At 36.0% G+C, this 129278-nt stretch overlaps 3 protein-coding genes across 6 annotated transcripts; 2 read left to right on the top strand and 1 right to left on the bottom strand.

Annotated features, from left to right (window-relative positions):
* Positions 1 to 8186: 8186 nt before the first annotated feature.
* Positions 8187 to 31524, bottom strand: LOC145680195 (SOSS complex subunit B2-like). 4 transcript variants are annotated; one of them, XM_081750448.1, is made up of 3 exons: positions 31330 to 31523; positions 21694 to 21774; positions 8187 to 9393 (listed from the first exon to the last, which is right to left on the bottom strand). In XM_081750448.1, the coding sequence occupies exon 3, from the start codon at positions 9385 to 9387 to the stop codon at positions 8788 to 8790; it is 600 nt and encodes a 199-aa protein (XP_081606574.1). In that variant the 5' UTR covers positions 9388 to 9393; positions 21694 to 21774; positions 31330 to 31523; the 3' UTR covers positions 8187 to 8787. The 4 variants fall into 4 exon arrangements, with proteins under 4 accessions (XP_081606574.1, XP_081606575.1, XP_081606576.1 ...); XM_081750449.1 differs by lacking the exon at positions 31330 to 31523 and adding an exon at positions 31124 to 31194; XM_081750450.1 differs by lacking the exon at positions 31330 to 31523 and adding an exon at positions 23495 to 23516.
* On the top strand, positions 18690 to 93454 carry LOC145680194 (retinoid-inducible serine carboxypeptidase-like). The gene is made up of 9 exons (XM_081750447.1): positions 18690 to 18801; positions 40774 to 41006; positions 74863 to 75093; positions 77755 to 77865; positions 80097 to 80301; positions 85590 to 85763; positions 86731 to 86808; positions 89820 to 89974; positions 93318 to 93454. The coding sequence occupies exons 1-9, from the start codon at positions 18747 to 18749 to the stop codon at positions 93378 to 93380; spliced, it is 1305 nt and encodes a 434-aa protein (XP_081606573.1). The 5' UTR covers positions 18690 to 18746; the 3' UTR covers positions 93381 to 93454.
* Positions 93455 to 109897: 16443 nt separating this feature from the next.
* LOC145681389 (uncharacterized) lies at positions 109898 to 125531 on the top strand. Its single transcript, XM_081753040.1, has 3 exons — positions 109898 to 110441; positions 113220 to 114023; positions 125430 to 125531. The coding sequence occupies exons 1-3, from the start codon at positions 109962 to 109964 to the stop codon at positions 125514 to 125516; spliced, it is 1371 nt and encodes a 456-aa protein (XP_081609166.1). The 5' UTR covers positions 109898 to 109961; the 3' UTR covers positions 125517 to 125531.
* The last annotated feature ends 3747 nt before the right edge of the window (positions 125532 to 129278 follow it).

Here is a 129278-nt window from a genome sequence, read left to right as displayed (position 1 = left end):
GATATTATTGAAGGTGTCGAATTCAGATAACGCAACTGTCGAATTCCGGTTCCATTGGCGAGTTCCAGTTTCATAAAAATTTCTAACATTAACATTTGAGCCTTGAAGTGACTTTTAGTATTAGCAGAGACTGTACATTTCAAGGGAAAAAATGGGTCAACACCGACCAATATTATGGCCACAATAGGCGATTGATTTTGAAAAATGTCCTTAACCTGTCGAAATCCGGTGCGTTTACCTTATATTCAAGTGGTACAGAGGATTTCAAAGGGGGAATTTCACTCTGGAAGACGCTGTGAAAGCTGAAAGAAACGAACGTTAGTTACGGAGGAAAACATTACCGATGTTAGGAAAATGTTTAAAGAAGACAGACGAGTGACCTAACAGCAGATCAAAGATTCTTTAGGCCTAAATGCACCAATAATTCATTCGATTCTGCATTATCATTTGCGTGAGAGTGTTGCATAGTCTGACTGAAGCCAAGATGACTCGACGTGTGACAGGGTGCCGGGAGATGCTGCAAATGTTTGATAAACGATAATCTCAATGTGAAAACAACATCGTGGCAGGTCACGAGACTTAGTTCTACTTGAGACTTGATTGCAGATCAATACTCAGAACAAAGTTTGGGTCTTTGATGACGATACATCTCTAGCTGTCAGAAAATCCCGATCAGTGAAGAAGAAAATGTTCGAGTGGAAAATTGCAAAACGTGTCGTTTTGGACACACAAAAGATAGTGACAGTTACGTGGCTCATTGAACATTGGCTGTTTAAAGTCACTGAATCTATGAACCTACAACCAAATTCAAGAATGGGCACCTAGTTTCTCCATCATGACAACGCTCTGGCTCACCGCGCCAAAACCTGCACCGAATATTTAACCACTATAGAGCTGAAACTTCTTGAGCACCCTCCTTATATTCCAGACCTTGCTGTCTGCGACTTTGCACTATTCCTGTATATGAAAATGAAGCTGAAAAGGATTCAGTTTTTCAGTTATACTTGGGACAACGAGTGTGCCTTACTCTCTAGTGAAACTTGGCAGATCTGATTTAACGATTGTTCGGAGGATGGAAAGGTGTATTGAGTGTGGCGGAAAATATTTTGAAGAAAATAAATAAACAAAACTGTATTGCAAAACTTTCCTAGCACCCTTTGTACTTCCTCTTACGGTGACGCCATTGCTCATCTGGACAATTGAGTGGCGTTGCCGCTGTCTGCTGAGGAATGTGCACTATACATAAAAACACATGTTCCTTTAACTTATTGCAAGGGGCCGCGGTGGCTCAGTGGTAGAGCATTCATCTCTGGTGCTAGGGATCTCGGGTTCAAACCCTGCTCCCGCCAAGTGAACTTTGTGGTGGACAAACACCGTGTGCGTGGGTTTTCTCGGGGTTCTCCCACTTTCTTCATTCCACCATTTCATTCATTACTCATCATCACCGTCTCCTTTAGCCTAACCGGCATAACCGTGGGACGTACAACTCAAAAATTTCATTTTTTTAACTTATTGCACTATTTTCTTCTTAACAACCATGACACATCACAGATTTTCTACTTTAACATTTACTTTCTTTCTTTCTTTCAGTTTAACGTCCTATGACTATGGGCTTAGGTTAAAAGAGATTGTGATTATGGTCATGGGTAAAAGTGTAGAATAAAGAAAGCGGGAGCAAACAGAAGAACCAAAAGAAACACCACGCACGCGAAGTTTGTCCACCACAAGCTTCCATATACTAAATGTACTGACACCACTCCCTATCAATAGTCCCAATCAACGTATTGTAATTTGATGAAGTTAACTTCTGGGTCAAGAGACTAATACGTATTTTACTCTTTTTTTTTTCTTTCTTTACTGGTACAATGGTTCAGTGGTAGAGCTCTTACATATGGTGCCTGAGATCTGGGTTCGATCCACAACTAAGTAAGTTTGCGGTGGACAATACCGTGTTCGTGGGTGTTTTCGGGATACTCCCGTTTCCTGCCACATCCATATTCCACCGATTCTTCCATCATCAGTCATTTGCCTTAATCATCCGTCTCCCTTAGCCTAAAGGGCATAATCGTGGGACGTTAAACTAAAAGATTTAATTTCATTTTTCTTTCGCTTGCTTCTAGAAAAGAAAATTCTATTATTCCGTGACTGCTGAAGTACTTTAAACCAGTGCTATTTTTTTTTTCCTCGCGTATCCCTATGGCTGCGTGCACCAACAAAGTTCAACTGTTGAACGAGGGTCATAACCAAGTTCGATGAAAATGTCTGTTGCATTAACAAAGTTCAAGATTAAGTCTCGGTCAAATAGTGGGGTAAACTTGGTTTTAGCTTGAACGGCCGAATTTGGGGGTTTAAACTTCATTGATCCAAGTCAGTCTGTTTACATTCAATAATGTCTTTGTAATTTTCCACTAATGAAATTACAATTCATTTCTCGCGTTCGGAAAAATTTTTCGCTCGTGGTTTCATTATTTTTTACATCACAATTACGAAATTGAAATTAGACTACTCACAACTCTATGCACACAATCTCGAAAGTCGAAAAGACTGGCACGCGGTATGCTTTCTTTATTTGTTACTTTGTTGAACGAAGATTAGATACAAAAGACAACGAATCAGAGTCGATTTTACAAATTGACCGAAGTTTACTTAAACGAGATGTACTGAACTTCGACTTTCAATAGTGCAACAAAAGTCCTCAAACCATGTTTAAACTTCAAAGTTTAATGTTGAGCGCGTTTGAGTGAACGCTCGTTTAAACTTCGTTGGTGCACACGGCTACTCGACACAGTTCGGTATTCAATTATGTACCCCTGAAGCTGTTTAAAAGTAATTAAATCGAAATAACTTATTAAACTTTATGGGCCTAATGCAGAGTCGTTCTGACGCGTGGTTAGTACCATACTAGAGTTGGACTAACATGTTTCCCGCAGTAGTCAGGCCTTTAGTATGAAGCTAATCATACGTCAAAACGACTCTGCATAAGGCCCTATATACAGGGTGGTAGGTAACTGCACCGACAAACTTTGGGAGGTGATTCCTTATAGGAAATGAAAGAAAAAAGTTCTTATAAACATAGGTCGAAAAACGTCTCCTTTCAGAGTTATGAACCGCCGAAAATTCGAAAAATCATGTTTCGAAACGCCAAACTATCTAAATATCCATGTTTTAACATCCTCCGTTATCGGCGAAACGAACGTGTTATTAGTACTTAAAGGAGTATCCCTATACCTCAATTTCCTTTCTACAGTTCGTTTCGCCGATAACGGACCACGGTAGAACATAGATATGTAGATAGAGCACATACTAGTTCCTTTGTAATTCCTTATACCGCTTGGGATCGGTCCTGTAGTTTCTAAGGCAGAGCGTTTCGAAACGTGAATTCTCGAATTTTCGGCGGTTCATAACTCTGAAAGAAGACGTTTTTCGTCCCATATTTATTAGAACTTTTTTCTTTCATTTCATATAAGGAATCACCTCCCAAAGTTTGTCGCTGGAGTTACCTACCCCCCTGTATATGTTTTGTTGATTAAAAAGGGGGACAGAGACCCAATAAAAGGACAATCTATGTGCCAATCACAATACTATTTACAGGACGATAAACTGCATATCCAAAAAAATTAACATGGGGAAATTTCAAAATTTTCTTCAACTATTATCATTCAATACATATTGGAAATATGCTTATTTTAGGATTACGTACCCCCAGAAACATCTTCGCATACCCCTGGTTGAATAGCACTGCTTCAAACAATGATTAGTCGATAGAAATAGAACAGAAAATAATAATGTACTAAGGAGGGGATATTAGTAAGGACAAAGACTTTTTTTTGAGATGAAGAATGTTTGGTCTATTCATTGCACAGATATTCCGAAAGGGAAATCTCAAACATTTTCGGTGGGTTGAGAATGAAGGCAATCCAAACCATTTTTTTTTTTTTTTTTTTTTTTTTTTTTTCAGGTAGTAAAGTATCCGTAAGGAATGCTGGGACAGAACGATAAAATATCTCACTCTTACCTGCTCAGACATTAACCACAAAAGCTTACTTTCAGCACTAATCAAACATTTTCAGATACTTTCATTTATCTTCTCAATAATGTCTTGCCAATTGTAACAGAACAATATACAATGTTGCCAATTTGGAGGAAATGTCGCTAAATCTAGGAGATGTGCTTCCAGGTTAGCGACAAAAAATAAGTTTACGAGTAGCAAATTCTTTTGGTGATCTTTGAATGACAATTTCGTGACTTGCTTAACAAATCTATCGACTTTTGTGCTACGAACAACTTGTCCTAAAATAAGTACTATTAGCTCGAATCAGTTCAGATATATGTTTATTTTATTTTATTTTTTTCTTATTTGAATCAACACAGGTGTTGACGAACTGGGAAAGTACCTAGCATTTATGTTCGTATTGCTGTTATTTCTTGCCCTCTAACGGAGACTAATATACTTTAGTTTGCAGAACTTCCGTTAAGAGGCACAAATAATACATTACCGATAGCAAGCTGATTATCTGTGGAAGTTTAACAGTGAAATGGATGTATGATTTTTTTTTTTTTTTTATTATTTTTTAGACTTTTACTTTTGTTCGCTTTTTCTCTACACTCATTTTTGAATTCGTTGTCGTGAAACAGATCATAAAGTAAAAATTATATGTGTGAAAAAGAGAAAGAAAGACGAAATTCCATGAATATTTTTTTAGCGACTTTTCATCCAAAATTGGAGTCATTTCATCTCCCATTTAGCGACTTTTTGTATCAACTTTTTGGCAACACTGGAATGATAACTGGATGCAAGAAAAAATTGTAACCCAGGCAACAAAATTTACAAATTCAGACAGGAATTATTCATGAAACCAAAAATAATATTTATTTCTCAAAAGGACTGAGCAGCTCAGATAAACAAAAACGAGAAAATAACTTATTAGGACTTTAATAGGACGCATATTAACAATCATAAATTGGAATTATACAAACTGAAGCACCGGAACGGTACCGGCAAATTGACTCTTACGTTTCAATATTCTCTTGCCATCTTCTTATGAGTGTTTATTTTCAAGAAACTTAAAAAGTTCGTTACTGAACTCTGTCTGTCTCTGTGTCTGTCTGTCTGTCTGTCTGTTATCTGAGAATTTTTCAATTTTGAGTTCTCTATTCGATAAAGCATCAAAAATTATCTCAGAAAGTGATGTAATTATTTTGCGTTACTCTTACCGTTCCCGAGATATTGGCCAAAAAAGTTCCGACTTCGGGAGATTTAAGGAGCCATATGTCGGGAACGGTAAGTCATAGATCATATTGGTGTTGATCAATACCTAAGAGGATGGTGAACATTTTGGTACCAAATAGAAACCGGTGGCCACTGGCCAACTGGCGAGAGTTTCCCATATATTGGCGACAAAATTTCGGATTTCAGAAGATTTAAGGAGCCATATCTCGGGAACTGTAAGTCATAGAGAGATGATATTTTGCGAATTTTTCAATTTTGAGCCCTCCATTTTGACCATGTGTCTTCGTATCAATTTTGAGCATATGTTTTCGCAAAACAACATATCGTAGAACGTTTTGACAGAACTCTTAAACAGAATATGTTTGAAAAAAATTCACTTCTCAAGGAAATTATAAATGGATAGATATATTACAAGAATTCTTTAATTACTATAATAATAAAATACGTGGAACAATTGATATAAAGCCTTTAGAAGTTAATAAGAAAAATTAATTCTAAGTTGGTTTTGGCAATGCTCTTGGAGCATTCTCAACTGGTTCTTTTTCTTTTTAATACGTTCCTTCTACAATTTCCTCTAAGCTGGAAAATGAGAAAGAAAAGTAGAATTCATTGTGGTAAATACAAATGAGAGTGAAGATTGTTGAATATAAAAAGAAACCCTTACTGGCGTACGGGAAGGTATATGGAAGAAGGCTATTAAAACTACCGTCAATGAGACGTGGTCGCGAATGAATGCCTAGTAGATTACGTGTTTCTGTTCGAAATTTGCAACTCGCTGGTGGCGAACACAATAGTCAATGATTTCCATTGACATGTCATGGGGTGCTTCACTCACCTAATATGAATCGAAATATTTTACGTTCTGAAATGCCAGAGCAAAAGTATCTAAAGCAGACAGCTTAGCACCAATTAAGGCCCTGTACGGTTACCTAATTTCGCTTTAGTATAACGTAAGTTAACACTCATTAAAAAGTACTTATCCCAAAATTATCTAATTGTGAACGTTTCGACAAGTTACTGCCCAGTCTTCTGTAAAGATACGTGCTGAAGAAGGCAATAATATTTTGTCGAAACGTTTAGATTAGATAATTTCTTGGTGCGCTTTGGGTAAGTACATTTTAATGAATTTTGAATACGTACCTTATTAAATTAATAAATTCAATACCGTTTAGTTAATTAGGTCATCCCTAGAAATATTTAAGCAACCTTGCTATAACTCTCAACTAATTGTTCTATTAATCAAATATCAGGTCGTCTAAAAAGTACTGAGTCTTTCTCGCATGAGAGGGAGTTAGTGTCTTAAAGTTCAGGGTATGAGTTGTAGCGGGTCAGCTGTCACTTGATAGCTACTTGGTCTAGGAATTAATTCGTGCGGGTGGACAAGAGATGGCGCAACGAACGGAGCGTCCCACAGTTCCGTGTATCCACACATGTGTTGCAAACCCCTGTCATCGGGTATCGTTCGTAGTATAGGGCAGTGGATTAAAGCGTCAACAACACCAGTTTGTAGTTAAGTGAACATGGCGCAATTTGTGCCTGATAAAGTGTTTTTGCGGGGTGTCCTGCTGCATTACTTTAACATGCAGAAAAGTGCGACTGAAAGTCATCGTATTTTGGTGGAAGTGTATGGTGACCATGCTCTAGCTGAGCGAACGTGTCAGAAGTGGTTTGCACGGTTTAGAAGTGGTGATTTCGGCTTGGCAGACCAAGAGCGAGCTGGACAGCCAAAAAAAATTCAAGACGAAGAATTGACAGCATTGCTCGAGCAGGATTCGTGTCAAACGCAGGAACAACTTGCAGCAGCATTAGGCGTTGATCAAACAACAGTCTCCAAACGCTTGAAAGCCATGGGAATGATTCAAAAGATGTCACATTGGGTTCCACATGAATTGAAAGACAGAGACGTTGAAAGACGAAAAACCATTTGCGAATTGCTGCTTCAACGACAGCACAGAAAGGGGTTTCTGCATCGAATTATTACGGGTGATGAGAAGTGGATCCATTACGAGAACCCTAAACGAAAAAAGGCCTGGGTGAAACCAGGTGAACCAGGTCCATCACAACCAAAACGAGATATTCACTGTGCAAAGGTTATGCTGTGCATATGGTGGGATATGAAAGGTGTGGTGTACTATGAGCTGCTGCAAGCGGGTGAAACTATGAATGGAGAACGTTATCGACGACAATTAATGTGTTTGAAGCAAGCTCTGGCCAGAACACGACCAGAATGGGAGAACAGACATGATAAACTTATTGTTCAACATGATAACGCTCGCCCACATGTCGCAAAACCGGTCAAAACCTATTTAGAAAATGTCGGATGGGAAGTTTTACCCCACCCGCCGTATTCACCAGACGTTGCTCCTTCGGACTACTACTTGTTCGATTGCATGAACAACGATTTGATTGGACAGCGGTTTACTTCTTCAGAAGATATCGAAACATGGGTCTCTGACTGGATCGCTTCCAAGGATGAGGACTTCTTTCGCCACGGAATCCGTACATTGCCTGACAGATGGGCGAAAGTGGTGGCTAGCGATGGACAATATTTTTCTTAAGGTATTTATGTATTTTGTGTTTGTACTACAGCTTCAATGTGTGCGTACCAACCGCACGAATTAATTCCTAGACCAAATACAATGAATAATTTACAAGTTGATACCTCACAGTTGAAGCCAGTAAATATGCAAAAACCGTTGGAATTCTCACAATCATATGAATTTTGTTCATTACCACAAATCGAAACGCAAATTTCGAGTTGCGCTACAGCAACACAGATTTAATAATGAGCTCTGTCTTCCTGATTTGTGATTAGCGATACTTCACACTTCGGTTCATAGTTGGCAATCTGTTAAGTGAAAATGTTTGATACAAAGTTGTTCCATAAACTAGAGAAACTTCATACAAGGAGTAGCAAATCTAGGTATTTCTCTTCGAATAGACTATAAACTGAATATACTTCGTCCTAAAATACAAACGTCTTTTATTAACTCATGTTTATACAACAAATATGCTTTACTTTATATTTGTTCTGACGATGGCAACCAACCTTCATATAAAAAAATATAATTTTACACATATGAAACAACGATGTTGCCAACGAACTCAACACAGTTTAAGTGTCTTTCAAAAAACTAAAACCATAACCATCTATGTCCATTACTTTATAAAATGTTGCAAATAATAATAATAATAATAATAAAAAATCAAATTGTCACTCACATGTTCACAAAATATAGAAAAGTTGAGAGCCATAATATACTGTTTTGAACCATGAACCAAAATTCGAATATAATACAATTCTGCTAAGTGTTATAGCATACTCATCACCAGTAGAAATCTCATATATCCATGTATATTACCTGTTTACACCTATATGGATGTGAAAATTCCAAAAACTCGCATACTCGCTGAAGCAGACGAATTTTATCTTCAAATTCATCCGTTGCTACTGAAATAGAAAATGTTAACTGACTCTCAACCTTTTATTATAACAATATTTCTTCTGTTGTTTTTTATTATTATTTTTATTTCTTTTATTTTAAAAAACGCTGACACTAATGTTTAGCGTTTTGAGATCCTTTTTGTGAAGACTTTCTGTTTCCTGTACTATTTCCTGGCTTCGGCTTGGGAGGGACTTTGCTACCGTGTTTTACACCAGTTTCGGAGACACTTTGAGCATTTGGTTTGTTTACGGTTTCCCGGCTCTTCTGGTCCTTAGCACCGGTTCCACTTACACTATTGTTACTCGCAGCGTTTTGATTTTGATTGTTGTTGGTAGGGAGCAAACTGGCATACGCAGGATTTGGTTCACTCATATTAGGTAGTTCACTGAAGACCATGCAAAAATCTCCAAGTTTCTGCACTTCACCATTTTTCCCTGTATGTAACGTGAGACAATTTCGGAAAATGGATGAATATCCTTTGGTTAACTTGATAATGTCCCCTGGAGACAAAAACTCTCCTATTTTTCCCCAAACAGACAAATTTATGCTCCCTGACTCATCAGCAACTTTACAAGTTCGCACTTCTTTGTTTTCTTTGGTGACGACCAGCTGACCAACTTCCAGGACGATGAACACAACATTGACATTCCGCATCGATGGCTTGATATCTCGAATTGATACAAAATCCATGCTCAAAGTCCTCTGGTTCATGCAATCCTGTCAAATAAAATATTGTAAGTCAGAATTGTATATAGTTAATATCTTAATTTAATTAAGTACTAATGACAATCAACAATATTCGGGTAACCGTTCAGTGCATCGAGAATCACGTTATCTCAATCTTAAAAATGTACAGTGGACCTACGGGCCAGGAACTTAATTCACTCCGCAACGCTTTCGTAAACCGAAATTACGACGAGTGATTCAAATTTTAAATGAAGACCTTAAAAGTGCTATAAAAGGCCGTAAAGTTGTATGATCGAATTGGTATTTGGCAGTAGTGCTCTTTGAGTTTCACAAAATGAACGACAGGTGGCAGAGTGACTTACACCACAGGAGACACCGACAGCATTAGTACAAAGATGGTCGCGCCAATAGCAACATGCTCGGCGTTAGAGCAGCGATCTGTGATATGTTTTTTGAGTAATGAGGGTGTCAATCCAATTGAAATTCATCCCAGAATGATAGCACAGTATGGTGATTCGTGTCTGTCCCTGCAGCAAGTGTACGAGTAGTGTAGAAAGTTTAAAAACGGAGTATCGTCTGTGGAGGATGCTTCACGGCCGGGACAGGCTCAAGTGGCAGACGAAAACAGTGTTTTAGTGGATGAGCATATAAAGGATAACAGGTGTATTACTGTGAAAGAAATAGCCACCATTTTGAAATTTAGTGTTAATTCAGCACACAATATTGTCCACAACGTCTGCAAGATGAATGCCACGTCACTTGACAGCTCAACCAAAAGATCGTCATGTCGATGCCTGTAAAGAATTGTTGCGTCGTTTTCACGTCCAAGGTGATTCATTTCTGGGAAGAATCGTTACAGGTGATGAGACCTGGGTTCACTACCACCAACCAGCAACGAAAAGATCAAGCAAGGAATGGCGCCATAGCTCACCACCGAAACAAAATAAAATAAAAAGAATCCACATTCAACCATCATACTCACTCTTTTCTGGGATGCAAAGAGAGTCATTTTGGAAGATTACATGGAAAGGGAGGCAACAGTAACCAATACTTCTTATTCTTATCTGCTCACAAACCAACTTCGCCCGGCAATTCGAAGTAAACGACCAGAACTTCTGAATTCAGGTGTATTGTTATATCATCACAACGAAAGACCACATACTGCCCGTTGACAGTTGAGAATACCCAGGATTTGAAATTTGAATGTCTCCCCCACCCACCTTACTCACCAGACCTCGCCCCTAGGGAGTTTAGTGTGTTTGGATCGCTCAAAGAAGGTTGGGAGGCAAGCATTTGAGAAGTAATGAAGACGTGAAAAATGCGGTGCTCGAGTGGCTACAATCTCAACCAAAAGAACTCCTCCAACGTTGTATCATACACTTCCGAAGAGTTGAACGTCAGGGAGACTACGTTGAAAAATGATAGGTATGGTTTTTCTTAATTGTTCTAATAATATAATATTTATAGCACTCTTCAGGTTTTCATTTGAATGACCCTCTTTTTTTTCCCCCATTTAAAAATAATGAAAATATGTTAACAAATTTTTATTTCGTATAATACATACTTAAGATTGTATGTATTATAAATGATAAAATAGTTTTTTATTGTAAATAATTTTATGGTAAAGGTACCAAAACAATGAAATTTTATTAGGCTATTGAATATCAAATTTTTACATGACCTTTACCATAAAATTATTTACAATAAAGAAACTATTTTATCATTTTAAAATCTTGATTAGCAGGAGACCTGCCGTTCTGTTTTATGTGAGCTTCTATTCTGATAGAATAGATATTGCTATTAATAAAAAGGGTAAACTTACAAAAGGAATATTTTCGCCTTCCTGACCCTTTTGAATCCAGAGCTTAAAACTATCTCCATGAGCACCCTAGCGAATAATCAATGCGAATCTGCCTTACACTTCCTTCCAATATCTCTTTGACCACTTATATAGGCCCTTCTCACTTTTACATCTTTCATTTGTAGGACAGTACCTGTTTGTCTTTCTGTTTTTAGTTTTGCTTTCTTTTCTTGCCCTAAAACTATTTGGAATTGCAAACTGTCCTGTTATTCTTAAATAAACATTTTAGATACAGGGTCACAACTAGTAAACATGTCCTACAAATGAAGGATGTACTTAGATGGAAAAATTCATTTTTCCTTTTTTTTTTTTTTTTTTTTTCAATAAACTGCACAATATCATTACAGCGAAACCTCGTAGAAGAAGCTATAGAAAAAGTTTCATCTGAACAGTGGCGAAAAGTAATTGATCATACATGAGGTGATATAAAAAGAGCATGGGAATCGGAAGGTATTCTGCAAGAAAGAGTAGACAGATAGTGACAGCGATAGTGATTCTGAGGCTGAAACATCTGAAGAGGTAAGTGTTCCCATGGGCGAGAATGCATCATTCCAAGATTGTGGTGTTTTTCCTCTAGAGCAGCAGCGATAGTAAAAGGTATGTAGGAATAGTTTTTCATTATGTATTAAAAAAAAAAAAAAAAACTAAATTGGTGTATAGAATATTTAATGTTCGCTGTAGGGTTTTTCACACTAAAATTTGTTCTTATTGTTTTCTTTCTTACATACACTCTATCGTATTGCTGTTATCGTACATGGACGACCAAGAATTAATATTATACAATATATTGTGTTTTTCATTCGTTAGTTCATTAACCAAAAAAAAAAAAAAAAAAATAAAGTACGGAATGTTAAAAATCACGTCGCCTACATAGTCCGGCCGCCCTCAACGAGGAAGCAGACGATTCTCCCCTTGCGCGAGAAGCACATGGCAACACCGCACTCCTCAGTCCTCCTCGCGAGCTGAGCTGTCAGAAACCATGGTTCGCCGGCCAGGGTATAGCACATATTTCTTAGAAATAAACCCAAAAATTGAAATATAGCTAGAAAATTTAATTTTGACTTAGAGGGGATGTATACTAGTAAAAGACACTAGAGGCTCGTTAAAGGTGTTAAAGTGATAGCAGCCTAATATATAAAAAAATAAGAAGAATACGCACCATGTAAATACAATTAATCTGTTTCAATCACAGAAACATAGTACTGTATGTATTTTTTATATATATATTTTTAACTGTTTTTCTGTGATGAAGAATACAAACTCAATATAAAACTTATTCTTTTTAAAGATAAATAAGAAACACTAAATGAAAAATAACAGAAAGAGAGAGAGATAAAATAATAGAGAAACCGAAAAAAAATAGTATTTTGCGAACAAAACTCTGGCAGATAATGGCTACGACAAACGTGCGAAAGCACTACTGAATGCTTGGGATTGCATGTACAGACATGTGGTTACGTTGACGCCCAAAATATTATTCATGAGCCGAGGACACAAAACTTGCTCTAAACCGATTTGTTTACAATGAGGAAGTTTGTGAACCAAGAGTCCATTCTTATTCTTACTAACATTCTAGCAAAAGTAGACAACCACATGAGGTAAATCTTGATAAAGTTTAAAGTCAACCTGTGACACCTTTATGCATGATCAGGGCTTGAAAAATCCAGTTGCCTGCTCGCCAGTGGAGAGTACCATTTTTTTACATTTAGCGAGTAAAGAGTCCGATCAATCCTCAAAAAATTGAAGAATAAAAATCAGACAAACGTCACTCTTTCATTTATTTGTAAGAGACAAAATAAAAAATGCATTTATATGTCTACTGTATCGAAAAAGTTATTTTTTGCTTATTTGTATAAACATGGTGACTGCAAAATAGTCTAACTAGTAGACTTTTTGGCTCCCTAGTACATGCAAGAAAGATTTTTCAAGCCCTGCTTATGATCAATGTGTAAGAACGGGATCCAATGAGCTTCAAGGAGTTAAATAAAGCTGATTAACTCGTAAGTACCATGGGCCGTCTATCAGACCGCTGCGACTTTTTGTATCATTATATTTTGTACACCCCTACCACTACAAGTGGATCTTCTCGTCTACCTTCCTGTCTAGCAAATAGTTACATATTGTGAAGTTTTTGTTATAGTTGGTCACCTGTGTGCGGCTCTGGAGGGGTCGCGCGGTCTCACAGACGTACTATAGTAGTTACGTGAGTATTTTACGTATGAGCAGTCTTTCGTTATCTGCCAATTATTAGCAGTGTTGTGTCCTACCGTGTGGCTTGTCTGGCACCACACATCAAATAATGAGCCAGAGACTGGAAAATCTGAAATAATTATATCTTATAGCATGAGTAAAGTCGGAGTGGATATTCTAGACTAAAAATGTACAAATTACACGTCAATTCGCCGAACAAGATGATGGCCGTTGAGTTTTATTTATGCTGGTGGATGTTGCGTATGGTGTCAATGCGTATGTTTTGCATCAATCCTACGCTAATTCCGCAGTAATGACATGACTTGATTTCATGAAAACGTTGGCACAAGAACTTTTTAGGAATCACATGGAACGTAGTTTGTTCATCGGATGTCTGCCACAAAGGCTGTGTTTTTCAATCAAGAGCATACTCCAGATTGAAAGTGAGCTTTCACAATCCCGCACGAGTGAGGAGTTTGAGAAGAGAAAAACATGGCCTTCTGTCCACTCCATCCTATGCGGAAAGCTAGATATTCATGTCAGCGTGTGGGGTGCAGATTTGCTTTCGGTGTAAACAAAAAGAAAAAGTTACCGAAGAAAGTAAAAAAGTTCAGTGCCTACCCGAAGAAAGTTCATGAAGTCAGAAAAGTTAGTACAGTGCTTTCTTTACCGGTAAAATGTATTTTCTTTACTTCGCCATTATATCAGAACGAAAAGTTAGTTTTATTCATTACCTTTTCACTAAACAAAAATATAACAATACTTTCTTGTAAGTTCGAAAAAGCTATAATTTCATGTTTCTTTCCTCCGTTTTTACTGTATATTTTGTTCTCAGTGCATCTATAAGAACAATTTATTTTGGATTAGTGTTATTTAACTATATAGAAACAGAGAAATAAAGTGAATATTTCAACAATTACAATTTTAGGATAACAGTGAAAGTATTGTTGCAACTTTTGACTGTCTTTTTTTTATCGTTGTTTTAAAAATTTAAAGTTTTTTTACATAGTGAAATTACTATATTTTATTTTTCTATAGACAACTAGAATATACAGGATAGCACTTTAAAAAATATATAATAAAACTACTTTTCAGAAAATGTGAAACATCCATGTGGTCTGACAGACCGCTCCATAGTAGTTATGTGATTATTTTCGTTCATAGTACTTAAGGGTTAAGTTTGAGGAGTCAGATATGTTTAGAAATTGTTGTTACTGCATGCAATTATTCCACACAGCACAAACACCAACGTGCCATAGGTATCTCGTGACACACTTCTAATAAATTCCTGGTAAATTAGCAAGTTCCTGTTCTCCACATGAAGCAAGTACATCGGAAAAAAATATACACATTTTTCCTGTTCCCTAATTTCAAATGGATACTTTAAAACTAATACTATAGAATATGAACTTTCTCAATTTGTACTAACTTATTTGCCACAACTAAAGGAATTATGCATATTTCAGGTAGGTACTGGAAACCGATGCATTTACATCAAATTTTAATTCGAATGGCTTCTAACAACAACAACACTTAAAATATAACAACATAAATATGAAGTAGAGTATAAAATTAATCACTGTGTACAATCTATTTGTATCAATCATTCTATTACAGATTTCTGTAATTCCTGAATTTCCTTTAAGCTTCCAAGTTTTCGACTCTCCTCTGGAGTCTTGGTCACGGAGGTTAAAAACAGAAAGAAAAAGAATAGAAACATCATCATGTCCGTTCCATTTTTATTCCTTGATGTTTCTGTTCTCTTTCTTCCTATTTTTAACCTCCGTGACCAAGACTCCAGAGGAGAGTCGAAAACTTGGAAGCTTAAAGGAAATTCAGGAATTACAGAAATCTGTAAGTAGTATGATATAATTCTTGAGCGTGGTTTTGCACTATTTGTATCAACAGTTACACTTTTAAAAAAGTGCAGAATTAGCTTATACTCGGGGAAACTGTAAACTGTGGCCGTGTACTTAAGCCCACGTATCTGCCGATCATTCCGCTAAGAAACAGGTCGTCCACTTTCACAAAATATCGACAAAACCAATTGAAACATTACCAATTTTTGGTTTGAATGAAATGGTAATGTTATTTTATTTTATAACAAAATTAATACAACAAATATATTTAAACCTTTGAATTGAAAATTTAATAAATTATTACTTTTTATATAACCATGGGAATGTAGTAGAAATTAAACACAATTTAATTTAATTTTAAATATTTTGCACGGGAAATTATAAAGGAAAGGTTAAGGCAAAAATTATTTTTGTATGGATTTAAAGATACATTTGCTGTATGTGTTTTTGATTGTTGTATAGGCACTTTATCTTTTGTAGTTGAAGTTTTATCGTGCAACTGATAGAAAGGACTTTTTCTGAGCACGCGTTATTTTTTATAGATAAATTGCTTGCCAAGATTTTGAATATTTTATTTTTTTTGGTTTTGTTAATTTTATTTCCAAGGTTTGGTTGAAACTTTTTTTTTTTTTTAATTTTAAATATAGGACGATGGTGTTTAAACTAGCACCTTTTATACTTGTGATGAAAAACAAACGTCAGCTTTGATTTTTAGCAAAACGTGTCCGGAGATTGACCACACAAGCGGGCAAAAAACCCGGTTGGAATTCTAACATTTAAGCAAAAGGCTTGAATGCGACATTAGACTAATAACATGGAAGACACGCGGCTTAGCAAATTATATATATACGATTAAAACAGGAACTTTTAAATTAATATTTTAGCATTCCTTGAGAATGCAGAAAATTAACTAACCTTGCGGAAGTTTCGGTAGGAAAGGAAATTTGCCTCTTGTGCCAGTGTTTATTGTTAAGAGAAAAAAAGAAGGTTACAGCATGCTCACTGAGCTTCAAGACTACAATAGTTAGAAAAAAATAACTTTTTTTTTCAGATATATTGCAAAAAATTAAATCCAAGACCTTTAGGGCGGGTTACAAAACACAATTCTTAAAAAAGAAATAACACAAAAACTGGCGGAATACTACGCCCTGGTCCCACATTCGAGTCCTGGTAAGAATGTCTGCATAAGAGGCAAACATGACTAGTGTTCGTATCCCACTTTGAATGCTGATCCCCGTCTTATATAGCCTCGCTGCTACTCAGGAATGACATTACATTTGAATCAACCAATTAATACGACTCCCAGAACAATAGTGAGGACGAGAACTCTACGACAGAACACTGTCCAGAAAGATCTTACTAAATTAAGACCAAAAACATTTTGTTTCGGAGATATAGAAAGCAGTTTTTTTTTTTTTTTTAATGTAATTAGTTAGAATGTAAGGATTTTATGATTTAGGAATTAATTTCTGAGCTTTTGACATTTTTGGCCATGGCAGCCCGTCATGTATGAGGGATGAAGTCCCTCGGCGATTACACTATCCGAGGAAAGGAAAAGAAATGGCCTGGGACCTATATGTTACGTACCATTCCGTCATTTGGCCCGGTGTGAATGAGAAAACCCAAGAATACCTCACTCAGGATGGTTGGCCTAAAAAAGCTTTTACACTGTTTCGACCGAGTGTCCCCACCGGGAATCGAACCTGGCACTACTCGCACCAAGGTCAAGACCATCTGCGACTATGTTATGCGGGGCCACAGTTACAATGTATTATATATGAAAGCTGGTACATGGAATTTTTTTTTTTTTTTTTTTTTTTTTTTTTTTTTTGTAAAATGTAATAAACATTGAAATCATCTTAAGTCCTCAGGATGAGAAATCGAAAAGAGGGTTGCGCACCCTTCAATAAGGTCTCTACTCTAAATTACGCTGAATAAGGTCCCAGCGATGTAGTGTTCTGCTCTTTTCACTTTCTTGACTCAGGCATATAAGTCACAATCTTCTTTTCCAGGCTCTCACATACTTTACAGCTACAATTTCCTACATTCAACAAAAAAAAAAAAAAAAAAAATCACATGGATCAGAAAAGATTACAGGAGTGACGGATAGCATCATGAAAACAAAGACATCGACGTGGCTAGTGACTGGACATATTAGAAGAAGAAATGGTGAACGATGAACGAAAGCAATTCTTGAATGGATACCAAGAGAGAAGAATGGACCTACGAAACGTCCTTATACAAAGTGGTGTGACGAAACCAAAAAAGCAGTGTAGAGTAAATTTGGAAGGGAACTGCACGAGATAGGAGTTTGTGCAAAAGAGCTCCAGAGCAGTGTTTCTTTCAGACATGTATTTGAGTTGCACTGCCCCCCCTTCCTCCCCTCCCAGAGAAGACCAAAATAATACGTAAAAATATAATAATAAATAGAATAATACCGTGTGAAAGTAATATAGTAACATATATCCCTACGAAAACTAAGTGTGCCCCTCGGAACATTTTTTTCTAAAAGAAACACTGCTTGAGACCATCTAGCAATGGACTGGGAATGGTTTGCTATAATTCATTCTATACAATTTTGATAAAATTTCACGAACTTTGGTTGCTAAGAACACGGAACATGACTACGTAATGATTTCTTTCTAATTCAAAGCATTATTTTGATTTAACATAATAGCCGGATATACCCGAAATTCAGTCGTGAAAAACCTAACAATATTAATACTCTTACATTTTTAAACACAAACAAACTATTTGCTGAGCGAAACAATATATTCACATAAAAAACTACATACGTGTTACAGTTTCGCCTACCTAACACTTTGGCTTCATCTAGATAGTGTCTGATGAAGCCAAATTGTTAGTTGGCGAAACTGTAACACGTATGTAGTTTTTTATGTGAATATATTGTTTTGCTCAGCAAATAGTTTGTTTGTGTTTAAGTATATACAAAGCAAAGCTTTTACTTATGGAAAATCTTACATTTTTATTTAAAAAAAAAAAATCTTCGTTCTTACGTGTCACTAACAGCGATATATCACATAGAAACAATCCATGATAAATATTTACTAATTTTCAATTTTGTATTATTTTATAGTATTTCTAGGCCAATGACAATACAACAAATACATTACTCTGCTATCTCTAAAAGCACAATATATATATATATATATCTGCAACTCTGGGTATATCCATTTACCTATTTTAAGCCAAGCAAAAATATTAATACTTAGCAGTTATCTTAAAAACTTGCATTATCACCAGTACTTAGACGTCCACTCGTTGAAACAAAGCTATCATGACCAATGCCAGATAAAGAAACACCACAATTGTCTTGATATTGCAAGTCTACCGCCTTCAATCTTATCAATTATCTATGAAATCAGTAAATACTATATTAAACTATTTGTCACATACAAAAATTGCCCACTTTCTTGCTGTTCTTGCGAAAGGAAACTTGAAACGTAGAAGCCATGTTTCGGTACACTCTGATCGCTTTAACTATAGTCCTTCTGGGATGTAGTCAAGGTACGTGTATTTAATATGCTATTTAATGAATGGAAGTTCAGAGTAACAAGTACGTTGTTGTATATCTACTTCTTTAATAGAACCTTTAATCTTACAGCAAAAGTAACAAAAACATGTTTTGGAATAATAACAATATATACAGGGTGGTCCGGAAGTGGGAGTACCCCTAATTGGTGTTTTCTGAAGGTTTTAGGTTTTACCCACATTTGTTTGGTAACATTGCTGGCACTGACTGGCAACATTGCTATCCATGTTCGTTTGTTTTTTGCTTGGTAACAGTTATTTGCAGTCAAGTTGGAGTAACCAACAGACGTTTCTTGGACGCTGGATTGGTAAAGGTTGTGCATCTTTCACCAGCTCCCTTTGACTGGTCTCCAAGAAGTCCCAATCTGACGACACCAGACAATGCTCTCTGAGGTTCATAAAGCAACAAGCAAGAAACACTCGATATCACACAACCCAGGAATTACGAGCAGCTGTGGAACACGCCTTAACTCTCGTGACGCCGGAGTATCTTCGCAAAACATCTGCGACTACTTGGCACAGAATTCAGCTGTGTTACGACATGGATGGTGATCATACCGATGTTTATGACTATTAAGACTTCAAGGTAACTGTGTATAGACATTCTACCATAACTAACACTATTCTGTTGAAACTACAGGGCGGATACGCCCACTTCCAGACCACCCTGTGCAGTGTGTCCGACTGATATAAGATATTTGAATCACTCTAAGAGCCAACAGTGATAGAAACATCCGGTTTTATTTTCTAGAAAAAGAAAACAATTTTATATCTAGCACAAAAAATCATTCAACTCATCTCAGTACACCTCCATGTGTGTCCCTTTTGTTGCTCGTGAACTATCAAGATAGTACTCAACCTCCCGCTAGGTGTTTCGTAATATTTGAGGTATCACGAATCCACGAGCCGATAATTCTTTGTCTTGGATCATCCAAATCTTGAACTTGGGTCTGGTACATAAAAGTCTTCACGTACCTCAAAAGAAAAAATCTCCAGAAGTCAAGTCGGCTGATCTCAGGGCCCACTGAATGGGACCTTCCCTTCCAATTCAATTGTTCTGGACAGTTTTTCCCTCAAGACAGAGACAGTTTCCAGCAATTGCTTGTGGCATCTAACAATGCAGTGACGACCTGGTGGTTCCTGACCGTATTGTTGTCCAATCTTCTGTGTATGGTTACAGGGGACTTGAATTCTGCCCACCAAAAACTGCACTCTACTTTCTAGCGAACAGTAACATTGCAACCATTAAAAGCTCATCACGATCACGATACAAGATCAGGTGTAAATAAACTCCCTTTTCTTCCCCTACGCTTGTCGAAACATTACTCGAATGCGTTCTTTGCATCCACTATTCGTGCATGGAATCACCTTCCACTCACCATAAGACAATCTAATCTAACTCAATCAATTTATTGTTACGATACTACACGTCGGAGGTCCCTGGTTCGATTCCATCGACGGACTTTTGGATTCACATCTACTTCTCTGGATTTTTTTTTTTCTTCGGAAAGTTCAATTATGTTGTTTCAAGCTTCCTAGAAGCATTTTTGTATACCTTTGTGTTTTATTAAAGATAAGTGCAATAGCAGATTCCTTTAACCTCATACCAAGTCAATATCCTTGTTTGTTTCCTTACCTTTGTGCAATCTATCAACCTCCTACTTGTTTCACTATGTAAGAAGTCGGTTGAGCAGATCCTTCATGAGTTTCTCTACGCTCACTGATATCTGATAAAAATAGTTATTTATTCTTCTTACCTTTTGTTTGTTCTCTTTTCCCTAAATATATCTGTAATAATCTATGTGTGCACTTGATACGTGAACGTGTACGTGTGTGTGTGTGTGTGTGTTTGTGTGTGTGTGTGAGAGAGTGAGTGAGTGAGTGAGTGAGTGAGAGAGAGAGAGAGAGAGAGAGAGAGAGAGAGAGAGAGAGAGAGAGAGAGTATTTTTCGTTGTCTTTTCAATTGTTATTCTATAAATACTTGAAGTTGTAATATTAATTCTAATCATTGCATGGGTAAGTAGGAGACAGGGTATGATTAGCCTTCACTTCGCCATCTATAATAAGACTAAATAAAAGACGCCATTTTGTTCACAAGTAATGCGCATACGTGAAGTCCTATTACATTCAATTGTCTGTTGGGCATAAAACTCTACTTTTTCCTCTTTCCGAGAAACAAAACCGGACGATTCTATCACTACTGGTTCTCGAATTATTCAAATTTCTTATTGATATCTTTTCATCCGGACACACTATAGTGAGAAAGGTTCTGAAATGAAATGAAATCTGTGAGTTTTACGTCCCACGGTTATGCCGGTTAGGCTAAAGGAGACGGTGATTATGAGTAATGAATGAAATGGTGGAATGAAGAAAGTGGGAGGAAACGGGAGAACCCCGAGAAAACCCACGCACACGGTGTTTGTCCACCACAAAGTCCACTTGGCGGGGGCTGGGATCCAACCCGAGACCCCAAGCACCAGAGGTGAACGCTCTACCACTGAGCCACCGCGGCCCCCAAAGAGAAAGGTTCTTTTAACTATATTCTTAGTTAAATTATCCTGAGTGACTGATCAACACCCACGCCAAACCAACTCTTTTCCTATCTTTGCGTGATTCCTAATACATATCGCGCTCCCAGTGGAGGTGTGTTACAACTCAAAAAATGGAACCTTAAACTAAAAATTATCTAATGGCTAATTTTTTGTTTTACGGCGAATATTGTAGTTGAGGACATTTTTAAAGCCATTAAGTACACGTATTTTTAATGTTTGCAATTAACATCAACATTAACACGTCCGAGTTGGAATAACAAAGAAAAATATGAGAGCGTAAGACTTTAAAATTACACTTCTAAAATGACGTTCTCACCTTTAGGAAAACGAGGAAAATATCTTTTCTAAACGGACATAAACTGCTGGTCGGCTATAAGTATCTTGTTAATAACTGGATCTGAAACAAAAGGGAAACCATACATTTAAAAACAAAAGAAGTAACATCACTTTTGATAAAAATAATTTTAAAAAATTACGACGTAGTTAAGAATATTTTAAAATGGTGACTCTCGTATGTTAACCATAGCATGTTAGTGCATAAATCTATATCAGAAGTATTAAAGTAGGCCTAGTTGTTTACCTATGAATGCGTTGCAGAGTTAAAAAGCATTGAGATATTTAATTATCTTGATTTCTGATAACTTTTTCAAATAGATTTATTTTTAAAAGTTTTCACTGAGCTACTTTCTTTCATTCTTATCTTCTCGTATGCGGAAGAAAAAGGACGTTCTCATTTGAAGACAAATAATTAGTAACTAACTGATGGCTTCCCAGGTAGTGTCAATATATTTAATCCACTGAAAATGCTTTCGAAAGCTGCTGCTACTTCTATTATCAGTCGCTCTAAATGTGGAAAGCGATGAATACATACAACATACATATTTATGAGTCCATAACTAACATTAAATAAAACATAAATTATGATTTGTTGACCAACAAAAACCTGCTGGTCAACTGAGAAGTTTGATGTATTAAGGGCGTAAGTCTGAAACACGCAGTTGGAGAAAAACGATGTTGGAAATTTAAGTAGCGTTTATTTTCTTTCTTACATAAAACAATGTAATATGCAGGATTTTATTCCGATATTGAATTGAAATGTTACCAGGAGGCTAAACAAGCATGGAAAAAGCCAGAAATGCGTTTGATGCAAAAAGGGCATAAACTCGCTTACACCCTTATTACATCAAACTCCTCAATTGTATTGTTAAAAAAAAAAAAAAATCTAAATAGACGAAACTTGTAATTTGTTCACTATCAAATCATCACTGAACAGAAGACAAACCATGTAAATTTTGCCACTTTATAACCCCATGACTCACTGCTCCTCTACCACACACTTGGGATGTACATAATATGAATTAATAGAAGAATTCAAACTAGAATAATCTTATTTACTGAAACAGTATCAATGGAGTTCCAATTCATTTCAAGGTAACCTTTATCCAGATTTAACTTGGGTTTCTTCGTGCTTATATACGTATAAGACGCTTTGAAAGCATTCCTTCCAATATGTGGTGTAGTTCCTGAAATAACTTCAATTTTCTTAAGACCATCCTTAGACAGGCAATGTTTTAGCCATAACTATGTGAATTCTGTATTCATTGTCTTTCGTACATCGAGCGACCAAGGATGAAAGGAGTAGCAGCTTTGGAAAATATTTTTAGATAGATTAAATACACTGGCACTATAAAGTTAGTTATTCTTTGCCTTCAAGTGAGAACTTTTCTTGCCCCGCATACCAGCAGAAAAAAAAAAAAAATAAAAGATGAATTTATTGAAAACTCCGACGATAAATCTGCCTGAACGTGTGAAGATAACGAAATGTCGCAGAAGTTTTAAACTTTACAATACACCTGCACACAAACAACTATTTCAACCCTTACTAATATATATATATATATAAAGAACGTGTGTGATCAGATTTTCACACAGAAAGGAGTCGCCTAGAGTCACCAGATTTTGCACACAGATACGGCTTTATCAGGGGAATTGGAGGATCACGTTCTGGAGATTCAAAAAGTCTACAATATCTTAAAAGTTAGTTATTCTTAGATAACCCGAACTATCTTATAAGTCAGTCCGTGGGTGGCACGGTGGCTCAGTGATAGAGCGCTTACCTCTGGTGCGTGAGGTCGCAGGTTCGATCCCTGGCCAAGTTTGTGGGTTTACTCAAGGTACTCCCGTTTCCTCCACTTTCTCATTCCACCAAGTTTTCTATCATCATTCACTTGCCTTCGTCAGCTTCTCTCTTGGCCTAAAAGGGCCTCATCAAGCCAAGTTAACCTGAAATATTTGATTTCATTTTTTCTGTTTAATCCGTACAAAGAGCGGACACTTCTGCTACTACGAGGGCCATCCGGAAAGTGGTACTCGTTTGCGCCGCATGAAGCGCTGACAACTCGGGGAGCCACTGGGCAAGGTCAGACCGCATCAGTGGCTTGTCTGCCTGCTCTGTGCGAGGTTGCGTTACGCTAGCAGTGCCTGTGCTCGTTTATAATAATTAAACGAATTGGGAACCCCGCCAGTTGTGAAGTGATTAAATTTAATAATGCACGAAACGTTCGACCTTGTGAAATTCATCGCCAATTAAAGGAGGTGTATGGAGACAATGTGATAAACGAGTGGTCTGTTCGGCGCTGGTGTCGCAACTTCAACCTGGGGAGGGAGAGTACACACGACAAGGAACGTTCAGGGAGACCATCTGTCATTACAGACGAACTGCTGAGGTCAGTAGACGAATGCGTGAGGAACGATCGGCGCGTCATAATTGATGAACTCTGTGAACATTTTCATCTCTTTACGACGCTTAAAGACTTTCTGGCGGGAAAAAGATTTGACAGCGATGAAGAACTTAAACGAGGCGTGACTACGTATCTCAATACGCTGGCGGCGGAGGACTATGACGCTGGAATACAAAACCTCGTCACACGGTATGACAAATGCCTCAATTTGCTTGGTGATTATGAGGAGAAGTAGTGTAAAGTATGCTCTTTCCAATAAAAATGTGTATATTTGTTAATATGTACTACTGTGTCTTTATTGCACAAACAGGTACCACTTTCCGGATGGCCCTCGTATTTAACAATAATAATAAATGTGCAGATATTTTAAAACACAAAGTATTGTCGTCGATATTGATTTGTATTAAATACTACTATCTAGCCTTGTCTTCGTTCAAGAGTCGCATACGGATATATGATCAACTATTCTACAGATCACGCGTTATTCAAAGTCCAACTACTACAATTAAATGACAAACGCTTCCGCGCGGAAAATCTCGACTTCTGCAATTTTCGGCTCCTATATATATATATATATATAAAGGCCATCAGAAAGAGAACAAAATTTTAACAATAGCCACAATGGGTGATTGAAAAAGAGGCTTCAGGGAAATATACAAAGTACACATTCGGTAATCCCTTCAAAGAATTAAACGAACGAACTAACTAACTGTTATTCCCATCAGACGTAGGTTTTAGATGTTTCTCCACAATTCGTAGAAAAGACTCGCTTAAGTGGCCTTTATTTTAAAATCATTTCAGAAAACTACAAAGCCTGCTATAAGAAAAGCTCTTCTCTTCTTCTTTTTTTAAGTTGTCAGTAGATTTATTAGCATTATTTTTGCCAGCAATAGCAGAAAATTTAGGAAGATAATGGTACATCTAGTGAATCTTTCAATACACTAGCGTGCTGTAGGTGTCCGGGCACACCCGCTTAGAACCATTGCTATATTTATTTGTGCATTAATGATTTCTTTCCGTGAAGACTTGGCTACTAAAAGAGCGAAGAAGTTGCCTAAAATTATGATGAGGATACAATAATGTTGAAAACAATGTGATCAAAATATGACAGAAGTAACAGAACGTTACATGAAACATATATACATTAATAATAATAATAATAATATAAAAAGCAAACTATATGCATGCGAAACTACTGTAACTAAACTTAGAGTAATATCGAACAGTGTCCGCCCTGGTTCCCAGTAATTACCCATCTGCCCTATTCGTTTTTCCACTTCGCTCACTCAGTACGGTGAATCACGAAACAAATTACCCAAAGAAGCCATACAGAGTAAAAGAGGATATTTGCTTTCAAGGACGCACCACATGAATTTTCCATTGAAGACAATGCAAGCATAGCCACAAACCTCATGCCTTCATACAGAAAATTTGGTGTCTGGAGTGAAATGTCGCACATCAAATATAATCTTATTAGGGAGTCAAATTGAGAATATCCCACCACAAAAATTATAATTTTACACGTAAGATCTATTACATCATAACTAAATAATATCCAGGGTACTTATGCAGGCAACACAGCCTATCTGTAACTACAGTAATAAGACAGAAATGTACGCGTCATTGTCTTGTAATTCTTCATAAGGGAAAAACTAAATACAGTTCCAATATCTTGTATACAATTTCTCAAAATAGCTTAAGTCCCAGTGTTCCAAATAGTACCTAACCATTCGCCGCCAGAGTTTTAACTCTCTGTTGTAATTCCCGTAGTCGCCATCTCAGGTCCCTACACTTCCCAGTGGGTTATGAAATTAATTCCTCATGCAAGCATACCCAACAAAAGAGAGGTGTACCCCATAGTTTGTATTAGTAACCACGCACTAAGCTTACCTAAAAAAAAATCATCTTATCTAAAAAAATGGCAAAAATAAGCTTACCTAAAAACTTAGCTTTTATTTTTATTTGTTGAAGGCTGGAATATATTTAATCTGAACGTTTTAAGGTATTACGAGTCTAACAGAAAAGGCAGCATGTGTAATAATTATATATTGGTAATCCTATTCTTAATCTACACGCCGTTCGCCTCTAGGACGTGTGGTACCTGGTTCGATCCGTTTCAGCCAAGTAGGCTTTGTAGTAGTTAAATCCAGTTTGCATGGGTTTACTCGGTGTTCGTTTTCTCACAATGTTTCCATTTCACATTTTATCATCATCATCAGGGTCTTCTTTAGCCGAGGAGCATGAGCATGGGACGTTAAGCCCAAATCATAATAATCTAAATCTAAATTTGAATCCTAAAACATTCAATTGAATTATTCAGAGGCCACCATATGATAAATAGAAACGTATTGTTTCTTGATAAATATAATTTGCTATTGAGTGTAAAGACTTGCAAAACTAGTCTGCACTGTCAGGTGCAGATCAAACTAAAAAACTCTTCTTCCTGCAGATGATTCCTTAATACGTCCTGGACTGGTATTACCCTGATCCATTCAAAAATAGTTGCGTACAGATTGACAATATCAGCACAAACTGATATGCATTCCCTTACGAATATAAATTTATGTCCTGACGTACGACATAAAAAAAAAAGACAGCAAATTGCACAAAACTTGTGTTAGGTCCCCAGTCAACGCGAGACAACTATCTAACCTAGCAAAGCCAGGAGCGAAGCAGGGGTCTCGCTAGGAAGCGCGTCCACAAGGTACAAATGCAGCAGCAACGGAGGGTACACACATACATGAGAATAGTGCAGGTGCTAGTTTAGTTTTCGCACAACACATTTCGGAAGATTTACCGGTAAAATTCAATACATTGCAATAAAACAAATTTCTGCAGGCAATAGAATTAAATACGACGCAATACATCTGTATTTTAGATTTATAAGTACCAGGGTTACTAGTGTAAAATAATTACAAGTCCTCACGACGGATAAAATAAGTGAGTGCATATGGAAGATGACAGTATTAGATACTATTTTCCACGGGCGGTGTATTTCTGCATTTTATGTTTACAAATGGAGCACTACTAGTATAAAGACATGACAAGTACTATTGAAACCCATATCATCGTCAAAACCCAACTGTTTTCACTACTCTCGCCTACACGTACACTCACCTTCGGGAATACGCGTGCTCCCTCCGGATACACTTCTCGATACCTCTCGGACATCCTAGCTTCACCCTGCCCCGAATCGATTAGATAGCATTGTGCATTTTCGTGGTCACCTAGCAGAGGTTGGTTCGCGTTTAGCACTCTGCAGTTTTTATGCCATATATCTGGATGCCAGGTTGATATCAAAATCGTAAGAGAATTCTAACTTTTCAACAATTGCTCCTGATGGCCCCTTAAATTTTATCTATACCATGTCAGAAATTTTCAAGTCGCCCGGCGTAAATCATTTATGAGATCATAAGAAGGAAATCAGTAAAAGAATTCTAATTTTTCAACAATTATTTCGACTGGTGTGCCAAAAATAAACCTGCACGCAAAAAACATTTGATATTGCAAAGGTTTACATAAGTTACATCACTTGTATAACTTAAGCAAAGTACTTCATACCAGCAATTCTATACTTATATACATTGTATACATGTTACTTAGGTTGTGGAATAAATACACCGCCGGTGGAAAGTTGGGTCTACGTTTAATTGAAGAAGGCCAGCTTTATTTATTAATTTTCGAAAAAATGGTACAATTTCCTAAAACTTCTGTCAATATTAGGAGTTAACTGCCGTAGATAGCGGCCCGGAAATGCAAAATTTACGGAGATATGAATAGAATCAGACGAAATGATATCATAAGAGTAATAAAGAAGGTAAAAAAGGTCAGTAGAATAGGTTTACCATTAAGGCAAAAAACCAACGTTAATTCTGGACTACGTACGTAAGTTCGTGGATTGATGCGATATGGGACAAACAGACAGCAGTTAATATAACAGTGTTTCTAACCCACTATGTTATTAACTAACCTAGGAGGTGAATGCTGCCGTAATGGAAGGAAATACATAAATTTAGAAAGGAAATTAGTAAGAGGGGAGTTGCATCTCAGTTAAATGTAGCGAAATGGGCCAAAATTTTAAGTGATATTCCATTTTATGTTGGCATAAATCTGTAAAATCCACGGAAGAAGTTTTATATTTGATTTTGCAATAGGATTGTAAAACTAATTTTAAAAATCTAGATGTTGCATATTAAATGTATTATAAGGTAGAAGTACGAAACAGAAAGTGTGCTCTATATCACATCTTACTCAAAACAAAAACATGATGAAAGGAAGTACCATGTCAAGGCAGTGTGCAAAGTGACAATGCAAGTGTTGACACGCAATGCATGTGTTTTATGCTGTATGAAGTATGATTCCACTATTTCAGTCTTGGGTATACCCACCGTCGCCGAAGCGCCTGCTCCCTACAGAGGCACCCGTCGATCCGCTCGGGCGTCCCTGTTGCGCTCCTGCCTGGACTCGGTTAGACATTTGTTCTTATTAGTGGCCACCTAGCACAACTTGGCTCGTGCTCAATGCACTGTAATTACTGTAATTCTTACTCCATACATCCACACACTCTATTCATCAGGGTTGGCAAAAACCATGGTTTTTATTGAAAAAACCAAAAAACCTGTTTTTTTTTGGTTTAAGCCCGTTTTTTTTTTGTTTGTTTGTTTGTTTAAACCAGGTTTTTTTGGTTTAAATAATTTGCTGTATGTATTTATATCACATACAAACAGAAATAAGCTTGTTTCGCCTTGGTGTTACTATGCAACAACCGGGTTATGCTGGAAGGGATCACATAAGCTTAAAGCGGAATCCAAACCGCTTCTCGGCTTACATCGAAGAGAAATTGTCCTTCATTTGAACTCGAAACCGGGACTAATTGACCACAAATGCGATACGTCTGCCGACTCACTCACAAAGGACTCCTGATAAAAATACGTCGACTGATCTTTACATATTTGTTAATATAATCGTCAAGAATCATTAGGACAGAAGGGCAAAAAGATAAACAATTGCACAAGTGGAACCATTATACAGAATTACATATGGACAATTTCAAAGTACTACAGAGTACAGAAGAACTACTTTAGTCCAAGTCAGTTCACTACGACTTTTACTAGTCCAAGTTAAAGAAATATAACGACTTACTTTGCATATCAGTAAGAAAAGTGAATAAAGATACGAATTATTTGATTCCACTTTGGCTCTGACTCATTTATACAAAAATAGTTACCAAAGATTCTTGTTATTTCAATAATTGCCCCCAGTGGGGTTTGTATGACCCCCTCCCCCCAAAAGTACGGCATTTCGATGTATTTATCAATAGTAAACAGTATTAAAACGAAACAATGTTTAGAATTGTCCTTAGGTTACATAGCAATAATAACAAACTATTAAAAAATCTCAAAAGAAACATCCATAAAGTTACATAAAAAAAAAAATGTTACTTTTGTAATATAATCTCTGAGTAAAGAATGGGGAATTTAGGTCTGAATATAGTACGAATAATATATGGAAGTGAAAAGTGATAACCCACAAACATGTGTTAATCAAGATTTTACGAATAGTTACACTTTTACGAATATTTTTCGTTTTTTAGTTTAAACTTTTTTTTTTTTTTTTTTAAACAGCTGGTTTAAACCAGCCAACCCTGGTATTCATGCTCGTCGTAAAGCTAATATGCACATATTAATGGGGCTTCACTTGTAAGAAGTAAGGTAGTAAAAGTACAGTAAGGCAATAAGTGTACATTTGGTACTGAAAGAAATTAATTTTCCATGAAGGTAAGGATTCCTCCGTTGGATGGTCAGCACCAGGAAAGAAGTATTTTCGTATGCGTTTTGTAACTTTTAATGTCATAGGGAAACATCTTTGATAGGGGACTGCAGTTATTATTATTATAGGCGGTATATTTCTGCACAGTGTATTTCCTGTTTAGCAATGGAGAATTACTAGTATGAAACCATGACAAGTGCTATTGAAACGCGTATTATCGTCTAAATCTACATTGTTTCCTCTTACGCGCGCACTCACCGTTGCTGACGTGCCTGCTTCCTTCGCACGCAGCCCTGTGTTATCGATTGGGCTCGCCAGCTTCGCCCTGTCTCGATTCGGTCAGATACCATTAATGCTTTTTAGTGGCCACATATTGGTTTGTTTTTGCACCCTAGTTTTTAAGCCGTACATCCTAACGCCGTATTTATATGCAAATAGTAATTTTCTATTAAAAATTGTAAACAGTTTACATGTCTCTGTTTTGAAGGCAACTGACTTGTAACTCAATCTAACCTAACGTAACGGAATCTAGCCTAACCAAATGTAGTATTTTTTTTGTACTTTTCTTTTTCGATTTTCGTGTGGTTCTCGGATACAGCACAACTGTCGTTAGTGTTGGTCCCCCATTACTAAACAATTACCACCTTATATAGATGCATACGGATAAGAAGGAGCAAAGCTAGTATGAAGAAAGAAATATTTGTGATTCCGGTGAATAGTGAAGGCCTGAAATGAAACAGGGGAAACTGTAGTTAAGGTACATTTAAGTAAGAACAGATAAGGGGTAATAGAACGGTGAAAACAGATTCACGTTGGCTATATTCAGGGCCGCCATCTGCAGCAGTTTAGCGCTAATTTCTCCAGTAAATCTACTCTTACCTACTTCTGGCCCCCTTCATCTAAACATTCTCCGAAATTAATATGTTACACGGACGTATTTGATATGCCCTCACTCATTTCAAGCCCAGTATAGCTCTTGTATATATACTACTAACATTACACTTGTAAACATAAAATATGATTTCCCATGTTGTGCAGAGATGTTTCGACACTGAAAATACACATCCTAGACAAACTCATTTTAACAGTAAACTACCATTTTTATGACAAGCCTAGTCTACACCAGTACTAAATTTTTCTCCCATATACAATCAAATAACGTGGTCAATGACATCATTTGATTTTCTTTCTTTACACAGATATCTTAATACTTTCTGTGCGTGTTATTTTTCTTACCAATTTTCCACTTCTACTTCCTACCCTTGAGCGAGGGGATTTATACCGCAACATAACGGGAAATGCAAGACGAAGAGAAAGCAGCTAAAGCCAAGTAGCATAACTGTCGAAGATGCAGTGGCACATGTTATTTACAATAATTGATACTTAAAATATTCTGGAGAAATGTTTATTTCGTACTGTACACAGCATTCATTATTACTTACATTGGTATTAAACTTAGGTCACAGTACAATTTACTGTTATTTGCATTCCTCCCAGTTTAAAGTTCATATTAATCACATTACTACAAGCCTCAGAATTAGTTAAATTCCAAAATCACAGAAACTGAACTATTTATACACATCGTCTAAATGTACGTCAAAACATAAACATGAAAACATTTGATTTCTCTTCTTCTTCTGAAAAAAGTTAATGGAATAATAATAACTACGGTCACACCTTTGGAACTATGTCGACAAAATTACTAATATTTTGTCAAATAACTGAGTAAGAAAACAGTAATTGATTAAAATATGCAATAAAACTGCAAAATTTAAAAAAAAGAAGGTATGAAAGTGGATCGCAAGGACGAACTAAATAGTCTGATTCCGAACAGTTTGTCACTACAACAAAATATTGAATAAATATGAAGATGGGGCGTCTTAAAGATTAATAAAATTGTTAGAAAACAAACACAAAAGAAAAGCAATTCAGTTGTATAAAAATTGTCAAAATGTAGAAGATGATTGCAACATGGATCGTAAAAACATGGATACAAAAATAGAATGGATTAAAAGTACAACATTTTCTTATCAGTATCCACATTATACCTCAAACCTCAATTATTTTTTCTACTTTTCTTTACTTTTTGAGGCGGTTAAAGAAATCGTCCTTTTAGATATAACTTTTAAAGCACAACTTCCTGGTTAGCAAGTAATTTAGGAAATATTGGTGCAGATTGTTCCTATTTGCAGAAAAAAAACAAAAAAAGGAACTTTGTGGCCAAATATTCTTTTGAAGGAATAACCAGTGTGTGATCCTAAACGTTACGGAATGTGTCCATATGTTTTACTTACCTAATCATTGAACGTACTTATAAATATTTTACTCAAGAAAGAATTCAAGCTATACAAGAAATGGAAAACAATAGATACTACAAGAAATACTATTCAACCTAATTCCTTCATTTTGACTTTTCAATCGATTCTGTAAACATCATTTGCTTATATATTCCTCAATCTTCTTGTTCACGTCAACCATAGGTGGACAACATGGAAATTTTAGAACTTTTCACTCGCTTGGGACATCTGTTTTACACTTTGATAAGGTCTTCTCTTCGTAACTGCGTCTAGATATTCTATCTTTGGTCTTCCTCTTCTTGGTTTTCCTTCTGCCTTTCCTTCTATCAGCATGGCGATCCCATGGGAGTGCCGAATAAGATGGCCAAGTACTTCATTATATTCATTACATGACACTGTTTTTCATATTATATTCATTATATGACGTCCTTCATTAGCTTCCTTTAGTACGTCTTCATTCCTTTTCCTTTCGGTCCATGATATGTGCTGCATTCTGCGCCAACACCAGATTTCAAATGCATCCAGCTTGGATATTTCAGCTTTTCTCAATGTCCATGTTTCTTATCCGTAAAGCGCCACGCTCCATACCAGTGTGTTAATAAAACGTTTAAGAACGTCCAACGATACATTTCTTGATGTTAGTAGTCCTCTTTTCCTATAGAATGCTTATTTAGCCTGCGCTATTCTGGAACCTAACGTCTTTTTCACTTCTTCCGTTCGAGGATATTAGACTTCCTAAATAGGGGACGTCTTAGTGTGTTCGATTTTCTCTCCATCTAACCATAGCTACGTTTGCCCCTTCCTGTCCTGCTCTTATGCACCTTATCACTTTGGTTTTCTTCTTATTTATCTTAATTTTGCATGTTTCTTTACAGTTTTACTTTCCATATTCCTCAATAAACATATTTATTAACATCTTAATTGAAACAGATCCAAAAACTAAGTAATGGTAAAAATTTAACGAGCATCATTTCACGTACATTTATAATATTAACTTCTACAATAGAAGTACAATAATATTTTCATGATGTATTGAAATTCAAGTATGCATTCATTCGACCACTCATTTCAGGGCTAAAACATGAATGGCCGTATCAGTGATGCCAAAAAGTTGACATAAAAGTCTAAATGTGAGGTGAAATGACTCCTATCTGGGTGAAAAGTCGCTAAAAATTATTCGTGATATTCCGTCTCCTTTATCTATCTATCTATATCTATATCTTGAACTTTTAGATAATTGGTAATGCTGAATTATTTGTGAACCTGAACGAAAGCTCTGCAAACTAAATTACATTGAATGTTAAAATTATTCTCGGTTTGAGGCAAAACGTATGATACCCTATCAGAAAACAAAGCGGGATTCTGGAGATTTCACACGCAATATAGGCTGTATATTTGCCGAAGACATTGATGCTTGGGTTTATTCAAATAAGTAAAAGGAAAACGACCATATAAAAGTGCTTCCAACTAATATGCTTGATTTGTTCGCATTACAAAAGTCACTAGATTTGTAAATAAGTCACCAAATCGTCATTTAAAAATCATCAGGAAAGTCGCTGATCGGAAATATTATTTTTTGTCGCTATTCTGGAAGTGGGATTCTTTAGATTTAACGACTTTTACCCCAAATTTGTAACTCTGGGTTGTATTCAGAGTTGTTTTAAGCACGACTAGCTCCATATTAAAGGGCTCGAGTAACGCATGTTTCATGCAGTAGTCAGGTCCTTAATATGATGCTAATCACATGCGAAAATCACTGAATAAGGCGCGTACTATCTTAATTACATTTCTCCTACCGAGAATTGAACCCTGGTATTCCACGTGGAAGCCGCGTGTACCAACCGTACAAGGGAACTCCAATATACGCGTGAAGTTTCGTAAGAGTAGTAGGAACTGAATTTACTAAACCTATGTGAGTTCCCGCCTTAAACCAACACTACATGACTTGACAATCAACTATTTTTTACTTATTGATATTCAATAAGTATTTATTTGAATTATAAGTCTAACACTTACACATTCGTCTGTTCCTTCACATGCTTGCATTTACAGTAACACTAGAGGTAAATTAATTTAAAATGTAATTCAAGGACATGAATGTGTTTCTAAATGCTTGTAAAATAAAGTTGCGTAGACCTATATAGTAAAATGCATTAAAAAAGTATTTTTCTTCATTATTATTTATATATGATCGTCGCAAACTTAAGCATAATACTTTGAAAATATACTGCGGAGCAGGCACGTAGCCAAGGGGTGGGTCCGGGGGGTCCGGACCCCCCCTTCGAAACCAGAAATAAAAACGAATTAAGGAAGGATGAAACAAAAAGAAACGAGAAAAATAATAATCATCGTTAAAAATAAAAAGCTACAGCAATCGTTTTGTTACTCTTTCTTATGAGGAGCTTTGTGTGGGGGAAACAGGGAGGAATCAAGTTAGAAATGGATATTATTGTAACGGAGCATTGACAACTGATAAATGGGTTCGATCAGAGAGACTCTCAGGTAGAACTTAAGAAATTCCCCCAATCACTAATAATATGGGCCTGGCAACATAGATTCCAGCTACACTTGTTAAAGAAATTTTCAATTTTGTGGCAACACTAATCCATTTTATAGGATGTCTTTACTGCCAAAAGAGATCTCGTTACTATCTTTGACGGCGTTAAACGAAGATAAGAAAAAGAAGAAAGAAGACAAAGAGAATCGAATTCGAATGACTTCGGAAGACTTTTTCAATACTTTTTGAAATATTATTTTACTCGAGAATTCTTCATATTTTGTTATTAAAATACTGGCTAACATATCTTCATTTTATTGTCCTAACAAATCAATATCGGTATGATGCCAGTAAAATGGTTTGCATTGATCGAGCCCATGGTGTGTAACCACAGTATTTAATTTCACCCCCCCCCCCCCATTACGAAATCCTGGGTAAACGAACAAATATAAGTTGTCAGTAAAATAGTTTAGAATGATCGAGCCCCTAGTGTGATAACCACAGTATTTCGTCCCGGACCTTCCCCCCTATTATGAAATCCTGGCTACGTGCCTGTGCGGAGTTGTATTGCCCTTGAAATAATATGACCAAGATTTCTTTGCGCGGAATAAATCCCTCCGTCTTCCTCCTATAGTACTCGCATAATCACCACATATATTAAATGCTCCGCGCTATTTCATTTTGGCCCTTCCACCGGAAGGAGGTAGAAATCTGAAGTTTCCAGTCACGGTAAAAGTGGTATTAAATTATACCTAAGGACAGGCTTTTAAAAGAATTGCTCTGAGATATATGTAAACCCTAGAAAGAGCCAAGCCAGAACATGTGATCAGAGTGTAACAGCAAGTATCATGAATGCCCTACATTGTCAAATCTCATATGAGCATCAATCAGGATTGCAGACTCCATTTTAAAATAACAAAATGTGTGCTCGGTCTTTCTCATTTGTATACAGTAATGGAGGTGAATTCCATAACTGCTTCCTTTTAAATAGTTTACTTCATATGAATTGGGAAAGCACGTAACCATATGACACAGCCCTATCTGCAGGTGATTGAAATAAGAATTAAACAATGAGAGATAATATGAAATGTATAGTTACTGAGATGTCGGTGTTAACAAATAGTTTTTTTTTAATGAAATCTTTGGGTTTTACGTCTCACGTTTATGCCGGTTAGGCTAAAGGAGACGGTGATGATGAGTGATGAATGAAATGGTGGAATGAAGAAAGTGGGAGGAAACAAGAGAACCCCGAGAAAACCCACGCACACGGTGTTTGTCTACCACAAAGTTCACTTGGCGGGGGGGGGTTAAAAAAGTGTACACATAACAAAGAAACGTGAATGGCGAGTAAAACAAATATGTTTTGTATTAATGGCATTTTGTCAGGGGTAGACATCTCTAGCACTTCAATGTAGTAGTTAAAAATGGAACGGAATGTTATTAATAAATTTGCATGAATTACCCAGGTTGCGAAATCATAGTAGTTGAAGTGGGGCTGGGATATTAGTAACAACACAGAGTATATATATACTGTATATTCAGTGGCGTATTTACGATTTTGTTTCGGGAGGGGCTTTGATAACTTTCGGGGGGGCTTTGCCTGAAAATATGAAAATTCTGCAAGATATTTCATATACTTTACTATAGTGAGTAAGATTTCGGGGAGGGCTTAAGCCCGGAAGCCCCCCCCTAAATACGCCACTGTGTATATTGGTATCCCGTGTCAGTGTTCCTATTTCGAGTTCCTTCGTTCATCCATTTAATGGGTATCCCAAAATTCGTGCAAGATTTTCATTTTGTATAATTTATGCGGTAAAGTGTTGCCAACGAAGAAAAAAGACGATGTGACAGCTGGCAGTTTAGGATTATTAAAAATGGTGCGCTACACGAAAGAACAATTTGTTTTCATTGTTGAGAAATATTTTTAAAATAATGAGGGTCTGGCAAGTACAGTTTGCAGTTTCTGTACAAAATATTGTCGGAATAGTGATTTAACTTTATCAACTGTGAAGAGATTAATTTAAAAATTTAGGGAAACTGAATCAATTTACATCTTAAACACTCTCCGCCTTATTCAAAGTCGTTTTGACGTATGATTAGTGTTATACTAAAGGCCTGACTACTGCAGGAAACATATCTTAGTCGACCTCTTTAGTATAGCTCTAATCAAGCGTCAAAACGACTCTACATAAGGCCCTCTGACATTTGCGGTTCAGAAAATCACGAGTGATTTTTTTTAAAATCTATAACATATTACTGTTTGGTGCTGTTTTTAGGCTGGAGGCATCATCGGACCATCCTTCTTCGAATAAGCGGCTGGTCAGGCAATAACAGTTAATGATGCTTGCTATAATGACATGATAAAGCAGTTTTTTGTATCTAAATTGCAAAATATGGATGTGGACTACATATGATTACAACAAGACGGTGTCACATGCCATACAGCCGGAGAATCAATTCAATTACTGCATGAGTTATTTCCTGGTCGTGTAATTTCCCCTTTTGGCAGCCCCGTATTTAGGTAAGTGCTATTCTGTGTTCGAGCACAGGGCGGCAGAATTTAGGGGTCAGCAAAATTATGGATTTTTTTAAAGATTCAAAATCAAGTAATATTTAAAACTAGCAACCCGCACAATCGCACGCAATCACGAGAAAATATGTTATTGCATTTAATTCGCTCTAATTACAATAGTTACTAATTAGATAGTTTATCTGATAATTTTTAAAAAGATCCTCTCCCATCCCCATTCCAAGGGATGAGGATGAGCTTGAACATCATGAAAACTGATACCGTTAAACTCAGCGACCTCGAAAACTATGAATTTAATACTAATATCTGAAGTTTTCGATTACCTTTAAAATCTCTCCCATTCCCTGGAGAGTGGAGTATGACCTTGAAGTTGAATTGGATTAAAACTGTCACTATTCACCTCAGCGATCCCAAAAAACTGTGAATTCAACTCTAACATTTGTCGTTTTCGATTATTTTTAAAATGCCTCCATGTTATTCTTATGGAGATTTTGCAACCCCATATCTCAGCTCAGGTGTGACCTAGGGACCTTGAACAGGTCATTTGGATCATTCCTCTGACAGCTTAAAACATATTAAAATTTATGTTTTTATCTGTTATGATTCTCGAGTTGAAAAGCGCTACAGACAGACAGTAGAAAAACAATTCCTTTGCAAACAGTTTGGGAAGAGATTTTTCTTTCTAAAACATGAGAAAACTCATACAGGAAAAGAAATGTCTTTGAAAATACTTTGGGAAGAGTTTTTGTGTTCGAGAAAACCTAAAAACATGAGAAAAAGCATACAAGAGAAAAACAATTTCTTTGCAAATATTTTGGGAAGAGTTTTCTTTTTATTCAAGTAACCTGAAACATATGAGAAAATGCATACAGGAGAAAAACATTTTCTTTGTAAATACAGTAAAACCTGTCTTCAACGGACCCTTTATTAAACGGAAAACTGTCTTAAACGGAAATATTTCACGGTCCCATGAATTTTGGAGGACAAAACGTATAAAAAGTCCCTTCATTAAGCGGAAACTGTGTTACGCGGACAACGGAAAGAAAAATAAACATTTAACGGAAAATTCTGAGTTCCGGACTACAGCGTTTAGAAGATGTTTAGACATTTTGTGAGACATATACATTACACTGTCTGCGATAAAATGTTCGTTCTTTTGTTAAATATTTCTGGACAGTGTTTACCTTCCCCAACCACTGCTCATATTCACCCTCACAAATTGTCCTTAATCCCCGCAACTTTAATCAAAAATCATACGGAATGTCGGAAAGAAGAAAACGAGATAGAGGAAGAAGAGGAATACGATACCGAGTTCGAAGAAGAGTGTAGAATAAATACATATCAAGATGCTCTCAGAAGTTTAAAGGAACTGAAAAATTTGCCTTACGGAAAAATGATTCTGATTCACTTAGTATAATTTCTCAGGCTAAAGTGTATGCGGAAAGTCAAGCAGCCAAGCAGCAATGTACACAGAAAACCCTGCTTGGCTATTAGAAAAATAAAGAAAACGTGTGCATAGTATATTTTGTATTCATTTTAATTTTTTTTTTTTTTTTTGTATTTATTCGTAGAAGAAAGAACTACTGCAATCGAACAATGTACGTACAGCAATATATTTTCTCAGTATGCCCCTTTATAAGCATGTATTTTTTTTTAAAGGAAAAGTCTACCTCCACTAAGCGGAAACCTGACTTTAACGGAAATTTTTGCAAGTCCCGCTCGATTCCGCTAAAGACAGGTTTCACTGTACTTTGGGAAGATTTTTTTTTTAATTTGGGTATCTAACACGAAAAAGAGCATACAGGAGGAAGACTTTTTTTTTTGCAAATACTTTCAGAAGTTTTTTTATTATTATTATTATTCAAGTAACCTAAAACATAACAACAACAACAGAAAATGCATATAGGAGAAAAGGTTTATTTCAAATACTTTGGAAAGAGTTTCTCTTATTCGTTGGAGTAGGTTAAAAACATATGAAAGAGTCCATACTCATAATGTAAACTAATGTAATTTTTTGCATATAAAGTTATACATATAAAATGCTTTTTACTAAACCCCAGATAATCTTTAATTATGTGATAAGTTCAAAATAAACTAGATCGAAAACACAGCCTAGTTTTATTAAATTCCATATTTTACTATTACAATGATAAGAGTAATTATTTAACAAATTCAATCATAATTAAAATGAAATTATGAAATATAAAAAAATGACATAACGGTTGATTAATAATTAATAGAATGCATTTTCTCCAGACAGTAATTTAAAACTACATGAATAAATTAGGCTACATGCCAGTATTGAGAGAATGTGTCTTCAATGGTTGAGTGGTTAAGCTCGTTGCCTTGTAACCAAGGGGTCCCGGGTTCGATTCTCGGTGGGGACACAAGTGATTTGAATCCCAAGTTAAGCTGTAGGTCCCATCCTTAGTACGGCATCATCATCCCATGGAAGGCAATGGCAAACTACCATGGGTCCACCTTGCCCAGGGACCTTCGGATCAAACACCTACCTTCGGGCAGAATACCACATCATATTCATTATTGAGAGAATTAGGCTATTTAAAAGAACGTTGTAACTTTTGTAACTTGTAATACCTAAACTGCTACTCAACAGGAGCTGGTATGTTTGCAAAATCAAGCTTGTTTCTTGTTTGAGACATAAGTTTGTGCGGGGGGTGAAAAATACTTAGAACACAGGGGCGCACAATATATAAATACGGGCCTGCCTTTTGGTAATCAGAATTGCCTGCCCAGATCATGCGATTTAATGTCATTGGGCTTTTTCTGTTTTTTTCTTTAATTTTAAGATTTATGCCAACAAACCCATGATCAGCCACATCTTGAAGGAGGAAATTGAGCGATGTATCAATGAAATTCAGCTATATTTATTGAAAAACGGTCATGGAAATTTTCAAAAAGGAGTGCGTATATTAAAACAAAGCCGTGGAACCATTTACTAATATGGTATTCCATACATAACCCATGTAGCGAACTATAACCTATAAGAATCAATAAAAAAATTACAATTTTCAATTATAAACCTGTGTTCTATCAAAATTACCTCTTCCGTGAATTTTAGGATAGCCGGTAGTTCTTTAACACCACTACAGTATTATTTTCACACTTCATCGGCTAATCTAACATCAGTTCTGTGTCTTACCAGTAATACCAGACCTGTATTAATCGGAACTTTTGTGTTGATTTGGTTTGATTTTCAGTTTAACGTCTGTTTCAGCAGCGAAGCTTATGAAACGTCGACCTTCAGCTTAAAGTGGAATCCGAACCACATGAGCTCAGCCGGGAATAACACGCTTAAGTAGTAGGCATGCTGGGACCATTGGTCTGTTTCAAAAAATGTGTTGTATTAACACCATTGTGAAATCCAGGTTCAGTTCCCGGTGGGACCTCATGTGGTTCAGTTCCCTTGTTAATATGTAAGTCCAGTTCCCATATAGCCTCGCTGCTTAAAGGAATGATAAAATCAAATCAAGTATTAACACCATCAATTTTTTTCTGTGTAGAATACTTCCTTCAAGTTGATAATTATCTGTCCTTACAGGAAGCAAAATACCTAATCGTGCCTCTGGTGACCAAGACTGGGGATATGTAACAGTACGTCCTGGAGCCCATATGTTCTACTGGTTGTATTACACAACCGCATCCACTGATTATGCATCTCGTCCTTTGGTCGTATGGCTGCAAGGAGGTCCCGGATCATCTTCTACTGGTTTCGGTAATTTCCAAGAAATTGGTCCTCTTGACGTCAATCTGAATCCCAGAGAAATTACTTGGGTAAGTTCATTCACCCTTCGAAGATATCTGATACCGAACCTACCATGATGCAACGAACTTTAAAGCACATCTACATCTCTTGAAGGTTTAGTGCAAAACCTAAAGACATGAAAATGCCAAAAGTAAGTCATATTCATTGAAAAATACACTGAATTAAACTAACAGTTTTTTTTAAAGATTTTCGTATAGGGCATAAAGTTGAATGCACAATAATATGACGTAATAAATAATACAAACCACGCATAAATTTCTGATCTATAACAAAAGATTTGGCAACAGTTATCAGTTTATTCATTTTGCAGATACTATCTGGGGCAAGGATCTTATAAAATAACATCCTTGATCTGGGGCACATGTTTTATCTTAGTTACCTTTAAATTATGCGCTTAAAATTTAAAAAAGTTTGGGTGACAGCAAATAAATCGGAAGATCAAAATATGCTGCGAAGTAAGTACACGAATTAAAATTCATTTCTTTTCACTTTTCATGTTTTTAAACAAATTTACTTATATATATATATATATATATATATATATATATATATATATATATATATATATATATGTGTGTGTGTGTGTGTGTGTGTGTGTTACCGTCAGAACCCGAAATTAGGTAAAACTAGAATTTCCTAGTAAAAACTAGGTTTCTCAAAGCCGCTTCGAAAGAACTAGTATTAACTAGTCAATACTAGAATTTGCGATGTTATTTAGGTAGTTCTAGTTTTTACTATTTTTCCTTCTAGTTAAAACGTGTTATTACTAGTCAAAACTTGTATTAACTGAAATGTGTTACCGTCAAAACCCGAAATCTGTTGAAACCAGACTACCCTAGTTAAAACTAGTTTTGTCAGCCTTTCGTATTAACTCAGTATTAACTAGTGAATTGTAAAATTGACAACGCTTATTAAGAATGCGCAGTTTACTATTTATTTTCATTAAAATACAATATTACTAGTGAAACCTGAAGAAATGTATTTATTAAGACACTTAGAAATAACTTTTCTTTTGCACAAACATCATAAATGTTTCTATATATTTCTAAAAAGCATTATGGCACTCACAATATCATAGAAATCCTTTGTTTTTGCAGTACCTTGCGAAATATAAGCCCTCTTGCATGCATAGCATGTAAATCCTTGTCGTTCAAATACAATTCTATAGAAACACTTATTTATTAAGAAATACACAGAAAAGACTTCCGTTTTGCAGAAATATCTAAAATGCTTTTGTATGTTAGCACAAGGTAAAATACAGGGGATGCGGCACAGGATCGACACGGCATACGACCGACAATTCAGCTCAGAAACCTGTTTCGGTCCTGTGCCGTGTCGATCCTGTGCCGTTTCGGTCCTATGCCGTGTCGATCCTATGCCGTGTCGATCCTGTGCCGTTTTGCTCTCACGCTGCTGCTCTGAAATAATTTAACTTTTAATCATGTGCCTAAAAAAATAATATTTTATTATCTGTTTAATCTGTGCTCTTACAAATTATAAACTCCTGTCGATTCTATGCCTGTGCAAGTTATATGCATAGAATACGTACGATCGAAACGGCATAGAGCCGACACGGCATAGGACCGAAACGGCACAGGATCGACACGGCATAGGACCGAAACGGCACAGGATCGACACGGCATAGGAACGAAACGGCACAGGATCGACACGGCACAGGATCGACACGGCGCAGGACCGAAACGGCATAGGACCGAAACGACGCACGATCATCCCCACTGCGTAGTATCTATAAAACCAAATATTTATTTCTCATAAAAGCAATCAGAGACCTGTCAATTGATTTTAAAATATAAGAATTATAAGATATTTACTATATGAATATTAATAATTGTGTGACAAAAGAATGATAGTGCTAAATGGACAAAATATAATTTCTTGTGTGCTTGGTCAAAAGCATTTCTATATGTATGGAATACTTATATATTATTATTATTATTATTATTATTATTATTATTATTATTATTATTATTATTATTATTATTACGTTTTAACTCGTTTTGAAATCATGGCCTGATTCCACTAGAAAGCGAAAGCCATGAGAAATGTAAGCTAAGTAGTAATATGGAATACTTTTAATGTTGCTCACTAGAGGAAACATGCTCGCATGTCTTCTCGTCTCGATATCGAGACCACAAGAGACTTTTTTAATAAGAAGCTCAGTTGGGAAGTAATAACTGAGCCGATGGCTCGAGCCGGCTCGCTTGGGGTGAGCCATCGGCTCGAGCAGGCTTGGTTGGATGAACCATCTGCTCGGTTTGGCTCATCTGGGCCGAAGGCTCTTGCTGACACGGTTCGGTGAGCTGTTGGCTCGGCTCACTTCTCGGTTCGGGTCCATAGTGAGTGAGCTGTGAGCCCAGCTGCTCAAGTTGTTTACAATTGTAAACCCGGGCCGAACAGTTTTGAAGATATTTGGCCAGTGCCCTATAACTTTTAACAATGTTTGGCTCGAGCCCGAATACTCAACCTAAACCCTCAACCCAAATTCACAAGCTCGTGAACAATATCCTTGACTCCTAGAATTCACGACTACCGAGGTTAGCAATCAACTAGTTTTTTAGTATTCAAACACAGACCGCGTTTCTTTCATGTTTAAACACAGTGTTGTTATAATTATAATTATAATTATTATTTATTATTAATAATAATAATAATAAAAGTTGTACTAGTAGTAGTACTAGTATCATTGATAACCTATATTGTCTATGCAAGATACTTGAAGAGAATACTCGAAACTACAAACCAGATTTGGTTCGACTCGACCCGAATTCGAGTCGAGTTGGAGGAAATTTTTCGAATCGCGTTCAAAGATGTCTGTTTTTAGTCGAATCGAGTTATAAAGAATACTCGCTCGTACTCACTCGTGCCCATCGTAGGATGACCACATTCTAACAATCGAAAAGTAGGACACAAGTATAATAGTACTGTATATGATATCTTACTGCGTCAGCAATACGCATATCATTATTTCAATTAATGTTAACCTTAAGTTAATGAACATTTTTGTTAAGAAGAAGCACTGAACAAAATTATTAAAGGAATTAAACACAACTCCAAATGCTTTGATGAATAACAAATTGGTTTATTTTATGAACGTACAGTCAAAGTTCGTGTTGGGCTAAATAATAATAATAATAATAATAATAATAATAATAATAATAATAATAATAATAATAATAATAATAATAATAATAATAATAATAATAATAATAATAAATTTCGAAGCGTGGTATTATTTTAAGAAATGAAAGAAAATTTAGACCGGCACAAAGGAACTTCTATTTAACTTGGTTAGCATCACTGTCATAAGTTCATTAAGAAACCTTTCCTACTTTACCGATATCTCAACAAGGCCTTCTCAGTAAAAGCGATGTATTGTAAAAAATGGTTTGTTGATTGTTCTCCATCCCTAGTCTTCTGAGGAGTGTTAAAAAACACAGCGGTTCATCATTCAGGAAAAGAGTGTGTTTGATTCAAAATATTGTGAATAAAGAATGAAACATTAAGATATTGCAAATAAATTAACTCTGGACATTTCGCAGGACATTTTAAAGAAGAAGGATATTTCTCGATTTCCTAGACATCTTCGCAACACGCAGGACAGCTCTTTGAAAAACAGTACTGTACTGCGAAAATCAGTACGTCTGGTTACCCTAGCCCATCCCTACGAGTAACGCAGTATGGCATTTTAGCCAATGTTACCTTATATGAAAATATTCATAACTTATAGCTGTCAAGTAAAAATGTGTCCTTGCATTTACATAAAGCAATTCAGAAAGGGCAATAATAATAATAATAATAATAATAATAATAATAATAATAATAATAATAATAATAATAATAATAATAATAATAATAATAATAATAATAATAATAAAAGCGATAGTAATAGTAGTACGGAAAACTGAAGTGATAACATTTGTTCACATATTCTAAGTTTCAGACCTAAAAGTAACGCGTTACTTTCGAAGTAAAGTAACAGTTACTTTTTGGGGGCAAGTAACGCGTTACATTTTAGGAAAAAGTAAAGTAACTTGTAACGCGTTACATTTTTACATGTAACTTACCCAAAACTGTCCATGGGAAAATTGTTCACTGCTCGGGCCAAGATTGTTTCTGACTGTCAACAGATGGATGCCGTTTATGGCAGACCTTTGCCTGAAGTACTGCCCAAAGTTTGTAGTCCAACGGGTTAAGATCCGGGCTGCTAGAAGGCCAATCAGTGGTAGAAATGAAGTGAGGGACGTTCCGCGCCAGCCAGTCCTAAGTTGGTTTCGCTGTGTGGCCTGGAGCGGAATCCTGTTGGAAGGTCCACCTTTCTCCAGGGAACATGGTAGCAGATAGTGGTTACACTATAGGTGTTAGCACTGTGTTCTGGTATACCTTGGCAGATGTTTTAACACCTTGTTCGCAAAAATACAGCTGGGTTGTGCTTGAGTAGCTCACTCCCCACCAAACCATCACTGAGGCAGCATGATGTGTCGGGTGTCATCCAGAAGTCCTAAACGGCAGAACTCCTAAAAATATAGGCACTAGACCTGAATTTTAGTACTTCTGCAGTTTAGGACTTGTGGCACGGTATGATTTTTAGGATTTCTGCCGTTTAGGACTTGTGCCGCGATATGATTTTTAGGACTTCTGGCGTTTAGGACTTCTGCCGTTTAGGTCTTGTGCCTTTTTCATTCACTTGCTTTAGTTCTGAAATTCGCCACCACCCCACGAAATTGCGACGATGCAGCAACTAGTTGGCAATAATGTCACGAACGTAGCTAATTCCAACAATAACAGCTATATTTGTACTACTAAGATTATTATTATCACTATCTGTTCTGCACTTATACGTGAATTACATAATACAACTTATTTCGATCTAAGAATTAATTACATAATTAGTTAAGAAATTCATTTCTTTCGAATGGAGATACGAGAATCCCAAGACAAATTCCTAAAACAAAAATAAATAAATAAAAAATTGAAAAAATGTTTAAAAAGCATATTTTACCAGACTTCTGAAAGCAAGAAAACATTCAGAATTTCAATATATACTGTGTGGAGCGAATTTTATTAAGAGTAAGACAAAAATCCACCAAAGTTTACTTAATTAAGACAAAAGCTCACTAGACATTTCACGAGTGAACATTAAATACCAACGGTATATATAAAGAACGCAGTAGATTTAAAATTGAACAAAGAACATTTACTATGCAATACATTGGGTGACATTCATAAGTTCTAAACGGCACAAGTCCTAAAAATATAGGCACTAGACCTAAATTTTAGGTCCTGTGCCATTTTTGCAGAAATTACTACATAGTCATTTAGGGGTGTAGCCTGCAATTTTTTCTAGGGGAGCTTGATTTTTATATATTAAAAGCAAATCAAAAGTTTATTTTCAGATTACGAAAGCTTCAATAAGACAATAAATTTATACATATTACACATGTACATAAATACATAATATTATTGTATTTCCAGTTACTTTCTTTTTGAAACCTGGACCTTGACAGAGCGTAAATTTAAAACCACAGCTTGTGGGAAATGTACGAATAAGTTAGTTATAAGAAATCGGAAACTGTTCATGGAAGTCCATTTGTTTGACTGTATTTATCTTCTGTACTCTTATATAAAAGAGTAAAGATGAGTGATTTTTGGGCATACTACTACAAGTAGAGTCGATAAATTTTAGTTATGATATATAATTTTCTTATGAAAGCAGTACATAAGAAAGAATTTTTGGAAATAAGTATCGTAAAAAGGGTGGGGTAAGATTTTTTTAAAGGGTAGTGTATCTCGCAAGTTTCTAAAGCTAGTAAAATAAAACTTGGCATATAAGCTTTCCTATTAAAAAAAAAAAAAAAACTGAAAATTGAAAACTGAACACATAAAAGGGAAAGAGCAAAGGGAGCACATTTTTTTATGTTCGATTTCCCCATTACTTACTCTGAAAATATGTAAATAAATTAAGGAAGGATTTGTTTAAGCTAGATGCGTGAAACTCGGCATTTGAACTTTTAACTAAAAGTAATAAAATACTATATGTTTCAGCGTCTTGAAAATTACACTTCTAAGCGAAAGGAGGGTCAGTTTCTATAATATTAAAATATCCCACTGCTTATGAGATTTGGGCAGAAAACTCTTTTTCCTTTAGGCCTCGGTTCATCCAGTTAAGCAAACGAGAGTACAAAGTGGCTGATTAATTAGGTTCTTTTAATTATTTTAACATGTTGACGTAGTTTAATTCTTTTAAAACTGTATTCTTTCACATTCTATTATAAACATATTTCATTTGCTGTAATTATTAAACACGTTTAATAAACATAAAACAGACTAACCTCCGGTCCCGGCCAGAATATGTTTTTGGTGTTAAGCCATCATTTGCCGTCCGTAACATAACCTTTGATTTAAACTTCACGTACTATCAAGACTCAAGTCTCAGAAATGTAGCATATATGAAATATACTACTTCTACTACTACTACTATACTACTACTACTACTACTACTACTATTACTAAATATTAATAACAATAATAATAATAACAATAATAATAATAATAATATAATAATAATAAAAATAATAATAATAATAATATGTACTTCTGAAATACATATGTATCTATGTGTGATTAATTCTTTCATAATCTTGAAAGAAACTTTTGATTTGTTTTTAGTTTGTAAAAATGAAGGCCCTCTAGAAAAACTTGCTGGCTTATTATTCCATTATTATTATTATTATTATTATTATTATTATTATTATTATTATTATTATTATTATTATTATTATTATTATTATTATTATTATTATTATAGGACAACAGTGATGGCTTATTGCTTGCAGTGCCTAGTAGTAGTTGTTTCCTTTCATCTTCTCAGTTAGAACTTCAGACTGCAGGTCAAAGTGAGCTTCATGGATCACCTGCAAATGCATCTAAGAAGATAGTGTAGAATCCTTCAGATGATCTCCTGAACATGTATGGTTCTATCCAAAATCTGGAACTAGAAAACTGACAGCTCGGAAAAGGAAGAGATGTGCTATTCTCACAGACACTCTAGAAAAAAGTACTTTCGAAATTAAAAAGAAGCATCTAAAAGCAACCGAAAACGTAAAATCATCAGCTGAGAAGAATTTATTCTCAAGTCGTCTGTTTGGTTTCTGAAGAACCGTACGAAGAACAGGATACAGAAGAAGACTGGGTACAGTGTTTATGTTGTGAGAAGTTGTCTCATTGGTCGTGTTCCGAGAGAAATCCATACTACATCTGTATAGATTATAGACATTGACTGCCACAGTGAAAATGAGTGAAGCGATGTTCAAGCTGTAGATTTGATAGCATTAAATTTCTGAATCAAGTCCGATTGTTGCAACTTATCCCAGATGATGTTGCAATTTACCCCATGGGTGGGACAAGTGTCAACAGTCGGACTTAGTTCAAAAAGTGGATGCTATCAAAACTGCCGTTCGATGTTTTGCACTTCTCTTTTTTTGGTATGTAGTTAAGGCATGTACCTTTTAGTACACTCAATATAGTTTTTATATCTATAATAATTTTCGAGTAAAAAAACAGACCTGAAAATTGTTGCAACTAGCCCCATCTTCCTCTACAATCACTTTTTCAAAAAAAAAAAAAAAAAAATGTATAAAGCCAGTAAAGCAATTAACATGTAGGTCTATTTTCGAAGATAATATAGGAATTTTTCGTGCTGCTAATTATTTATTTTTAAAAAATCAGATGCTGAAACCAATCGATATAGCGCAGTTTAAGCAATTCAGTTTGTTTTATTTAAAAAGAAAACTCTCTATTTACAAATTTGATTGTTCCTATGTATTAGAGCAGTCTTCGAAAAATCAGTGCCTATTGTATTTCTAAAATATAGCTGGAGCCGCGGTGGGTCAGTGGTAGAGCGTTCACCCCTGGTGCATGGGGTCTCGGGTTCAAACCCTGCTCCCGCCAAGTGAACTTTGTGGTCGATAAACGCCGTGTGCGTGGATATTCTCGGGGTTCTCCCGTTTCCTCCCACTTTCTTCATTCCACCATTTCATTCATTTCTCATAATCACCGTCTCCTTCAGCCTAACCGGCATAACCGTGGGACGTAAAACTCAAAGATTTCATTTCATTTTCTAAAATATAGCTGTATTGATTTATTGGTATATATTTACCTTCAGTTTGTTTGAGAGAAAATTATTACAAGAACTAAAAAGTGTTTCTCTAGTAAATACGTTTTCATAGTTTAGCTATTTACGTTACTAAACAAATTTGGTTTTTTTAATACATAAAATGGCGCCCGTATATATATAGGGTGTAACTTAATTAATATAACAAACGTCGTTAGGTGATTCCTGACACCGAAATAAAACAAAAACTATACAACAACCTGGGTGTAACACCCGAAAATTTGTCGGAAAAATGTATAAACCGCCATAACTCATGAACAAAACGTCGGATTGAAGTCGGGCAAAAGAATGTCCATTGTTTTTAGTCGTAGATTCGATTAGTGTACAGTGACGATGCAAGGATGACTTCCAAAGAAACTGGAGTATTCCTTTGAGTATTTTATCAAACGTTGAATGAAGAAATGATCAATCAAGTACAAGATTTAACATTAAAAAATAATAGTGCATCGTTCAAGTTAGAAGAACACTCAGAATTCGAAAGAAAGAGAGATACACATGTGTGATTCATCTATTTTGTCTCAGTACATAATGACGTCTCGGAAGAAGATTTTAAATGGAACGAAGTCTTTAACGTATCACACTTATATCTTCTAGGCTAATGGTAACGGATGATAAATGAACGGCTTCCTGTCCAAGAGTGTGTGAAAAAGGAAAAATAACTTTGATCCAGATTAGGTTTAAAACGACTGTGCATAGGACAGTCAGGCGGCATGTAAATAAATATAACATCGAAAAATGCAAAGATCATATGTGATGAACGAGTGTACAAGGAATTGTCCACATGACCAAGGGATTCCAAATATTGTGTGAATAGATATGGGGCAAAAGTAAGCTGCATTAAACGGTTTCTTCCTCGTAATATGTAATTCCGTGGAATATGGTACTTCTGTGCACAGAAGCAACAAAAGTGGAGAAACAAGGGATGTTGTACACGTTGCATAACGATACCAAGAAGTGCACTGGAATAGTATACTTGATTTATCCGTTAGATGAATCTTCTCCCAGGAATACTTTTGATGGCGTTTTCCCCTTCCTTCGAGTTGGCAAACCTCAACTTTTCCCTGAGCTATGAAAAACTTCATTGCTATTGTGAATATACCAAAATACTATCCTAGTGTAGACCACTTACATTTTGATTTTATCATTGCCGGAGAAATTTTCTCAAAGGAAGCTCGTTGAAAGTACATTTAAAAAAAAGGATAGTCTTTTTTCGACATTCTAATGTACATACCTTAGAGCTGTATGGAATACCTACACGGAGGAATACCTACGGAACTATCGTCCCTTGTGTGCCAATTGCGAGTGGCTTACAGAAGGCTGTCTTGAAGTTTTATTGTGGAATGGCTTCAGTTAGCATGGCTGAGTTGTAATAAGCATCTACGCAACTTGTGAGTGATATACATAGTCAGATGCTCTACTGTTACACGTGTAATTGCTGTATAACAGGATGGGAAATGTTGTGTTCAACGGTAGAGGGTTGTGTCCAGGTATTTAAGGTCGTGTAAAAGTGTAGACGTTGGTGTTTAAGTAAAATTGATTGTGTTAACCTGTACACGCCTGCGCGATGGAAGATTACCCTGTCCACGAGCTGGCAGATATGCAACTCATTTATGGAGTAGCAAAGGGCAATAGCCCAGAAGTGAGGCGTTTATATCGTGACCGTCGCCCTCAAAAGAGAGTAACTTTCCTTGTATTTTTCCACGCCTCCATATTCGACTTCGAGAGAGGGGTCCCTTCGGTTTCTCGTACGTGAAATCGGAGGAAATAGCCCCATATGGACAGCTGAACTTGAAGACAGCGTACGTCGAATGATCAAAACCGTCTTGAAACTATCATGTGTATGGCGTAAAAACCCACATGCAACTCTAGTAAACGATCAGCAGCAGAAATTTGGTGTGGTGTGGTGGATAATTTTGTGGTAGGATCTTATTTATTATCGGTCTGCCTGTGTGGGAGTACGTATCTTTTATTTTTACGTAATTTTCTCCCAAAATTGATAGAACATGTGCCCTTGAACATAAGACAGCAGATGTGATTTCAGTATGATAGTACACCTGCACATTTTGACAGGAATATGCAGACTTACCTAAATGAAACATTCCCAGATTGGGAGAGAAAAACCTGTGTTATGACAACCTCGTTCATTCTACCTCACGCTGCTTGATTTTTTATTTCGGGGATACGTATGAAACTCCGGCCACGACAGTCGAAGAACTTGTAGCTCGATGTAATATAGCTGCGGCAATCATCTACGAAATTTCAGATGTGCTTGATCACACGCGGAAAAATTTGCTTCGCCGATGTCATATTTGCAATGCGGTCAACGGTCGACAATATCAGACTGTGAACTGTTATTCTTCATAGCTGTCTCGTGTACACATATTGCATTGCACAAATACTGTACAAGGTACCTCTGAGTATTTCAGTTATCCTACCTTCTCCGAAACAGAATAAATCGATAATTTGAAATTGTATTTCTTTCCTTCCTTGTGCAACACGCGCAAAACCTTGAGTATCGTCGAGTTTCATTCCTTCTGTACTCGTAGTTATTATCTTCCACGAATTTACGCATTACGGGGAGGAAATCTTTTAATCTAGCTTACTTTGGCTCAAATTATATTCACATAATTTGTGGGAATCACTGTTGTTATGTGAAGAATCCCTTATACTCTAGTTCATCGTACATGATCTTTTGCCCCTGACTGTCTTATGCACAGTCATTATAAACCTACTCTGGATCAAAGTTATTTTTTTCTCATTTTTACACACTCTTAAGTTGAACAGGAAGCCGTTGATTGATCATCCGTTACCATTGGCATAGAAGTTATAATTATGATAAGCTAAAGACTTCGTTTCATTTAAATTCTTCTTCCGAGTCCAGAAATCACCTCCAGACGTTCATTACATTAATTAAGTTACACACTATATATATAATGATAAAAAATAATACCGATATTAGTGTCGATGAAATAGTATTTGGAGTCACTCAGACGAACAGTAACACTTCCGATGCAGTTTAAATCCATACTCAGATTCCATTGCCCTTTATGCTCAAAATGAAACTATTCTCCCCGTGCGAAGAACGGGTATTCTGTTAATAATTTATTATTAAACATTACACCATAAAATACAAAGTGTATCACGTAATGTACACGTTATACTGTTACTTGCTTAATGTATAAATGGAGGATGAAGGACTATTATTGGATCAAAAGATCCAATATATTTCAGACAATAAATTTCTTGTAGGCTTTATATCTGGAGAACAACATATAGTGTACCCAAACCTAAACTATGACTGAACTCAGTATGATGTGCTTAGTGCCTGAATAAAACGAAAGCTCGATTTAGGGGCCATTCAAAAATTCTGTTGCCCTTGATCCAAAAAATCTAATATATTTCATTCAATAAAAAAAAAAAATCTTGTACGTCTTATATCTGAAGAACTACATATAGTGCAGCCAAACCAAAACTATCACTTAACTCAGCATGATGTGCTTATTCCGAAAGTAATACGAAACCTTGATTTAGGGACCGTCCAAACGTTTGTAGCCCCTGATCCAAAAAGTCCAATATATTTCATTCAATCAATAATTTTATTGTATGTCTTATATATGGAGAACTACATATAGTGTAACCCAACCCAAGATATCACTTAACTCAGTGTGATATGCTTATTGCGTAAAAAATATGAAAAGTCGATTTAGGGACCGTCCAAAAATTTTGTGGCCCGTTATAAAAAAAAATCCAAAATATTTAATTAATCGAAATTTTTCTTGTACTCCTTATACCTGGAGAACTACATATCTGGAGAAAACTCGATTTCAAGACCGTTCGAATATTTTATGGTAACTGATCCAAAAATTAATATTAGCCAAGATCATAATACTTTGATCCATTTTTTAGATCATTCCTAAAATTCTTGTTTTTATCCAGTCTTTCTTTTAAACAGTATCACTCTGTTTGTTCTCAATTTGAAATTTATCAAGCAATTATAAAGCGTTGCTTATTATCCAATTTGTATTCGGTGTAGACCTTCAATTTTCTCAAAGTTTCAAATAAGATAATAAAATATGATTTACTATCGGAATTCGTGTCAGGTATTATTATTACTTTTATTGGTGTTTTCCTTTCTTTCAATTGTTAAAACAAGAAACTACCTTGCACTGTCATAAAATATGTGCTCTTTTCCAATAGCATAATAAGTGCTCATATAATTTTGAACTTTAAAATTAAGGATTGAATCAGTACAAGAAGTACAATTTGGATAACGAATGACTTATAATTGATGTTTAGTGGCGTACTGAAGTAAAGGGATTAAGGACTTTGAAACCCCCCTTGAGCAAGGTATTATGCAAAATTAAGCACGTTTATCATATTAGCACGTTTATATATATAAACACTTGATATTATATAAACTTGTGTTCCTAAAGCCCCTGAACCCCCTAAACATTTGCGTAGAGTACTGATTGTGTTTCTCTTATTATTTTAACCGTTTTATGCTTTGAACGAAATTTGAAGTGCAGGAACCCTGTGAAGGTGACCACCTTTACTATAAAAATCTCTTTAATGGCTCTTAGTTTTTCTTCAAAACAATCAATAACGAACGAAAAATAAATGATTGAGTTTGATTTTAAATCGAAATTTGAAATACCACCAAAAAGTTGGCCCACCCAACCTTATTTTGTAAATGACTCTTAATAATTTTCAAAACAAACTATTTCCTCTTCAAACCAATCAATAAGAAAGGAAAACATGTTATTAGCTTGAGTATTGAATCGATATTTAAAAGCAGAAAAAACAGTATGAAGTTGACCACCAAATGTATCCTGGAAATAGATATATTTTACTGGTTGTTTTGAAACAAGTGATTTTTTCTTCAAAATAAGCAAACCGCCCCGAAACAAATCACCTTCATCAACATTATTTCTTAATTATATTCTTATGTTTTTCGAATCAAATTACTTTTCTTCCAAACAAGCAACAACAAATCCATATCAAACGATTGATTTTGGTCTTGAATCGAAATTTGTAAGTAAAGGAATCAGGTTGAATTTGATCACATTCTAAATTTATTTTGTAAATCTCTTTCTCTATTTTTTCGAAACAAGCGATTTGCTCTTAAAAACAACCAATAAGAAACGCTTGGCTTCGGTTTTGATTCGAGACTTTAAAGTGGAGCCAATATGAAATTCCATCACCCATTTCTCTTGAAAAGACTCTTTATGTTTTTCGAAACAGACTATTCTTTTTCAAAATAATTAGTAGCATACGCACATCAAACAATTGATTTTGATTTTCAATCAAAATTTTAAGTGGAGGAACAAGGGTAAATTTGGCCATATACCAACTTTATTTTGTAAACATCTCTTTATGTTTTAAGAAAGATACGATTTTTACTATTTTTCTTCAAAAAAGTCAATAACAAACGAAAAACAAACGATTGGCTTCCGATTTCAATTCGAAATTTGAAAGGAGGCAACTTAACATAGGTGCATTGCTTCGCTTAAAAAAAAAATCCAAACGCAAATTCTAAGCCTACAGTTTTAAAATTGCAGTTACATGTACATACAACTTAGTATACATAAAAAATTACAGCATTATAAAAATATCAGACAAATAATATTATTTATTCGGTATTGAAAACCTCGAATCAACTATTGGAGTTATTTAGCGTATTTTTTTTTTTAATATCACAAAATTAAAGGTGTATTTATTACGGCATGGATATATTACGCACAATATTTTTATACAATTTGTATATATATATATATATATATATATTTTAAAAAAATAGACCATTATAATTATTTATCCTTACAATTTTTTATATCCACAAATTCAAGGTGAGGGATATGCGATATTGATATTTTCAGAAAGTGTTGACCACCCTACAGAATGTCGATCCTGTGCCGTGTCGATCCTGTGCCGTGTCGATCCTATGCCGTTTCGGTCCTGTGCCGTGTCGATCCTGTGCCGTTTCGGTCCTATGCCGTGTCGGCCCTGTGCCGTTTCGGTCCTATGCCGTGTCGATCCTACGCCGTTTCGTTCCTATGCCGTTTCGATCGTATGACGGTTCTCTCCTATATATCCTTGAGAAAATAATTGTTACTTAATATTGCGTAATTATAAAATAATGTATTTTTTATTATTTCGATCGTATGAAAGTTCTGCTGTCGATCCTATGCCGTGTCGATCCTGTGCCGTTTCGGTTCTGTGCCGTGTCGATCCTATGCCGTGTCGATCCTATGCCGTGTCGATCCTACGCCGTGTCGGTCCTGTGCATGTAACCCACCACAAGGTAAACTATCATGGCATTTTGAGTTGCAGAGAAAACCTTTCTTCTTGCACAAGCATCTTTTCGAAATACATACTTTCTTGCACGCACAACGTGTGAACCCTTGTGGGGTTAATGCTGCTTTCCTGGCTGCAGTTCTCAACGAAATTTCAGTATCTGGTACTTCGACTGGTGTCAGGAACTGCTCGTGGCAAATGTCGAATTCAGACCTACAACAGACACATTTTGTTTAATCACATGGTGTGGGAATCCTGAATCACTTATATAAAAAATAATAATGACTTTTCAAAACAAAATAATAATGTATTTTAACGCACAATTTCCACACTCGTCGTAATTAGTATTTCAGAGAAACACCGCTAGTTAATCTGCGTATTTCCTACAAAAACGCCTATGCACTAAAGCACATTTCACGAGTACCGGTTTCACAAGCTAAACAACAGTCTTTTCCCGGGATCAAGTTCGTGACATGTTATCAATCTACTGGTGAGTACACAGCAGACAACAACAGATGGATTACACATTATTAAATCGGTTCCGAAAAACATAATGGACATTATAACAGAAAATTATTTTGACATAAAATGATGTGAAGAATCCATCATTATTTCGGTTAATAATAATATTACAGATACGTATAAAACACTAACATCTATGGTTAAGGGTGTTGACCAAGCTCCTCCCCATTAATTTTTCCGTTTTTTGAAGATTGTGAGAAGTTGTAGGTCACTATCACCATTTTGGAAAGCAAGCAAGACAGAATTTAAGTAATTCTATGATCTAAAAGGATCAGCGCTGTAAACAATTTACTTTCTGTATAGAAATTTGAATGGCTGTGAATAATGATGTCACACGCTGACTACTCAAAAATCTAAACAAAAAAATAAGTTGTTTACAGGAATAATCCTTTCAGATCACAGACTTATTAAATTCTATCTTGCTTGCTATCCAAAATTGTGATAGTGACCTACAACTTCCCACAATCTTAAGAAAAAGAAAGAAAGAAAGAAAGAAAAGAAAGTGGTGGGGAGCTTAGTCAACAGCGTTAACATATACAATATAGCTCTTAATTACCGAGCGGCCATAGATCAGTTGGTAAAGTGCTGGCTTCGCATTCGGAAGGTCGCAAGTTCGCGTCCAGCGGCCTACCATCCTGACTGAGGATTTCCAGCTTTTATCCCTCTCATACCAATCAAAGAACGTGATAGTACCTATAAAACTAGGCCTTAACCAACTTCCTTCCCATATGCCATCTCGTACCCCATCCCGGCGTGTACCAGAGATGCTTAAAGGCCTTAAATGAAAATGCTTAAGGCCTTCTGCGGACGTGGTCGCGGGCTCTAAATCCCGCTGGGAGCCCTCCGCCTCGGATACAAACCCGAGCAATGGTTCGGATCCCACTTTAACCTGTAGGTCCCGTCGTTAGAAGCTCCTTAGCTTGTTTAGGACGTTAATACAAATTCTATCAATAAGGAGCGCATAAAAGACAGAAAACTTACCTGCAATATAATTTATCCAGCTTTCCATCCTTGGTTCCAATCTTGTGCAGATCTTCATTTTTTCTAGAACAACTCCAATGACATTCCGAAAATCCGCCTTTGCTCTGTCCGCATCCGGGATTGGTATTATGACATTATCTCCCACTTCAACAGATGGATGGGTGGCATCAGAGATATGTTTCATTTTCTTGACCTGCTTTGACAAATTTTCACGTGCTTCTTTCCTGGATGATGTGATATCAACCGCACTAGGACCAGCCTCATTTTCTTCTTCATCAAATGTTTCATGTTCACTAAGGCGCTCATTCATGTCCTCAATAATACTCACGAGGCCGTCTTCATCGTTTATGTTTTGGAGAACATCTAATGACAGTGCTGAAGTCGTAAGTCCTACTCTTGGCTCAATGCCGAACATCGCACGGTATGAAGACTGTTTTATTCCGGAATGATAAGCTCGATTTTTCATAAACTGAACAAAGCGGAGACCATTTGACCAGTTTGTTGTTTTATTATCATGCATCCACGAGGCAAGCATATTTTCTATATCTTGATTTGCCCGTTCTACTGACCCTTGGCTTTGGCTGTGCCTGGGCTTTCCGTTGACTAACTTTAACTCAGGCCAGAGTGTCGTTAGTTCCTTGATGACAGAATTAACAAACTCTCTGCCATTATCAGAATGTAAAATGCAGGGTGCACCAAATGTCAAAAATAAGTCTGTCAGTTGGTAGGCTACTTCTTCAGCTCTTTTGGTTTGCAGCGCTCGCAGTAAGACAAACTTCGTCAGATGATCCTGGTATACCATGATAAACTTGAACTTACGATCAGGGTGTGCTTGCATGCCTATCAGGTCCACTTGACATCGGCTGTTCATTTCTGTGTGAAGTATTGGCCTAGAAACAAAGCCCTTCTTTTTCATATTTTTTCCCGGCGGGAGCTCATGTGGTTCGGATTCCACGTTAATCAGTAGGTCCACGTCTCATATAGCCTCGCTGCTGAACGGGACGTTAAACTCAAAATCAACTCAACTCAACTCTTTTTCATATTTTTCTTCCGTTGACATGTTTCACACATTGACAGAAAAATATTTATCATTTGAGTCGTAACGTTGGCATATTTCCTAGAAGTTTCAGCTTTCATTCTATCTCGACCTCCGTGTCTTACAGCAACATGTGATGCTTCAATAACATCAAAGATCTCCTCGGCAGGTAAGTAGTACTTCACAGGCTCACTATTCGACACCAGTTTTTTTTTTCACCAATTTCCAAAACATGAAACCGTTTCAAACGTCTGTACTGTAAAGGTGTTTTCTTTGCAGCAGGGTCTCTTCAACTTCAGTTAAAAGTTTACTGTAAACGTCCTTGGTCATTGCATTATAGTGACTGTCTTTTCATTTTCCAAACGAATAATTTCTTTGAAGAATCTTTCCTTCAAAATTGTTTCTTTATCGGACTGACTCATTACAACGAATAATCACCTCACACTTCCCGAAACACTAACCCACGCGTAGCCACGACAAGAGAGACGCACCTGCACACTTTACAAAGGCTCCGAACAGACTGAGAGAAAACAAAACAATACTTTCCCAGTAGGAGCAAGTCCGAACTTGCAGAAACACTGTTAACTGATCCATTTTGGTCAGAACTAGTTTTAACTAGGAAATTCTAGTTTTACCTAATTTCGGGTTCTGACGGTAACATTATATATATATATATAAAGTTTACTGTGATTTTTAAGTTATTCAGAACGGGTCTAGGATGTTTCGGTGTACGGACGTTTCGGTGAAAGGACGCTTGGCTGTAAAGGACGTTTCGGTGTATAGCCTAATATTTGATTGCATTAATCATATGCTTGTAATGAACAGTCATGAAGTGTCATAGTGTAGCCATTCTGCAATAGTGTAAACTGATTAACAATGTTATTGAGTCTCATTGTTATTGAGACAGGATGATAATACAACACCAATCCATTAGTAATAATAATTTCGATTCAGAGGTGTCCGTAGGCGAGTTTTATAGAATAATAATCAAATCTAATTCAAAAATCAAATTTACTGCAAAGTATTCAGCATCATTTCTAAATAGAAATAAATATATTGTACAAAGATCCTGAAATACAGTAATAATATATACAAACTGAATAACACCTCAAAGGAATTTTGTTGAAAAAATTAAAATTACATAGAATCACTCAACTTAGAATCTAAAATTGTACTCAATTCCTTTTAAGACTGTAATTACATCATCAGATTTGTAATTTTCACAAACGTTGCTCAGTCTCTTCGTAACATCGACGTATTTTTTCTTTGTTCTAACTTTATGTTCGCCAATTAACTTATTTGTTCCATTTGAACAGCACTAACAAGGAGACTTACGGAAGTGTAATTTACTGATTTGAATGAAACTTTGCATATTTGTAGAATATAAAAAATAATCGTCACGTATTTTTTTTATTTTCGCAATGGTGCGGGTTTAAGGCTAGAAACCACTCTTTGAACGTTAGAGGTGGCCTCCAAGCATAAACAGAAAATAATCATTAAAATAGAAGATTAAATGATACGGCCAGTTTACTGTCAAGGAGGTTTTAGGACCGGTGATTCAGAACCTGACGTTAAAATTACAAAATTCAAATTGGCGGATCCAATATGATGATTACAATTACAAATAGTCTTCTGGTTTGAAATGTTCTGCAGTTAGCCAAGAACAATTATAATTGGCAGGAACTACTAAGAGAAGGTGCAGACTGATTTGAAACCCCTTTCTGTATTTATTTTAACAGGACGTTTGATTAAATCTATAGCGAAAAAAGTTAGAAGCCAGCGCCAATGCATTTGTCGCGTATGTGAAGCAACACATGTTATTGGAAAAGAAAATATTTATAACTCTGATCAATACGGTTTAATTTGGAAATGCAGACTGGACGTACTCTAGTGTTTACAGGGACACAAACGGTAGAAAGTGTGGCACAGTCAGTAAATTCTATGACTCGTAGCTACATCATACAGCCTTTAATTTCTGCAAATAGTGTTTTGTTATCACCACTGTTAATTGTTTTGTAGGAAAACAATGGAACATTTGGTCTTATAGTCCAACCTCTTTAAATTTGAAAATATCCTTGTGAAAGCATCAAATCCGGAAAAATGAACATCAAATCTTGTGAGATTATGGTTCCAAGAGATTTTTCTTCAAGCGTCTAATGCAAAGTCTATTTTGTTATTAGCTTCGTGGAGAGGTCACAATTCATCAACTTTGAACCTATTTTAAGAACAAAAGAGTAACTCATAATAGAAACCATTTCTGCAGGAACAACTGGTAGGATTCAGCCTCTTGTTTTGTTCTTTAGTCCGTTAAAAATTTTTCTTGAGACATTTTTCTGACACTGTCCTTCTCTACAACTATAAAATGAATTTACATCAGTAGTAGTCCCCGACGTTCGCCCGAATGACTCATCCTCACTCTCTTTTATGACCGGGGTGAAAGGTCAATGACCTTGGCCCGGGGTCAATGACCTAGGGGTACCTAGGACCACCCCCTCTAAATTTTGGCAGGGGTACCTTGGCCCACCCCCTAAATTTTGGAAGGGGTACCTAGGACCACCCCCTTAAATTTTGGAAATTGCCAAATCTAAAAATTTGGTGTGGTAGCCTAGGACCATAGTGTGTACCTCTATTAGTATTGGGTGTCTATGTCGTTCCCTTTCATGGGTAAAAAATTGCCAAAAAGTCAAATTTCGGGGGTTTTTGACCTAATTTATCCCCTTTGATGAGGTGTTATTACCCTATATGGTTATATGGGCGTATACAGGGGTCCATTACCTTTCATAACATATGGGTATATTAATGCACCCCTTGAAAAATTTGGGAGGGGTACCTTGGCCCACCCCTTAAATTTTGGAAATTGCCCAATTTAAACATTGGGTATTATAGTACAGGACCCTAATATGTATCATGATAAATTTGGATGGTCCACCTCGTTCCCTTTTAGGGGTACAAAATTGCCAAAAATATAAACGTAAGCAATACGTAGCACCACGTGTTTGGTTTTCGACCTAATTTATCTCCTTGGATGAGGTCCTATTACCTTATATAGTTATATGGTCATGTATAGGGGTCTATTCTCTATCATAAGACATAGGTACATTGGTGCACCCCTTTAAATTTTTGGGAAGGGTACCTTGGCCCACCCCTTAAATTTTGGAAAATGTCAAATTTAAACATTTGGTATTTTAGTACAGGATCTCAATATGTATCATGATAAATTTGGGTGGACCACCTCGTTCCCTTGTAGGGGTACAAAATTGCCAAAATATAAACGTAAGCAATACGTTATACCACGTGTTTGGTTTTTGGTCGATTTTATCCCCTTTGATGAGGTGTTATTATCCTATATAGTTATATGGTCATGTATAGGGGTCCATTACCTTTCATAAGATATGGGTATATTTGTGCACCCCGGGAGGGGTACTTTGGCCCACCCTTTACATTTTGGAAATTGCCCAATTTAAACATTTGGTATTATAGTACCGGACCCTAACATGTATTATGATAAATTTGGGTGGTCCACCTCGTTCCCTTTTAGGGGTACAAAATTGTCAAAATATAAACGTAAGCAATACGTTGTACCACGTGTTTGGTCTTTGGCCCAATTTATCCTCTTGGATGAGGTTCTATTACCTTATATGGTTATATGGTTATGTATAGGGGTCTATTCCCTATCATAAGACATAGGTACATTTGTGCACTCCTTTAAAAATTTGGGAGGGGTACTTTGGCCCACCCCTTAAATTTTAGAAATTGTTCATTTTATATATTTGGTATTACAGTACTGGACCCTAACATGTATTATTATGATAAATTTGAGTGGTTCACATCGTTCCCTTTTAGGGGTACGAAATTGCCAAAATATAAACGTAAGCAATACGTTGTACCACGTGTTTGGTTTTGACCTAAGTTATCCTCTTGGATGAGGTCCTATTACCTTATATGGTTATATGGTTATGTATAGGGGTTTATTCCCTATCATAAGACATAGGTACATTTGTGTACTCCTTTTAAAATTTGTGAGGGGTACCTTGGCCCACCCCTTAAATTTTAGAAATTGCTCATTTTATATATTTGGTATTATAGTACTGGACCCTAACATGTATTATGATAAATTTGGGTGGTTCACCTCGTTCCCTTTTAGGGGTACGAAATTGCCAAATTTTAGTACAACCACCTGTTTGTTTTGGCTCAATTTATCCCCTTGGATGAGGTCCTATTACCTTATATGATTATATGATTATATGGTTATGTATGTTGGTCCATTCCCTATTATAAGACATGGGTATATTGATGCACCCTTTAAAAATTTGGAAGGGGTACCTTGGCCCACCTCTTTATTTTGGAAATTGTCCAATTTAAACATTTGGTATAATAGTATAAGACCCTAATATATATATATATTACTATAAATTTGGGTGGTCCATCTCGTTCCCTTTCATGGGTACGAAATTGCCAAATTTTAGTACAACCACGTGTTTCGTTTTTGACCTAATTTATTCCCTTGGATGAGGTCCTATTACCTAATATGATTATATGGTCTTGCATAGGGTCCATTTTCTATCGTAAGACATAGGTACATTGATGCACCCCGGGAGGGGTACCATAGCCAATCCCTTTATGGTCATGTATATAGGTTCATTTCCTATCATAAGACATTGGTACATTGATGCACCCTTTAAAATTTGGGAGGGGTATCTTGGCTCATCCACTCAGTTTTAGAAAATTGTTTAATATAAGCATTTGGTATCTTCGTACAGGTCTTCAATATGTACCACTATAAATTTGGATGGTCCACATCGTTCCCTTTCATGGGTAAAGAACTACCAAAAATCAAATTTTGGAGGTTATTGACCCTTTGATAAGTATTTAGCACGTTATATGGTTTATTACCTTTATATGTTTATGTTCTCTTTTAAATTTGGGAATTATAAAATAACATAATTTGGTAAACGTTTTCTAGGACCCATTGGTGTTCCTCTTATGGCCAAATATTCAAAATTTAAAGGTTATTAACCGGCTTTATTATTAAATGAGTACATGATTTATTACTTTTTCATAAGACACAGGTGTATTTGTGTACCAATCTTAAATTTTGGGAGGGGTACATTTCTTATTGTCATATCAATAATTGGTAATTGTTCTTAAAATTGGATAGTATCTCATTCATTGGGTAAATCATTATGATCACGTGATCAGTTATTGACCTATGATGGGATTAGGAGTCCAGGACATTGGTACATTTAAACTTTGTAGGATAATTTGAGAATGCGTCATTGGTATTGATTATTACAGCCAAATATAAACGTAAGCAATACGATGTACCACGTGATTGACCTTGATGAGGTAGTGTACAGGGATACATAGCTAACCTTATTGAATCTTATGACTCATAGTCTTAAGGGAATACATGCTACAACACTGGCAAAGTTATTGTTGATGCAATTTGATTGGTTGATCACTATCTTTCGTGCAATCTGATTGGCTGATCACTATCTTTCGTGCAATCTGATTGGTTGCTGATTTTCAAATCTTTGCTGCATTCAGTTTTAAGTTTTGTTTAACATTTAAAAAAGTTTTTGAAATTTTTGTTTGAAAATTTTTTTGTTTGAAACTTTGGTTTGACATTTTTTCGTTTGATATTTTTAGTTTGAAAATTTTTGTTCCGAAATTTTTGTTTGAAACTTTTTTCGTTTGAAATTTTTAGTTTGAAAATTTTGTTTCTAAAGTTTTGTTTAAAAAATTTTTGTTTGAAATTTTTGTTTCAAAATTTTTTTGTTTGAAAATTTTTTGTTTTGAAATTTTTGTTTCAAATTTTGTTTCGAAATTTTTGTTTGAAATTTTTGTTTCAAAGTTTGGTTTGACATTTTTAAAAGTTTGTGCACTCATTAGTAAAGAACCGGAACTGTTTAGAACAAAAACCTCTGGCAACATTGTGGTGCAATAGTACACGTCAGAACATGATAATGCAACGTCATCAGTTTTGCACCATATATAAGTATCGTTCGAGTTAGTATTCATGATAACATCATCATGGCTACTTGTCTGCAGTTTCTAAACACATGTGATGTGATGAAATCATTTACCAAGATTACTGATTTACAACAGAATGTACCTTATAGAATCTTAGCTAGCCAAATGATCCCTACAAAGTTTGGATTAAGAATCGTAGTGAAGCTTGAAAATGATAAGAATATAATTTTACCAGCAAGATATTTACCCATGGAAGCATCAAAACAAGAAGAACTGCTGCGTTTCTTAAATACTGGATCTGTATCTTTATGTTACAAAGGATTCTTGGGTCGAAGTCATCAATTTGAATTTAGTACACAGCCGGATTCGTCAGCAATTGTGATGAAATCATGAATTCAAACGTCAGCACATTCCTTTGACGTCAGACATAGTTGTATGAATTTGGTTGGTCAGCATGACGTCAGCAACTGTGATGAAATCATGAATTCAAATGTCAGCACATTCCTTTCCAATGACGTCAGCAATAACTATAAATCAACCAATACACTGTCATCCCACGAAATCATTTGAGCAAGTGCTTTTCAGGAGGAAAGATGTGTACTTCTAACGATAAAGAGTTCATCTTCGCAAGCTATTATCCAATAAATATATTTCAAACAAAACATGTGATGATTGGTATCAGTGCTAGAACAATTGAACCAGTGATTCGATTGGGCAAAGCAGAACAATTTGGTGTACAACTGACCTGTGAAGAATGGCAAATATTATGTTCACGAATCGACCAAATGAACGATTATTTTCATGATGAGCTAAATGTGACCATTGTCAAATCATTTGGCTCAAATCATGAAGTGGTGCTGCGTACAGTCCTCGAAGAGAAGATGGTGCTGTTACGTAAAAAGAGTACATTCCATGCCCCTCGCAACATGGTGTATCTAACACAAACTGAATGGAACAAATTCATCAGCGTATTTCAGTGTGTGAAACATGCAGTGGAAGTGTGCAACAAAACAAGTATATTTCTAAAAAAGTACTATTTTGAAAAATGTGTTATGCATATTGTACAACATGTATCTAGATATTGTGATGGTTGTCAACATCGTTCGTGGGTGCATACCTGTATTGATAAACAGTTTATTTGTGATCAAATGGACATTGAGTTTCCACCAATTGATATTGCAATAGATCTTAAAAGACTTCAATTGGAATTAAAATTATACGCTAAAGACAAACTAGTGCAAGAAGTTCAAAATACATTGTATCGACAATATCCAGAACCACTATCTGGTATGGATGTATGTGGAGTGTAATAAAATGATCCATTTCAATGAATTGTGTTTTTTCATTTCAAGTACAACCCCATATTCTGATGTGTACTATTGCACCACAATGTAGCCAGAGGTTTTAGTTCTAAACAGTTTCGGTTCTTTACTAATGAGTGCACAAACTTTTAAAATGTTAAACCAAACTTTGAAACAAAATTTTTGAAACGAAAAAATTTGGAAACGAAAAATTCAAGCAAAATTTTAAAACGAAAAAAATTTTCAAACAAAAATTTCGAAACAAAATTCGAAACAAAAAAATTTTAAACAAAAAAATTTGGAAAAGAAAAATTTTAAACAAAAAATTTTCAAAAAATTTTGAAAAAAAATTCGAACATTTTTTAAACTTAAATTTCAAACAAAAAGTTTCTTAGTTTTGAAACGAAAAAAATTTAAACAAAATTTTGAAACAAAAATGTCAAAACAAAAAATTTTCAAACAAAAAAATTTTGAAACAAAAATTTCAAACAAAAATTTTTTAAACAAAACTTTAGAAACAAAATTTTCAAACTAAAAATTTCAAACGAAAAAAGTTTCAAACAAAAATTTCGGAACAAAAATTTTCAAACTAAAAATATCAAACGAAAAAATGTCAAACCAAAGTTTCAAACAAAAAAATTTTCAAACAAAAATTTCAAAAACTTTTTTAAATGTTAAACAAAACTTAAAACTGAATGCAGCAAAGATTTGAAAATCAGCAACCAATCAGATTGCACGAAAGATAGTGATCAGCCAATCAGATTGCACGAAAGATAGTGATCAACCAATCAAATTGCATCAACAATAACTTTGCCAGTGTTGTAGCATGTATTCCCTTAAGACTATGAGTCATAAGATTCAATAAGGTTAGCTATGTATCCCTGTACACTACCTCATCAAGGTCAATCACGTGGTACATCGTATTGCTTACGTTTATATTTGGCTGTAATAATCAATACCAATGACGCATTCTCAAATTATCCTACAAAGTTTAAATGTACCAATGTCCTGGACTCCTAATCCCATCATAGGTCAATAACTGATCACGTGATCATAATGATTTACCCAATGAATGAGATACTATCCAATTTTAAGAACAATTACCAATTATTGATATGACAATAAGAAATGTACCCCTCCCAAAATTTAAGATTGGTACACAAATACACCTGTGTCTTATGAAAAAGTAATAAATCATGTACTCATTTAATAATAAAGCCGGTTAATAACCTTTAAATTTTGAATATTTGGCCATAAGAGGAACACCAATGGGTCCTAGAAAACGTTTACCAAATTATGTTATTTTATAATTCCCAAATTTAAAAGAGAACATAAACATATAAAGGTAATAAACCATATAACGTGCTAAATACTTATCAAAGGGCCAATAACCTCCAAAATTTGATTTTTGGTAGTTCTTTACCCATGAAAGGGAACGATGTGGACCATCCAAATTTATAGTGGTACATATTGAAGACCTGTACGAAGATACCAAATGCTTATATTAAACAATTTTCTAAAACTGGGTGGATGAGCCAAGATACCCCTCCCAAATTTTAAAGGGTGCATCAATGTACCAATGTCTTATGATAGGAAATGAACCTATATACATGACCATAAAGGGATTGGCTATGGTACCCCTCCCGGGGTGCATCAATGTACCTATGTCTTACGATAGAAAATGGACCCTATGCAAGACCATATAATCATATTAGGTAATAGGACCTCATCCAAGGGAATAAATTAGGTCAAAAACGAAACACGTGGTTGTACTAAAATTTGGCAATTTCGTACCCATGAAAGGGAACGAGATGGACCACCCAAATTTATAGTAATATATATATATATTAGGGTCTTATACTATTATACCAAATGTTTAAATTGGACAATTTCCAAAATAAAGAGGTGGGTCAAGGTACCCCTCCCAAATTTTTAAAGGGTGCATCAATATACCCATGTCTTATAATAGGGAATGGACCAACATACATAACCATATAATCATATAATCATATAAGGTAATAGGACCTCATCCAAGGGGATAAATTGAGCCAAAACAAACAGATGGTTGTACTAAAATTTGGCAATTTCGTACCCCTAAAAGGGAACGAGGTGAACCACCCAAATTTATCATAATACATGTTAGGGTCCAGTACTATAATACCAAATATATAAAATGAGCAATTTCTAAAATTTAAGGGGTGGGCCAAGGTACCCCTCACAAATTTTAAAAGGAGTACACAAATGTACCTATGTCTTATGATAGGGAATAAACCCCTATACATAACCATATAACCATATAAGGTAATAGGACCTCATCCAAGAGGATAACTTAGGTCAAAACCAAACACGTGGTACAACGTATTGCTTACGTTTATATTTTGGCAATTTCGTACCCCTAAAAGGGAACGATGTGAACCACTCAAATTTATCATAATAATACATGTTAGGGTCCAGTACTGTAATACCAAATATATAAAATGAACAATTTCTAAAATTTAAGGGGTGGGCCAAAGTACCCCTCCCAAATTTTTAAAGGAGTGCACAAATGTACCTATGTCTTATGATAGGGAATAGACCCCTATACATAACCATATAACCATATAAGGTAATAGAACCTCATCCAAGAGGATAAATTGGGCCAAAGACCAAACACGTGGTACAACGTATTGCTTACGTTTATATTTTGACAATTTTGTACCCCTAAAAGGGAACGAGGTGGACCACCCAAATTTATCATAATACATGTTAGGGTCCGGTACTATAATACCAAATGTTTAAATTGGGCAATTTCCAAAATGTAAAGGGTGGGCCAAAGTACCCCTCCCGGGGTGCACAAATATACCCATATCTTATGAAAGGTAATGGACCCCTATACATGACCATATAACTATATAGGATAATAACACCTCATCAAAGGGGATAAAATCGACCAAAAACCAAACACGTGGTATAACGTATTGCTTACGTTTATATTTTGGCAATTTTGTACCCCTACAAGGGAACGAGGTGGTCCACCCAAATTTATCATGATACATATTGAGATCCTGTACTAAAATACCAAATGTTTAAATTTGACATTTTCCAAAATTTAAGGGGTGGGCCAAGGTACCCTTCCCAAAAATTTAAAGGGGTGCACCAATGTACCTATGTCTTATGATAGAGAATAGACCCCTATACATGACCATATAACTATATAAGGTAATAGGACCTCATCCAAGGAGATAAATTAGGTCGAAAACCAAACACGTGGTGCTACGTATTGCTTACGTTTATATTTTTGGCAATTTTGTACCCCTAAAAGGGAACGAGGTGGACCATCCAAATTTATCATGATACATATTAGGGTCCTGTACTATAATACCCAATGTTTAAATTGGGCAATTTCCAAAATTTAAGGGGTGGGCCAAGGTACCCCTCCCAAATTTTTCAAGGGGTGCATTAATATACCCATATGTTATGAAAGGTAATGGACCCCTGTATACGCCCATATAACCATATAGGGTAATAACAGCTCATCAAAGGGGATAAATTAGGTCAAAAACCCCCGAAATTTGACTTTTTGGCAATTTTTTACCCATGAAAGGGAACGACATAGACACCCAATACTAATAGAGGTACATACTATGGTCCTAGGCTACCACACCAAATTTTTAGATTTGGCAATTTCCAAAATTTAAGGGGGTGGTCCTAGGTACCCCTGCCAAAATTTAGGGGGTGGGCCAAGGTACCCCTGCCAAAATTTAGAGGGGGTGGTCCTAGGTACCCCTAGGTCATTGACCCCGGGCCAAGGTCATTGACCTTTCACCCCGGTCATAAAAGAGAGTGAGGATGAGTCATTCGGGCGAACGTCGGGGACTACTACTACATCTCCGTAATAATATAATTACTATCCCATCACTGATTCATAATCAGTTTTCTTCTCCTAGATTTGCTAATGTTATTGGGTATGCATGATATAAAAGCGGTTATCTGAAAGAAAAACCACCTGTGTTTGAAAATTTCCTTTCAAAGATTGCGCAGCATTTTGCGATTTGTGCACAGTTATGGCCGTAATAAGGTGTGTGGTGTACACAATGTTTATGCATCACACACTTTTTTACTATATATCATTACCGTAAAACATTTTCCCAATAAATTTATAATTATAACATTTGAGGATATAAGAAGTTCTGACAGAGTGAAGCGAGGGGATTGACTATAAATAAGTAACCCCTGCCAATTACAGCAGCATTTAATTTTTATTTTATTTATTAATTTATATTTTCTACTTCATGAATTTATTTCTCCCTAACGAATAATTTTCATTTTGAAGAGTGGACGTTTCGGTGAAAACACTGGAACTTTTACACCGAACCAGCCCCATATCTAAACATTCTTACACCGAGACATCCGTACACCGAAACGTCCTACACCGAAACACCCTGCACCAAAACGTCCTACACCGAAACATCGTACACCGAAAAGCCGTATCTCATTCAGAACAATTTAGATATATCTGGTATCATTAAATAAATAATATTTATCGTAATTTCTTAGTGTAATCTATATAATTTAGACAAGGCTATTCGGCAGTGTTCGGGCCATTTTAGTTACAATTCATACTGTACCTATTGAATGAACTTATTATAGAACTAGTGATAAAGTCGACTTGGCTATAAGCTGCGACTGTAATGAGTAAATACCGGAAAATAATAGAATAGATTTGAGCAGGGTTTCTCAAACTTTTCGTCGTGGAGCCCCTGTGAATGATAATAATGCTTAAGGAGCCACTTTATGTTGTTTTTGTACAATAATAATGTTAATATCGGTAAAATGCTTGTAAAATAATGTATTTGCAATCTGAACAAGTTTAAAAAGAACATACCTATTTTTGAAACACTAAATTTGAAAATTGTCTTTTTAGTGAGTCAAGTGGTGTTGTTTTCTCACCTGCATAATTCTGTTATCTTCGGCTTGATTGAAGACAGTCCAAGTCTCATGTCAGGTTCAGCGTTTAGTCGATTGCATTACTTTATTTTCGTCGTTGTATACAAGGAAAATCACTGGTCATACACGTAAGTGCTGACAAATGGAAGAAGACGCAGCATAGTCTTCTCAAATAATTCAGGATACTCTCTTTCTTAATGTTGTACCATAACTCCTCTAATGGAAGCTTCTGAACAGTACTTCATAGTATAGAAACGAATATCATATTAATAAGAAGTTTCTCATTCTGCTTCATCGTCAAGTTAGGAGGGCTTTTTTTTTTTTTGTGAAATTACGAAGAGATTCCTCACCCAGGAAAGCTGTTGCACATTTATGTTTAGTTCCTTCGGAAAGTACTGTCAAACAGACTTCCGCAGAACATTAAGAACATCACAGACAGATGTTGGATTATCTCGTCATATAGTGGGAGCCCGATTGTCAGATATCTTTGTTTCATGAAACTTCATTTCAATATGTTGGTATTCTTCGCTTTCATTAGCTTTTAGTACAACATCGGTCCAAGTGTGTAAGTTTTCATATACAGTTATCCTCATCTGGAAAGTCAATGCTTTCGACAACAAAAGTGATTAATGCTTGGTGAGCCAAGAAATGTAAATAAGCATGTTCGCACTTAATTTTGCGATTCGCTTTTCTGCAAAAGTATAGACAGACGGATCTGTTAGACCATTCATAACCACTATTACTCCAATGGATCTCATAAAGGACAACACTAGATGAAATTTTCCAAGTCGTGCTATAACGTTATCTAATCAACAGGTTGGATCACTGTAAAGAATATATTTTGCGTTCATATAAACAGGCTGGTTGAATGTCACCAAGCACTTTTCTGATTTATGGGGCGTTTACACTTGGTCGATTTAGTCGCACGACTAAATCGACTCGCTGCATTTGCCACTAAATCGAAGCAACTAGGCCGAATTAGATCGATTGATGTGTTCAATTATTTCAACCACATAAAATAGAACGTCTTTCAAGTCAGTTGCCAGTCGATTAGTCGCCTTCGATCAACAAGCGATTAAGTTGAAGTCCCGTTTACACGGTCGATTAAGTTGAAAGTGACGTCAATTCAACTGAATCGAACGCAAATCGACTAACTGTAAACGCCCCATTAAACAACATCAGCTGACGTCGCTCCATTCTTCTTCCCCTTTAGCTTTTTTATACCTCACACACAATTTAGGCCTATTAAATTGCCTTTCTGCTATACAGGAGTGTTTTTAACGATGTTTCTACTTGAGCTGACAAGGGAACCTTCCGAAAATGATAGTTGCAGTAAAAGATGTGATCTATGCCAATTGAAAGAGCTGTAACAGAGATGTTCATTTCCAAAAAATTAGCTGCCCATAGCAATAGGTTCAAGAAATATAAGGGGTGGAAGTTCGGGAAACAGCAAGGTTGGACAAGAGGGAAAAAGTGCAAATTCCGCAAAAAAGGGGGCACGGCAAAATACAATGCTGACAAGTGATGCATAGAAAGAGACTTGCCACAATAGGAAACATATGAAGGCAACAGTGGGGTTAACAGTGTTGCCAATTGCAATGAAAAGTACATGTTTTGCAAAGAGCACTATATGAAGTGAGTGCAATATTCAGTGTCAACCTGTCATATAGAACATAAGATATGGCGTGTATAATCAGTGGTACAATCTAACAAAAGAGAACACAATAAACAGAAGTACGAAAAATACGGAAAAGGCGAAGTTGGCCATAATGCGCCACATTTGATCACGAGCTGTGCATATTAGAATGAACAAAACAAGAAAGCACTGAACCGACCGCAGGAAACCGACGTACCTAGAGTCGAAAAGAAAAACGAGTTCCAAAGTTGGCAACACTGGCCATGAACATCCAGACAAGTCTAATATAGTTAGGCCACTCGCTTCACAAAAAGAAAATTCCGGCAACAGGCATCACTCGGAATGCATCAATGCTAGAGTGATTGAGCCGGGGAATGCATCAATGTCAAGCCGGGGAACATAAAATGGTTGGGTTGAGCCAACAACCGATAATAGAAGTAGTGAACATTATGTTATGGTTGGGTCGTATGTGGGAATATACAGGGTGTCCCACCAAACTTTGTGATCTGAAAGATTTCCGAAACGAACAAAAATGTGACGGATCCAGTTGTGCAGGAATGTACCAATGTCAGGGGGTGATAAAAGTCTGTGAGAAGCAAGTGCACCCAGGATCCCCATCATAGGGTCCCAGGAGCCAACTTCAAAATTTCAAATGGCAACAGGGACCGAGTGGTACCTCTCTCGATAGATCATGGAATGTGCAACTACACCTATAGGAAACATTTGCTATATGAAGCGTGTTTTTCAAAATGGCCGCCACAAATATGTGTTGTGTCTTAACATGGCATCGAACATTGTGATCTCAAATTGCTGCGAAGCGAAAAGAGATGTTGCAAATCCAATTGCACAGGAATGTACTCATGTCGAGGGCCAAGAAATCTTTGTAAGAAGCAAGTCCCCCAGGGCCCCCATCATAAGGCTCGAGGGGTCAACCGCAACATTTCAAATGGGAACAAGGGGCGGATGATATTTCTCTGGATAGATACAACACCGCCTATAAAAAAACATTTGCTATATGAAGCACGTGTTTCAAAATGGCCGCCAAAAATGCACGTTGTTCTTGTCACCGAGCAGATATTTTTGGCGGCCATTTTGAAATCCCATATAGTAAATATTTCTGATATGCGTTGTTGCGTATTCCAAGATTTATCGAAAGAAATATAACTCGACCGATCGTGCTATTTGAATTTTTGAAGTTGGCCCCTGGGACCCTATGATGGGGGACTTGGAGGCACTTGCGTCTCACAGAAGTTTGTCGCCCGCTGACATCAGTACATTCCTGCACAACTGGATGTGTCACATTTATTTTTCGCTTTGAAACTATTTCAGTCGCAGAGTTAGGTGGGACACTCTGGATATATCATATAGGCGGTGATAGTACTGCAGACAGCAACACACAGCAGATCAAGCCTTTGATTATGTTTGCTTTCTACATGTGTGGATATGTGATAGAAAGACCACCAAAGGTTCCGACACCTGTAGAGTACTGTTTCGAGACATTCACAGGCGATCATTGTACCATGTGTGACGGATTGGCAGTATTCCGCTGTGCTCACTGCAAATGTATCTTCTGTTGGACCATTGTCTCATCGAACAATTGTACGTACAATGTAGACGAGCATGTACAAATGATGCAAAGGCTAATGCCTGTTGCCGGAATTTTCTTTTTGTGAAGCGAGTGGCCTAACTATATTAGACTTGTCTGGATGTTCATGGCCAGTGTTGTCAACTTTGGAACTCGTTTTTCTTTTCGACTCTAGGTACGTCGGTTTCCTGCGGTCGGTTCAGTGCTTTCTTGTTTTGTTCATTCTAATATGCACAGCTCGTGATCAAATGTGGCGCATTATGGCCAACTTCGCCTTTTCCGTATTTTTCGTACTTCTGTTTATTGTGTTCTCTTTTGTTAGATTGTACCACTGATTATACACGCCATATCTTATGTTCTATATGACAGGTTGACACTGAATATTGCACTCACTTCATATAGTGCTCTTTGCAAAACATGTACTTTTCATTGCAATTGGCAACACTGTTAACCCCACTGTTGCCTTCATATGTTTCCTATTGCGGCAAGTCTCTTTCTATGCATCACTTGTCAGCATTGTATTTTGCCGTGCCCCCTTTTTTGCGGAATTTGCACTTTTTCCCCCTTGTCCAACCTTGCTGTTTCCCGAACTTCCACCCCTTATATTTCTTGAACCTATTGCTATGGGCAGCTAATTTTTTGGAATGAACATCTCTGTTACAGCTCTCTCAATTAGCATAGGTCAAATCTTTTACTGTAACTATCATTTTCGGAAGGTTCCCTTGTGAGTACTGAGTATTAAGTAAATAAATTAATTTGGAAAACAATATTATTGAAACCCGAAATTTCGATTTTGATTTTAAAACCGCGTAACTCCTTTGTCATTAATAATAATTTATGGTATTAAACTTATAGCAAATTTAATGTTCTACAATTTTTATTCATGACAACTTTCTCTACAACATACCGTTATGGAAATATAATGGAAAAAGCTGAAAAAACATTTTTAAAAAGTTGCAATTTTACGAAAATTTGTTACTTGATGCTGCGTAACTCTTTATATAATAGTTCTTCATAAACGCTTTGCATACAAAAGTTGGAGTATATTTAATTTTCTGCAACTTTAAATTCTAATTTTCTCTCTAAGATGCATTGGTGAAAAGGTAGATCGATAAAGTGAAAAACGTCGGGACTTTCCGCACGGTAAAGATTTTTGGCCCGTCAAATCGAATACAGAAGTGATAAGAGGTCGAAAACTTAGATTTTGAACCACAGGGCCGATCCATATAACATATTGAAAAACTAATACCGCCTGACCCTTTGTAAGGCAAAGCCTGCTTTTCAGCCTCTGTTCCAAGGACTGTTCAATGGATCTAAATCTTGCAACAATGTGTCAGAAAAAGAAGTGAAACTAGAAGAGAAAAGTGACATAATTAATCTTGAACTACTGCAAATATATTGCTTTTATTTCTGTTATAGGTAGACCATGTCAACGTCCTCTTCATCGATAATCCTGTAGGCACTGGCTACAGTTACGTAGAATCCTCTGCATTGCTAACCACCAACAACGCAGAAATCGCTGATGATCTCGTCACTTTCACTCAACAATTTATTGAAGACCATCCTGAGTTCGAAACAACTCCATTCTACATTTACTGTGAGTCCTACGGTGGCAAGATGACAGCTGAATATGCTCTTCGATTGAATCAGGTAATTATTAAAATATATATTTTTTAAAGGATATCCTATTTGTTATAACATGAACTTGTAACAATATTAACAAGGAAGAACAGCATATTACCAGGAGGTAGTCTCTCAGGGAGAAAGCTTTTGTAACTAAACGGACCGTTACATATGGAATATTTAGATTTTATTTTTCTTCTGATAATCGATACCAAAAATTACTACTGTTTTGTGTAAAAGTAAGAAACTAGATATTTTACATTGTATGATATTTTTCTCCAATTATTTTAATTTGGAGTTCCATCGAAGAAATATCACTTTATCTTTAGTTTCTGATTCACGAAATAAATTAGTGACGAAGTGGAATTTTAAGACTCGTAATCATTTGGCACGCTTAAAAGCAAACGAATCCCCTTATTCATGAAACCATCGCACAGTCGTCAAATACTGGATATTCTATGTTATTGATGTTTAACAAAGAAAAATGTTAACATACACGAAACATAACAATCGATAAATTTCATTCAGGTAAAGAAAAAAAGATGAGCGAGTGTAAACCTTCACGCGTAATTTTGGATAAAAACTAATTTTTAAAGCTTTAAAATTATTGCCATTCTGATGTACTTGATACTAGGTCCCGTCTCTTAAGCCTCGCCGCTGAAAGGGACGTTAAACTCAAAATCAACTCAACTTTTTATTCTCCTGGTAATGTATTTTTGTTATCAATTTAGATACTGTATAAGAAAAATATGAACTGTTAACTCAAGGACGTCACAAAATAGAGGATCTGCATATACAACAAAATCGTGAAGCCATACGTCACAGTTTCCCTATCACTACTCTGCCCGCTCCGTTCATTTAGATCGCAATGCTTTGAGCCGCATATTTTTTTATCACGCTTGACTCTAGTCATAGGAACTAAATGCACGGTTCTGATTGGTTGGTGTTATCCGTTTTTCGCCATGCAGCATACATGTAGCAGAAAGCAAACACCAACTGTTGTCGGCCCTCGCGTGGCCGAGCGTCCCAACGAGCGAATTAGTAATGAGAATGGCTTTTGGCGTGGGTTCAAACCCGGCACAAAGAAAGTTTGATATTTTTTAAAAAAAAATCATAACACTTTCTTCGTTAAAGATGAAAATAATACTCATTTACGCTTGTACGTAATATATAATGCATAAATTTTGCACACATAACTTTATTGATTAAAAAGTGATTTACTTACGTTATGAAACAGCTGAGCGAGGGAGGGTTAGAAGCCCCACAGGGCTCGTTTTGTTGCACCTTGATCCCCATGATAATACGTCACATTCAGGTGGTCCAACTTAGATGTAAATGTAACCTCATTTGCTTCCTTGTGACCTACTTAAAACAGGTGGCTACGCGAAAAAAATATGCCTATGCAATTCATGGCGGAAACGATAATAGCCAATCAGACGTGCTGACGATCGATTGTGTTTTTGGCTTCATTGAGTTAATAGAATTAAGATACATATGGACAGGTTCTTTATTTTATAACATCCTTGCATTAAGTAAAAGATGTATCTCTGTTGTTGTTTGATACTTCATAATAATAACAAACATCATACTACTCGTGATTATATCATGATTATTTTATATCATTTAAAGAAGCCTTGCTTAGGAAACTGAAGGGATCGTTCAATTTTTAACGGATTTCTTTTTATATATACTGTACATAAGAAAAATAATCTTCGTATCTTTCATTTTTGTTCTTTCAATTATAAAATTGTAATACGTAATGTTTTCGAGTGAAGATTATAACAAGGCTTGAATTATTTTATTAGCTTAATTCACATTTATAGTACAATAATAACGTATGCCAACTTATTGGATCGAAATCCGGACGTCGACATATACAATTTATATCCACACATAGCTCATGTAATAATAACCATGTTAGCATGCGGGCAACTTAGAATGCATTCTCATAATGAAACTTAACCATTTAATTTTAGGTAGAACGATTAATTTGTTAAGATGGATAGTTTTGATTGCATAAATAAGACTAGAGATAGATCAGATAATTACCCAAAACTGGTGCTTGTGGCCTTATGACAAAATCAATAATAACTGTCATATTAAATTAAGAGTTAGATTTTGATGTGAAATGAAATTGGAGATAAAGTCGAATAATGGAAGTGTGTTATCAATTTGTAACCAGCATGTACTCACCAAGATTTTGATCGGTGAAGATTTGAGAGGTCGAACCTTCTTCTGTGATTGTCACTTTAAAACTCTCTCGAGTTCACTACTCTTTTTGTCCGCCTACCTTTTTTCTTCCTAGTTTTTGGTAGCGTCGTTTCTTCCGCTTACAATTACATTTTCAAGAATTTCCTCATGACTCGAAGTAGGAAGTGTTTGTTATTGACTTGACACATTGCTGCATAACATCAGTTATATTTCCTATTAAAAGAATGTTTTATCCACACATAGTTTTGAGTTGTTACGAGACTTCCTTAATTGCCCTACAGATGTGAATGACCTAACAGCACCAGATTGGGAATTGAGTATTTATTTCCATTTAAAATATGAAAATTTACAAAATATATAATATCAAGATTAATAAAATATTATTTGCCCTTTACCAACTAACTTCAGTCAAATTACAATAATGTCTGAGCTATCAAATTTTCAAACGTTACATGCGTCTATTTATTTTCCTTCCAGGCAATTCAAAGTGGACAAATCAATTTGAACTTGCAAGGCGTTGGATTGGGAGACTCATGGATATCACCCCTTGATTCCGTATTGACCTGGGCACCTTTTCTCCTGAATTCTGTAAGTACACTGTATTCTAACGTAGAAAAAAAAACGAAACCAAAGGAATATGTGTAAAGATATACATGAAGTGAATAGTGTAACAACAAAAATGTGATACAAAATATGAGAAGCAAGTTAACCTAAAAAAATCATTGAGCTCAAGAAGATGGCTTTATCATCATAGGTATTCTGCCTTTATTGGCAGGTCACTTGCCGCTTTTTCCATGCTACATGCTTCCATGCTTCTTCTAACTTAGAAGCTTCCATTCTCCACGGTCTTCAGCTTCATGTACGATTTTTTGATACCGTCCATCATTTGTAGCCTCTTTCTTCCTGTTCCTCTTTCTTACCACCGTACTCTCTAGCACAAGCCCTATGATAAATTACTTCTTAGCCAATAACCCAACCAGTTTCTATTTTTCCGAGTTTTCAATAGAAACTGGACCCATGGTGAGAGGCACGTAATTCAAATGACAACCTAGGTACGGCCCATTCAGTGCAATCCCAACCAGCTGTAGCGGATAAGAGAAGCCGCACTTTAAATAAGTCAAGTATAGCGCACGTCTTTTGCGATATTCTGATTGTTATAACTTTTACATTTATTAAGTTAGAGCAATAGTTGTTTTTGCGTTATGTTGAAAACATGTTGAACAAGTAGTAGATTGCAATTCATAATCTTATTGTTATTATCGTTTTAGTTATAACGAATTAGAATTTTTATTACTGATATATAGGAATAGTTATTATGGAGGGCAAGGTAGTGGCATCGAAGCTTGGTCTAGTATAGGCTTAACAATGGAACAATGCCTCTTGTAATTATGGGGGCACTTTATTTAGTAAAATGTTGGATGTTTTCAGCAAATTTTTATGAGGTTTTTATATAATTGTACCAAATAACAAAATAGAATAATTACTTATGGTACCATCTAATGAATATGATGAATGAAACTAAATGTTTGTATTAAATATGTTTCTATTAATAAAACTAAAGATAATCATTATTTTATTGTTATAAATTTAGAAAGTCAGTTTGGACTTGAACTAAATATCTCAATTTACCAAGTAAGTCTCCTTAAATTTATTTGATTTAATTCCATTCATGAATAACAATAAAAATGTATTTAAGGAGATAAAAAAAAGACTATGCATTAATTGAAATAAGCAAATTCATGCACCCTTGTGAAGCTAGCGACCAAAAGTTTAAAAAATCGGTATATTTTTAGAGTACTGAGTAGCACTCAAAAAGTTCTATAGTTCCTCATGAAAATTTAAAAGAGTTCTCGCAAAATAACGGAGTCAACGGGAAATCAATGTTCTCTCATAATCTACTGACCACAGATGCCATCGGAGCAAATCATTAACCAAATATAAATCGTGTCTAATCAAGTTCAATCAATGTTACCCAAAACATTATAGAGCTCGACAAGTGCTACTCAAAACTCTCATCAGAACTCTATTTCATTACGAAATAAGAGTTCTATCACCTTGTTCACAGTCAGTTCGCAAGTGGCCCATAAATTGTTTATTTAAAATGTTATAAATAGAGAGTTCTGAGTAGCATTCGCCGAGTTCTATAATGATCTGTTCGTGGAATGGTTAACTCTTTATTTATAACAATTTAAATCGACAATTCTTGGGCCACTCCCGATCCGACCATGAACAAGTTGATAGAACTCTTTTATTTCGTAATGAAATAGAGTTCTGATTAGAGTTTTGAGTAGCACTTGTCTAGCTCTATAATGTTTTGGGTAACATTGTTTGAATTTTATTATGCACGGTTTATATATTTCGTAATGATTTGCTTCGATGGCATCTGTGGTCAGTAGATTATGAGAGAACATTGATTTCCTGTTGACTCCGTTATTTTGCGAGAATTCTTCTAAATTTTCATGAGAAACTATAGAACTCTTCGAGTGCTACTCAGAACTCTACAGAAACATAGACATTTTAACATTTATGATTTTGCGTGAATTTAGTACCGAAACTTTAAATTCGCTATAAAATCTTAATTTAGCTAGAATTATTGGTCTTACCTAGCAGGAACTCTAGAACTCTTTGAGTGCTATTCGGAACTCTAAAAATATACAGATTTTTTTTTAAACTTTTGGTCGCTAACTTCACAGAGGTAATTCATGCAAGTAAAATTAAAATAAATTCTTGTTGAAACGTATTATATCATCACAAAAACCACTGAGATGTAGGTTTCGTGTTATTGTGTATTTGAAACAAATTAGATCTTTATTTTGTAGGGTCTCGTTGACTCCAATGGGTACGCTGCAATAGACGAATATGCCCAAGCAACTAAATCTGCTGCGAATTCAGGTCGTTGGTCACTAGCTACTGATTATTGGGGAGCCACCGAGGGTGTAGTGGGACAAGAAACCGACGGGGTTGATTTCTACAATATTTTGTACAAAACATCTTACGGATTCAAGAAGCACGATAATCCTATTGGTAAGTATTCATATACAACGAAAGAAGTTACGAGGGTTGTTTTTCTTTCTACCTCTGTTGAGCCATTAAAGGAGTACCCCGTGCCCGAGAGAGAGAGTGGGGGTTCGAATCTCACTCATAGCACCAAGTATTACAAGATGAGCACAAAACTAGTCTCTGATTTGAAAAATCTATAACTTTAATACCAAAATTACTATGCTCTTAAAGTTTCGCAGTAGTTACATAAATTCAAACAAGATTTTGATGGCGTTGATTGGAATTACAAGTAGAGCCCTACACGATGTGCGCGCCACCTGTTGCACTGGAACCATCAAGAAGATAAACCAGCTCCAGTCAAATCTTGTGAAGTGTAATCGACTAAATGGAGTTCATAGCTTCAGTAATGCGTTCTTGAGTATGTGGTAGGCCTGATCTATGTACTTGCATTAACCAGACTCTTGATTTTCAGAAAAGCATCAGTACAGCTATATACTCCATTACATCCTTTACGCTTCACAATGTTTGTTTGGAGTTGGATTATTGTCTCGATGGTTCCCGTGTAAGAGAAGTGCACATGTCCCAGTTTGTAGTTCAAATCAACACCACCAAAAACTTTCTGGGCCTTATGCAAAGTCGTTTTGACATATGATTAGTATCTTACTAAAGGTCTGACTACTGAAGGAAACTTATGTTAGTCGAACTCTTTAGTATGGCACTAATCACGCGTCAGAACGACTCTGCATAAGGCACTTTGACTTTATATTAATACTGGGATAGATTGAAAAGAGTAATGCTTTTTGTATTAAAGTTATATCCTCTTGAAAACAGGGACTGTTTCTGTGTTCAATCTGTATTTTTACTATATGGGTTGTAATCAGACCCGTATCCATGGGGGGTCTAGGGGGCCGCCCCCTAAATTTTTGTTGGCCCCCTCTAAAATTTTCACAGTAGGCTTGCAAATGAACTATAATATGGTGATGAACCATAATGTGGTTGGATCAGGCTTCCCCTAACTTCTACCGGGCCCTACCTACATTTTTGGTCTGGCTACCGGCCTGGTTGTAATTGCTAGTGGTTGTTAATTAATAAGAGTTATTTGTTTAATATTCATTAGCATTTTATGTTCTAATTAACATGCCATAACAAACACTGCAACCTGTTTGTCATCATGCTATACAGTGTTGAAAGTCACACACACCACAGAGGACGAAACGGAGATAACACAAAGGTGTTTATTCGATGTCGCCCATCCTCCACACTTATAGACAGACTCTATAATTCAATCGCTGTGAAGCAGCGAGCCTGAAAACATTTAGACTACAGTCGAAGCGGACGCCAAGTCTGAACTGATGATGTGATTCTATTTCTCCAGGTGCAAGGTCACAATACAGCAGAATTTACCGCGTAATGAGTAAGAATTATGACAGGAACTTTATAAGTGATGTCTGTGTTTACGATTGCTGTTGAGAGCTTAAATAAGGATGTACTGATGCATAATAGCCTACAGCAGAATTCACCATCGAATGAGTAAGAATTATGACGGAAACTTTACAAGTGATGAATGTACTTTAATGAATGCGTGAATCATGTCGTTCGTGAAAGGTGTAGATTATGATTTCTAAACTGTTTGCTTCTGGAATTTCAGGAAACTCGGAAGTTGCCTGAATAATTTGAATTATATCTTGTAGTTAATACTTGGCGACGCTTCGATTGCACTCCACAATGGTTAGATGGCAGAGTCTGCCTATTGGCGACATGCAACAAACAGCTTTGGCTAACGTCCGTTTTTTATCTCACGTGCTTCTCCTCTGGTAGCTTAAAGCAAGTTCAGGAACAATAACCCTCGTAGTATATTCTATAAACATAGTGCATTTAAAATGTATTGTTCTATTTTCCACAAACTATGCATTCTATTGCACGTGGTAACGGAACTGACGTTTGATCTTGAATGTTACTCTCCCATTGATTAATCTTGCTTACAGCAAATGTTGCCAATGTTGTGATGTGGGAGTATGATTTAGCCAGTAACCTTCTTTGTTGTTACCGAAACGACTATCTTGTGAGCATCTAGCAATACTCGCCCATCTATGTTGTCAGATTGGGCGACTTTTCAAGTGTTTTCGCTATCAAAATTTCAAATTAGGTGACACGATACCTTTTGGGCTGCTTTTAATTATCTGTGGGATATAACTCTTAAGAATGTACTACTTTAATTTCATATATGAAATCACATTATTTCTCTTATGTAATACAACTTTTGTTTGCTGAGTATTCTATTCACAATAAACAATGGTTTTATTAAAACTAACTTACTAGTTCATTTCTTGTTTTGGTAGAGTACTCTTCAATGAAAATGCTACAAAAAATTTAAGTCCAAATTACTAACAAACTCTTGCGCTATGTTCTTATGCATTCAGAAACACATGTTTCGATCGACTAAGTGTTCCTGGTATTCAATCATACTCGCTCTTCTCCTCCTCCTTTCCTTATATAAACCATTGCGTGATGTAAAGTAATTCATTCAGACGGGAAAAACATACCATGTTTAGAAGCTTCTTAGTTCTAAAACTGTATCTTTAATTCGTTTGTTCGGAAATGCTTTTATAGAACTTGAATTTAAAAAATCACAAAATGTTCCCATAGCTTCATAAATGCCTTTCTTTACACTATTTCCCCTCTTCAAAGACTTCATATCACATCAAGCTAGGACGATGTTCCTTGTGAAATCTATGGAAATTGTCAATCACGGCAGTACGTTTTGTGCTTTCCGAATTCAGTAACGCACTTTCCGAAGTAATCAAAAAACTACTAACAGAAATGAGTGTTATTCAATGATTAATTCCATTTTTCCCCAGTAATTGCAACAAATGTTCCAGGGGAGATATTTGACCAGACAGGACTGTGTAATTCTCCCTCCTTTGAGTTTGATAAACACATATTGTTTGATCAGCTGTATAGTAAAACACTGATATGAAAAGTCGAACTATTATGACGACGGAAAATACCCACGAACAAAATCTAAAATGACGCTGCTTTTACCAACAAACCTATAGAGTTACGAGAGCACATTGCTAGAGCACTTACATTTCGTTTCAAGAGTCGAAGGTTTGATCTCAAGCTATATGCGTTCATAGTGGACGACGTCTTTAAACAGAAATAACATTTTAAAATGTTTTCATTCCCACACTTCAAACAAATTTAACTTTTACACTTGATTTTTTAAAAAAAATTAGAATTAGCCTTTGGCGGGTGCGCATAGTAACGAAATTTAATATGGGCCGCTTGGATATCAAGAGCTCTAAGTTCGAAATTGAAATTTTTGCAGGAAGGAAATTGCAAATTCAACATTTCATGTAAAACTCATCTTATGTGGTATGATCCCAACCGAAACCAAATAACATAGTTTACAGTCTAATAATTTACTGTTTACAAAAGTCCCTTTAAAAAAGGTGCCCGTGTATAGAAGTGAATGATGGCATTAATCCGTTATTATTATTATTATTATTATTATTATTATTATTATTATTACGAGGCGTGTTTTTAAGTAAGGTCCGTTTGAACATAAGTAAACAACGAAAGGTTATTTCAAAAAAGTAAATAAATTTTCAGAAAGTACATACTTTACTCTATTTTTCAACATAGTTGCCAAGTTTGTTCAAACACTTATGATACCTCTCAACCAATTTCAAAATACCCTCTTCATAAAAACTTGCCGCCTGGTCCGATAACCAAGAGTTCACTGCCATTTTCACATCCTCGTCACCATTTCCTAAACTTTAGGTGTTCAGAAACAATTTAGTAAAGCACTGATCTCGACACGTCAGGAAATTCGTTTGAGATACCTGTTATTGTGAAGCGCCTGTTCTCACGAACCCTCGCTTCAACTGAAGCCACCAAATCGTCTGTAATCGAAGAAGGGCGACCGGAGCGGTCCTCATCATGGACGTTGTCACGGCCATTTTTTGAGTTCCCGTACCCACTTACGCACTTTGCTTGCACTCATAACAGTATCACCGTACACTTCGCAAATCTGTCGATGAATTTCTGCAGCAGACAGGTTTCTTGCTAACAAAAACCGTATCACTGAGCGAACCTCTCACGCGGCGGGCGACTTGATAGTCTTAAACATTGTGAAACCACAGAACACAACCGTGCAGGTCAACTAGAGAGCTGAAACTGAGCACAGTTGTTCCCGAGGCATGCCGGTACACGAAGCACACGCTCATTGCGGTATGCGCGCGAACTACTAGTGTCTACAACAAAACGGACCTTACTTAAAAACACGCCTCTTATTATTATTATTATTATTATTATTATTATTATTATTATTATTATTATTATTATTATTATTATTATTATTATTATTATTATTAACTTAGGTCACTTGCATCCAAACGGTGCATATAGTGATAATATTGCAAAGTACTTATGCAGGTATAAGGTAGTGCATAGGTAGAGTTAAATTATATACGGGAACGTTTTTTCTTTAGTACTGAATTTTATTATAAAATTTCTTTAGATATATTATAAATGGTTTAATACAAAAATCATCCGAATGAAAATAATTTTTAATACTGGATAAAGAGAAATATCCCAAGACCCTATCATCCTAGGAAAGAACTTCTGCAGAGCTCCAACCAAGGTAGGTGGAGTGGATTCTAAGATCCCTAATGCTCCACGCAAGCAGAAGGGAGTTAAAGGCTAAAATCTCTACGTAAGCTAGGCAGCTCAGGTTTGGTGTCCCACAGAGTTACGACCAAACTAAGTGGGCAAGAAAGGAGACCTAGAGCTTCGAGCAAGCTAGAGGCTTTCAGTTAGGTAACTTCTAGAGTTCAAAGTAAGGAAAAATAAAGGTGGTGACCAGCCGTAAACTGATAGTAGTTGCTGTGATGCTCCTGGTTTTATAGTTACTGCAGTGTAGCGGTGATGCTGGTGGTTTTCTTCGTCACATGACCAGTGGTAACGATGGTGTATCTATTGCCTGCCACTGTAATAATTTGTACTAGGACAAAGATGATTGATGTTTATAAATGTGAGCACGTGTTGGTTGTTAGTAAACAGAGCCATGTGCGTAATATTACAGTATTGCAATATTATGTCATAAAAGAATCTTCTCCCAAATTATGTAGGGGATCCTAGCTCAAGATTATGATTTTATCTGTTTTAGATAGTTTTATAGGTTGCAGCAGAGTACTATAGTAGTAAGAATAAAAAGAAACTAATAATGTGGTTGTATCTGCTCAGCAGACAATAACGTAAGGAGACAATATTTATCTATTAAAATATATTTTATTTTTTCTCTTTTATAGATATTTTGTTCGAGAACCACGTGAAGCGAACAATGGCTGATCCATTGGATACTTTAATGAACGGAGTAATAGCTGAACAGCTGGGAATTCCTTCCAACGTTGTCTGGGGAGGACAAAGCAATGCAGTGTTTTCTGCTCTGTCTGAAGATTTCATGAAACCTGTTACAGATATAGGTAATCCACTTAACATAACGCTAAATTCACTTCATAATGAAGATTATTATTATAATTATATATTCCAGTGACAAACCAGTGAAATTTATTGCTTACTAAATAAAGGCACTTTTTACCACATTGTTTGAATTACTTTAACAAATCTAATAGGTCTATATAAACGTGAAAGTGACCTTATGTGGGGTTGTATAATGGAAAAATGACTTTACCGTTTAAAATGGGGTTTTGAATGCATATTTTCGAAATACATTCAGCTCTAGCCAGAAAGCATAACGTTTGGCAACATCGCACGGAAACAAATGAATGCTGAATTTCATTCTAACCCGTTCCTAGTATTACTACTGCTACTTTTGCTATGGATCTATAGTACAAGAGCAAACTTATTTTAATGAAAATTTAAAAAAAATAATCGTTAGATCACTTTCTGAATATTATTTTTAATTTAACGAGAGAAGTGTTACAAAAAAAATTAAAAACTTTCCTTGGGCAGGGTTTGAACCCACGTCAAAAAAAATTTTTCCTTACCACCATGTTGCGCTAGCTCACTCGGCTACGGGGGCCGACAGCATGGGGCGTTTACTTTGTGCTATATGTAGGTCATGACTCGTGATGTCACCAACAGGATCGCAATATAGACGTCATTCATTTTTCCTACATTGTTGCCAAACGTAACTCCGTTCACAATGCCTTATGGCTAGAGTTCATTGTTTTTCGAAAATACGCGTTTTGAATATAGTTATCACTACCTTGAACTGGGGTTTGTTATACAGTAAGGCTTTAATGATATCTATTCTGGCAGCCTATATTCAATTCCCATTCTAATTTTTTCATAGAAAGTAAATCAACAGTGCACTTAATGTTAATAAGTATTTATGATTGTAATTAAGGAGTGATAATTATTATGATTGGTCAGTATTCAAAGTAATGTACATATATGTAATTGATCAAATGTTTTATATCATTTTAGTGGAATCTTTGCTGAATGAAACGGACATCAATGTTGTCGTCTTTACTGGCAATCTTGATCTCATCGTAGATACTCCAGGTGAGTTCATATTAACAATAAATATCCTGAAACTACGTGAATTTAAAGAGTAGAGGATATTTTGATTTGATTAGTTCAGTTTAGCGTCCGTCTTAGCAGCGAGGCCATAAGATATGGCATAATCAAACCCGAGCCTCCCACGGCAAAGGCGCTTTACGGAAACAATTGGCTACCAGGAAGCTCAGTAGGCAATATCGTATAATGTGTATGGTATCAGAAAACCGTACTTGAAAAAATTAATGAGATTTTTAAGAAATTAAAATTTAAAATTATGGCGATGAAAAAATAATGATCAAATTAAAATTTAATGTCAGAAAAAGTACTGGCAAAAATCAAAAACGTACTTTAAAATTAGTTTATTAAAATTAAAGTTAAAAAGGACAATTTTCACTACTATGGACTAGAGACTTGCACGGGCCGAATTATTCGGCCCGAGCCCAATCCAGCCCGAACGTACCTAGGTCCGGCCCAGCCCGGGCCCGAAAAGTTTTGGAGATTTTCGGCCCGAGCCCGGCCCGGCCCGATAAGTTTTTAAAATTCTTGGCCCAAGCCCGGTCCATGCCCGATAAATTTTAAAAGTTTTTGGCCCAGACCCCGGCCCGATAATTTTTTTAAAAAAATTAGCTCGAGCCCCAATCTTTCTCAAAATTTAGTACTAAATTTGACCTAACCCTCAGAAACATTTTCTAAACTCTGGTTCACAGCCTGACGCTTGCCTCCCGAATGGTACCATTGCCTCCTAGAACTTTGCCTGTCATCGAGAGAACAAAAACTCCATTCCCTGTAACAAAAATCTTACTTAATTGATTTTTAGCATAAAGTGAAGATGGCAATATTGTTTAGAGACAGGCAAAACATTCCCACCCCTTCTTGTTATATTTTGAGTTCAGTTAAGGTCAAGGTCAGAGCTTAATTTACCGCATAATGCCTGCAATCCTCTATAGTGAAAGAGGAGCCGCTAAGCAACACAAACTGTAAATAGCTATTGCATTCGTTGTAACATTTTTCAAGGACACACTTTAACGTTTGGCTTTATTCCAATTATCATTTAACGAAAGTCAATAATTATTAAAGAATTGCAATTGATCGGCCCCAGCCCGGCCCGACCTGAAGAGAAATCAGTGTCGGCTAGCCCAAGCCCGGCCCGGTCCAAAGAAATAACACTGTCGGCCCGCCCAAGCCCGGCCCGGCCCAAAGAAATAGCAGAGTCGGCCTGCCCAAACCCGGCCCGTGCAGGTCTCTACTGTGGACTGATAACTCTCTTGAGTGTAAAAGTTTATATGGAATGTAATGAATGAAGTTAAGTGCATCGGAAAATTAATTTATTATTACAAAAATCACTGTTATCAAACAAAACTGATAGTTTATAAGAAGTAAAATTAAATATATTTAAAATATCATAAAACCCAGAAATAATTTTATAATTGAAAATTTTCTCAGCTTTTCAATTTCTTTCCGTATATCTCTTACTTTTATACGGGACATACTTTTAATGTTTCGTATTTCTTTACCTATTTTTTATTATATATATATATATATATATATATATATATATATATATATATATATATATATATATATATATATATATATATATATATATATATATATGTACGTATTCCAGCGTAACTCTGGAATATCTGGAGCAATTCTAACCAAATTTTGTACTCATATTACTTACAGTGTGGAAAACAGTATTGTGGGGTAAGACCTCCTAGCACATCTAAGGAGGACGGAGAGGTACAAAAATAATGAAAACCTCCTGCTATTAATGTTGAATCCGTAGTTTTCGGGATCGCTGAGATGAAAAGTAACACTACTGATGCAATTTAAATTCAAATTCAAGCCTCATTAGTAGTTTTGAAGGGGGAATGGTTACATGTAAAAATAATTATTAAAGATGACCATTATTGGTGTGGTATCCACAGTTTTAGGGGTTCCTTAGTTGATTTTTCTCACAATTCCGATATCTGTAAATCCCGTTCAGCTTCTAGTGGGAGAGGTAACAGAAAATTATAGATATCGACCGATTCGATTCTATAGTTTTAGTGTCGTTGAGATGAATAGTAACATCCGATGCCGTTTAAATCCAAGTTGTCCCCGGAGGAGAGAATGGTGACATGAAAATATAATAAAAAATGACCTGATATTAGTGTCAAATCCATAGTTTTAGGAGTCCCTAAATTGATGAATCACATGTCACATTTAAGTCTATGTTAAACCTCCATTAAGACCTCTAGGGCTGTAGAAAGGGATTCACATGCCAAACTAATCTAAAACGACCGATATTGGTGTCGAATCCATAGTGTATTGTGTCCCTCAGATTAGTAGTCACATTCCCGATAGCGTTAGGGCGGATTTTCATAGAAGCATCCGTTGCGTTCGTTGTTTGCGATTTCTATAAGTAGCCAACAGAAAGTTGTGCTGCACGTAGAGCTGTGCTTAAACAACTTTTTCAATTGGCTATTCAGCCACATCGCAAGCAAAGAACGCAGCGGAAACTTGCATGAAAGTCTGCCTTTAAAGTCCAAGTTCAGCTCCCATCGTCATGAGGGCCCAGAAGGACTGACAAACAAAATATCTCGACTGATCGAGATTAGTGTCGAATCCATTGTTTCGAGTTCGTTATGTTAGGTTACAGTTGCGATCTTGAATGCTATGTCATTGTTAAATGTGCATGCATCAGACCATGTATACTGAAAGCTATTATCGGTTTTGCGATACTTCATTGACGAATATAGATGATTGTTTTGTACTAAGGTCGTTTTACTTTTAACTGTAGTAATAGAAGAGATAATACCGAACACTGTACCCGTTTCACCCAATGTTAACTAACAATAATGAAGAAGTTTTACCCTTTCCCACATAATGTTTCTGTTGTAACAAACGAAGGTACAAACTGTTAAAAAAAAACACTCAACGGACAGGAAACTTTGTATGTACGTAACTCCAGCAGTGAAAACATTAAGGTACAACGATGACTCATTTTATTTTCTTTCTAATTTAATTAGGAACGTTGAACTGGGTTGAGAGATTGCGTTGGCCAGGTGCGTCATCATGGAGGAGTGCCACCCGTAGAGGCATCGGCGTTAATGGAATTCTTGAAGGTTATGTGAAGAGCTACGGACGATTCCGTATGTACTGGGTTGACCGATCAGGTCATATGGTAAGTTTCCTAATTGTATTCCTTGCCGAGTTGATCTTGACTGTTCGCAGCTGTTTTACGAGGTTTGTACATAAATAAGTAGCTATGATAACTTCCCTGCTTGTCTCAATCCATATGAACGTCGCTGCGCCTCGAAAAACCGCTATGTATTGAAATCACAACTTTTCAGGAGAAGCATAAACATTCCACTTTTACAATTTTGCGAAATATACACGGAAACAGTTGAAAAATATAATAAAATTGGTTCCGCGTATATTATGCACTGGACATTGTTGTAGCTTGATTCAACAATATTATATTACTATTTTTGTGTTTACTTAGCATATGTCAGTTTAATTTTGCTCCTTGATATGCACATAGAGAATCAATATGTACGTGATTAGTATTTGAAGCCTTTAATTTCAATCTATTATTTTTTCAATGTTGTGGCAAAACAAGTGAATTTTCACTTATGACATTATAAGGGACGCTATCTGGCAGCTTTGAGGTTCATTTGCACGGCATAACACATTATCGACACAACTGTCACATAGCGGTTCTTCAAGGCGCAGCAACGATGTTTTTTTTTGTTTATTAACAAAATCCTAACAATCAGTTGATAAGCTGTTTAACACTGAAAATATTAACAATGCGAGTGTTTTAGAATTCACGTTTATAGGTGCTACTCCTGCATTTTTTTTCAACGAAGAAACCTTTTGGATTCCTCAATCACTATCGTTAGTCATGGAAACCCAGTACCTGTTGATTACGAAGAGAAAATGCTAATAATTTATCTGCACCTGTTCGGAATTACACGTTCGTCTGCTTATCTGCAACTACTACTACGAAAAAGAAAGCTGGAAAAATTCGTTCTTGCAGCTGCAGCATATCATGGGTTCTGCTAACTGACCGATTCACGCCTGTTTTGTCGTTAGTTAAAGAACCACTAATAAAGAATCCATAAAATTATTCGGAAGTAGTTCAGCGGTATGCATCGAAACACATGTAGGATATTAAGGGTATTCTGTACAAATAGACCTCACGTTGTATTCACTATAAATATAGCCCGGTCTGTTATCCTTGAAACTGAAGAATTTTTTAAATTCATTTGCAAAATTTAATTTTGTATAATCATAAATTATATATTTTTATCGCTTTTCGAACACAAAGCCAATATATAATTCGTATTTTTTTTTAAAAAAAGTCATATTTTGATTATACAGTGTGTTAATGAACGACTGTAAGAGTTAATTTCTCACGCCAAAGTAAGAAAAAATTCATATGAATTTGTGGAAAAAACTGCATAGTTTCAGAGCTAGGACCACCCAAGTATGTGTAAAAACTACGTTGCCATAGGAGAAATCAGAGAGTGGTAGTTCATAGTACTGTAAAGGAAATCACACATACACCATCCAAAAACACGCATGTCAGCTTATGTGAAATGTATACTCAAGGGAGTCTCTAATGTCATAATCCCAAGACATGCTCCCAACAGAGTTCCCAGATACGCTGTAACTTAAGGTGGGTCCAAAGCAGACAAAAGGTAAGCCTTAACAGCTACAGCCGGGAGTGTTAGGGACAGCTAGTTCCATAGTTCTTCTTGTTCGGAATACGCATGCTTTAATGTATTGTTTCACGCTTATATGTGTAGAAAACATGAAATATATCTGATATATATATATATAAAGTTGTGAAACTATGACTAACATACTATACTAGCCGGAATGTAACTAAAGTTTACTTTTTTCATATACGTAGGTAAAGATGTTTGTAGAAATGAAATCTTACAGTTTATTCCTGTTAGGCTAAGGGAGATGAAAGATTAAGGCAAGTGAACGCATGATAAAAGATTTAGTGGAATGAGAATGTGGGAGGAGTGCCCCGATGAAACCTACGAGCACAATCTTGTCCACCACAAACTTACTTGGCTGGGGATCGAACCGGGGATCCACGCCGCCAGAGTTGAGTGCTCAATCACTGACCCACGGTGCCCACAATATGTTTGTAGAGAATTTTGAGCCAACTATTGTTGTTGAAGCCCGGAGAAATAAGTTTTCTCGTCTCGGTCTCGTAAATTTTGTAGAAGTCTCGTCTCGTCTTGATTCCTCTAAGAATTCTTCCTAGTCTCGTCTCGATTCTCGGAAAGATTTTCTCGTCTCGTTTTTTTTAAACTGTATGTACAACATTATCCCCTGATTTTCTTCTTAATTCCATCTAGAAGTTATTAGGCCTTTCCACATTACGAGGGATTCACGGAGGGTGTGATATAACAACATTCAAACCATGTTTATTATTATAATACATTGTGAAATGATTTGTGTATCTATAAACGTTGATAAACGATTTTCATTATGTTTGCATAAGTGTTATATTATGATTCACGTAACATTAAAACAGCGATTGAGATCTAAGGTTTGGGTGGACAAGCGTTCTTCGTCTTGTCTTGAAAACGAAACGAGAATTGTTGTGTTTGTCGTCTAGTCCCGTGAACTACACTAGACTTATAAGGTTGTCCGTTAAGGAATGAGACTGGGTTCTCGTAAAAAGAATTTATTGATTCGATCGGTACATATTGTTAAAATTCTTCAATGTAGTCTTCTTCGACTTCAATACACCCTGCCAACTCGATTCCCATGCTGCAAGGATCCTTGGAAGTCATCTGCAGTGACCTCTTTCAGACATTTTATGACAACTCATTCGATAGCGGGAACATCGTCGAAACGATTACCTTTCAAGCTTCTCTTCAGCTTTGCGAACAGAAAAAAGTCTGGTGGGCTCACATCGGGTCTGTACGGTGGCTGCGGAAACGTTGCAATTCCTATCCAAGCCAGGTGGGCGTTCACAACAAAGGCGGTGTTGACTTCAGTGTAGTCGTACTGGGGCTTCCAGCGATCGACAATCTCCGGTCGTTTCCGTTTGACGACTTTTTGCAGGTGTGCAAGGACTTCTTTGTAGAAAATGGCGTTGACGGTTCGTATTGGGATGAGAAAAACTCAAAAATAGTTTTTGCGTCACGCGTGATCCTCACTGGATCAGAGCTCGGACGCCAATGCCGTCGGGTGCGTTGCTTAGCTTACATACCTATCACAAATCCTCCTGTCCGGGAGCGCGCTGCTGGCGACGGAAGCACCGCGCGGCGGCCAGTCTCACAACTTAACGGACAAATCCTTTAATAAATTCTTTACATAGAATCATAGTAGAATATAGAATCTCTTGAACCAAGCCTATAGATTGAATCCTATGTAATATGAACTGTAAAAAAATGTAATGGTATTGAGAGTATTTCGAATGGAAGTTTTAATCACTGTTCGAATTAAGTTTTCAAGGAAAGATGTGAGTAAAATAAATTTCGTTTTATTTCCAGGTTCCGACCGACAATCCTCAATTTGCACTGGAAATGTTGCGAAGAGAAACTGGTTTTGAATAAAACAACTTTCATATAGCAATTCATGTTAATTATGTTCTGTAAAAATATGATTAATGAAAAATAAATAATCTGTTATACAATGAATGCATGAGTAACATTCTATTTCCAGTGAAAAGGCAAAATGAAAGAAACATTAGAAATGGAATGTTACAGTAGGTATAAGCTTGTATGTTTTTTTCTATTGTCCAGTGATGAAAGTTCGGTCGATCAGTCAGTGATGCCGACTCCTGGGGAAAATTCTATTTTGAGAAATTTTGACATCAATTTATCGAAAAGGGGTAATGGGAATTTTTGTCGGAATTGACAGCAAAAATAAGGGATTTTTCATTGACAGCCAAAAAATTCACTATGGGTGCAAAGTAGACCAAGGACTCCTCAATAGTCTTGAAATCAGTGTTAATTGTCAAATTTTGATACCGGAATATACATGTTAGTGCAGAAGTATTAATTTGTGATTCTCAAAAATAATAAGCTCCAAGAAGTGTAAATTGTGCTCTGGAACATGAAGAAAAAAGCAAAATGAGTTACAACTAACTTTAAAAACGTTGTACACAAAAGACTAGAAAATCTAGTATCCTTAAGGTCATTATTATATGGTGTCACAAACGAATAACGTAAATACTAAATCTTGACAATAAAACGTAGAAAAAATATTCATCAACTACTTAATAAACGTAGATCTAACTTTAGGGATAGTTTTTTTCGTATATTGAAGAAAATATATAACATACAATAGTTTTCTTTTTATATTTTTTATTTCTTAATTTTGTAATTAGTATAACATGGGAAATTCGAGAGCAAAATGGAAATTTCTTTCCCCCGAGATTTTATAATGTTTCAGGTTGACATCACTGTCTGTGACGACTTTCACACCTTTTGTAAGAGTGAGATGAATATAGTTTAAAACGCGTTATCTTCATTACAACATAAAGTTTGTTACGGTCCATGGTTACAATCTCTGTTCCTGTTCGGGCGCCACCTGTTACGATCAAGGTTCCGATCCCTGTTTGTCTCTGTCCAGGAAGACATCTGTTAGGGTAGGTGGTCGGAGAACAATAGCTCTTGTCCCGATATCATGTGCCGAATCTTTTATTGGTTAGAGAACTTTGTAAAATTATCCAGTTTCTTCATTTTACTATTACTATTGTCTCATAAACGTTGAAAAAGCATCGGTAAGAGCCTAGTACTCCTTCTAATCTTTGTGAGTTACCTCAGGTTTTATCTACCGGTACCTGCTATGTGATATAGAAATTACATCACATACCGAGGACGGAAATGACCAAAAATGAAATTTCTCACAAAGTTTATTTACGCCCATTACCACTTCCAAACATACCCATCCCAAAGTTCGAGAAAACTTTCCGTCCCTGTGTCATTTAGCATGAAGGAAGCACTAATGAGTGAAATTCACTTACATATAGTACATGTATTTTGCAGATTGACAAATATTGAAATAAAATTGCTTACTATATACATTAAAATCTACATTATACGGTTATCGTACAAAATTGGAAAGAAAAGACTCAATTACGAAATTTGGTTTTAAATACACACAAAAAATATTTCACATTCACTTAATGCATGCATATTATGATTAACTCATATATATTTCATTATTGGAATAATGCTTTTCATAGACCCAAATTTTTCATCCCGATCGCGATTGTTACGATTCACTGGAATTTCTTCGGCCATATTTTGAACTATTGGATCACTTTGATTTCATCGACTACCAAAGTTCTAGAGGAACATTAGCCGATATTTGATTCCATTAATTTTAAGTCTCTTATTTTGTCGGAGTAGAACAATTTCTTCACTCTCTTTACTAACAAAACATTTTGCCTCCATTCCACACTTTTCGTTAGTATTATGTTATGGTTAGTATTTCTTCTTTTTCCTACGTAGTGCGTGCATTATCGCAAACCTTGTTATTCATCTTGTTTCTTGCGTCGAGGTTAAGGATTAACTATAAAGAAAACCAAGGAAGTTTCTGCCTCTTTTTGTGAGGGACTGTGTTCCATTGGCCTTCACACCATGTGTTGAATGTGTAACGATAACTTCTTAAATATAATTGTTACTTTTCCCAGTTCGCTAATATAGTGCCTATAAGATATTACGTACAATGAAATCACACAACATAATCAATCACTTACTACTTTGAAATAATACACAGGGATTTTAGACAGCGTCGTCTTTCATTATCTATATTCTCTCTTAGTATCACAATCAATCAACAACTACTGGTTGTCATAGCAACCCCGAAAAACGACAAATCAGTTATTGCAATAACAACGTTTAAAATCATGTTATCCACATTATCAACACATTTTTTCTATATCTTTCTCTTCTTCATCATCACAGTCTATACACTTTTAAACAACACCTTTTGTCCACAATAATTAAAATTACAAAAAATGAAAGTGTTACAAATATACAATATCGTTGTATATATGGCTCCCGAACAAGACTTCTTAAATTGTCCACATTTAAAGAAAGAATCCTGGACCGACATTTCACATATACAATAGTTACATTACTTTTCGAATAGCCCTTATATACATACATATATATATATATATATATATATATATATATATATATATATATATATATTAATTTTATTTCATCTCAGTATTATTTTTAATTCTATTCATTAGATTTTAATTCTATCAAATCATGGATAGGGAGGACATATTCAAAATATGACCAGTTTGTTAATTATCCGGGTCCTTTAACAGATTCTTTAATTCGACAACATTGAGGCGTGTTGACAAAATAATTAGTATAAGTTAGAAATACATCATGACCTAATTTTTCTATTTGGGCATAATTAGCAAATTCTGATAAATACACAATATCGTTGTAAGTAAATATGTGATTGCTTATAACAGAATTACAACTAAGTCATAACAATATTTAAGGTGAAACAAAACCAGAATTAATTGAATATGTTTTGTCGGACACCATAATTTTAACTTAAGTTACATTATTAAAAGATTCGATTAGGTTGCATTGAATAGCACAATCTTGAGTACAGTCCTGTGTTATTTCTTTCACCAGTCATCTGATTCCTATTCTAAAAATTTCTGCCATCTGTGTACTTACTGCGAAATCTTGGAGTACGTGGATAATTAGATCGATTATTTCCATTATTCCTAATAGTTGTATGATTACCATTTCTATTTCTTCTAAAATTAGATTCGATCATACTATCATTACAATTAGGTTCAGTTATATTACCAGTACGAGAAAATCCAAAATTACCTTTTACATTATAATTACGATTCTCCTTAACATTAACATTGCGAATAGGTAAGTGGTTAACTTGGCTTCGATTAGAATTACTTTGAAACTTCATCTGACTTTCAAAATTTTGAACTATTGCAAGTAAATTATTAAAATGAATACACTGGGACAATATTAAGATTTGCTGTAGCCCAAAAGGTAACAACATTCGTATTGACGCGATAACGCGTGATTCAGGTTGATAAGGGTTGATCAATTTCAATTCATTATATGCCGTGATTACAAAATTAGTGAGATTTTTATCTGCTTTAGGATCATAATGTCTATTTTTAATAAGCGCCTCCCAATTTGACATCAAAAAGTCATTTTCAAAATTGGATAACAGAGGAATTTTGAAATCTGAATAGGCACGTAAATTATTTCTAACAGCGTTAAACTATGCCGAACAGGGTGGCAATAAAACATGTGGTAAAATTTAAAGGAAACTATGATCACCTACGCCGATCAATTCACATTCTTGTTCAAATTTTTATAAAAATATACTGGCCGGGATATCCTTGGACCTACCACTGAATTTGGTCAACGAATTAATTTCACTAATTTTGAAATGTGTATTAGAATATCTTATATTTCTAAATTTGTCGTGATTATCAGTTTTCTGTCTTAATCTTCCTTCTTGGTTTCCAGAACTGGAAGCAGTGTCCTGTTCTTCGTAATAACATTCGAGTGAAATGCTGCCCTCCTCACGCTATCTGGTTCCGTCGGCATTTTGGTCTACACAAGTCATGTTGATGACTGGGTCAATAGATCTATCTGCTGCCCCCGATCTTTCCTTTATATTTTGCATTTCTCCTTGCAACTTCATGATCTGATTCTGATGGTTGTTGACTCTGATTTCTACTGCTTCGACGGAACTTTGCACTATCGCAAAACTGTGAATAATCTGTTCTATTCTATTATCGGTTATTTCCAGTTTGGTATCAATTTGTTTGGATATTTGTTCGATCTTGGTATCTGAACTTTGTATCAATTGTTCCATCCTGGCATCTACTTGTTCCTTATTGTTATTCAACTGCTGCGTTACTTGTTCGATTTTAGCATCCAATTGCTGCGTAATTTGTTCGTTGTTGAGATTTATCTCTTGCGTAACTTGTTCCATTTTAGCATCCAACTGTTGTCCTGTCTTATAAGCTCAGTCATATTCATTGACGAATGGACATCTTCAATTCCACTTTTGGTGCCCTCATCACAGGGAATATTCATTTGTGGATTGCGATATATCTTTTTCTTGTTCCTTAATAAAATGTAATCCGTGGTGATCAACAAATATGAGACTGTTTACTGTGAACTTCTAAGAAGTCTCAAAGGTTCCCGGTGGAATAACACCATTCATTTATAACTGTAAGTTCTTAAATATAATCGTTACTTTTCCCAGTTCGCTAATATAATGCCTATAAGATATTACGTACAATGAAATCACAACATAATCAATCACTTACTACTTTGAAATAATACACAGTGATTTTTGACAGGGTCGGCTTTCATTATCTATATTCTCTCTTAGTATCACAATCAATCAACAACTACTGGTTGCCATAGCAACCCCGAAAAACGACAAATCAGTTATTACAATAACAATGTTTAAAAATCGTATATTATCCATATTATCAACATTTTTTTTATATCTTTCTCTTCTTCGTCATCACAGTCTATACACTTTTAAACAACACCTTTTGCCCAAAATAATTAAAATTACAAAAAATGGAAGTGTTACAAATATACAATATCGTAAATAGGAATAGATATAAGGCGAAGGACAGTTGTTGGTGTGGATATATCCAACATACTACCTGGTTGTGGCAATTCAGTTATCCCGTGACTTGCGTAAGGACATAGTGAACATGGGACCTCCATAGAGCGTTATAAGGGCATGTATGCTGAGCGAACAGGTCATACGCAACTGCAGCGGGGCTGAAGATATGCCAGGCGTTTGTTGAGGATGTCAAGACTACGCGGACAGTGCAGCGGTGGTTTAACAAGTTTAAAAACAGTGACGAAGCACTCTAAGACGCACCATGTGCCGGAAGACCAACACATGTTAAAAAATGAAGATATACAGGCAGCAATTGAGGCGGACAGTGGGCAACAATGTGAAGAACTGGGACTACAATTCAGTATGAGTGGGAAACCATTCGGCAACACTTCCATCAACTCGGGAAGCACTACAAGTTGGATCGATTTGTCCCACATGATTTGACTCCGGACCAGAAGGCAACGCGAGCAGACACTTGTGTTTCTTTGCTGTCTCGCCTGAGGAAGAAGCCAGTTCTGGACAGAGTGTTGACATGTGATGAGAAGTGGGTCCTGTATGAAGCTCCACGGCGCCGTCATTGGTTAGCACCCTATGAACCGGGTCTAAAACAGCCGAAACCAGCACTGCATCAGAAGAGGGTCTTCCTGTGTATTTGTTGGACTGCTCGCAGCATCGTGCATCGGAAACTGCTAGTCAGAGCATGAACACAACTTTGTACTGTCAGCAATTGAGCCGTGTTCAAGAAAAACTCAAAACTCTGAATCGCAAATGGGTCCTCCTGTTACACTATAACGCTAAGCCCCACGTGACTAGGATAACCCGGAACACCATTCTACCCCTCGGGTGCGAAACACTATTGCATCTGCCATACTCCCCGGACATTGCACCGTCCGATTATCACCTGTTCCATTCCTTCGATAATCACCTTAGAGGACGCCAGTTCAAATCTCTAGTAGAAGTGCAAAATGCACTTGATACCTTGTTCGCTTCACGGCCCACCAAGTTCTATCGCGATGGAATCCATGCCCTTCCGAAACGTTGGCAGAAGGTCATCGATGCTGATGGGGATTATTTTTGATCTTTCAAGTACGTCTTAGGTGACATATCGATGGTGATGAGTGAAAAGCGATTGAACTTTCTTCGTTACCATAATACATTTTACTCACAACTGTATTTTGTGTCTTGTTAACCGTCTTCCTGCTGAAGTTAGACTAACTTCTTTCTCTCTCCCGTCTCCTTGTGCTTCTCTTGCAAAGAGGAAACCCCGGTTTTAATTAGAACACAACCAACTGATGCAATAGCTAAAATTAACTATGATCTTGTTCATTGGAATCCACAGTGGGAAGATTTTTCTTTGTTTTTCGCCAAATAAGGAGAAGTAAAAGAGTTCAGGGCGATTTCCATAGCAACTACTAGCACACTCACACAAACATATATGTATGTCCATTTGCCAAGAGAATATTTCTTGAATTTTTTTCCGTACGAGGTTTATTTAAGAAGTTAAATTTTGCACTGGTTTCTTACGGCACAGCCAATAGTGTTACAAGTTTTGACTGGCTAAGAGTTCAAATGTTATCTTTATATGCTTTTTGAATGAAGTTGCAAAATATTCCCGCATTTTACATTTTAGCAAAACACTTTGTAAAAGTTTTGCCCTCCATTACTTTAGAGTTCTTGGTTTGGGCCTATTATAATGTGATATGTCAACGAATTAAGTAAACAATCAATTCAAATCAAAATCAACTTCAAACGAATGGAAGATCTAAAATGTCTTTGTTTTCAGTCCAAACTTTGAACCCCATGGATTGCTCAAGTTGATGTTTATTGTGTAGTCCAATTAAGACATGTAGAATCGAATAATATCATATTCGAACTAAAAAGAAAAACTGCAAAAGTCTTATAGTGCTTTTGGTCAAAATTTTGTGCGTTCCATATAACTTTTGATTCTTTAGTTTCCGAAGTTTAAATTTGGTGTGTAGAATAACTAACACGTTTAGAATTGAATTAACATCAAAATCGAACTCAAAAAATGAAAAGATGTAAATCTCGTCACTGATTGAAAGTTTCTTGAAACAATAAGAAATTATATTTTGAATTACGAAAACAAAAGAGAAATATATCATTCTCTTTTACCTTTACACTTCTGAAGTGGGAAATCCTGAATGTGGAATACTATTGTACCGAGGAATTTAAAAAACTCGTTCTGTGAAAATACTAGGAATCCACTTTAAGCACGATAGGAGATATGGCACATGAGGGGAATTTCGTAGGTCCGTGCGGTGGAAGGAAATCCCTTAGAGCACCGCCTGAAGTCATCACTGGAAAGAGAGTGCCGAGATTTTACAAACTAAGGAAAACTTACAAACGTTTCAATTCAACACGACAGCTTCACAATCTCAACTTCACAAAATACATGGTTTGTCGTGATCGCAATACGGCAAATTGTAGATGCGTTAAAACATCAAATAATACTTTTGATAAAATCGGTGCTTCCAAATATCTAGCATCAATATTACGCCATTAATTTTTCTTTGCTGCATATAAAATTTTCTTCTCTCTTAAGTATTTTTTGAAAAACTAATAATTTTTCTTTTTCCCGTTTTTCGTAAGTGGAAAAAGGCAATAAAATGTAACCTACCGCATAATTAGTAGATGATGTTATTCTACACCCGCAAAATACGAATCGGAAGAATTTTCAGTGTTGCCATCCACAGAAATTACAGTATGACCAGAATTTGAATTACTCAAAAATCTAGGTTAAGGCAGCGACTAGAAAAATGAACTCAACGGTAATTGAGGACTTATCATGCTTCTATGTTTCTTGTTTACTACTTTTTAAATAATATTTCTATTTATTTTATAAACCTTACCTAAATTATTACAAAATAAATAAATTATTACAAAATAGAAACATTATTTTAAAAGTAGTAAACAAGGAACATAGACAGTATGATAAGTCCTCAATTACCGTTAGGTTCATTTTTCTAGTTGCTGCCTTTACCTAGATTTTTGAGTAATTTAAATTCTGGTCACACTGTAATTTCTATGGATGGCAACACTGAAAATTCTTCCGATTCGTATTTTCGGGTGTAGAATAACATTATCTATTATTGTGGTAAGTTACATTTTATTACCTCTTTCCACTTACGAAAAACGGGAAAAAGAAACATTATTAGTTTTTCAAAAAATACTTAGTAATCTGTCCCCTTAACATATTAAATGCACACACCTTGACTACATCCCAGGACTACTATAGTTAAAGCGGTCGGAATGTACGAAAACATGGCTTCTACATTCCAAGCTTTCCCTTTCCAAGATGGTGAAGACAGTGGGGCAATTTCCTCTATATGACGCATAATTTGAAAATGTAGTTTTTATTGATCGCATTTGATAAGATTGAATAGTTTGAAATCTCAGGGGTAGACCTACAATATCAAGACGATTTTTTTTCTTTTTTTTTCATCTGTCATGATAGCTTTGTTTTAATTAGTGGATGTCCAATTGTTTTTAAAGATAATGCAAGTTTTTAAAAAGCTAAGTATTAATCTTTTTTTTCTTGGCGTAAAATAGTAAGAAACTGCGGTAAATGGATGTATCCAGGTTTGTGGTTTTAGAGATAAACATGGTAATGTATTTGCTGTATTGTCATTGGCCTAGAAACATTATAAAATAGTACAAAATTGAACATTAGTAAATGTTTTTCATGGATTGTTTCTATGTGATATATCGCCGTTAATGACTCTTAATAAAGGAAGAAAAATTATATAAGTAAGGTATTAATATTGTTAGCTTTGAGTTACAAATAAATTATTACGTAGTCATGTTCCGTGTTCTTAGGAAGCAAAGTTCTTGAAATTTTCAGCAAAATGGTATATAATGAATCATAGCAAACCATGGCCAGGCCGTTGGTGGATGGTCTGTCGAGCTCTTTTGCACAAACTCCTATCTCGTGCAGTTCCCCCTTCCAAATTTACTCCACATTGCATTTTTGATTTCATTACACCACTTTGTATGAGGACGTTTCGTAGGTCCATTCTTGTATACAGTCAAGAATTACTTTCGTTCATCGTTCATCATTTGTTCTTCTAATATGTTCCAGTCAATTAATACTTTATGATACTATCCGTCACTCTTGTCATCTTTTTTGATCCATGTGATTTTTTTTCTACTTTGCATGATATAGAAAATTGTAGGTGTAAAACATGTGATAGCCTGGGAAAGAAAAAGATTGTGACGCACAGGTCTGCAAGAAAACAAGGGAAAAGAGCACTATATCGTTGGGACCTTATTCAGCATAATTTAGTGAAAAGACCTTATGGGAGGCTACGCATCCCTCTTCCCACCTTCCCATCCTGAGAACTTTAGATAATTTGAATTTTAATTAAATTTTACAAAAAAGAAGTTAATACGAAGGACAATTGAAGAAGTCTTCATGTACTAGCTTTCATGTATATTACATTCTGATTTAATACAGATTAAAAAACTATATCTCCTAAACAAAATGTCTTCAGTGCTAATTTTACTGAAATTGTTTTGGCCGGTATTCTGTCCTAAACGTTCTCCGTATTATTGTTCTAGAGATTGTATTGGTTTGTTGGTAGTGGATTGAAATTTAATTTAACTTTTGAGTACTAGGGATGCGCACGAGTCGAGTCGAGACAGGATTTTGCTGACAAAAGTCGAGTCGAGACACGGCTCTTCCAATAGAGAAATATACGTTTTTCGAGTCGAGACATGACTTTTACAGCACATTTTCGAGACGAGACAGTCACAAATCTTGTCTCGTGCGCATCCCTATTGAGTACCACCGTGGAGTAAGACTGACAAGGTACATTCGCAAAGTGTCCCCTCGGGCTTGGTGTAAAATTGATCCAAATACAAAGTTCTCTGCGGACCAAGTGTATTGATCCAAATACGAAGTTCTCTGTGTATTGTACTAATTTTAACTGCTCATACCGGTAATTTGCATATTTATGGGCCTTCATATATCCAGAATTCAATCATACACTATCATAACGCTCGGACACAAAATTGCTTTTAGTTTCTAGATATGAATGTGGGCATATGTTCCAAAACAAATTGGAACAAGTACTACTTGTCTGACACATGTTACCTACCAAGGCCGCCATCTTGAATCCGTCATATTGGATTCAAGTTTCGTTTTTTTAAAATGGGAATAGGTTCAAGTGATACATCAAATTCATATAAAATTTTCTTGGAAATTCATGGTGTAGTGAATTTTACATTAGTTTGTACCGTTTGGAAGATATTGCATGTTAAATCCCTCCAGGCACGTCACAATTAGACATTGCAGAGTAATATCAGTTACACTTACGTTTTCAATGTCAATAAATCAAAACAATTTCTAACTGGAAAAATATTGTAGGTATAAACAAACTCTTCACAACATTGTTGTCATATTATTGTTTCATTTCTGAGAGTGATAGTTATTATTTCCATAATATATAACACGGAAGTATTGTATTACAGTCAAAATACCTAATGTAAATCCAGATAGACCAGATTTTGATGAAGACTTACCTTTTCCGTATTGACGTCTGTGTGTCTGTATGTATGTATGTTCAGAGAATATTTCATCGACGATAAATAACGTAAAAGATTACTTATACACACAGGGCCCTGCACAACTTTCTATTTGCTTCACTATTCGTGGAGTGCCTGGCATTTATCATGCAATACCTTCCAAACGGTACAAGCTACGGTAAAACTTACTACACCAACGAATTTCCGAGAAAATTGTACATGAAATTTATGTATCCCTGGCACCTATTCCTATTTGAAAACCCGAAAGTTGAATCCAATTTAGCGGATCCAAGATGGCGCCCGGATGGATAATATGTGTCAGAGAAGCAGTACTTGATCCAATTTCTTTTGCATATGCTCACATTCATGTCAAGTTACATCTAAAGAAACTAAAAGCAATTTTGGGCCCGTGCATTACAGTAATGTATGGTTGGATTTCAAATACACTGTATATGAAGGCCCATAAATATGCAAATTACCTGTATGGGCCCTCAAATTAGTACAATACAAATTGGGCCGCGGGGAACTTTGCATTTCAATCAATTTTACACGAATCACGAGGGGACACTTCGTGAATGTACCTTGTAAGAGGGCTCAAGGTTTCATGAATATTAGAAATGGTAGTATATAATTGAAATGTCACTTAACATTAGGTCTAATTTGTTCATTTTACCACGTCAAAAAGTATCCATTTTCCGTTCACACACAGATTTTGATGCAGGACGGAACCAATCTGCCGTCAATTTCGATTTTTTATTTCTTAAATTTGACGTCCTAGAAATATATACCCCATAGACTAAAGAGACAGGTGATTAATGAAAATGAATGACTATGAAATAATTAGTAGAATAAAAATGTGGGAGGAAACGAAATAAGCTTTAAAAAATCCACGGACATAACACTCACTTGACTTCTGTCTGTGATCGATTGAAGGAATTTCTTTCTTAGCTTATGTTGCCTACCCATATAATACCCTAAATACATTTGTAATAATTTTGAAGTAAAACTATGACTGGAGCGAATGTTATGTGAAAATATTGTATTGCATTTGGGTTTTCGTATCTTTACAAAATTTCAAACTCTAGTTAAAATATAAGTTGCAAGATTTGAATCTAACAATGAAATAGAGGATAGTCGGATAATGACGTTGTGCGTGTAAAATGGTGCTTACCCCTCTATAGGAGTTTCTAAGCTTGAGCCACTGTTCAGAAGATGGCAGTTGTGGAGTTGACTAGACGGAAGCAGGTTACGATAAACTAATTTCGCATTAGGGGAGACCGGGACTGGTTGGCAGCAGGGGCTGGTTGACGAACTGCATATAACTCCTTCATTAATTAATATAATGAGCTGTTGCTGCTGTCATAAAAGAGCAGTTGCCACCTTCATATAGAATTTGTAACTTGCGGATTATGGCGTCCATTAGATAAAGAGTGTTTCTGCCAGTCTGAAGTATTTTTTTCAGTTCTCCGTTACAACATCACAGAATCGTCACTACTTGGAGTACAGAGGTAAGTAATATAGCATTATAAATATGCCACATTAACTTGACACCCAGTCTTCTTGTTACTTTTCTGTTATATTGTTACTTTTTCACGTTTGTGGGAATAGTTAAGAACGACATTGAGCAAAGTAATTCCGAAAGAGATAATAGAGACATTGCTCTTTCTTAGGTATCTTTTGTTCTCGTATCACTCGGTCAGTACCGTGCCGTGAGAGGGAGGGGACGAGCGGGGCGACGGCTCCGGGAGCCGAAGTAAGGGGCGCAAAATTCGGGAGGAAAATAAAGAAAAGAAGAAAAGAAAGGGAAAATTACGTACGGGACGCCGCCATATACTCCCGCCCCAGGCGTTGATTTTCCACGGCACGGCACTGCACTTAGTACAGCTTTTGAGATCTTTTCTTTTTTAAAAAATCTTAATTGGTCATTATTTCCCCATTTGTTACTGAATAAACAGAATAGTGACCTAATAAAAGTATTGTAAAAGTAGTTGCTCAGTACATTTTTACTGTTGTTGCTGATTAAAACTGCAAGTGATAGTACCTGTAGATTTCAAATTTTACTAAATAGCTTAGTTTTATATTCGCAAAAAGCGAAGATCGTTTGTCAACATCTTAAAAAAAACAAGCGCTTCGAAGGAAACAGAACAGAAGTTTGATTCATCGATTGTTCTCAGTAGAAAGTAGAAGGAAAACAGGATCATAAAACTTCGATCTACCATTCAGCCCGACTCTTTCTTTGTATTTGAGCATTTTGTCTTACAAATCCACTTCTTTTTTGCTAAATTTTGCTACCAAATTTCTCTAAGAAAAATTTCCGTAATGTAAATGGTATAGGATAAAGAACGCAACATTAGAAATGACCGCCATTTCTAATTTAGTCAGTTGGCAGCACTGAACGTTACACGATTTTCATCTCTTGTATTTGTGGTTAGTAGTCACGTACCGCCAAGTAGCGTGTGATCGTCATTTGTTTTCTGTACAAGTAGAAGTTGAGCGCTTACGACGGAACAGTGTGTTGTCAAAGTGAATGCTTATTACAAATATGGTAAATACGTTATGCAGAGACTGTTCGCAAACTCCATGGAATGTATGATCAAAGACAACCCGCTCGGGAGAGTAATACTCCCGGAAGTACGTTTTTTTCGCGCGCTACTCTAGCCAGCTGTTTTACGCGCTATCCTAGTCAGTTGTTTTAAGTTGGTCACAAAATCTATATCATTCAGTACAAGGGGAACAAAACGAGCCTTATATCATGGAGTACAAGGGCAATAAAACGAGCCCTGCGGGGCTTCTAACCCGTTACTACTACTACTACTACTACTTATCTGCACAAAAGTAAGTAAATCACATTTTTAAGTATTATTTTCGTATTATTTTAATTTAAAAAGTGTTATAAAAATGTAAAAATATAATGTAAAAAAAACTTTCCTCGGGCCTGGTTTGAACTAACGCCAAAATACATTTTCGTTACTAGCATATAGCGATAGCCCACTCGGCCACGAGGACCGACAACAACAATCGTCTGAATTTTGCTATTTGAATGCAACGTGGCAAGACATAGGGTGATATCAATAAAAATAAGTAACTACTCCTGAGAAGTCCTGCTCGAGAATCGGAGTAACTACGCCTGGAGTAATCTCCTCCCTCAATTTCGTATCAATAAAACAAGCCACTACTCAGGTCTAGTCTGCTCCAGATTTATGAACGTTTACTCGCGCTTCCTCTGCACGTAGCACTGAGTCGTATCAATAAAAGAAGTGATTACTCATTTCTCCCATTCATCGCGCAGTCATTTCGTTGTTTTTAACCTATGGCGTAGTATCTTAAAAGCCATGAAACGGGCAAGTAGCAACGATAGCTTCAACCAAAGTGCATTTGTGGATATTTTAAAAGAGTTTCCAGTGGTACTTTCAAAGTCACAGCTACCAGAAAGTAAACGAAGGAAAGCCGAAACTTTGAAGGTAATTACAGTGAAATGCAACGAAATATCAAATACCGCGAGAATAAAACAAAAATAAAAAAGAAGAAAAAATTAAAAAAAGGAAAGAAGAAAGTAATACTGAAACCATGGGAAGGAACCTATTTGAGCTGATGGATGTTGATTGGAATCCAGCAATATCAAGATTAACACGACAAGCACATATCACGTGTTGTCCAAGGTCTTTGTAGATTGTTTGGCTTTAAGAACGAAATCAGACACTTGGCTCCTTTGTTTTCTTTTTAAAAAAGTCCAGCCACCCACGTCATAAATCACGTCCATCTGATTGCATTTTCCACACCATACGTGTCCCCTTTCGCCTTGACATAAACAAAATACATTCTCATGTATACACCCTTTCTATCAACGTTGAGTTGAGTTGATTATTAGTTTAACGTCCTTTTCAGTAGCGTGCCTATATGAGACAGAACCCACTGATTAACGTGGAATCCAAACCACATGAGCTCCTGCCGGGAATCGAACGCGGGTCTCCTATGCCAAAGGCATGTACGCTAACCGCTTAGCCACGAAATAGCTCTTCCTATTAACGTATTACTCTCCAAAATACTAGGTTTCTTTAACCTTTATTTTACGGCTGTCAGTACACTGCCAGAATAGTAAATCCGTTCTTTCCCGCGTGGCACTGTACTGACACAGGCGAAATGTTTACTTTGACCCGCGAGCACACATATTTTTTTTTTAAATGATGTGCCTTATTGTATGAAGAGATAGTCCATAGTGAAAGGAACCAAAAACGTTGGTTCTCAACCGGTGTGCTCGCGGGTCAAAGTAGACCTTTCGCCTGTGTCAGTACAGTGCCACGCGGGAAAGAACGGATTTACTATTCTGGCAGTGTACTGACAAGCCGTAAAATAAAGGTTAATGCCACTTGTATATAGTCAAGTGCTCTGATAGCACCCGGAAATGTATATTGTTCTTGCCACTCTGCCTTTGCTGTTTGTATATTACGCACACTTCCGGAAACAATCCATTTTCAGGTAGTCATAGACAGTACTTTGAGCCACACCAGAATACCCTGACATTCCGACCTGGAATCCCGGATCACTCACGTAACGCAAGAAAACCAAGGGCACCGATTTCTCTGTAAATTTGGGGGGAGAGGGCATTCAGATGCAGAAGGTATATATATCGGGATTTTAAGACAAATTGCACTCTAATTATGCCAAATATTGTATATTCATAAATACAATAGGGGGCCCACATGAGCTTTGGGGGGCCCGGGCCCCCACAGGATCGGCACCCTTGAAGAAAACCCGCATCTTTTCATCATTACGTAGTCCACCTCCCCAAATTTCGGTTAATTCTCCTTTAAAAATGTTGTGCTAATCACTACATTTTCTTTCATAATGCTTTTTGTAATCTCCATTTCCAACATTTCTATGCAGTTTATAAATTTTTCTACGTAGTAAAACAATCATATACTCTGCCATATTTCGCACGGAGTCACCTATTTAGCTTGCTCCACAAATTTGGAGAAGTTACTAGCATCACAGAGGAGTCTTTAATTTTTATTGATATCAAACGCGTAGTAGTTACTCGGCTCGAGAATAGAGGTGTGGTTACTTCAAAAGGGCGGGGCTTCTCCGAGGTCAGCCGAGACGACTAGTGCTCAGTTCTCTTTTTATTGATACCAATGTGAGTAACTACTTCAAAATTGGGCGTAATGAGTAACTTCTCCGTTTTATTGATATCACCCATAGATAACGCCAACCAATCAGAACTGTGTTTTCTGTTCCTACTTCCGGGAGCATTACTCTCCTGAGCTAGTCCTGATTAAAGTAATGCACCCAATAAGTAGATTGTAATGAGACAAATTATTGTTAAATTTTAGAAAACAAGTTAGGTTATGGATATTAAAGCCTCGGGGCGCCCTCATGATAGTCGTTCTGTGGAAAACATTGTGAGTGATAATGTTGCTGTAAGTCCGGTCCAGAAAACAGATGATGATCCTCCGCTATTCGACGCTCCCTGACTGCTAACCACGAAGACAACAGATGAAAATCGTGTAACGTTCAGTGCTGCCAACTTACTAGAACAGAAATAACGGGCATTTCAAAAGTTTGCATTCTTTATGGGACACCCTATACAATCACTCTACATGATTCAATTAACGAGAAGACATTCCTTCAGTTTGGTTTAAGATACAAATAACCAGGAATATATTGACGACGAATTTCCTGATAATAGACTGTATGAACCGTGTTTTTATGAAATATCCAAGTACAATTGCTTTAGAAAACCTTATCGTTTCAAGAGTGGGTTGTTGATATCATCAACATCTCATTATCTCAAGGAGCTTTCCGCTAGTTAAACCAACGCAAATTGTTGCGTAAATTTCTCTTAAATGAAGTAGACCTACTATGATAAGACACTGAATTAATTGTAGATAACTAGCAGATATAAAGATTAATTCTTTCAATGATTTTGAAGCAGTCCCACTAATATTCTTTTTAATAAGCATTACTTAACGAAAGAAATCATGGGGAAAACAAGATTTAACTTGTTTCTAATAATATTATTACAGTATTTGTGCTACGTACAACTTCAACTGTACAACGTTGTAACCATAGATTTTGAAGATGGCCTTATATCGAAGCAACTACGCCAGTGTCCAGAAATAATACATAATATAAATGACGATTGGCTTGTTCAAGATATTAGGAATATTTATGATGTTACAGTACCTCCTTCTTTACAAAGGAAATTCCTCACTCCAGTTACTTACCACGTCAATTGTATAGAAATTGGTCCTCTGTATGGGATTCCTATGGGAGATCCTCCCACTTTGACAACATCTATGTGGCTTAGTAATTTCTCGCACATGACCGGATCTGATAGAGTTGAAATTGATGTTGTTCTTGAGAATTCAACGAAGTTAAGATACCCTTATTGGCAAATAAACAACAACAAACAATGGAACGAAGAATCTATAGAGCTTCCAACTGATCAGTCGTTCAAGGTAAGTGTTTTTATGTTTTATGTTTCACACACCCAGCAATCTACTGTTATCATAAATATATAGGCCTGCAGCCGGCAACAAGACAAGTGCCACTGAACAAACTGTACAGGAGAGGTAATTTTAAAAGCTTCAATTCTTGTCGCATTGATCTAGGATAGTGGTTCTCAACCTATTTCCTATCACGACCCCCATTTTATCACATCTTTTTGCCAGTGACCTTCTTATAATTTCTGGTTTGTAATAAGCTTATGTGGGATTTTTAATAGATATACCTATTGCGGAGATCTCACGATATCCATCTATTTCTGTAAGAGTAGAATCCATTTATTGTATATAGTGGATACAGTAACTTCCCTAGAAGATAATGGATGAATGGATTAAAACCGTTAAGTTTTTGCAACTGATTTTCTGTAACGAAGACTTGGACAAGTTCTGGCTGAAGAGAAGAATATTCTAGTCTAATATCTGCTACTTTAAAAATAATAATTCTATTCGCTATATAGTACACGAGTACGATGTAGCAAATCGCGAAAGTGGATTTTCCTCCATGGTAAGCATTAAAACAAATCGCATATAATTTGACAATAATTTAATGTGCGTCACAAAGATTGAACCAGACATTGCCGCACTAGTGAAATCACACCATGCTCAGGTATCTCATTAGCTTTCAATTTTAATTGTATTTCAATATGTAGGTTTTGTTGCATTTGTATTTTATTGTGGTATTTGAATATACAGTTCTCATTAGTTTCATATCGTGCTTCTTTCATTTAAATTGATTTTTAAACAACTTTGCACCTGTTGAAAATGTTTAGTAGACCTATTTTTTTATTCTTAACAGTATGTATAAAAATAAAAAAAATATGACTATCAAAACAAAATTTAAAATAATATTTAAACATGTTTTCCGGTATTAGATTTTAAATTATATTTATTTCTTCCGCATATCTTCGCGTCCTCTATGAAACCCGCTGGCGACCCCTAGGTTGAGAAACCCTGATATAAGACGGACTACACGCACATGCTCCATTGTTCCGCTCAACGTAGCACCAACGGAAAGATCCTATTAATCAATGAGGTTTTTTTATTTTTTTTTACCAACATCTTAATGGTTTACTGTGGATTCCAACTATGCCCAAGTTGGCGCTAGTCCCGTTGTCAGTCGCACGCGTCAATTATTATTGATATAATGTTAGGGTTTATTGTACGAAAATGACACTGTTTGATAATCAGATTTCAAATCATTTGTGAAGATAAACAAATACAATTTTAATTGGTAACCAGTTCTTTCCTAATTTAATCCGAAATACTTTAAATAAGTGCTGATACCAAATTTTTTTTTCAAATGTTTTTCTTGAGATCAAAATCAGGAGAGTTAGGTAGCCAGTAGTTAATTTTCTACCCCAAGTTGGCGAGCCATTCTCGTGCGTTGTTAGAGGTGCGGCAAATCCTGCTACCAGGTAGACTTTAAGGATGTCTTGAATTCTCGCTAGAGTTTCCTGGCATTTTTGACGTTATTCTTCTTATAATCATATATTTCTATTTAGCGTTGTCCGTTAGTAGCTTCGAAGACTATAAGGGCGAGGCAAGCTTTGGATTCCTACGAGACAAACAGATCTTCTTGCTGAGAATTTTGAGAGCAAATTTTATTTGAGAGAGCTCAATGGCTGCGTAGAGTTCTGATATCATGTTATAACCTATAACATTATCTCTTTGTGGGTGGAATTCAAAAAGTGTTTTATGCTGGAGTATTTTTTTCAAGAATCGCCTATGCCACCTCCAATATGAAATAATGAGTGTTGCACCTAGGCTAATCTGGCACTCAAGACTTCAAATAAATAATACAATCGTCTCCACAGTTCTTGCTTTAAAGCGTCACTCATGCCAGTCTCATCCAGCTACGAAATAGAACTTGTACGTGTTAATTATACTAGGGCCAACTTTCCTTTATGAAAATAAAGTCAAATTCTTGAAGTAATAGTCTTTGTGATGGATTAATAAGATTACGGTAATCATAATTATAATCATAATTTATTGCATCCGTTCATCGTCATACAACGAAATTGGACATGTCAGTTACACATATCTATATCTATCTATCTATCTATCTATCTATCTATCTATCTATCTATCTATCTATCTATATATATATATATATATATATATATATATATATATATATATATATATAGAGAGAGAGAGAGAGAGAGAGAGATAGATATAGATATAGATATAGATATATACTATGGAGTATGGTATGGAGTCTTCGCAGAGTCTGGCAATAATTATCCAAGACTACATAAGGATGACGTCCATCTCGTCACAGCCTTACTGTCAAACATCAAATCGAGTTCTTGAAGGGAGTTGAACCGGAGAATACTTGGATACCGGAGAATGTTTGAATTGAATTAAATGTTTGGTCCAGCGAACGACGCTGTGTGTATATATATAGTTTAGTCATATTCTGTTTTCTACCCACCTACGTGATAGTAGAAATGCGACACCTGAAGGGAAAATAAATTGTCCCTTCCGGAAGGTGAATTTCACTATTTTCGATGCCTCATGAAATTATAATCTTTTTTGAAATTTGGTAAATTTTCCACTAGATTTTCAATTATTTTTCAGAAAAGAATTTCCACTCCTCTATAATCTCGTGTTATATGTAAGGAAAATGATGCCATTAAACCATAATCAGACAATCGTTTTGAATTCTGAGTTTAAAGTTGTGTGTACTACTTGTAAATATGTTATGTTCATTTTGTTTTCTTTTACTTACAGATTCAATACCCAACTTTAATTAGTACATTTGCAGGACGATTCTACATAGATTACATATCCATATCAAATGTAGATCTCCTATCAACAATGGCTCCTTCTACTACTACTCCTGTATACACTAATTCACCCACTGATGACTATACAACTACTCCCCCTGATGACTATACAACTACTCCCCCTGATGACTATACAACTACTCCCCCTGATGACTATACAACTACTCCCCCTGATGACTATACAACTACTCCCCCTGATGACTATACAACTACTCCCCCTGATGACTATACAACTACTCCCCCTGATGACTATACAACTACTCCCACTGATGACTATACAACTACTCCCACTGATGACTATACAACTACTCCCACTGATGACTATACAACTACTCCCGCTGACGGGACCTCAGAACCTAACCAAATTGTGTATGATTTCACGGACGGAGTTTTAACTCATTGGAAATCGCCTTGTGACAACTTGGACGCAAATTGGCAGGTGATTTCAGATAAAGCAGTGCCCTGGATATCCATAGCGGAGGAAGAACATCTGTTGACTGTCGAAGCTGGTAAATTTGGAGTCCTGGCGAGTGAAATGATGTATCTACAATCAACCTCCTCTATTGTTATAACATTTTGGTTGCAATCATTTCATCGAAATGGTACCGCCTTCTTGCAAATTTACAGACAAACCCCGATACACAAAGAACTCATTGCCGATTTAAGGAGGTTTGAAAACTCTGATGTATGGGATACTTTTGAATTTCCATTGGCTTTCAAAAATGGAACAGAGCTTTCATTTTCTCAAGTAAGTATTCTATATGTTTTTCTCAGCAACTTTTCATAATTTTGTCTAACATTAAGACTTTTATTAATGAAAACTAATAAAATTTAGATTGGCTAAAATTAGATCACTTAAATTAGTGAAAATTACAAATTGAACATTTGAAAATTATATCACTTGCATCTTATGGCAAAACTCTGAACTGATTTTCTATCTCTTTCCAAGCTCGTTTCATTTAGCTTGGTGTTCCACATACTTAAACCTGTAATCTAAAAAAACTCTGAACTGGTGATCTATCTCTTTCCAAGCTCGTTTCATTTAGCTTGGTGTTCCACATACTTAAACCTGTAATCTAATAAAACTCTGAACTGGTGATCTATCTCTTTCCAACCTCGTTTCATTTAGCTTGGTGTTCCACATACTTAAACCTGTAATCTAACAAAACTCTGAACTGGTGATCTATCTCTTTCCAACCTCGTTTCATTTAGCTTGGTGTTCCACGTACTTAAACCTGTAATCTAATAAAACTCTGAACTGGTGATCTATCTCTTTCCAACCTCGTTTCATTTAGCTTGGTGTTCCACATACTTAAACCTGTAATCTAATAAAACTCTGAACTGGTGATCTATCTCTTTCCAACCTCGTTTCATTTAGCTTGGTGTTCCACATACTTAAACCTGTAATCTAATAAAACTCTGAACTGGTGATCTATCTCTTTCCAACCTCGTTTCATTTAGTTTGGTGTTCCACATACTTAAACCTGTAATCTAATAAAACTCTGAACTGGTGATCTATCTCTTTCCAACCTCGTTTCATTTAGCTTGGTGTTCCACATACTTAAACCTGTAATCTAATAAAACTCTGAACTGGTGATCTATCTCTTTCCAACCTCGTTTCATTTAGCTTGGTGTTCCACATACTTAAACCTGTAATCTAATAAAACTCTGAACTGGTGATCTATCTCTTTCCAACCTCGTTTCATTTAGCTTGGTGTTCCACATACTTAAACCTGTAATCTAACCTAACCTAACCTAACCTAACCTAACCAAACCTAACCTAACCTAACCTAAACTGGTGATCTATCTCTTTCCAACCTCGTTTCATTTAGCTTGGTGTTCCACATACTTAAACCTGTAATCTAATAAAACTCTGAACTGATGATCTATCTCTTTCCAACCTCATTTCATTTAGCTTGGTGTGCCACATACTTAAACCTGTAATCTAATAAAACTCTGAACTGATGATCTATCTCTTTCCAACCTCGTTTCATTTAGCTTGGTGTTCCACATACTTAAACCTGTAATCTAATAAAACTCTGAACTGATGATCTATCTCTTTCCAACCTCGTTTCATTTAGCTTGGTATTCCACATACTTAAACCTGTAATCTAATAAAACTCTGAACTGATGATCTATCTCTTTCCAACCTCGTTTCATTTAGCTTGGTGTTCCACATACTTAAACCTGTAATCTAATAAAACTCTGAACTGATGATCTATCTCTTTCCAACCTCGTTTCATTTAGCTTGGTGTTCCACATACTTAAACCTGTAATCTAATAAAACTCTGAACTGATGATCTATCTCTTTCCAACCTTGTTTCATTTAGCTTGGTGCTCCACATACTTAAACCTGTAATCTAATAAAACTCTGAACTGGTGATCTATCTCTTTCCAACCTCGTTTCATTTAGCTTGGTGTTCCACATACTTAAACCTGTAATCTAACCTAACCTAACCTAACCTAACCTAAACTGGTGATCTATCTCTTTCCAACCTCGTTTCATTTAACTTGGTGTTCCACATACTTAAACATGTAATCTAATAAAACTCAGAACTGATGATCTATCTCTTTCCAACCTCGTTTCATTTAGCTTGGTGTTCCACATACTTAAACCTGTAATCTAATAAAACTCTGAACTGATGATCTATCTCTTTCCAACCTCGTTTCATTTAGCTTGGTGTTCCACATACTTAAACCTGTAATCTAATAAAACTCTGAACTGATGATCTATCTCTTTCCAACCTCGTTTCATTTAGCTTGGTGTTCCACATACTTAAACCTGTAATCTAATAAAACTCTGAACTGATGATCTATCTCTTTCCAACCTTGTTTCATTTAGCTTGGTGTTCCACATACTTAAACCTGTAATCTAATAAAACTCTGAACTGATGATCTATCTCTTTCCAACCTCGTTTCATTTAGCTTGGTGTTCCACATACTTAAACCTGTAATCTAATAAAACTCTGAACTGATGATCTATCTCTTTCCAACCTTGTTTCATTTAGTTTGGTGTTCCACATACTTAAACCTGTAATCTAATAAAACTCTGAACTGATGATCTATCTCTTTCCAACCTCGTTTCATTTAGCTTGGTGTTCCACATACTTAAACCTGTAATCTAATAAAACTCTGATTTGATGATCTATCTCTTTCCAACCTCGTTTCATTTAGCTTGGTGTTCCACATACTTAAACCTGTAATCTAATAAAACTCTGAACTGGTGATCTATCTCTTTCCAACCTCGTTTCATTTAGCTTGGTGTTCCACATACTTAAAGCTGTAATCTAATAAAACTCTGAACTGGTGATCTATCTCTTTCCAACCTCGTTTCATTTAGCTTGGTGTTCCACATACTTAAACCTGTAATCTAATAAAACTCTGAACTGATGATCTATCTCTTTCCAACCTCGTTTCATTTAGCTTGGTGTTCCACATACTTAAACCTGTAATCTAATAAAACTCTGATTTGATGATCTATCTCTTTCCAACCTCGTTTCATTTAGCTTGGTGTTCCACATACTTAAACCTGTAATCTAATAAAACTCTGAACTGGTGATCTATCTCTTTCCAACCTCGTTTCATTTAGCTTGGTGTTCCACATACTTAAAGCTGTAATCTAATAAAACTCTGAACTGGTGATCTATCTCTTTCCAACCTCGTTTCATTTAGCTTGGTGTTCCACATACTTAAACCTGTAATCTAATAAAACTCTGAACTGGTGATCTATCTCTTTCCAACCTCGTTTCATTTAGCTTGGTGTTCCACATACTTAAACCTGTAATCTAACCTAACCTAACCTAACCTAACCTAACCTAAACTGGTGATCTATCTCTTTCCAACCTCGTTTCATTTAGCTTGGTGTTCCACATACTTAAACCTGTAATCTAATAAAACTCTGAACTGATGATCTATCTCTTTCCAACCTTGTTTCATTTAGCTTGGTGTTCCACATACTTAAACCTGTAATCTAATAAAACTCTGAACTGATGATCTATCTCTTTCCAACCTCGTTTCATTTAGCTTGGTGTTCCACATACTTAAACATGTAATCTAATAAAACTCTGAACTGATGATCTATCTCTTTCCAACCTCGTTTCATTTAGCTTGGTGTTCCACATACTTAAACCTGTAATCTAATAAAACTCTGAACTGATGATCTATCTCTTTCCAACCTCGTTTCATTTAGCTTGGTGTTCCACATACTTAAACCTGTAATCTAATAAAACTCTGAACTGATGATCTATCTCTTTCCAACCTCGTTTCATTTAGCTTGGTGTTCCACATACTTAAACCTGTAATCTAATAAAACTCTGAACTGATGATCTATCTCTTTCCAACCTCGTTTCATTTAGCTTGGTGTTCCACATACTTAAACCTGTAATCTAATAAAACTATGAACTGATGATCTATCTCTTTCCAACCTTGTTTCATTTAGCTTGGTGTTCCACATACTTAAACCTGTAATCTAATAAAACTCTGAACTGATGATCTATCTCTTTCCAACCTCGTTTCATTTAGCTTGGTGTTCCACATACTTAAACCTGTAATCTAATAAAACTCTGAACTGATGATCTATCTCTTTCCAACCTCGTTTCATTTAGCTTGGTGTTCCACATACTTAAACCTGTAATCTAATAAAACTCTGAACTGATGATCTATCTCTTTCCAACCTCGTTTCATTTAGCTTGGTGTTCCACATACTTAAACCTGTAATCTAATAAAACTCTGAACTGATGATCTATCTCTTTCCAACCTCGTTTCATTTAGCTTGGTGTTCCACATACTTAAACCTGTAATCTAATAAAACTCTGAACTGATGATCTATCTCTTTCCAACCTTGTTTCATTTAGCTTGGTGTTCCACATACTTAAACCTGTAATCTAATAAAACTGTAGCTTAAGAGCCTGATATATTTTTTAAAAAAATACCATTTTTCTTTTGCTTGATTTTCATAAGTGAAAGGAGATTATGAAATGTAACTTACCACAATCATAGAGAATGTTATTCTACAACAGAAAATATGAACCTGAAGAATTTTCAGTGTTGCCATCCATAGAAATTAGTGTTGCCAGAATAACAATTCCCCCAAAATCTAAGTTAAGGCAGCGACTAGAGGAATAAACTCAACTGCATTTGGTTACGTATCATATTGTTTTGGTATCCTATGAACTACTTTTTAAAATAATAGTTGTATTTAGTTTGTAATAAACAAAATAGTTTTAACATACAGTTATTAAAATTAAATGATAATGTTATTTGAAAAGTAGTTCACAGAATTCAAAAAGAAACATGATACGTAATGAAATGTAGTTGAGTTCGTTCCTATAGTCTCTGCCTTAACTTAGAATTTTGGGGAAAATGTTATTCTGGCAACACTGTAATTTCTATGGATGGCAACACTGAAAGTTCATATTTTCTGTTGTAGAATAACATTGTGGTAAGTTGCATTTCATTATCTCCTTTCACTTATGAAAAACAAGCACAAAACAAATTGTTAATTTTTGTATTAGTTTTATTATCTGAGGATCAATTAAATATAATTGAGGGAGTGAGCGCAACAGTGGTCTAACCCACATTCTTTAAAAATGGAGAAAAATCAAGTTAAAGTTAAACACATGTTCTTTTTGTAGAATATACCAAAAGCAACCACAAGTAGTTGAAAGTGTCATACATTGTAAATATATAAATTGTACAAAAAGCCACATGTGTTTAACTTGATTTTTCTTCATTTTTTAAAATGTGGGTTAGATCACTGTTGCACTCACCCCCCTCAATTCGAGACCAGATTATTTGTGAGGACGAAAAAGAATTATAACGCAGAACTTCAAAATATAGTAAACTCATTCTTTTCTCTGAAAAGCAGTTTTAAGTAATTCTTACACCTCATGGTATGCTCTACAAGTGTTCTATACAGAATCTTATCAAATAGAGAAATGTCAAGAAAATCAATTCGAAAGGCAGAACCTTGAATGTGTATTATCTCAAGACTTACATTTTTTTTAAAGTGTTTTGCAAAGTTTTCTTTCGATGGTCGTAGTTGTTGCTTCAGAATTATGTTTGAAGATCCATAGTATCATATTAACGTATGATAATAATCAGAGTAACCCACATTATGCTTTATTTCTTGGTAATTAGAGAATTGTACTTTTTCGCAAATTATGTTTTATTATATTTTATTTTGAACTTATTTCTAATAATAGAAGGCAAGTATTCTTCTAACTAGAGATGACTCCAAAGTTGAGCCTAGAATCTGATAATCTATATATAGAATCTATATATTTCCTGAGAGGGTTTTTCGAGCAAATTCCAAAACAGGTTTTAGCTCCTTGCCCAGAAGTGATCCCGCCCCTTCAGGGTTAGAAATGTATAGAACAACTTGACTTATCTGTCCTATATATCAAAGTGCTCCACATGACTCGTAGATTAACAATATAGTATGCACTACCAAATTATATCCTATATCAAGGTAATAAACTCCAAAAAATGATTATTTCACTATAAATATCCTATATTAGTGAACCTCACTGTCACGCCGTAGAGTGATCGTGAGACAGTGTGAGTTACGTAGCCCTAAAACTGTATAAACAAAGGCCAAATCCTGGCAGCACCATCTTACCAGGATTGTGACGTGTGAGTTACATGACTCTAATATATAGCTAAAACTAAGCCAAGCTCCGGCAAACAAAATCAAGCAGGAGTCTTCTTCGCTCTCACTACCCGGCCGAGCCATGTCGTGGCTAGGAAGCTTAAACATTGAAGGGTGGCAAATCGGGTTTTTGTAGCTACAAGAAAAGAAGCTATTCGGATCGAGTAAATGAGCTCAAATAACCACCACAACTATTTTTCCTAATTAGTAACTCAATATCTATTGAACGTTTTTGTACCACGTGAACAGTCAAACAACTCGTCTAGATGAACAGTTGACGGATATACAACGAACGTACTGATCTGACTACGTATATACATAAAATCGAGGAAAATATAGAAATTGAAATACGTACACCGAATGTGTCATACCTATCCATAACAATTGGTCACATTAGTTTTTATACCAAATGATTTACTGTTGACTGGATATTATGGATATGCTTTTCTCAGCTTTATAGGTCCACTAATATGGGATATTTATAGTGAAATAATCATGTTTTCTGGTTTTGTTCATTGATAGGGGAGAATGGGGGAATGGCGGTCACGTAAGCAAAAATCGTTATAATATAGCTCATAAAGCACGAAAAGTTTCCCCGATAAGTCGATCCTATAGGTAATTCTGTCTAGTTTATTGTGACCAATTTCAAAGTACATCTCTTATTTCATTGCCGAGCTAAAAACTAAAGTATAAACATACTCAATTGATCGTTATTTTGCATACGGTTAGGTAATGGCAGTCAGGGATTTCCCCATGCTTTACATATGGAAAAAAAACTTCAGCACCATTAAGATTTCAAATTTATTCATTAACTTTAGAATAGTTGGTTATCTACAGGGACAGATAATAAACCGCAGTTTCGCGTAAAGATGATTTGAAAAACTACTTATTCATTCACTTTACATATATTTTTTAGTCAACACCTTAATAAATTTGAAAAATAAATCTATTAGTATTGCCCAAAAAATCAAATGAATATATACGCCTGGATCCAGTGGAAGTTTCTTGTTCAAGTTCATCATCTCTGGCCTCTGAGTTAGATGACACTTGAATAGCTTTGTTTGGGGGTTGACTGTCAAGGCTTATTTATTATCGTTTATTTTAATGTCAGGGAGTCCCGGTCATTGACTGCCATTACCCCATCGTTTGACCGGGGCTACCCAAAACGCATGTTTTGAGTAAAACATGGTCAACACCAACAAACAAAAAAAATGAATGCATTAATTTATACATTACTTTAGAACTACGTAAGCATAGTGTCTACCTAAAAAGTCACTTAATAAAATTATCAAATGGAATAGTATTTACAGTGTCGAATATTTTGCCTAAGATTACATCAAACACAGCGAAGAAAAACAACACGTCTTCATTTAATACCTATCACTCCTACAATGGCGTCGCGCTCAAAATTAGTTTATCTGACAGCTGTCAGTAAGGTCCCATCATCTGCTTCTATTTACAAGGTTTTTACGCTAAATCGCCCTGACCGGTGCTACCCCTCTCTCCCCTATAGGATATAATATAGGCCCCTCATGAAATCATAAATGATTTTTTGACTTCCAAACTATGCAATACGTAAGAGTCGGGGGTTTTATAGAACGGGTGTGTCCATCTGTCGACAGGTATCAGAACGAAAACGGTACAGAGATACGTTTTTTTTTTTTCCCAGTCGATTCAGGTTCCAAGGATAGGTTCCATCTCCTCTAATAGAGAAAAACGGTGGTAAATATCGAGATACAGGTTTTTGCACATTCTTCAGCGTCTTAACAATAGAGTCTATCTTCTCCGTTAGCCTTCTATTCAAACCGGAAGTGATTCAAATTAACAACTTACGGTTTCAACATTTATCGCCATAGAAAAAAAACTGGTATTAGACAAACGACAAGCGATTTTCTGCAAACGATTCATGATCTCAAGAGAACATGCCATCACAATCCGCAACTCTCTATCAAAACGGAAAATGGTTGAAATTTAGTGTTACTTCCGGTTTAAGTACTGACATTCGTAGAGCAAAAACGGTTAAGATATATCGAGATGCAGTTTTTTTCCTATTGATTCAGCTTCTGAAGAGTAAGTTCTATCTCCTCCCATAATCCTTTATTGGATGCAGATAGGGTTGCTAATTTTCGAAAATGGAAATAGAGGATACCTTCGTGTAGTACGTATGCTCTTTAAGGTTGTAACATCATCACCCGTCAAAAATGTGAACAACCTCGAAGTGGTTACTTCTCATAAAATCGAGCGATTCGAAAGTTCGAATTTAATAACTTTAGTTACTTTTGAAACATTTATTAAACTTACTTATTCCAGTTTTGGTTTGAGTCGGCACATGTAATTTTTGTATAGATATACCGCATTGACTTGACACCTGGTCTTCTATTCCAAGCGCTGCTATCGGCTGAAGGGATTCCACTCCGTTTCGCTAAGGCTCTCCTTGCTTAGCAACAGCTGAACCCTTATTGGCTCAACGCGTGGGTATGTCGAGGGTCTGAGCTTTAGTTCACATTTTTGCCACAGCTCAAGACATTTTGGCAGCACTATAGTCTACCATTAATAATACGTGGTATTTAAAACCAGAAAACAAATATAATTATCTTGTGCACAAAATACACTTAAAAAAGAAGTCTTACCAGTTTTGCTGGGACTGGTAATATCTCATAATGCCTTTATACTTTTACTGCATCTGGATGCATTATTTAGTTGGGAGATGTAGCTGAGGATGAAGCAGTGTTAGCTGCTCTCTTGAAAATGTACTTTTGTTAACCTTTAGCAATTTTGGTAAGTTCATAAACTTCCCTGCCTTCAACTATTCAGCAAATTCCATGCACGACAGGTCGGTTTCAAAGCAAAAACTCTGTTTTAACCATGAACGATTCCTTTCGTCACTCCAAAATAAACTGAGTAGAACAGAGAATACGACTAGTAAGAAGAAACAATCTATCGGGCATTTAACGTCCGGTTTTGAGGTCGTACCGGATACCGGAAAAGCAGGACTATTCAATCCGGAATATGTTCAAATTAACGATTTCCGGTTTCAACCTTTATCGCCGTAGAACTAAAACACTAAGACATACTGAATAATTGCTTTCTGATATGGATTCACGCCCGAGGAACAAGTTCTGCCTTTGATGTGACCAATCTATTGCAACCAGTAGTTATAGATGCACTACTTTAAGTTTGAGTATTGGATTCACCTAGTTTGAGTATTGGATTCACCTAGTTTGAGTATTGGATTCACCTAGTTTGAGTATTGGATTCATCTAGTTTGAGTATTGGATTCATCTAGTTTGAGTATTGGTTTCATCTAGTTTGAGTATTGGATTCATCTAGTTTGAGTATTGGATTCACCTAGTTTGAGTATTGGATTCACCTAGTTTGAGTATTGGATTCATCTAGTTTGAGTATTGGATTCATCTAGTTTGAGTATTGGATTCACCTATTTTGAGTATTGGATTCATCTAGTTTGAGTATTGGATTCATCTAGTTTGAGTATTGGATTCATCTAGTTTGAGTATTAGATTCACGTAGTTTGGAAGTCTATCGTAGTTCCTCATTGTGAAACGAAACTCCCTTGTTTAAAAATATATATTTATACATTATATGAAAAAAGAAATGATTAATTACAATTTTACAACAGTAAATGTGCCATTTATTACAATGCAAAACTTCTCGGAATGTACATAGATAATCGAAAAAATATACGTAGGAAGTCAAAACGTAAAGGGACTTTTGAGAAAAGGTACATTTATTCTAATGATAGAAAATCGAAACATACATTATTTTTCTACATAATCTCCCTGTACTTCAACGCACTTTTCCCAACGTTTCACAAGTTTTATTCCGTAAAACGTTTTTCATTTGCACCTGTAACCAATTTTGCACCGCATCAATGACTTCGGGACCTCATGCAGCAGAATGAAGGGCTCAACCACTGTGCCTTCGTGCTCCCTGAAACTTCAATAGAAACCAGGGGATCCACTCCTTTTTTTCTTTTATGATTTTACAGGAAGCACGGTGACTCAGTGATAAAACATTTACTTCTGGTGCGTGGAGTCCCTGATTCGATCTCCGGTCAAGTAAGTGTGTGCTCAGGCCCGTATCCAGGGGGGTCTAGGGGACCGTCCCCCCTAAAAGTTTCCCTGGTCCCTCCTAAATTTTTCACGGTAGGCTTGCAAATGAACTATAATATGATGATGAACTATAATATGGTTGGATCGGGCCCCTCCTAACTTCAGCCGCCTCCCCTACATTTTTGGGCTGGCTACCGGCCTGTAGTGTGGTGGACAACATTGTGTCTTTAGGTTTTCTCGGGATAATACCGTTTCCTTCCACATTCTCATTTTCACCAAATTCTTCCATCATCATTCACTTGCCTTAATCATCGGTCTCCCTTAGCTTAACGGGCATAATCATGGGACGGTAAACTGAAAGATTTCATTTCATTTTTTTACCTTTTGTTGACGGGATGATCGGGAAGTCTCAAAGAAAATGTACGGCATTTTACGTCAGTATAGAACACTTTTGGGTTGGGGGGAAAGAAAAAAGGGCCCGCGAGTTTTTTCTTCCCCATTTTGAACAGGTACATGAAAATGCGATTTCCTTCCCCATTTTGAACCGGTACATGAAAATGCGATTTTCTCCATGTTTGCCTGTGCCGATTTTGAAAATTCCTTTACTAATCGATTTCTCTCGTCGAGTACTACAAGAATCAGTGAAAATCTCGCGGGCCCTTTTTTCTTTCCCCCAACCCACTTTTTTTTACCGGAGATTATTGAGGAACTTGTTTTTAAAATTGAGTGAGTGGAGAAAGCTGTAAATTGATACTTTCATTTTTGGTATATTTTATCCCCAATTTGGCAGGATATACATAATACAATACAGAAAAAATAGATTAAATTTTGCCATAATCGAAAAAAAAAATTAAAAAAATACGTGGTTTATAATGGAAAATTGTCTTGCATATACATGCATTGACTTGCAACATGAGGTTGATTTTTTACCCCCTTATGGTTGATGGAAAGTTTATTTTTGCAAGTGGAAGGAAAGTTTATACTAAGTTGCATCAAACCCGGATAAGTTTTTATTGAGAATTATCCTGCGACAGACGAATAGACACACAAGTGCCAATTGAATCAGATAATACGGTATAGAAGCATCGATAACAGTTTCTTCAATTGCATAAATATATTATAATTCGCCCTTCATTAGAAATATTTATATCACCTTATGACATAGAAATGACCGCAAGCACATTTCTTTCTCCTTAGCTGCTTGAAGTGTTCCTACAATTTGCTTTGAAAAGGTGGCAACCTTAATTCAAAATGTTGCGCAAGAAAATGGTGTAGAACCAGCCATTCAAATCTCCGAAACCGATATGTTTATACTTTCGAAAAGCAGTATAAAAATTAAGTTATAGATTACCTTTAAGCCGATAGAAAGTGCGTATATTTATGCTTTTTACGTTCATTTCCAAAATGTATAAAATGTCTTACATTTATTTTTCAGGTTCAATTGGTTGCTTATAGTGATATGGAATATGGCGTTTTAATTGATAAAATTGTTATAAAAGATGCCTTTCCTTCGACGATATAAGACTTCTAAACCTAATATATATATATATATATATATATATATATATATGTATGTATGTATTATATTTCTGTTCTTTTAAAGAAAAAAAAGTACTTTGTTCCTTTCAAAACAAATAAAACTATTTTCAAATGATTGTTTTAATTTTATTAATATGTTCTGAATGACAATATTTTGTTGTTGTTTATTTGTTATTGGCTAAATTCATCGCTTCGTCGTGATGACAGAATATATTACTTCTAACAAACCTTGATGTCATGTTCTATCAATTAGAATTAGACCAACTTAAATATAGTTACGGGATCGAACCAACGTCTAACCGTAATTGCAGAATACCATATTAGAACCTTGAGTCCAGGACAAACGAATTGATTCTGATTGGGAGTATCCTTATATTTAAGTGTAAGATTTTTTCTTTCTCGGTTTACAAATTGGATGACCGAATTTTGAATGACATAGTAACAGATACACATCCAATTTCAAGGGCTAAATATATGAGACGAGACGAACTAGTTACGAAGGATAAAACCAGGTTCTCAATTATAACTGGATGGCACCTAACCCCTTTTGAGGAACAGCCACAATTATAAAGAATGGCGCCCAAGTTGGGCAAACACTACTTACAAAGAATAACCTCACAGTTATAGAAAATGTCACTATTCCTTGTACAATCTCAATTTACACTGTTAATACGTAGTATTGTCCGTTTACTGTAGCTTGGCGTTGTGTTTTGACACAAAATCTGGCTAGCGAATCTTAGCAGTCCTTCCCCTTCTTTCCCCTTATCGCAGTAGTAACAGTGGCACTAACTCATCAACTTTAGCACTAGTAGGGTTTGGTATTTGCAAGTTGCGTAAATTTCTAAACAGTTTACTTCTTCTCTAATCAGGGCCGTAACTTGTGTGGGGCAGGGGAGGGGCAACTATCCCCAGGGAAGTTCCCCGCCGTTCGAAGGGGCCCATTTTGAGACAAAATTTTCTTAATCCATATACGATACGAACATGAAATTATAAATGAAGCATCAAACAGTTTCACTACATTACATAAAGCAGCGCACAAAAGGTAAATAAAACAAAAGTGAGTCGTGGGCCCACTTCAGTAAAAAACGTCTACTATTAGGGGCCCTAGAAATAACATTTATTCGTATGGTTTGAGATTTGTCAATATTGTCTCCTGAATTAATTTGTCATGTATGGAAGGGGCGTAAGTAACGGCCCCGCAACCCTTGCCGTTAGGGAGGGCCCACAGGCTCCGGGGGGACATAAATAGTAAGAGAAAAATAGAAAGAGGAGGGCCCAAGAATGAGAAAAAACTTTTTCTAGGAGGCCCAAATAGACGTATTAATGCTTGCTCCCCAGGGAAAAAATCTAAGTTACGGCGCTGTCTCTAATGTGAATTTATTGGTACAGTTCTGCTAATAGTTAACTATATCAGGTTGGTCTCTTTAAACCTTGGGCCGTGTTGGCAACATAATATTCTGGCGGAATATATTTCCCGCCAATTCTGGGGCCTCAGTGTTTGGCCCAATTCTGGCCATACAGCAGTGGCGGATCCAGGGGGCTTTATACTGTACTTTGAACACGTAATTCAATATGTATTATATTCTTTTTATAGCAGCATGCTTTATTTCCTAATACTTTAAGTCTATGGTTGTTAGTAATTATAATTATTGCATCATGCTAATCCTTCTCAAAGCTTGTTCAATTAGTATGAAATTCTAGACTCAGCAGTTAGCAACACTGCAAGCCTTAACCAACTGGCAATATGTGGCGAGAATATTTCCACCTATACTCGCATCGAAATTCCCAGCTCCTGTTTACAATCAGTACAATACGTTTCTGTCGCCTTATGATAAAAACAATGCTGTCCAGCGAACCTAACGGTCTTTGGTGTCTCTGTTTATTGTTTGCAACACAAATTGTATTCTCTCAATATTGCCAGGCGTACAAGGTTTTCGCACACTTTCGAACAAGAACACTTGTGCAAAATTGAGTGTGCATTATATGTAAGATTGTATTACATAATAACTAACTCGATTTGTCATAACATTAATATCTCAGTCATCACAAAAGCAACAATTTATGTAGTAATAATAATTGTTCTATGACTGTGCAGAAGCAGGTACATTCGGTTCGGCGGTTCATGTGCCTGGCAACCATGAATTAACCATGTAGGAGTGAGAAGCAAGGTGTTGACGCTCTCTCTACAATTGTTGTTTGTAAACAATTTTCCATCCTAGAGTGAACGGACAATATCGAGAAACCTTACTGATATTTAAAGTGCCTTACAATTATATGTTTTAAAAACTGATTTCCAGGTATTGTGTGGCCTATACACTTATAGTTTCTTATATGAAATTTACGAGGTTTGATAACGATTTCATCTCGTTACAGGGGCGGATCCAGGGGGTGATTGGGGCAATCGCCCCCCAGAAGAGGAAGCTTTTTCATTTTATACATATAAATAAAATCCATGCCAAAGTTTGGAGCCTTTAAAACTAGCAGTATGACAACCCCCCCACTTCAGTTTTAGATGCGGCCACTGAAAGTGACCACAATATAATAATCTTCGACATAATAAAAACAAAAACTCAAGAAATAGTCACAAACAAGGGAGAGGAAAGATTTCTATATAACCCAGATAAAATAAATTGGGAAAAATTTTGGAACGAAATAAAATTACCAAAAATATAAGATGGAAGCAACCTAGATCAACTTGGCCAACAGATAGAGGAAGCAACAAAAAGTGCAATAAAAAAATCAACTAAAACTAAAACAACAACTACATTAGAAATAAATAATAATACATTTTGGACAAACGAATTACAAAATTTAAAGAGGAAGACAAGAAAAGCGAGAAAATTATACCAAAATACTATAGATAATAATCTAAGAGAAAGAAGGTTAAACAAGTACAGAAATTTAAAACAAAACTATCAAAATAAAATAACAGAAAGTAAGAAAAGAAGCTGGCAATCTTATATCGAAAAAAATCTGAATATAGATCCGTGGGGAGAGCCTTATAAAATAATAAGCAAAAAAGTAAAAACACCTACCACTCTTTCAACCTTCAGAAAACAGGACGGGACGTACACAAAAAACTGGGAAGAAACAGTGGAATACCTGATGAACATCTTGCTGCCAAAAGACGATCAGCGGGAAGACAATGAAACACAGACACAACTACGAAATTTAATGACGGTGACTCCAGTAAAAGATAAAAATGAAGAAGTTAAGAATGAAGAAATAATAAATCACATTAAAAGATTAAAAAATAAAAAGGCACCAGGTCCAGACTGCATAAAACCAGAAATTTATAAGAAAAACGCGGATAAATGGGCACCATACTTGTCAAAGCTGTTTAATCTATGTTTTAAAAAAGGACAAATACCCAGAAGATGGAAACAGGCTAACTTAGTAATTTTTTAGAAATCTGACGATCAAAAAGATGACGATCCGAAATCCTATAGACCTATATGTTTACTAAATATTATAAGCAAACTGTTTGAAAGAACAATAACAGAAAGGATTAATCGGACGAGAGTTTTAGAAAATGACTTATTACAATATGGTTTTAGGAAAGGAAAAAACACAGAAACAGCTATTAAAAGAATGATAGACCTGATAGAAGAGGGAAAAGTAGAAAAATATCAAGTAGTGATTTACGCTGACATAAGTGGAGCATTTGATAATTTATGGTGGCCAGCTTTCTTCAACGAATTAAAGAAAATGAACATCAGTAAAACACTGTATAATATAATGTTAG

This window comes from Thermobia domestica, chromosome 3 (genome assembly GCF_964235325.1).
Source record: "Thermobia domestica chromosome 3, izTheDome1.hap1.1, whole genome shotgun sequence".
Classification (NCBI taxonomy): domain Eukaryota; kingdom Metazoa; phylum Arthropoda; class Insecta; order Zygentoma; family Lepismatidae; genus Thermobia; species Thermobia domestica.
This window is presented reverse-complemented; position numbering and strand designations above follow the sequence as displayed.

What these genes read in the sequence shown, in the direction of transcription:
- LOC145681389 (XM_081753040.1), top strand. Translation starts at nt 109,962, where the DNA reads ATGGGGAAAACAAGATTTAACTTGTTTCTAATAATATTATTACAGTAT. An exon ending in CAACTGATCAGTCGTTCAAG is followed by an intron (nt 110,442 to 113,219) that starts GTAAGTGTTTTT and finishes TTTTACTTACAG; the next exon opens with ATTCAATACCCAACTTTAAT. An exon ending in CAGAGCTTTCATTTTCTCAA is followed by an intron (nt 114,024 to 125,429) that starts GTAAGTATTCTA and finishes TTTATTTTTCAG; the next exon opens with GTTCAATTGGTTGCTTATAG.
- LOC145680195 (XM_081750451.1), bottom strand. Translation starts at nt 9,387, where the DNA reads ATGAACCAGAGGACTTTGAGCATGGATTTTGTATCAATTCGAGATATC.
- LOC145680194 (XM_081750447.1), top strand. Translation starts at nt 18,747, where the DNA reads ATGTTTCGGTACACTCTGATCGCTTTAACTATAGTCCTTCTGGGATGT. An exon ending in CCTTCTGGGATGTAGTCAAG is followed by an intron (nt 18,802 to 40,773) that starts GTACGTGTATTT and finishes CTGTCCTTACAG; the next exon opens with GAAGCAAAATACCTAATCGT. An exon ending in TTGACCGATCAGGTCATATG is followed by an intron (nt 89,975 to 93,317) that starts GTAAGTTTCCTA and finishes TTTTATTTCCAG; the next exon opens with GTTCCGACCGACAATCCTCA.